General features: G+C 60.4%; 7 protein-coding genes, 2 long non-coding RNA genes and 1 pseudogene across 14 annotated transcripts in view; 7 read left to right on the top strand and 3 right to left on the bottom strand.

Moving 5' to 3' along the window:
* Positions 1-418: 418 nt before the first annotated feature.
* On the top strand, positions 419-14,296 carry TEX22 (testis expressed 22). The gene is made up of 3 exons (XM_090265518.1): positions 419-646; positions 12,587-12,715; positions 12,805-14,296. The coding sequence occupies exons 1-3, from the start codon at positions 482-484 to the stop codon at positions 12,982-12,984; spliced, it is 474 nt and encodes a 157-aa protein (XP_090121644.1). The 5' UTR covers positions 419-481; the 3' UTR covers positions 12,985-14,296.
* Positions 4,648-9,114, bottom strand: LOC149990166 (uncharacterized). Its single transcript, XR_016508890.1, has 3 exons — positions 9,058-9,114; positions 4,840-4,929; positions 4,648-4,750 (listed from the first exon to the last, which is right to left on the bottom strand). It is a non-coding gene; the product is annotated as an uncharacterized LOC149990166 (long non-coding RNA).
* Positions 14,297-17,847: 3,551 nt separating the features above from the next.
* On the top strand, positions 17,848-46,725 carry MTA1 (metastasis associated 1). Of its 4 annotated transcripts, none has more exons than XM_090265644.1 (21): positions 17,848-17,938; positions 28,003-28,070; positions 31,655-31,748; positions 34,617-34,643; positions 34,751-34,877; positions 34,946-35,009; positions 36,719-36,836; positions 38,361-38,463; positions 38,677-38,776; positions 39,267-39,455; positions 40,616-40,690; positions 40,932-40,990; positions 41,314-41,429; positions 41,675-41,826; positions 41,918-42,107; positions 42,224-42,313; positions 43,216-43,368; positions 43,497-43,532; positions 45,696-45,727; positions 45,871-46,022; positions 46,104-46,725. In XM_090265644.1, the coding sequence occupies exons 1-21, from the start codon at positions 17,911-17,913 to the stop codon at positions 46,252-46,254; spliced, it is 2,124 nt and encodes a 707-aa protein (XP_090121770.1). In that variant the 5' UTR covers positions 17,848-17,910; the 3' UTR covers positions 46,255-46,725. The 4 variants fall into 4 exon arrangements, with proteins under 4 accessions (XP_090121770.1, XP_090121769.1, XP_090121771.1 ...); XM_090265643.1 differs by having other exon boundaries at positions 34,593-34,643; XM_090265645.1 differs by having other exon boundaries at positions 34,593-34,643; positions 45,696-45,749; positions 46,104-46,168.
* A 3,362-nt stretch (positions 46,726-50,087) lies between these two features.
* Positions 50,088-54,481, top strand: LOC149990163 (cysteine-rich protein 2). Of its 2 annotated transcripts, XM_090265648.1 has the most exons (9): positions 50,088-50,246; positions 50,665-50,812; positions 52,589-52,683; positions 52,806-52,863; positions 53,127-53,267; positions 53,347-53,415; positions 53,496-53,590; positions 53,932-53,989; positions 54,069-54,481. In XM_090265648.1, the coding sequence occupies exons 1-9, from the start codon at positions 50,103-50,105 to the stop codon at positions 54,134-54,136; spliced, it is 876 nt and encodes a 291-aa protein (XP_090121774.1). In that variant the 5' UTR covers positions 50,088-50,102; the 3' UTR covers positions 54,137-54,481. The 2 variants fall into 2 exon arrangements, with proteins under 2 accessions (XP_090121774.1, XP_090121775.1); XM_090265649.1 differs by lacking the exon at positions 50,665-50,812 and having other exon boundaries at positions 50,142-50,246.
* Positions 54,482-54,884: 403 nt separating this feature from the next.
* On the top strand, positions 54,885-59,469 carry LOC149990162 (uncharacterized). Its single transcript, XR_016508905.1, has 3 exons — positions 54,885-55,015; positions 58,362-58,462; positions 59,396-59,469. It is a non-coding gene; the product is annotated as an uncharacterized LOC149990162 (long non-coding RNA).
* A 1,887-nt stretch (positions 59,470-61,356) lies between these two features.
* Positions 61,357-62,846, top strand: LOC149990161 (cysteine-rich protein 1). Its single transcript, XM_090265650.1, has 5 exons — positions 61,357-61,498; positions 62,261-62,355; positions 62,426-62,483; positions 62,562-62,608; positions 62,720-62,846. Exons 1-4 carry the CDS (start codon positions 61,459-61,461, stop codon positions 62,600-62,602), a joined length of 234 nt encoding a protein of 77 aa, XP_090121776.1. The 5' UTR covers positions 61,357-61,458; the 3' UTR covers positions 62,603-62,608; positions 62,720-62,846.
* Positions 62,847-65,087: 2,241 nt separating this feature from the next.
* On the top strand, positions 65,088-76,508 carry TEDC1 (tubulin epsilon and delta complex 1). 2 transcript variants are annotated; one of them, XM_090265519.1, is made up of 9 exons: positions 65,100-65,289; positions 65,387-65,465; positions 65,695-65,897; positions 66,241-66,396; positions 67,400-67,498; positions 69,731-69,817; positions 70,142-70,300; positions 71,208-71,342; positions 76,047-76,508. In XM_090265519.1, the coding sequence occupies exons 1-9, from the start codon at positions 65,149-65,151 to the stop codon at positions 76,053-76,055; spliced, it is 1,068 nt and encodes a 355-aa protein (XP_090121645.1). In that variant the 5' UTR covers positions 65,100-65,148; the 3' UTR covers positions 76,056-76,508. The 2 variants fall into 2 exon arrangements, with proteins under 2 accessions (XP_090121646.1, XP_090121645.1); XM_090265520.1 differs by lacking the exon at positions 76,047-76,508 and having other exon boundaries at positions 65,088-65,289; positions 71,208-73,935.
* LOC149990160 (U6 spliceosomal RNA) lies at positions 74,834-74,932 on the bottom strand (annotated as a pseudogene).
* A 6,992-nt stretch (positions 76,509-83,500) lies between the features above and the next one.
* On the top strand, positions 83,501-86,551 carry TMEM121 (transmembrane protein 121). The gene is made up of 2 exons (XM_090265525.1): positions 83,501-83,578; positions 85,440-86,551. The coding sequence occupies exon 2, from the start codon at positions 85,595-85,597 to the stop codon at positions 86,549-86,551; it is 957 nt and encodes a 318-aa protein (XP_090121651.1). The 5' UTR covers positions 83,501-83,578; positions 85,440-85,594.
* A 33,619-nt stretch (positions 86,552-120,170) lies between these two features.
* LOC149990157 (histone-lysine N-methyltransferase PRDM9-like) overlaps positions 120,171-121,896 on the bottom strand; it is a 6,021-nt gene continuing 4,295 nt past the window's right edge. Inside the window, exons 5-6 of the mRNA XM_090265629.1 lie at positions 121,586-121,820; positions 120,171-120,201 (exon numbers count right to left, since the gene is read on the bottom strand). Of these exons, the coding sequence (XP_090121755.1) occupies positions 120,171-120,201; positions 121,586-121,820 (266 nt within the window). The remainder of the gene's footprint in view (positions 120,202-121,585; positions 121,821-121,896) is intronic.

Below are 121,896 nucleotides of genomic sequence, written 5' to 3'. Positions count from 1 at the left end.
GAGGTCACAGGGGTTGGGAGAAGGGAGGCGGGGGGCTGGGTGCCCCTCAGGATCGCGGGTGGTGGCTCTGCGCCCTCCTGGTTCTGGCCCTTCGCTGCGCAGGCCTCCAGGCTCCTGAGAAGGTGGAGGGCGCTCCCTGCAGCGGAGCAAGTGGGGGCCTGGGCCCAGAGAAGGGCGTCCCTGGGCAGCCTGAGAGAGGTGGAGCGGGACAGGGTGCTGTGGCTGCTCCAGCCTGGGAGGCCCTTGTGGAGGAAAGTGGCAGCAGGAGCTGGGGACCCAGGTCACCTAGTGGCACCCACCATTGGGTCTCACTGGCCTCCGGCCCACACAGCACTGTCTGGCTAGTGGCAGAAGGTGAGCCTAGCAGAGCCTGACACTGCTTCCACCTGCCAGAGGGTCACAGGGAGCAGTGGGAACACAGGTGGCCTTGGGGACTTTCCCCCAGAGTCAGAGGTACAGACAAGCAGGCTGCCAGCTGGACATGAACAGCAGAAAGCATTTGCTTAAAGACGCGCCCCAGGAGAAGCGGGGACCACAGCTGTCCCAGGAGCACAGCCTGGCCTCTCCGTCGCCCAGCCCCACTGAAGCCTGGAGCCAGCCGGGGGCCCAGAGCAGCAGTCAGCAGGCACTGAAGACTCAGGACTGGGTAAGCAGAAGGGAGCCTGGCCTGGGCCACCCCAGGACTCCCCTGCGGGGAGCACTGGAATTGGCTCTGGCCGGGGGCTGGTGGAGTGCACATGATGGATAGGGCTGAATGGGACCCGAGAGCAGCAAGTGGTGGGGTGGGCTCTCTTCCCAGGAGCCCTGGGTGGGCACCAGGGTGAGTTTGCAGCCCTCCTGCCTCTGTTAACTGTGGGAAGTCTGCTTGCCTCTGCTGAGCACTGGGGCAGGGGCATGTGAGGCCAGGGAGAGGGACCTCCCTCCTTCCTCCCCAGCACCCACACTCTGGGCCCAGAGGGTGGCACCAAGCGCAAGGAGCCCAGTCAGGGGAAGCTCTGCCCTTGCAGGGGGGCTGAGACAGCGTCCCACCCACCAGGTCAGCGGGCAGTCAACAGAAGGGCCTGTCTCAGAAAGTTGTTCCTAGAGGCTCTGCTTGTGACGGCCCCTAACTGCAAGCGCCTCTGTCTTCCCCCTACGGTTGCTCGGTTCCCACCCAGCAGCAGCCATGAGAGTGGACAGGACACAGCTGCTCCCAACAGCAGTGGGAAGGAGAGAGTGGGCTCCCCAGTGGCCCGATGAGGCCCCATGTGCCCTCCCAGCCAGGTCCTCAAGCCTAGGCACCTGTGAGGCACCTGCCAGGGTGCTGTGGGGACCACACCACCAAACCCTGCAGCCAATTCCTCAAGACGGGCAATCCAGGATCTGAATACACAGTGTGTCACCTGTGGGTGGCAGCCAGATGGTGGGGACTCACGTCCTCCTGCAGGGATGGAAGGGCCTCATGGCTCTTGGGCAGGGTGACCCTCCACACATGCCGTGTTTGCAGTTCTGAGAAGTGGACAGGTGGCCATGGGTCGTAGGCAGGTGGGGAAGGAAGCCAGGAGCCAGGAGCAGGAAAGCAGGGTGGAAAGGCCCAGAGGAAGATGGCTCAGAGGAGAAGGGGTAGGGCAGAGACCAAGAAGAGGGTGCAGATGCATCTTCACAACCTCCCAGGATGTGGTTTTGGGTTAGGGAGTCAGTCCCTGCAGAGTCCCCCACACTCTGCTGACATCTCTGGTGTCATCCGACCTCTTCCTTCCACTCCTTCCAGCCCTGGAGGATGTCAGCTGCTTGCTGTGGTATCAAGGGACACACCAGGCTACCCTCTCTCTGACTGTCCTGCATGGTGTCCTTCCTCCTTGTCCCCCTCAGCGTGCCCGAATCCTCCAGATCTTCTCGCAGTCAGGCAGGAACCCACAGGGTGGAGAACGGATGGCCACCACATTCCGGTGGGGGCGCATGCCTGGCAGAGTGAGAGGGTCAGCACTAGCTGTGTGGGGGGGCAGCAGAAGCAGGACACTGCCGCAGCCACCGAACCCCAACCCGTCTGCCAGCTCCTCTTTATCTCCCTTTAAATATGAATTATGTGGAGAACTGAAAGCCTAGGAAAAGAAGTCAGAAGAACCCCAGCTGTGCCAGACAGGGCAGAGCAAGCTGGGGGGGCATCACCATCCCTCAGTGACCTGCGCCCTCTTGGAACAGTTGACCCCTGCAGCTGAACGAGGGGGTGAGGATGGTGAGCCCTGCAGAGGCGGCTGCACGGTACCCTGGGAGACCTGGGACAGTGCCTGGTCAGAGCGGAGGGACGGGAGTCCGTCCACACCAGACAGGTCAGGAAGAGGGCATGTGCTGATGTGAGCAGCAGACTCCAGGAGAAAAACAAATGAAAAGGGGCACATTGGACAACAGGAATAAACTTCACAGGGAAGAGGCCACCCTGTTTGAGATGAACTTGAAAACGCCCCACAGCATTACACAGAGACTGAACAAGGAGAAGGCACTGCCCCTGGTGAGGGCCCTCCAAGGCGTTTCCCTGTTCAGTGTCATGAAGGATAAACAGGCCAAAACTATTTTTTTTTAATATGGCAAACTGCTGAAGTAGAAAAATAAGAATAGGTTCAGGCATAGCAGATATGAATTCATATCTCAAAACTTCAGTTTTGAAAGCAAGTGAGTCCTGGCACATGATGCATGAGCCACAAAACCAAGTAGAAAATTTAGACATTGACCTAGATGCCTGCAGACACATAACATGGGATGAAGCTGGCCTCTTGTTGGGGTTGGGGGCACTTCTCCATGAACCGCGTTGGGTAGCTGTGTGGCTGCCCGGGAGGAAGCTGCAGCCATGCCTCTCACTGAACGTCAGGATAAACCCCAATTATGTGCTGATGCCATAAAAGGATTAGAAGAAACCCTGGAATGGGGTCGGCCTTTCTAGCCAGGCCCCAAAGTCCAAAAGCCACAAAACAGAAGATGGGTACATTGAACTACATGAAAAGCAGCACATCCGCAGCCCTGACTAGTGTGGCTCCGTTGGTTGGGCATCATCCTGCAAAGTGAAATGTTTCTCTCTCACATGGATGTTTCTATCCTTCTCTTTCTCCCTCCCTCTCTCTCTCAAAATAAATAAGTACATAAATTTTAAACCCATGTCTATAGAGGAAAAATATGCACCAAGGGAGCCACAAATCTTTGTTGGAGAAAGTACAGACTTTTCAACAAACGGTGCTGGGAACAGTGGACATCCACAGGAGAAAGAATGCAGCTGGGCTCGTGCCTAACGCTGTGTGGTTAACGTAAGATGCCTTGAAGACAAACGGAAGAGCCAGAAGTATAGCGGTCCTAGAAGAAAACAGGAGTCGCGCTTCCTAACACTGGATTTGGCAACGGTTTCTTGGATACGGCACCAACCACACAGACAGTAGAAGTGGAAACAGATAAATTGGACTTCATCAAACTTAAAAACTTTTGATCATCAAAGGACATTATCAACAGAGTGAAAAGTCAATCCATGGGATGGGAGAAAATATTTGTAAGTCACATATTGATAAAGGCTTAATATCCAGAATATATAGAGAATTCCAGAAACTCCACAATAATTAAAAAATAATCCAATTCAAAAATGGACAAAGGAGTTGACATTTCTCTGAAGATAAACAAATGGTCAACATCATTGGTCACGGGCCGTGCACATCAGAACCGCAGCGAGGCGTCACCGCGTACCTGTTAGGGCGGCTAGAACACTTAAGCCCCCAAAACGAAGCAAAGAGTGCGTGCGCCTTGCTGGTGGGAATGTAAAACGGTCCGGTCACCAAAGCGCAGACCACTTCTGGGTGCTTCTGTGAGAGGACGGGAAGCGGAGGCACGGGCAGGGGTTGGCACTCCCACGTCCGCAGCAGCGCTATTGCCCCACAGTGTGCAGAAGGTGCCCACACAGGGGGGGGGGGGGGGGGCGGCGGCGAGAGAGACTGTGCCAGGTGCCCGGGGCCGTCCGCTGGGCCGGACACCCCCGGCGAGCGGGGCCTCCAGGGAAGCACGCGCACCTGCGGGAAGGGTCGGGCGCCCCCGGGGTGCACCGAGGGGGCCAGGAAGGCAGTAGACAGTATTTGGTGTCAGGGACGTGAGTGACAAGGAAGTGTTTGACAACTGCAGGAGAAGCGGCGGGTCCGAGCGTCGGCAACGGCGTGGAGAGCAGCGTGGCGCCCCCCCCACTGACGTGTGACGCGGGGAACAGCCCTGTGGGCGCGTCCGCCGCCACAGCCCCGGGAGGTCTCGGAGCACATGAGGGGGGCCATCGGAAGACCAGCCAGGCCTCGCGCAGCTCGCGGCCGCCCCCGAGGCGGCAGGGGCCGGGAGCATGGTCTGCAGCCCGTCCTGTCCGCGCTCAGCCCACGGGGCAGGGCGGGAACTTGAGCAGCAAGATCCATCAGTCCTGCTTTCTGGCTGGGGTACGTCTGAAGCATTTTGGACAGTGAGCTCCTGAGTTTTTAAATATATTTTCCTTTGCATTTTCCCCGTGCAGCCGGTGTTCTTAAATTTACACTGAACGCGTGCCTAAGGCCACACTGGGACAGGACAGCCCCTCTGCGGGCAGCCCAGGAGCCTCCGGGCCGCTGACGGTGCAGCTCTCCCCTGCCTGCGAGGACAACCAGGAGCTTGGAGGCCTGGGGCGCCTAACAATGCACCTTGCAGACAGACGCCCGAGGCATGATGTACAGCAGTGGCTGAGAAATGGCCGAACGCTCAAGCCCAGTAGATATAATGCTTCCTTCTGAGAAGAAAATGGTCAAGGGACAAAGTGAGTGACAACAAGAAAAGACAGAGATTTGAGGAGCACAATTACCAATAGGTTTGACTCACCGGGTCCTTGGGTGTTGAACACAATAGGCAGAGAATTTCCTCCTCCTGCTGGGTTTTAGGGAGTCCACAAAGAACACACCTCCTAAAACTCTGAAACATGGCAAAAACAGTGTTTGAGAAGCAGAGACCCAGAGAGGCGGGAGCAACAGAATGTGAGGGTGGGAAGCAGGTGGCTGAGTGGTGACTGGTGTCACGGCAGAGGTTGCTGGAAGGCTGCGTCCTACAGATGCTGAGAGCTGCCTGGCCAGAGGTCTCTGATGCAGGTGCAGGGGCAGCAGGAAGGGGATGGATCAAAAGCCCGATGGGAAGCATGTAGATCTCAGATCCCCTCCCAGGCAGGAGACAGGGTTGCACCTGCAGAGGCTGAAGGGGAGACTCTCAGGTGCAGCGGATCCAGACACGGGGTGGGGGAGACAGGCATTAGCAGAGCGTTTGGCTGGGTTCCTTCCCTGGCGAAGCGGGCAGACAGCCGGTGTGAGATGTGACCCATCCAGGAGAAAACCGGCTAGATACTGGAGGACGGGCCCCGGAGACCTGGCCCGCCAGCTGCCCCTCCAGTGATAACACGTTCAACAGGTCTCTACATTCCACAGGGCTGCAGGCTGTGACCCACTCCTCCCTTTGCCATGAGCAGCAGGCGGACAGGTAAACAGCCTCCGGGACATAGAATGCAGTCCTAGGGAATGGAGGAGAAGACATTCCCCACACATAACACAGAGAAGACTCCGTGTTATGAAAAGGAACATTCAGGAAATAAAATAGAGTTCACAATACATAAACAACAGACTTGAAATGTTGGGTAGAAGGGTCAGAATCTAAAGTTGAAGAAACCACATGGAAAATTGAAAAGATAGAAATGAGAAATCGGAAAAAGGTGAGACATGTAGAGGAGCCATCCAGAAGACCAGCAGGTGGCTGAAGAGGAATGAAGCTGTCATCAGAGACACAAGGACTGTGGTTTTTCAGCCACCGACCCCCTCGCCCAGGAGCACCACTCTTGGGCAGAAAGTGCACTAGCAAAGCAAAGGCCCTGAAAGGTGATGTCTGAGTTTGTGTTACTAAAACTGGTATTTAAAAAAAAACCCGAGGAGACCACTAACAGCAAAGGAAGTTCTAAAGTGGCCCCAGAGCATCCCTAAATGAAGACTGTATGGGTGGACACTCCAAAGGAATTAAGATTGTAATCATCCTGGACTTCTAGTCAAGATGCAGGGTTAGGTAAACACACCTCGTCTGCTCACACAACCACAACAAAAATCATAACCACACTACAAAGCAAGTGTCGCCCAGAATTGTCATAAAGACAAGCTGTGTGGAAGTCCGACAACCAAGGATTTAAAGCGGCCACATTCATCCAGGCACGTGGGAGGGGTAGAGACACAGGAACACATGAAGAGACTCAGAGATGCGTGAAGACGCACTGAGACACAGAATGGGTGGTCCGAGTTCCACGTGTGGTGGATAAAATTCCAGAGGAGTACCATGGAAGCAAGGGATCCCAGCCCCAGACCTGACCACCCAGCCCAGGGTTCCAGTGCCAGGGAGGTAAGTCCCCATAACTTCTGGCTGTAAAAACCAGTGTGGGTTGGGGTGGTAGAAGAAACTGAGGTATTCTCAAGAGATTCCTCTTAAAGGTTGTGCAACCAACTTGGAACTCATGTAGACCAACCCCCTCTGGGATTCAGCACCAGGGCAACATTGGAAGGGCACCAGTGGCATATGGGGAGAAATTAAAGTGACTGGCAACAGGGTGAGTGCCAAGAGACATCTTCCTCCCGGGCAGTCGCCAGAGACCAGGCAGCAGCACTGTCCCCTCTTGAAGCCCTCCCCCACAGCGCCACAGAGTGGCCGAACAGGTTGCCCTGCCCTTGCCATTACCTAAGGCTCTGCCCCACACAACTTACAGGCATGCTTCTCTACAACAGGCCATGCCACTGAGACGGAATCAGGGCAGCTCGACCTGACACACAGACACAAACACAGAGAGGTCATCGACATGAGGAGACAGAGAAACATGGCCCAGATGAAAGAGCAGATCAAAATGAAACAGAGATAAGCACCCTATCAGATGCAGAGTTCAAAACGCTGCTTATCAGGATGCTCAGAGAACTCACTGAGTACAGCAACAGCATTAAAAAGACCCAGGTAGAAATGAAGCTTACACTAGATGAAATAAAGAAAAATCTGGACTTCTGGCCAAGGTGGAGGCATAGACAGACACGCTGCGTCTCCCTCCACAACTAAGAAGGAATACAACTACCTCAAAACTAGAAACAACCAGAAGTTCCAGAAAATCAAACTGCATTGAAGTCCAGCAAACAAAGATATAAAAAAGAAATACTCATCCAGACAGGTAGGAGGGGCGGAGCCAGGGTGGAGAGGACGAGGTGTGGTGGCGCTGATGCGGTGGTGGTGGTGGTGGCAGCGGCAGCAGCAGCAGCAGGCCAGTAGAAAGCGCCGTCACATGTTTTAAAAAGGAAGGACACCTGAGGAGCGCTCCCAGCTCCTCACCGGACCTCGAAGCCCATGGTCCCAGCACCGGGGAAAATCAAGCCTCATTGCTTCTGACTGTGCAGACCAGTGGGGGTTGGGGCGGAGGCAGAAACTGCCAATCTCTCGGCAGAGTCCGCTTGTTTAAAGGGCCCCCACAGTCCTAGAAAGTCTGCAGACCACTCTGGTAACAACGGCCAGGGCAGCAGCTAGATGGGTGCCAGTCTAGTGTGGAAGTGGGAGAGGTGCCTGGAGAAGGGGCAAGTGCTAGGCAGGTGGTGTTGTTCCCTCTCGGACCCCTCCCACACACACAGCGCCACAATGTGGTGAAACAGGTCGCCCTGTACTGATGAATCCCTAAGGCTCCGCCCCTTACAATGTAACAGGTGTGACAGCTCTACCTGGGAAGCGGAGGTAAACACACACAGGAGCCTGTCAGAATGAGGAGACAGAAAAGTATGGCCCAAAAGGGGAAACAGATCAAGGTTCCAGGGGGAGAACTAAGCGACGAGGAGACAGCCAACCTAACAAATGAGGAGATCGACAACCTAACAGACACAGAATTCAAAACACTGGTGATAAAGATGCTCACAGGCTTGACAGATATGCTTGAGTACGGCAAACGCATAAGAGAAGAAGTGAAGGCTATGCTAAGTGAAACGAAGGAAAATCCACACAAAACCAATGGTGAAGGGAAGGAAACCAGGGTTCAAATCAATGATCTGGAACATCAGGAAGAAAAAAACAGTCAACCAGTGCAGAATGAGGAAGCAAGAATTGAAGAAAATGAGGAAAACTTCCCAAATTTTGCAAAGGAGATGGATATACAGGTCCGGGAAGCACGGAGGGTCCCGGGCAAGTTGGACCCAGAGGGGACCACACCAGGACGCATCATGACTGAGATGCCAAAAGTGAAAGATAAAGACAGAGTCCTGGGGGCAGCAAGAGAGAGGCAGAGAGTTGCCTACAGGGGGGTGCCTATAGGACTATCGGCTGATTTCTCAGAAGACACTTTGCAGGCAGGAAAGGACTGGCAAGCAGTATTCAATGTGGTGAAAAGCAACCTACAACCAAGATTACTCCATCCAACAAAGCTATCATTTGGAATGGAAGGGCAGATGAAGTGCTTCCCAGACAAGGTCAAGCTAAAGGAGTTCATCATCACCAAGCCATTATTACATGAAATGTTAAAGGGACTTATTTAAGAAAAAGGAGAAGATCAAAACTATGAAAACTAAAATGACAACATACTCACAACTATCAACAACTGAATCTAAAAAATAAAAACAAAATCCAACTAAGCAAACCAGAATAGGAACAGAATCATAGGTGTGGGAATCATTTGGAGGGTTATCAGCTGGGAGTGGGAGGGGGGGAAATGGGGAAATGGTGCAGGGACTAAGAAGCATAATCGGTTGGTACAAAATGACAGGGGGGAGTTAAGAATAATACAGGAAAGGGTGAAGCCAAAGAACTTACACACACGACCCATGGACATGAACTAAGGGGCAGGGGTTGCTGGAGGGAAGGTGGGTACTGGGCAGAGAGGAGCAAAGAGGAAAAATAATTGGGACAACTGTGACAACATAATCAATAAAATACACTTTTAAACAAAAAGGAAAGAAAGTTGTCATCCCCTTCAATGAGGTTTGAACTGCCCTGAGCCACTTCTTGTATGTGAGGACAAGAGGGCAAGGGGAACGGGCGAGAAGCACGTGCTGTACTCACCGTGGCACAGAATCCAGAGCAGGAGGGTGCCCAGCGTGCAGCCCATGCTCAATAACTGTGCTGAAAAATGAAGGTGCATATCGTCGGCAGCCGTCCGTCTCGAGAGACGATGGTGTAGCTTCTTAAGAGTCTATCTGCACCGCCGAGAATGGCTGTGCAGTCCGACTCGGGAGTGACACGGTATCTGTCTCCTCCCGTGTTGAATCGACATCTTGCGATGACGCTGGAGTGTCCTCTCCAGTGAAGCTGAAGCTACAGAGCCTGGGCAGGGTGATATGGAGGGTCTGCTGTTGCCCATGCAAGGTGCATATAAACACAAGGAAATTGTATGCCAAGGAGAAGGAATTTGTAAATTTGTAAAATGCTCTCTATTAACAGAAGGAGGAAGACCACATGATTATCTGAAGGAATGATGAAAAATAATGTTAATAAGTTCCAGTTTATTTCCTTAAAAACAAAACAAACCAAACCTGTTGAGTCTTAACGAGGTCGGAAGTGATGGACTCTCCACGTGGACCTCAGCAGGGGCGTTTCTCGCAGATTTGGCCCAGCAGGGATGCAGAGCGTCACTGACGCAGAGATGGGAGGGCTTTTGCAGAATCCGGGAAATGAAATGAACTGTGAACATCTGAAAAAAGATGAAGAGGTCACCATTTACCACTAATATATTGTCTACCTAGACAATCCATGGAAGCCAATAAAAAGAAGGAACGCCGCCCATAACGGAGGAAATTTGGCGTATAACCAGCATTCGATGCTTAAGAGTTTTTCAAAACACTAAAAATAACCAACCAGAAACATCATGGAAAAAACGTCCATTCAGATTAGCAACAAATAGCGATGTCCTCTGAGATAAACCTGTATGAAGAACACCGAAATGTGATTGAGTAGCAGGACAGTGGGAAGCTGGACCCCACTCTTGGATGGGATGATTTAATGTTTTAAACCTGCCAGATTTCCCCCAAATAACTAATTCAGTGCAATCCCAATTAAAAAAATTTTTTCCATGAATTTAAAACCTTTTATCCTAGCTGTACCAAGTGTTTCTGGCTGTGTATTATTTATTGCTGCATAACAAATATCTCCGAAACTTCGCAGCTGAAAACAACAACACATATTTTTGTCCCTGTTTCTGTAGGTGAGGGGTCTGGGAGCTGCTTAGCTGGGTGGCTTTGGCTTGGGACCTCTCACACGGTTACAGTCAGGGTGCCAGGCAGAGCGACAGCCGTCTGAGAGCTGGGCTGCAGGATTGGCCGCACTCATGTGCTGATGGGTCAGCGCCAGATGCGGGCCGGAGGTCTCAGCTGCTCGCTGCGTGGACCTCTCCAGGCGCAGCGTCAGTGTCCTCGTTTCATGGTGGCCAGCTGCCCCCAGATGGCTGCCCGTCGATCCCACAGCAACCCACTCGGCGGGGGACAAAGCCCAGAGCGTGGACATGGGGGCCGGCTGACGCAAACCGCGAGTCAGACGCTAGTCCCAGGCCCACCCAACCCCAAGCAGACCTGAAAGGCCTTGGCCCTAGAACCATGTGCGCGGCGCTGCGGGGCACAGAGACAGAGCAGCCACGGGGGAGTGGGGGGGCCTTCAAAGGAGGGACAGTGAGACCGACGTTGACGGCTTGGAAGCTCGACGGGGCAGAACAGGGCGGGGCTGCGTATGCTGCGCGTGAGCCACCCCCTGGTGCCTTTGCCGGCACAAACATCGTTCCAGAAGAGGGAGACTAAATAAATAAAATCCTAAGTGGGAGAAGGAATTCTCCCCTAGCAGACCCTCACCCCAATTCTGAGAACAGACCTCGCACCCAGGAAGGTGACCTCGGGTAGACTGAGGGGCATGAAGAAGGCAGTGTGGGGGCCCGGCCCCAGTCAGCTCAGCACAGGAGACCCAGTGCAGCTTAACACGCACACGCGCAATGCACTCGTGACCCGAGCGGCGTCTGCAGCAGAATCCCTTGTGATGACTGAGAAGACAATGGAGACGTTTGTCACCTTCAGCCTTTGATGAGTTTGCAGACACACTGTGATGACACCAAAAGACTGGAAAGAGAACCACTTCTGAGCAAGTGGAGGGGACAGTGGGGTGGAGAGGACACAGACTGGGTCAGAAGAAAGAAGAGAGGGCAGAGAAGCCGTAGGGCAGGACCAAGCTTCCCAGGGACCTGGGTCAGCGACCCAACACCCTGTCCTGTCACAACTGTGATGTCATGTTAAAGGGGAGGCGTTGACCCCCGCGATAGGAAGAGCGTGGGGAATTAGGAACAACAGCCTGCCATGCCTCCTGCAGAGCTCGTGACTCACATTTTATTTTATTTTAAAATATTTTATTTATTTATTTTTAGAGAGAGGGGAAGGGAGGGAGAGAAATATCATGCGCTCCCAACCAGGGGCCTGGCCCACAACCCAGGCCTGTGCCCTGACTGGGAATCGAACCACTGGCGCTTTGGTTTGCAAGCTGGCACTCAGTCCACTGAGCCACACCAGCCAGGGCTGCCATAACCACTTTTAAGTGTACAGCTTGGTAGTATATTCACATTGTTGCAAAATAGGTCTTCAGAACTTTTTCTTCTTGCAAATCTGAACCTCTGTCCCCATGAATCACTAATCCTCTGCCTCTCCCCTCCCCCAGGCCCGGGTGCCCTCCGTGTGCTGTCTCTGTGGACCTGACTCCTCTGGGTCCCTCGATCGGTGGAATAAATCAATGTCCTTCCGTGTCTGGCTTCCTTCTCTCATTATCATGTTCTCAGTGTCCACCCATGTCGCAACCGGTGTGAGAATGTCCATCCTCCTTAAGGCTGGACCCCATCGCTTGTGTGGAGGGGCCACATGGGGCCACCGTCCCTCGTGGGCACTGGGCTGCTCCCTTCTCTGGCTGCTGGGGACAGTGCTGCCGTGAGCGCAGGTGCACACGCGCCCTGTGTTCCTGCTTCCAGTCCTTTGTGTCTGTACCCACAGGTGGGATTCAGGATCGTGTGGTCATGGTTCTTAATTTATTTGAGGAATGTGGACTCCCAGTTTGTCTTAAACCTCCATTTTTAGCATGCTGCCCCCCTCCCAGGCATGCCACAGAGAGACTACCTGCCTTTCCCCAGGAGGCAGCAGGAGGGCTGGGCAGCCTGGGAGGGGCCCCTGGGGCTTTCACCAGCAGCCCCGCCCCCCAGGAGGTTCAGGGAGTAGGGTCCCGCCTTTCTTCCGTGCACAGCCTGCTGGCTGCCTGTCCTCCCGGCCTCCCCAGTGCGTGCGCGGCGGCTCCATGGCCACTTCAGGGCCCCAGCTGGACCGCCAAGAACTCCGCCGGGAGGCTTCACCGTCCCGGCGCCCAGCACACAGCCAATGGCGGCAGGTGCGGGCGGGGTCAGGCCCACAGCCGCTGCGTGAAGCCGAGAGGCCCCGTGTGCTGCCCTGGGAGCCGGAGCTGGACCCCAGGGGCTCGGCATCCCCCCCAGAGCCTCCGCGGAGGGCGCAGAGGAAGGGTCCGCGGGTTCAGGGAGCCCCGTGCGTGGCCAGTGCAGACCGCTGCCCTGTCCCCGCAGGTGTGCGAGCCGCCGCAGAGGAGGTGCCCGGGCCGCCACTGGAGCCTCAGCATCGAGGAGCGGCGGCAGCGGGCCGTGCGGGGCACGCAGGAGAGGCGGGACGCCGCCGGGGCCTCTGCCCACTGCCCGGTTCGGGGAAAGGGGACGGCGCTGTGGTCGTGGGGCGCCCCTTCCTCGCCCCGCCCCGACACGCCCCCTGACCCTGCGGTCTCCGGCAGGACATCGTGCAGGTTGTGGCCCAGCTGGTGTCCGAGGACGTGGACAAGGACGTGCTCATCCCGCACCCGCCCAGGCCTGCCGAGTCCAGCCCCGCCTTCCGCGCCTGCCTGGCCCGGAGTGCGCCTTCCTGGCACGTCACGAGCCCAGAGGCCCAGGCCTCGAGGCGGCCGCCCTCCTAGGAGCCTGCTCAGCCCAGCGCCTGTCTTGCAGGCCTTTCCTGGGGGGTCCTGGGGAGGCAGCTGCGGGATCAAGGCTACTGCGGGCCTCTTACAGCCCCTCGTCCAGGGTGGGGCACCACCAGCCCGTCCTGCCTCCCGCCCTCCTTACTGCTGGGCTCAGGACGCCTTCGAAAACCACACAGCTCGGTGCCCCCTTCTCCTCCAGGTCCCCTGAAATTACATGTTTCAGGCCTGTGCATTGCTCAGGATCCCTAGGGTGCGTGGAGTTTTAGGCAGGACTTTGGAGGACGTCATGACCCCCTCCTGCTCAGAACCCCTGATGATGAAGCGGGGGTGTCAAGGGCCAGAGCCTGCTCTGGGCCAGGCTGCATGCTGAGCGGGAAGATGCTTCTCTGCACTTCCCCCATCCCTGTGTCAACAAGTACGACCCAGTAACGAAGTGTGTGGACTTCTGTTGCTGAGTGGCTCACAAGGATTCTGTGTTAGTCACCAGGATCCAGGGCTTCACTGGCTCACGCTGCTGGGGGTCTCATGAGGCTGGGATGGCCGGCCTCTGCCCTCCTCCTGGCCTCAGGGCTTCTGCACGAGGTCACCCCCACCAGGAGCTGGCAGTCAGGGGGCCCCAGCAACCCCCACCGCAGTGGCCCAAGCCGTGGGACCTCAGAGGTGAGGCCCGGAGCTGGGAGCCTCCTCGGTCACAGGGCCCACAGGAGCAGCCTAACTTGTGGCGAAGGAGCGTCGCCTACCGGTGGGGGCTGGCCCGGAGCTTGTGCCCTCTCCAGCAGAGCGCGGTGCCTGGCGATGGCTCTGCTGTCACACTGGGTGCTGCTGTGCCAACAGGTCACAGACCCAGTGTCTTAAAGCCATTGACTGTAAGTCACATAGGAGCCCGAAACAGGTCTCCTGAACTGTGGCCAGGGTGTATGCAGGCCTGGCTCCTTTCTGGAGGCTGCAGGGGACATCCCATCCATTCTGGCCTTTTCGGCTTCTAGACTACGCTGCCCACATCCCTCGGCTGGTGGCTCCTTCCTCCATCTCCCAAGTCAGCAGCATAGCAGCCCTCGACCTCCTTCCATCGTCACCTCTCTCCCCTACCTTCTCTTCCTTGCAGGGACCATGTAGGCATCGGGTCCACTGGGTTACCTAGGAAGCAACTCCAAGGCTCTTGGGTTAGCGACCTTCACCTCCTGCCATGGGACCCAGCACAGTCACAGGCTTGGGGGAGGGGAACTGTGCCTCCCAGGGGGGCTCTTGGCATTGGGTGGGTAGAGGCCATGAGTGCTGCTCAGTGTCCCAGAGCACAGGACGCCCCCCCCCCCCCAAAAACCAAGAATGACCGGGCCTCAAATGTCAACAGTGCCCCTCCTGGAAGAGAGGAGGGTGGAAGGCCTGGGAGCCTGGGTGAGAGAAGGGTCCACCCGGAGACAGGCCAGGCAAGTCAGGATGTCAACATCACGCAACACTGGCAGTGGACACTGCCCGCTGTCACCATGTGTCCCTTCTAAACTGCTCTTTCATTTCTGCTTCCCTACCAGGCAAGTCTCTCCCCAGCTCTGGGAGTGTAATGTGCCTCCTTGGGCCTCACAGGGCCCCCCTGGGTGGTGGCCATTGGGGTTCTCTGGTGGTGGGGAGCAGGGGTCAGAGGCCACTCTGGACACCCAAGCAGAAAGGGGAGCTCCTCGGCCTGGCCCTGGGACCGCCAGCGCCGCCCACCGAACACTCGCTGTTCCACGATCGACACGAAGGTGTGAAAACGGCGGCCGCCGCCGTAACCTGCTGACGTTCAGCGAAGTTCCTCGGATGTTTCTGAAGGCCGGGGCAGGCGTGGGAGGACCCGGGGCGACGCAGCCGCCCACGCGCAGGACTGCTCCTTCCAATTAAAGCTAACTTCCGGAGAAAACGCGACTGCCCAAGTGAAGCGAGAAGATTCTCTTACGATTGTCTGTGCAAGCTACGAAGGGGTGGGTGTCCTTGGTTTGAGACAGCGCTGGCCGACCGTCCTGCTTCCCCGGGTGCCTGGCACGGTGTCGCCACGGGAAGGTTCGGTGTCCTTCCCTCCTGAGCCCTCTGGGTCCCCTGCGCCCTGGTAGCCCACACGCCAGCTCAGCCCCATCTTGGCTCCAGGGTCTGTGGTGGCCCCATCCTCTGGCTGGTTTCAAGGTCAGCTTTTACATTTTTAAAGAACTATATTTCTTAGCAGGTTCTACCTCCTGGGGGCCTTTCTGCTCCCCAGAGCGCTTGGCTGGACGGTTTTCTGGCTCCCCTTCCAGTGCTCACGGGACAGGGCCAGCCTGGCATCTGGTCCTTGTTCCCTATATGCTCCTTCTGAAAGTTACCTTCGTCCTTGGGGAAGCAGGTCTCGCTGGGGCACATCGCGGCCTGTAGCACCTAGCTCCCATGAGCCCCGAGAACCCTCCTTGCAGCGTGTCTGAGCCCCTCTCTGACCCTCTCCTCTGGCAGCAGGTGCCCTGACTCTGGGCCTCTCCCCCACCTCTGCGTCTTCCACACCCCTCAGCACACCCTCCTGTGCGACATCAGCCCAGCTCTCTGAGCCCTCCAGTGGCAAAGCCAGTGTCCCCTGGGCCCGAAGCCCTGCAGAGGGATGTGGCCTCTGGGCTCACCACCCACCAGTAGACCCGATGAGCCTCCTACCAGTGTCCTGAACTATCCAGACGTGCCGCCACCATGATCGCTGTCCAAGAGCACGAAAGGCCATCGTTGTCATCTGCACTGCCTTCCCTCCTCCCGCTAGACCGCACACCCCCGGGGCAGGCAGTTTCCTCACCCCACCCCGGTGTGCCCTGAGGTCGGTGCTGAGCCAATGACAGCTGTAGGAGTAATTTGTGACAGCTTTGTCTTGCCCTGAAATGACCTCACGCCTTTCCTCCATAACCTGCCTCCTGACTGGGAGGAACTGTCTCCTGGTCCTTATCTTGCTCGCGTGCTGTGATCTTGTCCTCCAGCGGCTGAGCTCCTCATTCCAGAAGTGGGTTCTGACTGAGCCCCCCTGCACCCCCACCCCCCTCCCAGCTCCGGTGTCAGCTGCTGGCCCCCTGCTCACCCTCGGGCTTTTCTGCTGCGGCTGAATCCCGGGTGTGGTTGGGCCTTCCCACATCCTCCCTGTTCTGACCAGAGCCCGTTTGCTCCGCTACTAAAGGGACGGACTTGTCTTTCTCGCAGCGTATCTGCGTGGTGTTGACGGGCCCTGCGTGCAGCCATGGGTTTGTCTGGAGAGGCGCAGGAGGCCGCCATCTGGAGGAGCTGGGCTCCTGAGACTTTACTAAGTGCCACTCTGCTGCGGGGGGCAGGGGGGGGTCGATCTTATCTCTCATGGGGAGGCTTGGCATTCCGGTGGCTTCTCTCAGACCTGGGTCCTAACGTGAAAGCCAGCCTTGACCGCCTGCCTGCCTTCCTGCTCTCCCCAGCTGGCCTCAGGTGCCTGTTCCCCGGTGAGGCCTCTCCTGCCTCCGAGGTGGGGGTGGCTTTAAGACACAGGAAGTGTTGGGCTATCTCGAGCTTAGCAGCTGCCTGGGCATTTTGGGGGAGTCCTAACTTTTGGGTCGGTGTGTTAGCTGGTGGTAGAAGACTGAGCTGCAGCTGTGTTTTCCAAGGGGAGGCAGACCACAAAGTGAGGACAGGCCTGTGGGAGGGGGAGGGGGCATCCCCCTGTCTTGGGAGCATCATCCCCGTCTCATGTCTGTGAGCTCTCCCCAACCCCATCAAACTGATGCTGCCCCCTCCACGCTCCCCACTGCCCTTCTCACCTAACTTCCTGAGAGATGGTGGCCCCACTGCTTGCGCTGTGGCCCGTGGCCCTCGCCCTCCTTGGACCCGGCCCGGCTTTCATCCAGCACTGGCCACGGGCCCCTGCCTGCCGGGAGACACCCTGCACTCAGCCGGGGCCCCCCGAGCGCCCCACTCCCTGTCCCACAGATGTCCCTCAAACTGGACATCAGCCCCCTTCGCCAGCCACAGACCTCGCCCATCTGAGTCAGCTGCGCTGCCACCCTGGTTTTGCACAGACCTGACCCCTGGAGCCCCCGGCCCCCGACTCCCCAGCAGAGCTGTTTCTCCTGTGTCCACACCTCCCCTCGGGTACCCTAACCCCTGGTCTGGGCGGCTTCATGTGGACTGGGCTCTCCTGGGGCCGGGGGCACAAGCCCTCTCCCACAGGGGCTTCCAGGGTTGATGGGGCTGGAAAGAGAAGCAGGTGCCTCCCCGCCGGGGCCGCCCCTCCAGCCCCTGTCCTCTGGGCACGGCTCCCTGTCATTCCAACCCACGGTCCGGGCCCCAGGCCCGTTGGACCCCGAGTCTCAGCGGCCCTTCCCGGGCGCGTGCCCGCCTGGCCGACAGGAGGTGGGACGGGGTGGCCCCACAGGGGAGAGGGGAGCCAGGCGTGGGGGCTGCGCTGCGAGGGGTCCGGCCGGGGTGGGGAAGAGGGCGGCCTGGGACAGAGGCGCGGGCGGGCGGGGGGTCCCACGGGAGGGGCTTGCGCTGTGGGAGGGGCGGGCGGAGGGTCGGGGTGGCGGGGAGCAGTGCAGGGGGGCCAGCGGGGTAGAGGGACGCTGGGGACGACAGGAGGACCCCCTGGGAGCCCACGGGGGTGCGGCTGGGGACCGCCCCAACGAGCAGGGGTGCGGGGAGGCCCGCGGGGAAGCGGCAGGACCGACCCAAGGGCTGCGGGAGGGAGGGGGCGAGCGGCGGCGGCAACGGCAGCGCCGAGGCCCCTCCCCCGCCGGCGCCGCTCCTCCTCTTCCTCTCCCGCCCGCCCGCGGCCTCGGTCCCTGCGCGGCCTCGGCGGCGGCGGGGGAGGCAGCGGCCCCTTTAAACCTCCCGCCCGCCCGCCGCGCCCGCGCCCCCGCCCCCGCCCGCGCCCGCGCCCGCGCCTCCATTTTCCAGGCCGCCCGCCGCCCGCCGCCGCCGGACATGGCCGCCAACATGTACAGGGTCGGAGGTAAGGCCGCCGCCGGCTGCCCCCCGGCCCCGCAGCCCGGGCCCCGGCCCCCGACCCCCGCCGCCCCTCCGCACGCCGCCCCGGGCCGCCCGTCCCGCCGCGCCCCGTGCGGGCCCCGCGCCGCGCCCCTCCCCCACCCGCCCGCGCGGCACCCGCCCGCCCCTCCCCCACCGCGGGGCGCCCGCTCGACCCCAGCCGCCCCGGGCCCGGGGACGGCGCGCTGCCCACCTGTTGGGGCGCCTGCGTGGCCCGGGGGCCTGGGAGGAGCCGGAGCCCGAGGCCGGAGGCCGGAGCATCCTTCGGGCCTGGGCTGGAGCGCGGGCCTGGGCCTGGCCGGACCGGGCCGAGCCCCCTCCGTCAGCCGGAGCACGTGGCCGCGCAAAGTGCGGGCCGCCTTCCTGGGCGCGGGAGCCTCGGGGCCGCGTCCCCACCCGGGCCTGCAGGGCTGGCGGAGGGCCTGGGCCTGGGGGCCCGCAGATGGGACCCCCGGTCGGGGCGCGTTCCTCCCTGCAGCCCGGGACTCCGCTGCCGCTGGCGCGTGCTGGGGGCTTCCCCGCCGGGGCCCTCCGGGTCCTCGCCACAGGCTCCGAAGGCACCCCCAAACTTTTACTGCTTCCGGGGGCCCGGGTCCAGCAGGGAGGCGCCGCTCTGCAGGTGGGGTGGGGGCCCTAAGCTGCCGCCGGGCCGCGCTGCCCCCCCCCCCCCCCCCCCCGCCTCAGAGAGGCCTGCAGCCCCTGCGCGCCGTGGGGGTGTGCAGAGCATCCCCTGCCCGGGCGCCGGTACCCCGGCATTGGGCCTTGCTCCGCTTTGTGCTGAGGGGGCTTCGGGCTATTGGGGGCCACTGAGCTGGTCCTCGCTGGCGCTTCCACGGAGAGGTGGTACCCCTGCCACCCCCAGGCCGGGGTCGCCCACCGCTGGGGGAGTGCCAGCAGCCTGGCCCCCCTTGTCACCTCTGCCCCTCGCGGCCAGCGGGCAGGGGGGTGTCGGGAACAGTCTGCCTCCAGCCGGGCCAGCCCTGTGATGAGGCCCCCACCTGTGCACTGGGTCAGCGGGGCACCTGCGGGCTCTCACTAGCCCCCTCTCTGGCTCAGAGGTGGCGCTGGAACGGGGGTCTGTCTGTTCCCCACCTTGGGGGGCAGGACTGTCACCCCCAGTGGTGTCTCCTTACCACACGCCAGGGAGACCCCACACACAGCTGCCCGGTGACCCTGCTGCCCAGACCTCCAGGGGCTGGCTTGCATTCCTCCACCTGATAGCTCCTGGCCCCTCAGCCTCGACACCTGACCCCCAACTTCTGTGCCTCAGGGTCCCTAGCTGTCCTGTAGCCACGCCTCTCGATGCTGCCCTCTCGTGCACCCCCTGGGACCACCTTGGTGCAGCTCAGGCCACCTCCTGCCTGGCTGGAGGCCCCGTGGCTCCTGCTGACAGGTGGCAAGGCCCTGCAGCTCACCCGCCATCCCCCACGGTCACCAGCCAGAAGCCCCCCTCTCAGGTGGTCTCAGCCCCACACCCCCAGGCTGGAGGAACAGGTGCCGCCTCCAGGAGGAGCCGCGGAACCACAGAGCCCCGGGGGGGCGGCAGGGTGGGGTAGGGGCCCTAAACTGCTGCCGAGCCTCACGGTCCCTTGCCTCGTGGGGTGGGGGCTGTGGCCCTGGCCTCCAGCTCTGCCTGCCTGAGACTCAGCAGGAGCCTGGGCAACCCTACATCTCCCTGTGCCTCAGTTTCCCTGCTGGTGCGGACAAGGATCTCTGACCTGTGGCAGCTCCTGCAGGTGAAGGCCTGGCTGGCCCCACATCTGTAGGTCCCTCCTCTAAGGGTATGCTGGAGTCCCCTCCCTTGGTTCGGAGTGGTGCTCTGCAGGTGTGACCCTGGGCTCCACTCGGACCCCCCTGGTGGACCCCGTGAAAGAAAGTGCATTGAGCCCTGGTTTCTGGGCAGGGCCTAGGGCAACCCCCCAGGTCCTGGCAGGGCTGGTGGGCATGGCTGGTGGGAGGTCAACAGGTCGGTGTCCTGTTCAAGGCGCAGCTTGCTTGGAGAGGGGGCGTCTGGAAGATGGTCCCCGTCCCAAGTGGGTTGTGGCCTGGACAGCCTTGGTCTGGCTTGGGGGAGCACCGCAGTGACCCCTCTGTTGTCTCCACTTGGGGTCCTAGAACAGAGCCTTTTCCAAAGGTGCCAGATTCTACAAGGGGAGCAAGGACAGCAGCTGTATTTGAATCCCAGACAGACTGTTGTAGCAGAGGGGCACCCAGGAGTTGTATAGGACACACCGAGGCTGGAGCATCCCAGCAGAGGCCACAGTTACCCTGCGAGGACGTCTGGGCAGTGAAGGCGTGGCGGCAGCTCTGCGCCTGCTGACCAGCTGTGTGGAGTGGTCAGCCCGGGAGGGGACAGAGGCCTCCTGCCGGTGGCAGCTGCAAGCATGGTGGGCAGGCGAGGCCTAGACAAGGGTGGCGGGGTCAGAGTCCGTGACCCCGGCTTCCCGGGCCTGTGCTCCTGAGGGCCCGGGCAGGCCTCCAGCCCCAGATACAAAGGTGCCTGTGCCTCTCCGCTGTCCCCATTTCAGGCGTCTGCGTCCCGACTGGCTGCAGCCATTTCCTTTAGGTGTTTTCTTTTTCCTTCAATGGCAAGAAGTTTACGCCCATTCTTTTGGATAATTTACTCTTCTTTTTTTTAAGTATTTTTAAATTTATTTTTATAGAGAGAGGGAGAAACATCAATCAGCTGCCTCTCACATGCCCCAAGTAGGGACCCGGCCTGCAGCCCAGGCCTGTGCCCTGACTGGGGATCGAACTGGTGACCTTTTGGTTTGCAGGCTGGTGCTCAGTCCCTGAGCCGCCCCAGCCAGGGCTGGATGATTTGCTCTTTTAAAATTGTCCTCTAAAAAGTGACAGGGTCACCCCCACATGGGGCAGCTGGCAGAGCTAGGGGGCACCCCTTCCAGCAGGCTGGGCCCTGCCGCTCTTGTGATGTCACCGTTCCCTGTCCTGCTTCACAGACGCTTGTTTCCTTCGTTTGTTCTAAACTGGATCAGGTGAGACATTTGCCGGCGGGAATCCCGCAGGACCCTTGAGGGCCCAGACACCTCTGCAGGTCTGCACACACCAGGGACAGGCGGGTGCCCCTGGGTGGGGGGTGGCCCTTGTTGCTTCCAGCTTAGGTGAGGTGCGCCCACTTGGATTTGGACTCCCGGGAGGGACCACCTGAGGCCCTCTGCTCAGGGCTCCTGCGTCCTGCACCCTGGTGTCTCCCCACCGCCCAGCTCTCTGCAGGGCAGCGGCAGGCCCACGTCTGATAGCCACATGTGGCCTCCCTGGGCTCCCAGGGCCCGTGCACGGGTGGGCCAGGGGTGCTGCCACACCTTCACAGTTGCCGTCCTGGCTGTGGTCCCCACCTGCCTCACTTAGGAGATGATCCTAGAGGAGCTCGGCTCCTCTGCTCAAAACTGCTTAGTGGCTTCCGAGATGCGGAGGGTCACATCTGGGCCCCCACACCCACTGCCCTTGTAGAGAAGGTCACACAGGCGCACGCGAGGAGAGGAACCCGGCCCAGCGCTGCGTGCAGTGCACCTGAGCTCCGCCCCCTCCCCCAGCTGTCCCCGTGGTCCCTTCTTTGTCCTGGCGGTGGAGCCCATGCGTGGACATGCCCCAGTTTACTCAGCAGGCGGGACATTTGGGTGTGACAGTGCCGTGGCCTGGGGACTCAGGAACAGGGGCAATGCCTAGCATGTTCCAGAAGCCGGGTGGCCAGGGCTGCCGCAGACACGTGTCCAGTGGGGACCTGCTCGTGGGCGCCCCACCCCAGCCTGAGCCTTGTGAGGGTCACAGCAGAGTAAAGCCAGGACGGATGCCTGTGCTCCCGTTCTTGTGGACATGTGACCTCGTTTCTCATGCCATGGGGGTGTTGGGTTGAAAGCTGACGGGTACCTCCTTGGCCTTGTGGTCCTCAGGCAGGCGTGGGCCTCCCAGCCCTGCCCACGCAGCATCCTGCAGCGGCGCCGTGTGACCTGATGGCGGGTGGGGTTGTGCGTCCTAGGAGGTGTTTGTATTTGCCGTCCGAGGGTCCTTGGTTAAGCGTCTGCACAGATTGGAGTATTTCTTATTTCTTTTTTTCTTTCTTTTTACGGTCCACAGTCAGTATTGTTTTATATTAGTTCCAGGTGTGCAGCATAGCCATTAGACCACCATGTACTGTACATACTGCCCCCCCCCCGGTGTTTCCCGTGCCCACCTGACACCGCACACAGTCGTGACAACCTTAGTGACTGTTCCCTGTGCTGGACATCACATCCTGTGGCTGCTCTGTAACTGCCAGTCCCCTTCTCGGTCCCGGCCCCCCAGCCCCCTCTCTCTGTAACCATCACTGTTCTCTGTGTCTTGGAGGGGGTTGCAGTTCAGTTTGTTCATTTCGTTCTTTAGATTCCACACGCGGTACAGTCGTGGTACTTTGACTTAACTCATCCATGCTGTCACAAACGACAAGATCTCCTTTTCTTACAGCCCCTGTAAATGCTCCACGTTTTCTGTCCGCCCTCCCCTGGTGGGCACTCGGGCCGCTTCCGTAGCTTGAGGGTTGTCAGCGATGCTGCAGGGAACACGGGTGCGCACATCCCTTTGAGTTCGTGTTTGGGTTTCCCCGAGTGTCTTCCCCAAAGTGGAGGCGCTGGGTCATAAGGCAGTTATGTTTTTAACTTTTTGAGGAAGCTCCATACTGGGTTCCACAGCGGCTGTGCCCGTCTGCATCCCACCCAGAGGGCGCAGGGGCCCTTTCTCCGTGGCCACGCCGGCGCCCATTTGGGGGGTGGTTTTCTTACTGTTCAGTGTGGGAGTTTGCTTTATACTCTGGAGGTCAGCCGTTTATCAGATGCATGTTTTGCACACGTTTTATAATTTACATTTTGCATGTCTACAAAATGTGCCCGACCTAGTGTCACACAGCTTTTATCCATGTTTTTTGTAGAACTTTTATGGTCCGCTGTAAGTCCGTTTTCATGGGAGGCAGAGGGCGCAGCTCTGGGCATGTGCGCATGAGATGCTCACTGGCCCGCCTCTGTGCGCCGTGTGTCCGTGGTGGCCTGTCAGCCCCACGCCTCCCGCATCAGCCCGTGCCCGACCCTGTGACTCCACAGTGAACCTTGCAGTTCGGCTGTGGCGGTTCCCTGCCTGTCCTGCTCACAGCTGTCCAGCCTGCCCAGTGCCGTAGGCCCCCAGGGGAGGCTCAGGACTGGCTTGGTTTCTACAGAAAACCACGAGCCACAGTGTACATTTGACTGCATTGTGGCGACGTAGCACGTAGCACGTCGGCCACGCGAGGGAGGCGGCGTCTGGACCACTCGTGAGTCCTTGGACAGCGGGCCCGCCACTGCCACAGCCTGCCCCTGTGGGACTGGCAAGCTCCGATGGTATTTCCATGATTAAGTGGTTGAGAAAAACATCGAGATGGACCCTTTATAATGTGAAAACCGCGTGATGTTCAAGTCTCGGGGCCTAGCCCTGTGGGTGCATTGCGGGTGCACGTGGGCCCGTCCGTGGAGGGCTTGAGCGGCGGGTCACCCGTCAGGATGTTGGCGTCACGCGTCCCATTGCCAAGAAAGGCGGAGGCTGAGCTTGAGTGCCATGTCTAAGGCGCAGTGCGTAGTGGGCATCTGTGCTCGGGGCCCATGGGTGCTGCCCCAGCGTGCCCCACGCGCGAGAAGAGAAAGGAGAATGAGACTGGGCCCCGGCACGGCCAGCCTTCTTCATGAAACTAGATGAAGCTGTGACGTCATGGCGTCCCAATCAGACGCAGCCCCAGGGGAGCGTGTGCCAAGGGAGGAGCAGTGTTCTGGGCCCTGGACACAGGGTGGGTGGCCAGTCCTGCCCGGTGTCTGTCCCAGGCTTCAGCACTGTCTGCGGGGACCAGGTGCCCGAGTGTTTCCAATCAGTGGGGACGCGCTGATTCGTTGCCACTTGAAGTGGAACCTGCTGAGACATGGTGGTAACTGTGGGGGAAGCTGGCTGGCTGCTGTGGCCCCAACGGGGCCTGAGACCTCTGGGTATGTCTGCGCGTTCCCAGGGGTGGGCACTGGAGTCGGATGAGGACAGGACCCACGTCCCTAGCGCGGTGGCATTGCCCAGGCCCTCAAGGGCCCGAGTGGCAGAGCAGCAGAGGCCGGGACGCCCGTCTGAGCTGGACACCCGTCTCCTGGCCTCAGACGCCGCAGCTCCGGCACCTCCTCCACCAGCCGGGCTCCAGCTCACAGGCCTTCTGTGTGATGACCGCCCATGTGTGTCCACGTCTTGTCCACACACAGGTGTGTCACATGCACACGTCCTGGCTCCTGCTGTCCCGTTTCTCTGGGAAGCCTGCATGTTACTGACCACGGTGACCGAGCCCAGCCAGGGTGAGGCGCAGGAGCCTGTGGTCCGGTGTGGAAGACATGAGCCTGTCGCAGCGTCCAGGGCAGACTGGATTGGTGCAGGGTCTGGAACTTCTTAGCGGCACGGAGGCCCGCGTCCTGATGTGGGCGGCGCACACCCATGCGTAAATCCTGCTGCGGTTTCTGAAACTTGGGATGGAAGCTGCAGGTTCTCAGGTTGAGAAGGCCCTGCTGCTGCCGAGCATTCAGTGGGGAGGCCCACCCCATGCTCCTCTGGAAATGACAAAGAGCAGTACCTAACCCAGAACTCGTAGTCCTGGTGACGTTTAATGTTTGAATCACAAACTTCCTGTCCATCAAAACTGAACCCGAGTGAGGCCTGTCCCCACCCACCTCTGCAGCAGGCAGGTGCTCTGAGCTGGGCCTCGGTGCCAGCCCTGCCTGAGGGGCCCACAAGCTGTTGTGAAGGGAGGTCCTCATTCCTGAATCCCTGAGCCAGTGAGGCACTGCCTGCTGCCCCCCGCCATGCGCCCGTGGCGACCTGCAGGGCTCCTGGGGCGGAGTTGAGGCCATGAGACCACCCCCAGTTTCAGTGACTCTCAGGAAGTGCCCATACAAGTCACAGTTACCTGTAGCCCTGTGGGGCCAGGTGGCCTCTCCCACTGGTGTTGAGGGCGGTGCCTAATGCTCCCAGCCATGGTGCGCACCGACCATGCCGTGGGACACAGGAAGTGCGGCTCACTGCCTTTCTGTCCGGGGTGCTTGTCCAAGGTCGGTCGTGTACTTGTGGCTGAGCATCTGTCCCGCACCTTTCAGTGGCGACCCGGGCCTCTGGCCCTGCCGCACATCACACTGTTGGCACTGACGGGGGCCACGTCCCCGGGTAAGCAAAGACTTACCAGGCAGGACACTTCCAGGGCAGGTCAAGGGCCAAGCTTTCTGGGCAGTGCAGGCGGGGACGCCTCAGGGCGGCTGCGAGGAAACCCCGTGACAAACGGCCTCAATTACAGCTGCACGCCTGTGGGTAGGTGTCCGTGTGTGGCGGTGCTTATGGAAAGCCGCGGCAAGAAGACACAGGAGCGTGTCACGCGGGTGCTCACACGGGGATAGTCCCGTGGTTCCAGTGGAAGAGAGCCCCGTGGAGCAGGCATCTGCCCTCCAAGTGGGGCCCTTCTCCCCCACTGACTGGCGTCAATGCAGGTGACGGTACTTAGTGGCCGGCGCTGTGACGTCCTCAGTTGGCGGGGGGCGGGAACGTGCTGTGCCGACCTTGGGGGCCCGTTTCCCACCCCCCGTTCCCGGAAGCTCTGCTGTTGGTGGCACAGATCTTTGCACAGAGCTCTGGTCTCCCGCCATCTGTGCTCTCCCGTGGGATGGAGAGGGTGCACGTTTTGGAGCAGTTGTGGGTGGGACTTTCAGACGCGGTCTTGGGCCTCTGAGCTTGCCGGATACTCACGTGGTAGCTCAAACCGCTGTTGAGTCCATGCAGCACTTCTGTGTGGGATCCCGGCGCTGCGGGAGTGTCCCCTCCGCCCCCCCCTGCCTGCCTCCCACATTGCCGGGCTGGGGGCGGGGGGGCACATCTGTGTTTCCATGGAGTGATGCGCTAGTGCCTTTCATAGGGCTGAAGTTCCTGTGATCCCCAGTTTGCGTGAGCGTTTTTATCAGGGGTGCTGTGGGTTTTCAGACCTGCCTCGCTGAGATGGGCTCTTTGGTCAGTGCCGTGGTGTCTGGGGTGCGGCCCGAGGAGCCCCGGTGCTGGGGTTCATGGTCCTCACAGGTTGCTGGCCTTGCTCTGCTGCTGTTTGGAGAAGTTGGCACCGCGGTGCATGGCCGGAGTTGGGTGCCTGCATGCTGTTCCCGGCTGTGGTTTCGGTGGGAGGCGGCCTCGGGCCAGCTGGGGACTGTCCCCGTCCTCTGCTTTCTGGAAGAGTCGAGCTGGAATCTGTGTTAAAATCTCCCTCGTGTTGGGTAGGATCTGCCAGGAGGCCAGCTGGGCCGGAGCGGTCTCTCGCTTCCGAGTGGTGGTTGGGAGCGCTCAGCTCTGGGGCCGTCTGCCCCTTCCCGGGGAGCTTGGCTGGTTCCTGCCTGTGAGGCGACCCGTCCAGGGCGTCACATTTGTTGGCACGAAGCGGTTTCTCGTGCCCTCACCACCTGCTGAGGACAGTGGGGTCTGCGTGCGCCCACGGGTCCTGATGTTGGTCGCCGTGGCTTCTCCCCGCCGGGCCCGGCCTGGTCCCTGTCGCTGGTCTGCACTGCGCTGCTTTCTGTTCTGCGTTTCCTGCCCCCCGCTCTCTCGTGTCCTGACCCCTGATTCCCACAGTGAGAGGGGCTGCTGTCTGGAGCCAGCACCGTGGCGCAGGACAGCCTGGCCCCCGGGGCCTCGCCGCACACATGCTCACCCCTCCTGGCCTCCCCCCCTTTCCCCACGCAGCGTCGTGCGTGTGGCCACTGGATAGAGGGACTTGCTGGTCTGTGTCCCCACATGTGGGGAACATGGGGTTATTTCCAGTTTGGGGAACGTGTAAATGATTATTTTAAGTTTAATTGACTGTCAAGTTCTTTGGTTTGAGACTCTTATAAAAACCACTTCATTGAGATATAACCTACGTGAGGTTAAGTGTTAAGCTCAGACATTTGTGTTCAGTGAATCCTGGTATTTTCACGCGTTCACAGCATCGCTGCGATCTGAACAGAATGTTGCCATCACCCGGGATAAGCGCCCCACGGGCCTGGGAGACCTGACCCAGGACCTCGGGGCGGAGGGGTACCCCATCCAGCCCAGCGGCGTCCAGGAACCCTGTCCTGACTGTGTCCCCCAGGTGTGTCCCCCAGGTGTTTTCCCGCAGGTGTGGCCCCTCGGGTGCATTCCTACAGATGTGGCCAGCAGGTGCATGTCATTGGCAAGGGGTCCCTCCAGCAGGCCCAGGTGGCCCAGCTGGGACCTGTCGTGTGGACCGCCAGACTGGGTGCTTTGCCATTTCCAGGCCTGAGTGCATTCACCGATTCGGTGCCTGGTGTCGGCACATGGGCCACATCGAGGTTTTAACCAGGTTCCAGCTCGGGCGAGCATCTTATCTTGCTCAGCCGTCTGCTGAGGAGCTGTCCCGGTGGGCCAGTGGGCCTCCCCAGGTCAGCGAGGGGCGGGGTTGGCCGGGCAGCCAGGCTGGCAGCTGGATGGCCTTGAGGGGCAATCTGAGAGCCCTGTGTGGCTTGTCTGCGCAGGATGTTTGTGCACGCCTACCAGTGTGGGGGACAGTGGGTGCCACCCCTGGTTTCTGCTCATTGCCTGTTTCTGGAGAGGAGGGTGGAGGGCACGGGGGTGCAGCAGCTGCGGCGTGGCCGTGTGGCATCCGGCCTGGGGTGGCGACGCCCGTGACTGCCCTTCCTTCCCTGCCCCGCCACCTCCCCCAGGACGGACGGAGCTCCTGGGGGCAGCTGGTGACAGGACGCAGGGGACAGGAGGCCCCTGCCCACGTGTCCCCCCACCTTGTGCCTGGCCCTTGCCCAGCACCGCGGACGTGGTTCTGGTCACGGTTTCCCCCCTGGGGTGGTAGGACTCTACCTCCTCCTTTCCCTCCATTTCCAGATCTGAGGGCGTGAGCCAGTGGAGACGGTCAGGGCTCCCCTGGGTCCCCGGGGTGGCGGGGGGTTGTGACCGGAGCAGCGCTGTGCCACAGCGTGAGGCCCTCTCTCTGCCTGTTTGCAGACTACGTCTACTTTGAGAACTCATCCAGCAACCCATACCTGATCCGGAGAATCGAGGAACTCAACAAGGTAGTGCGTGTGCGCATGTGCGACCGTGTGGATGAGTGTGTGGGACCCAGCCCTGCTGGGGGGCAGGGTGCCTGCCTTCCTGTCGCTCTGCCTGGGGCCACTGTCACAGATGGGACCAAACATGCCAGCGTCCTCGGTGCCGTCTCTGCAGGCTGGTGGCGTAGATTGGCCACTGTCTGCCCAGACGTTTTGGTGGCTTTGTCCCTAGGGTCATCTGCTTAGACCGGGGTCCCTGGTGGACACACTTAAGGGGTGTGTCTAGCGGGGCCTGAGCAGAACAGGAGCGTTGAGAGGCTCTGGGCTGAATGATTCCTGGGACCAACTCAAGACCCATAGAAGCCGCACCCTCCGCTTGGGCCTGCGGTGGGTGCTGTCCCTCTGCCTCCCTTCCTGCTCACTTGGGTACAGTGGGTGTGGGCTCCTGGCCTGCCCCCCCTTGGCTAGCTGCTGTCTTTACCTCTCGCCGCCCCGGGTGGGTGGTCCCCCAAGGAATCCTCCCCGCCTCCCACTGCCCCCTGGTTGAGGGTGTCCCCCTCCCCTCAGACACGGCCGCCATGCGGCACTGGGTCAGCACAGCCCTTGGCCCTACGGCTCCTTCGAGTCTCTCTTGAGGACTGTGGGGGGGCAGCCCGGGTCCCAGAGCAGCTGCTGACACTGGTGTCAGCGAGGGGCCCTGCCGTGCCTCTGTGGGGCCAGCCTTCGAGAAGACGCTTCCTCGAAACTTGGGTTATGTGGCATTGCAGCTTGGGAGCCCTGAGACAGGCAGGACAGGGTGGGAAGGTTGGGGTGCTGACCTGAGTCCCCGAAGGCCACACTCAGCCACGGCTGAGCCCTGGCCTATGGCCGCGCCCACAGGGCCTCGCTGTTGCGTCTGCTGCGACCGCAGTCGGTCAGGTTGGTGAGGCAACCCGGCAACTCCCAGAAGGCCTGGAGCTGGGGCTGGAGGTGGTGGCATCAGGGCTGTGACAGAGACATCGTGTGGCCACTGTGCTGCTGGACCTGGTACCCTTGCTCACTGCTGGCACAACGGGGGCCCGTGTGGGTGAAGAGCAGCGCACAGGAGGCCCGCCGGGGGCGGGGTGCACAGGCTTGGCCCACTCAGGCGCAGCCCGGGTGCGCGTGGTCGGTGTGGCTCTGATGGGGCTGCCCCTGGCCTCAGGGCAGCATCTGCAAGGCAGAGGGTGGTGACGTCTGTGCTGCCCCCTTGGGAGCAGCCGGAGGCTTCTCACCTGAGGGCCCAGCAGGGAAGACCGAGAGAAGGAGCTGGTGCTGGGGCAGAAACTACAAGCAAACAGACCACTCGTGTTCTCCGGGAAGCAGGCCAAGTGTCCTGAGACCTGCAGACCCAGGGCTCGGGAGCAGCTCTGAAGGTCAAGGTGAAGCTCCAGCAGGGAGGAGGACTTGGCGCTTCCCAGCAACTGGGACAGCAGCACAGAGACCAGGCGAGACAGTGGGGGCCCCGCACCAGCTGGTAGGGACGGTGGAAAAGGAGAGAGAAGCTGTGGGAGGCAGGGCCCAAGGCGGGCGCAGCCCCTGCAAACCACGTCCCGAGAGAGGCGGGCGCCCGGCCAGGGTTGGCCAGGGACTCCCGCAGGGCTTCACTGTGAGAACTCACTTGGTGGGGTCCCCTAGGTGAGCAGCCGCACCAGGTGAGAGTGGGTCCGAGGGACTGCGGGGTGCCGGCTCTGGGGCCTGGAGCAGGGGCGCCAGGCTCGTGGCCCTTTCATGGAAGTCAAAGTGATTCTGGAATGAGATTTCGTCAAGAAAACAGTGTGACCTGTCCCACTGCAGTGGGGTCTCCTTCTGGGAGGCTTGTCCTCAGGCTCTGGCTGCTGCTGCTCAGCCCACTTCACGCTGACCGTGGACGGCCAGCAGGGTCGGTCCCCTACCCAGGACTCTGGGCTTTTGTGAGCATTCACAGAAATTGTTGGGGTTTCTCCTTAAGACGTTGGTTGAACATGTATTGTTGCCATGGAGAATTAAATCTCTAAAATGCTAGAGAAAATTGCTGTTTAGGAAGGAAAGAAAGCGGGGCTGGGGCACAAGAACTGAGAGGTCAGGTGGGGACATGGGACAGGCCCCCGGGGATGGGGGCAGGGGCCACAGTGAGGTGTGAGCCCCGCAGCAGGCTCTCCCAGGGGACGCTCCGGGAGAGGCCCAGGAGGATCAGGGGCCGCAGAAGCCTGTGTCGCAGGGCCCAGCGCCTGCAGGAGCTGCCGGAAGGGCTTTGTGGAATCAGAGGCCAGGCTGCAGGAAGCCTGTTAGGGTTGGGAGGTGGGGCGTGGGAGTCTCAGAAGCACCGCAAAGGACAAAGGGCAGAAGAGATGGGTGCACCCCACTCAGAACCGCTCCCCATCCTGCCGTGTGGCCGTGGGAAGGCCCCCGGCCCCGTGGGGTGCTGCAGCCCTGGCTCTGGCTCCCCAGGGGCTCAGGAAGCAGAGGAGAAGCCCTCCAGCTGCCCCAGCTCGGGGCCGCGGCCCAGGCAGATCAAGGACACGCTGGAGCCATGAGGCCCGAGGCCTCAGGGACCTGGGGAGGCTCCGAAGTCCAGGGTTTCCCGGTTCCCACAGGAGCCAAGCCCAGCTGTGGAGGGCGGGAGTGCGTGGGCAGTGGGGCTGGGGTGCAGCTGGGGACCGCGGGCTGTGCTGGGCACCATGGGGCCGAGGGTGCGGGCCCGCCCACACCCCGTGGGTGCTGCTGGGGGTGCATCGCCTGGCAATGACTGGAGCGCCCAAAGGGCTGAGCAAACGCTGCGGCGGCCGCCGTAGCCGCCGTCCTCGGTGGCATCTGCGGCGTCCGTGGTTGTAGAGCGTCCCTCGCCGCGGTGGGTGCTGGGCGCGTGGCCCCCGGTGGTGCAGCCGCTCACGGGCTGTAGCTGCTGAGCAGAGTGTGTTTGGTGGGGAACAGAGTTCACGCTCGTGGCCGATGCCCGCAGACGTGAGAAAGGCCCAGCTTTGTTGAGAGTCCTGGTCTAATGGGTTAAGTAACTAAAAGTTAACGCTTTCCCTAAAGGTAGTTTTGTTTAAAGTTATAAGCAGTAGGATGGGGTGTCCTACAAAGGCCAGAACTGTGGTAGAATTCTTGCCTTATCACAAATGCCACGCACTCCTGAGAGCTGGCAAAGGCTGTGCTGTCCCCGCAGCGCTCGCCCGCATCTTGCGGGCCCCGCCTGGCCGCCTCTCAGACCCCCAGCAGGTCACCGCCCGCTGGCTGGGTTTGGTGCTGGGAGAGACGCCAGCCAGCGGACACCTGTCCTTCTCAGCCGCCTCTGGGCGCTGCCAAGGCGGGCGGCTCCCCAGGCTGAAGGCAGAACAGCTGAACTCTGGTCACAGCTGATCTCCCTGGTGGCCAGGTGTCAACCAGGTTCTGGCCGCGAGTAAGCAAGGCCTAAGGGTGGAACCGGAAGCCCAGGTCCCCCTAACAGCAAGGAGGTGGAGGCAGTGGGAGGCCGGGGTCCACGGAAGGGGGGAAGAGGGACAGAACCGGGGGCTCCGGGTCCGTGCGTGCCCCGGTCTGAGGTACTGTTGCCCCTTAGCGCAGGAGCCCCGGGCGGGCCCGGTGGTGACGTGCCCTTGCTGTTGCAGACGGCCAACGGGAACGTGGAGGCCAAGGTGGTGTGCTTCTACCGGAGGCGGGACATCTCCAGCACCCTCATCGCCCTGGCCGACAAGCATGCCAGTGAGTCCTCCCTCTCAGCTCTCGGGGGCTCGGCCTTCCTGCCCTTCTGCCGTCGTGGCCTCAGGTGCTGGGCAGATGTGTGCACGGGTCACTGCCGTGCCGTGGCCCAGGCCGGTTCACGAACCTCTGTGCGTGTCCTTCCCCTGCCCTTCTCTGGAAGGTGGGTCCTGGTGTGTGCTTGTCACCAGGAGGGTTAGAGGTTTTTTCCCTGACATGATTGATTTTGAGACTTGAAATCCAGCTGGTCCGTTTCCTGGGTGTGGTGTGGAGGGCGGGGCCCGGCTCAGGGGGGGCGGGGCCGAGGGTGTTGCCTCATCTGTACTTGACGGAGAGGCTTCCAAGAGGCTTCCAAGAGACCGAGGCATCTGTTCAGGGTTCCTGCCGAGTCTGAGAAACACTGGCCTGGAGGGAATGTTAACCGGCTCAGCACCGGGCTGTCCGCTGTGGGCAGTGGGCGTCTGTCCTCCAGGACAGAAGGACAGATGACCACGCCTGGGGGGCAGGCTGGTCCATGTCTGCTCCTTCAGAGGCAGGGCCTGCTCTGTGCATCTGGGCCAGAGAGACTCGGCGGCCGGTGTCCCAGGCTCCATGTGGCCCGTCCTGCTGGTCCTGCAGCGTGAGGTCCGTCTGTGTAGGCAGCATCTCCCAGTGGGTGGGGGTGTGGCTCTCCTTGGTTCTGCAGCCGCTGGGTGGTCAGGCCATCCTGGCCCTCCCGCCCAGCCTCCTGTTGTGAGTTCATCAGGCAGCATCCCAGGCTCTCCTGTGGCAGCGTCACAGTTACAGCCGGGACCCTGTTCCCCGCAGCCTGGGTGGGATGAAGCCCTGAGCAGGTCCGGGGTCGGCACAGCAGACAAGCTCCCAGCGGAGCCCCACTGGGCCGAGGGCGTGCGGCTGGTCCCCGTGGAGCCGCGGGTCCTCTCTGGCGTCTGGCCTTGTCTGGCACAGCCGTGGGCCTCGGCCTGCAGTGTCTTCCAGCCACTATGCACGTGGCAGTGTCGCCGGGCGCAGGCAGCTCCGTGTCCGGTGGTGGGTGACAGAGCTGAGCTGGAGCCAGTGCCCACTGTGTCCACACTTTGGCCTCCAGGTGCCAAGGAGAAGGGCTGGGGTCTCGGGTCCCTAAGCCGTGGCCGCACCTGAAGCTGTGAACAAGTCCCCCGAGGCCTCCTCCCTGGGCCCCCCCTCACCGTTCTGCATTCCAGAGGCGTGGCTGGCTGGGCCCTGGACCTCCTGTCTGTGTGGCCCGGCATGGCAGGCGCCACTGCTGAGTTGGGGACATAGATGACTGAGGTCTCCTCACCTGTGCCCACTGCTGGGCCCAGAGCGACCTCAGTCCTCATTCCCTTGGCCCCGTGACATGCTGTGGCCCAGTGGCCATGTGGGCTGCGGGAGGGAGCTGGGCGAGCATGCTGTGACAGGCTTTCCAGAAGACGGTGTCTGAGCGGGGGGCCGGCAGAGGGTGGTGTCCCGGCACAGCCATGCCCTGTGCTGCCTGCAGGCCCCTGTGCATGGGGATCCCCGCACTGCAGGCTGACAGCGGCTGCAGGGGGCACGTAGGCAGCCTGGGGGGCCGTCACTGCACCCAGGGCCCTCCGGCAGGTGGGGTGGAGGCCCAGGGAACCGGCCCCGTGTTCATGGCAGCCATCGAGCTTCCCCTGGACCTGGGAGCCCGAAGGACAGACTTTCCTGCCATCTCGCCCATGCCAGGGTGTCTGGTCCCCAGTGTAGGACAGGAGCTTTGGGGCCGCCCTGCAGACACAGCCCCTCCTGGGGACTTGAACAGGCTCCTCAGGCCACGGAAGATGTAGCCACATGCCCCTGCCACCCGCCCCCACCCAGAGCCACCCTCCTGAGAGTGAGACATTCCCGGGGAAGCCTCAGGCCCAGGCGACAGACTTCCCCTGGAATCCCCACAGCCAGTGGGGTGAGGGAGCTGGGCGTGGGGAGCAGGGCCTGCCTGGGTCTAGGCGGGGAGGCTCCCACCCCAGAGCCCAGGGGAAGGGGTCTCCGTGCCACAGGAGTTCCTGGGGGCTGAGGGTTTGCAGGGCCCAAGGACAGTCTGTCCGTGTCTTCTGGGGGCTGGAGGCCGCCTGACCGGGGTCCTGGAGACCTGCTCCCTGGGCCCCTCTCACCACGGCTGTGGCAGCCCCGGCAGGTGGGGCCTTGGAGCCATAGTGGGTCTGTCAGGGGCTGTGTCTGCCCACAGGGACTGTCCCCAGGGCCTAGAGTGACCACCGTTGTCACAGGGCTGGTGTTTGGATGCTGGTGACATCCCAGACTGAGAGTGCTCATGGGATCCCTGGCAGTGGGCAGGGAGGGGAGGCCACTGGCCGTGTGGGTACTTGGGCAGCTACGGCCCCCACCAGGAGATGGGCGCCCACGCCCTGCCCTGTCCACAGGCTGTCTGGGGGCTCTGGGCCTCCCTGCAGCTACCACAGGGGGGCAGCAGAGGGCCACGGACGGTGACTGTCCTCAAAGTCGGGGGACCTGGGTTCAGAGTAGCCAGGCAGTTCTCACCAGCAGCTCTGAAGGAGGGGTGCAGCTACAGACTCCATTCCGTAACCCCAGCTTTGGGACCTGGGACAGAGAGGAGGAGTTGAGCTGTGTGGCTGGTGGCTCCCCAAGATGCCGCCCAGAGCAGGGAGTGTGCAGCACCCCGGGGTGACCGAGCTGCACGTGCCCCCGCCCTGGCACATCCCACAGGCCCCGCACCACTCCAGCCCTGCCCCTGAGGGGCACCTGTTCCCAGCTGTGCACTGGGGCTGCCCGCAGGGGAAGCCTCCCCGCCCCCACCCCCTGGGGCTCGGGGGCTGCGCTAACCCGCTGCTGGGCTTGTCTGTCCTCCAGCCTTGTCTGTCTGCTACAAAACAGGAGCCGGGGCCGACAACGGCGAGGAAGGTGAGGGCGCCTTGGAGGCTGGGGGGCTGCTGGGGCACTGCAGGACCCCCACCCCCCGCTGGAGGCCGTGGGGTGTGGGCCTGGCTGATGGCGCCTGTGGTCCTCAGGGGAAGTCGAGGAGGAGATGGAGAACCCCGAGATGGTCGACTTGCCCGAGAAGCTCAAGCACCAGCTGCGGCACAGGGAGCTGTTCCTCTCGAGGCAGCTGGAGTCGCTGCCGGCCACCCACATCAGGTAGCTGGTGGCGGGGCAGGGGGGCCCTCCCCTACCTCCCCTCCGCTGACAGTACGTGTCTCTTGCAGAGGGAAGTGCAGCGTCACTTTGCTCAATGAGACGGAGTCGCTCAAGTCCTACCTGGAGCGGGAGGTGAGGGGCAGCTGCGGGGCGGGCATCCCGCTGCTCTGGGGGCTTCTCCTGGCCTGTGTGTCCAGACCCTTCCCCTCGCCATGCGCCGCCCCAGCACCCACGTGGGGACGCAGGTCTCGGAGGGGCAGTGACCGAGCTGGCCGTCAGCCAACCCTGCCCTTGGCGCTGACCCAGGCAGTGCCTCTTAAGTTTGAAAAACCAAAAATGTGAGCACAGCCATGGGCTTGGGCTGTGGGCTCATTCGGGCAAGCGTCAGGGACCCGTGCGGTGTAGGGTGCCCCCCACCCCAAGCTGTGGCACCGGCAGCGTCTCCAGGCAGCGCTCGTGCCTGGGGAGCAGGGGGCCCTGGTGGGGGCCGTCGGTGGGCAGTGTTCTGAGGCCCAGTGGGTCAGGGCACCTGGGGCTCGGTGACTTACGAGGGCAGGTCACACGTGAGGGGCGCCACTCTGCCAGAACCCGTCCACCCACCACGCAGCCGGGCCGCCCGGGGCCAGGGGCCGCGCCCGGTGGTGACCTGGCCACGGACGACAGGAGACGGCATCCAGGGAGGGCAGGGGCCCGGCCTGACTGGGAGTCGGGAGTCTGGGGGGCTGCCAGCAGGGGGCAGCACCAGAAGCCGGCCTGGGCCCCTTGTGGGAGGGGCTGCCGGGTGTGGGCAGTGGGCCCCCCAGGGACGAGCCCCCTGGGAGTGGGGGCGCTGTCTGCGGTTTAGAAAGACCCCTTAGTGGCAGCCGGCCCTGAAGTGGCAGGAGCGAAAAGGCTGCTGTGAAGCCGTCTGGCTCGGGCAGGCGCTCGTGTGGACGTGGCCCTGACCCGGTGCGGGGCTCCTGGGTGTGTCCCACGATGGGAGGACAGGTGCTTCGGCAGTTCCCTCCGCAAGGTCGGACCCGCGGTCCTCGTGGGACGCGGACGCAGGAAAGCTCAGCCTCCGGCGGACCCGAGGCAGTGGCAGAGGGGCCGATTAATCCAGGGGAGCAGCGGGTGGGGTGGGGCTGGCAAAGCCTCCGGAGAGGACTCTGGGGAAGCGAGGGTGCCCCGTTGGCAGGAAGCTGAGCCGGCAGCCGGTGAGGAGCCCTGTCCTGGACCGCCACTTGTTGCTCAAAATAGTCTCAGCCTCTCGGCTGCTTCCAGGAACCACGGCATCTGCACGGCAGGGCCTGGCGGCAGGGGCGGTGGCTGCGGGGCTCCGCGCAGGTTCCAGCTGGACTGCAGGCGGGGGTGCGGGGCCGGGGGTGTGTGCAGGCGGGGGTGGGGGTGGTGTGCGGGGCGGGGCCGGGGAGTGGGGGGGGGGCCGGGGGTGTGCAGGCTGGGCCGGCTGCTGCACCCTCCGCCCCAGGCGCTGCATCCAGAACGTTCTGTGACTCGACTTGTGTATATGTCCTGTGACAGCCGTGGGGAAACCACCATCTCCTCAGCGGATGTGCCCAGAATCTGTCAGATTCATTCCTTCGTGTCTCAAGATTTTGGTTGCTATTAAAAACTCATAAACTTGCCAAAGTGTTGCTGCTGACGGAAACACTGCCCTTCAGGGGCTGGTCACTCAGGAAGCCTGGTGTTGGCAGGTCCTCAGGGTCTGAGCCCGGGGCCTGCAGTGCTGCAGGCACACTGGCGCCCTCCCTCATTGTCTCCGCCACCTGTCACCTCCAAGCTACATGGCTCAGCGAGGCCCTGTGGCACCAGCACTCACAGGTCCCCATGTTGTCTTCCAGGACTTCTTCTTCTACTCCCTCGTCTATGACCCACAGCAGAAGACGCTGCTGGCCGACAAAGGGGAGATTCGCGTGGGGAACCGGTACCAGGCAGACATCACGGACCTGCTGAAGGAAGGTAGGGCCACGGCGGGGCGGGGCTCTGGAGGAATGTCCCGACAGCTACTGGGGCGTAAGCAGAACCTGCCAGCTGGCCGCCCCGGCACGGGGAGCTTCTGTCCTTTTGGCAGTGTTTCCATAAGTTTTAAAAAGCTCTTTTTGTCTCTAAAAAACGTGCTTGAATAGATTTGAACATTGTGCTGATTTCTTCCATGGGGGGCAAGGAGGCCTCCCTGGTGGGGGATGTGGGGCCAGCTTCCTGTCCTCCCTCAGTCCGACTGCAGTCCAGGTCATGAGTAGGCTCAGCCCCTTGCTTCCCAGCCCACTCTGTCCCCTGACAAGCAGCGCGGGCAGGAACATGGGACCTCAGGGACCAGAGAGGCCGTGTGTCTGGTCTCAGCTGGTGCGTGGCTCTGGGAGGTGAAGCCGCGCTCCGTGTGACAGCTGTGACCAGGGTGCTCTGGGCCTCCTGCTGGAGGTGCGTGAGATGAAGCCGCGTCTCCACCCACTGAGGAGGGGTGGCCCACTTGGGCAGCTTTCCTACTGTCCTCCCAGAGGCACTAGGCAGGTGCGGGGCCCTGCACAGCCTGGGCCAACGGTGAAGGCCACCTCCCTGCAGCCACCTGCAGCTCGGGGACTGTCCCCTTTGTTTTCCTTTTTTTAAAGATTGCTGCTGCTGTGTGGTTACTTTTCTCCGGTCACTTCTGCCATTGAAATAGTTTGTCATGAGCAGTGAAATAGGACTCTCGGCTAAACCTCAGGGTTGGCAGCCTGCAGCGACACGCTCTTCATATCTGAGCTGCTTCTGGGCAGCAGGTCCCAGCCTGGGTCCTGTCCTCGTGTGGTGTGTGCTCATCTCTGCCTGACACACACCCCATGTGTCCTCGTGGGCCCTGGCGTCCTCCACATTGTCTGGGAGGTTCTCAGGATGAGCCCGCACTGTGCGGCCTCAGGGCCCCTCTGTCCCCACGGCCGCCTTGCAATGGAGCGTCCAGCAAGTGTGCCCTTTGCATCCGTGCCAGCAGCGGGGCAGGGCTGCCCCGAGCTCTTGTCCCCACTCTGCCGTCCTGTTCTCCTCTGAGGGACCTTTGCAAAGTCTGGCTGCCCTTCTCGGGCCTGCTCATGGGCATGACATCTCACTTCTGTCTGGTCCTGCCTTGTGGACACTTTTACATGTGTCTCACGCCCACAAGCACCTACACACTCATGCACATGCCTACACATGCTCGCACGCATGCACACACCCTTCCCTGGTGGTTGGTTCGCTGTCCGTTGTTGGGGGTCCCCCCATCTGGTCGGGTGTAGCAGGAGGCGCTCAGCTGGGCTGGCAGGAAGCCATGCTGTGGCAGCAAGGTCCCCTCTGAGCTCACAGGCGTGTCTGCATTCTGGGCGGCCTTCACTTGCTCATGGTCTCACCCAGCACCGGCAGGCCTGGCCCCTGTGGGACCTCGAAGCAGGGAGACCCTTGGCCCCAAAAGGCATCACTGGAAGCGCGGGTCTCCTGGGGGCCTGCTGATCTCACGGGGCCGTCTCCTGCTTGTAGGCGAGGAAGATGGCCGCGACCAGTCCAAACTGGAGACCAAGGTGTGGGAGGCACACAACCCTCTCGTAGACAAGCAGATTGACCAGTTCCTTGTGGTGGCCCGGTGAGTGCGGCCACCTGGCCCTCGTGGGGCCACAGGGTCTGTCCTGCAGGGGACCCCCAGCCTGTGAGGGGGCGTTTAAGGTGATGCTGCTCAGTCCCTGCCCCTGGTCAGCGGGGCCTCTCCCCTGTGCCCCAGCCTTTGCTTGTCCGGTTTGGTCCCGGCCGTGGCCCCCACTGGCCAGCACCAGTGGTCAGCGTCTCTCCCACCCCCCAGCTCCGTGGGCACCTTCGCGCGGGCACTCGATTGCAGCAGCTCCGTCCGGCAGCCCAGCCTGCACATGAGCGCCGCAGCCGCCTCGCGGGACATCACCCTGGTGAGTGGCTGGGCCCCCACTGTCCAGGGCCTCTGACAGGCTCGGCGCCCACCGCGGTCCCCCCACTCCTTCCAGCAGACTGCTCACTGCCCCTCCTGTGGTAGTAGCCTACCCTGCCCGGGCGCTTTCTCTGGGGTCACTGCACGAGCTAGGGGTGGGGGTGGCAATGAGAAATAGGTCCATTGCCCACTGTCTGTGGCTCCACATGCTGGGCGTGACCCCCTAGGCACAGGCCTGGCCAAGCCTGCCCCACCTCCCCCCCAGGATCACCCCGGAGCCAGCCTGCCTCTGTCTGCTGGTCTGGGCAGCCCGTCCTCAGCTCTCCCGGAGCCCTGTCGCTCTCTGTACACCCCTAGCCACCTCCCAGGGCTCCCCTTGTTTCCTGCCTGGTGGGGGTGGTGCTCCCCTGCCATCGTAGCAGTCTAGACGTGGCCCAGGGTGGGCCCGGCGAGTGCAGGGAGGCCTGGAGACCCTGCGTGTCTTGCCACAGTTCCACGCCATGGACACCCTGCACAAGAGCGTGTACGATGTGGCCAAGGCCATCTCGGCCCTGGTGCCGCAGGGGGGGCCAGTGCTCTGCCGCGACGAGATGGAAGAGTGGTCCGCTTCGGAGGCCAGCCTCTTTGAGGAGGCCCTGGAGAAGTATGGGAAGGACTTCACAGACATCCAGCAGGACTTCGTGAGTACACGCGAGGCTCAGGACCCCTCGTCCCCAAGGCCACACGCCCACCCCAGTCAGAGGCTCTTGCAGGCCTCCAGGTTGAGGGTCAGCGCCGGGCATTATGGGTCCTCACCAGCTCTCACGACCCTTATACTCCCAGGAGTTTGGTTTTATTTGTTGTTTTTAGCCAGCTGATCTCTCCTTGCTGTGTCCTTGATTTGTGTCCCTTGACAGTGTCCACCCAGGGAGCCCCGGGGGGGGGGGTTGTAGGGCAGATAGGGCCTGCGCCTGCAGGGAGCCCCCCATCCCCTCCTGAGACATTTATCGTCATGAGAAGGAGACCAAGGAGCCCCATGGGTCACTTCGAGCGGCGTGTACACGTGTAGGTGGTGGCGGGTGACCAAGAGCCCGAGGCGGGGGGATTGCCAGCATCTGGTGGGAGCGTCCTGGAGGGTTGCAGAAGTGATGGTGGTCGGGCCCAGAGAGGGCAGCACAAGGCGGGCCGGTGCGGGGCCAGCATGTCATAGGTAGGGTGCGGAGGGCGTGTTCCTGACCACCCAGGTTGTGAGCGGCCCCTGTGAGGCAGCCGCATCTAGAACTCTCTAGAACCCTGAGCCAAGAGAGCAGAACTGGGTCAGACCAAGAGCAGAGCTCGCGGAGGTGGCTGGCCTGTGATTGGAGCAGTGTGAGGGGCCACCACCACGGGGAGACTTGGGTCTGTCGGACCCTCATCCTGGAAATCCTGGGCTCTACTTGTAATGGGTCCAGTGAGCACAGAGCAGTCAGGATCTGAGGCAGCCGTCATGGCAGAGTCGAGGCTGCAGGCCTCGCATCCTCTGCGTGGCCCCAGGAATCGGTGCTGAGGGAGCGCAGGGAGCCCAGAGCACCAGGTGTTCCAGAGAGGCTGACGTCCACACTGCGGAGCCCCGGCAGGTCTGCGGTGTGGGAGCTAGACGCGGGGAACACGGTGCGGCTTCCGGGAAGCATGCTGGTGAACGCACTGCGTACTTACTGGCAGGACATCAGCGCGGACGTGCTCAGCAGCACCAGGGCTGTGGGCAACACTGTCCCCCTGAGTCAGGTGGTCGAGCTTCTGACCCAGAGGACACATGAGCTTAGAATGTAGCGCCCCCCCCCCCCCCAGATGAGGCACGCCTGAAGTACCCTTCTTTCCCCAGCTGCCCTGGAAGTCGCTCACCAGCATCATCGAGTATTACTACATGTGGAAGACCACCGACAGATACGTGCAGCAGGTGGGCCGGGGCGCCGTGCCGACGGATGAGTGCAGCCGGTGGGCGGGGGGAGCCAGCACGCATGTGCAGCAGGGGCGCTGCCATGGTAAGCAGCCAGGGCACTGTGTTTCCATGTGGCGACTCGGGGGGTATTTTGGGGTGACCTCTAAAGGCAGCCTGGAGGGTTACTGGAGCACCCGTCCCCACGGAGCTCCCCTCCTGGCTGCCTGCTGGCCTCTCTGACCTTCTGTTTTCTTTCAAGAAACGCTTGAAAGCAGCTGAAGCGGAAAGCAAGTTAAAGCAAGTTTATATTCCCAATTAGTAAGTGCTCCTCCCGCTGTCCCGCCGTCCCCGGGCTGGGTGGGTCCACGGCTCCCTGGTGGGGAGAGCCCTGGCTCCCTTTGCCACCCAGGTAGCACCAGGGCCAGGGCCGGGGTTCAGCTCTGAGCTGAGCTGAGCGTCGGCAGGTGGTGCTGGGGTGTAGACGGGGCTTGAACCCCTGTGGAGCCTTCTCCGGGACGTGAGGGGAGAAAGCTCGCTCCGGGCGTGGGGATGGCCAGCCGCTCTGAGCCCCGCTTTCCCAGGAGCTGCGCACTCCCGGCTCGGGGCTCCCGTGACGTTCTCCCTCTCTCCCTCACCCTAAGTAACAAGCCAAATCCGAACCAGATCAGCGTCAACAACGTCAAGGCGGGTGTGGTGAATGGCTCTGGGGCGCCAGGCCAGAGCCCCGGGGCCGGCCGGGCCTGCGAGAGCTGTTACAGTAAGTGCCCGCCGCCTGGCACCCGGGGCTCAGCCCAGCCCGCAGCGGTGGGCGCCCACCCCCTCCCGGAGCCCGGCCTGGGGGCGGGGGCTGCACACTGCCCGGGGAAGCCCTCTGGGGATGGGCTGGGGGCAGCGCTCGGCGGGCGGGCGGGCGGGCGGGCGGGCGGGCGACAGCTGTGTGATGCTCTCTGCCGTCACTGGTTCTGCTTAAGAATCCGTCTATTTCCAATTTGTTATCCGTAGCCACCCAGTCTTACCAGTGGTATTCTTGGGGTCCCCCTAACATGCAGTGTCGTCTCTGCGCATCTTGTTGGACATATTGGAAGAAATATGGTGGCTTGAAAATGCCAACCCGGTTAGATGGAGAGAGGCCAGGACCAAACCGCAGTAACATGGTAAGTGGGTGCTTCCCCGTCCCCACGCGTGGCCTGGCGGCCCGGCCCACGGTCATGGCGCTGTGTCGGGGCGGTGCGCCCCCTTCCGCAGAGCCCCCACGGCATCCCAGCCCGGAGCAGCGGGAGCCCCAAGTTCGCCATGAAGACGAGACAGGCCTTCTACCTGCACACCACCAAGCTCACACGTATCGCCCGGCGCCTGTGCCGAGAGATCCTGCGCCCGTGGCATGCCGCCAGGCACCCCTACCTGCCCATCAACAGCGCAGCCATCAAGGCTGAATGTGAGTGTCCCCACGCCCAGTGGCTCTGTCCCGTCCCCCAGGAGGGAAGGCAAGTGGGCTCAGGGCGTCCTGGCGGCTCCCCTCCAGCGTGGCGCCCACACTGTGTGGCCCCACAGGCACGGCACGGCTGCCCGAAGCCTCGCAGAGTCCGCTGGTGCTGAAGCAGGCGGTGCGCAAGCCCCTGGAAGCCGTGCTGCGGTACCTCGGTGAGCCCGCCCCACCCCCCGCGGCCCGGCTCCCTGTGCCCGTTCCCCGACAGGTGCAGGCTTCCTCCCATCTCCCCCACTGCACCTCACACCCTGCAGGGTCCGGGGGTCTGGGTTGGGCACGGCCACTCCTGTGATGCCTCTGAGCCAGGGTGGCGTCTCCTGTAGGTGCCTGCGGGAAGTTCCCAGAGGGAACCCTGTGGTGCGTGGAGGCACACCCCGAGGGTCTCAGTTTCCTGGGGACCCTGAGCGCCTCAGCGGTATCTCAGTTGTCCAGCTTGGCCGACCCCAGGCCGCCAGGCTGGAGCCTCAGGCGGGACGGGGCAGGGCTTGCCACTTGGCTGAGCTCGGGCGGGCTCATGAGTCAGTCCCTCCAGCGCGGAGGTGACTTTCCTTCTGTGGAGGACATTCCAGAACAGTGAGCTAAGTGCCCCACTCAGACGCAAGTGGTGGTGGTGGTGTTACTTGCTACCTGGGGTCCCAGTCCTGGGGCTGGCCTCGGCCTGTCCTGTGGGAGGTGGTGGCCCGTGGCTCCCGAGAGCCACCAGGGGCTGGAGGGCCTCAGCAGATGGGAGCCTGTGCCTGTGGGCCAGCCCTCGGCCGGAGCGTGTCCCGGCCTGGCCCGCTGGGCTGTTAATGCACCCTCTGGCCAGTGGCCAGCCCTCTGCCATATCAGCTCCAGCAGCCTGGACGAGGCGGCCTCTGATGGGCTTGCTGGTGTATGTGCCTTCGTCTGCAGCCTGTGAGGCAGTTGGCTGGGGCTGAGCTGCGGGACCGGCCTGGATGCTGGGTGTGGGTGGTGGCTGTCCCGCCTGGGGTCACTGGCAGAAGCTGTCCTCTGTCGGGACGGGCTCCTCGCTGACCTGTGTCCTTAAAGCGCCTGCCTGTGTGACTCCCAACAGAGACCCATCCCCGCCCCCCCAAGCCGGATCCAGTGAAGAGCGTGTCTGGCGTGCTTGGCAGCCTGACCCCTGCCAAGTCGGCCCCTGTCATCAACAATGGCTCGCCCACCATCCTGGGCAAGAGGAGCTACGAGCAGCACAATGGCGTGGACGGTGAGTCAGTGGGCGGCGGGCCCGTCTCAGAGCTCGGCCTGCGGCCCTGGCCGCCTGGGCCCTCGTCCCGCGCCTGCGCCTGCTGACCGTGTTCTCTCTCCCTCTCTTTCCTGCCATCGGGCTACCAGGCAACATGAAGAAGCGCCTGTTGATGCCCAGTAGGGGTAAGGCCTGGGGCGGCCGCTGTGCAAAACTGTGTGTCTGTGCTCGCGTGCGTGCGTGCGCGGCAGGCGGCTCAGGGCACGTTCGTGGGGCAGTCCACGTGGGCCAGGCTGCACCCCGCTCCCCCCAGTTCATTTGTCACTTGGCAAAGAACCAAGGGCTCCCCGTGGGCCACAGGTGCCCAAATGCCGTCTCCTGGCCCAGAGCCTCAAGCTCTTGTGCTGTCCCTCCCTCCTGGCCTGGCACCTGGTCAGTGGACTGTCCTCGCTCATGTGGCCCTGGTGCCTCAGCTGCCCACCTGTGCTGTCTGCCATCACGCTGTGACCACCCGCATGCCCTCAGCCTCAGCTCTCCTGGTCACCTGTGCTGTGCCTGCAACTGCGTGCGCCCTGCCTGGGGAGGGGCTGGGTGGGAGTGGCTGACAGGGCGAGGGGACACCGGGCCGCAGCACCCTTAGGGGAAGAGGACTAAAGCTGGGTGGGGGGAGGCGAAGCCACCTTGGGACCCTCCCACCACCAACTGTGGGATTGGCAGTGGCCCCGGGAGCGGGGCTTCTGAGGTCTGAGTCCCACCCTTTGTCCCAGGGCCCTGCCTTTGCCCTTTAGTTGGGGGAGGGGCATCTGAGGGCCGTGGGGCTGCTTCAGCCTGCAGCTGGGAGAGGCACCTGCAGGAGCCATGTTGGAGGGATGGGGAGCCAAGCAGAAAGGAAGGATTCAGGGAACCTACTCAGAGCTCCTGCCTGCCCCCGGGACAGGCAGGCAGGGGCACACTAGCACCATGGGCCAGCCAGCATGGACGTGCCCAGGTGTCCTCCCAAAGTTCAGGGCTGAGGGCTGGGGGCTGGCATGGGGAGGGGACCGAGAAGTGGCAGTAGGGAGGGGACATCCAACCAGCCCTGTCTCTCAGGCACATGCTCTCTGATGCATCTTGAGTGTCCCGTGGGGCCACCAGCAGTAATGGTTCTGGGTTCTGCCCTCTCACCGGCCCCTGCCCTGCAGCGCCCCTGTGGCTTCATCATGAGGGGCTACCTGGTGCCTAGTCTCCGTAGCAAGACTGGCCCTGCCTGTCAGCCACCCGGTGATGCCTGCAGGCATGAAGTTGGGAGCCCATTGGCAGCCACCTTGGGCTTCAGGATTCTTTTCTTTCTTTTAATAAAAAGCCACTAATAAGTAAGGTGGATAAAGTCCACATGCTCTTTGTGGGGTTTTCTAAAACGGGAGTGCTTCCTTGTCGGCTTCTCTCGGGCACATGGTCCTGAACTCTGGGCAGGGCCGACCCCACCTGGGGGCCCTAACTCACTCCCTACATGCCTCACTGCACCCACCTTGCTAGGCTCCCACAGGGTGCACCCACTCTCATGCTCAGTCTGTTTTCTTTTCTCTGCAACCTGTCGCTCTGGTAGGCACTTACCTGGGTAAGTAGCGCTGTGGCCCCTGTACCCACCAGGGCCCCACAGGCTAGAAGGCGGTTTGCAGGGGGTGCCTGGCTGCACCTCAGCTGGGGTTGTGTTGGGAAGAGCAGGACGCCGCGGGCCAGCGGGGAGGCCACGCGTGGGTGGTACGCCCACACACCCGGGCAGGGGAAGGTGCTGCTGGCCCCGGGGTCAGCCCTGCCTTTCGGCTCAGGTCTTCACCCATGTGCATTTGATTGCCGCTGGGGGTGGCCAGGCCTGGCAGCAGACTGACTGTGACCCAGGACGGCGCCTGTCCTGACTCTGGACAGAGGCTCGCGGGGTCGTAGAGGGCAACTCGCCTCCTAGGCTCTGAGCTGTCCTGGCCAAAGAGTGGCCACCTGTGAGGGGCCCTCTGGTGCCACTGCATTTGTGGCGGCACTGGGCAAGGTCTGTTCCCGTGTACATGGATCCTAATCTGTCTGGGCCAAGTCATTGGTGTGTGGCCCACATGTGGAAGCGGGAGCAAGTCTGGGACCCAGGACTGGTGGCCTCAGAGCCCCAGGAGCTGTGGGGCCACTGGACAGGTCTAGGCCAGACCGAGGGCAGCTGAGGCTCCTCATCCCCCACTCTTTGCCTGGGAGGGGGCGGGGTTGAGGGGCTGGCCCCAGGGGGCCTCTTGCTTCCCTAGGGCAGGCTGTGGCGTCCTCAGCGACATGTGGTTGCAGAACACACTGGGCCGTGTGCCTCATGTTCTGTCCTCCCTTCTTGTCAGGCTTGGCGAACCACGGACAGACCAGGCACATGGTAAGGGGGAGGTGTCCCACAGGTGTGTGCTCACGACCCCCTGGGGCTCCTGGGAGGAGGCCCAGTGGGACCAGTGGGGGGCAGGCAGGGGGGTGCTGTGTTGGAGGCGCCAGGGAAGCCCCCTCACGACTCCCCTCACCCAGGGACCAAGCCGGAACCTCCTGCTCAATGGGAAGTCGTACCCTACCAAAGTGCGCCTCATCCGGGGGGGCTCCCTGCCCCCCGTCAAGCGGCGGAGGATGAACTGGATCGACGCCCCTGACGACGTGTTCTACATGGCCACCGAGGAGACCAGGTGGGACCTCCTGCCGGGCGTGGGGTTAGCACTGGGGGTGCTGTGTGTCCTCGTCACTCGGGGGTCCCTCTGCACTCACAGGAAAATCCGCAAGCTGCTCTCGTCCTCGGAGACCAAGCGTGCCGCCCGAAGGCCCTACAAGCCCATCGCCCTGCGCCAGAGCCAGGCCCTGCCGCTGCGGCCGCCCCCTCCTGCGCCGGTCAACGATGAGCCCATCGTCATCGAAGACTAGGCCGCCACTGCCCCGGGCCACTCCAGCCACAGACCAGCCCCGCCTGCTGCCCGCCCGCCCGCCTGGTTTTGGTAGCGCCTTCCCACCCTCACCTGCAGAGAAGCTGCTCCCTGGGCCGCGCGTGGGGAGAAGTGCGGTTAACTTATTCCGGGAGAGCCCAGGAGCTGTTTTTAGCTTTGTGTTACTTTTTTGGCCGGAGCGGAGTGAGGAGCCGCCCAGGTCCGCACGACGCTGCGGGCGCCTGGGCTGGCTGGAGGTTTCGTTGTGTTCCGTTGAAGGTGCCATTTTAAATTTTATTTTTATTACTTTTTTTGTAGATGAAGTTAAGCTCTGTAACTTACACCTGGAATGTTAGGATCGGCGCAGCCAGCGGCCGGCCGAGCTGCTTGGTGGGGTTGGCCCCTGTCTTTTCAAGTAATTTTCATATTAAAAAAAAACAAAGAAAAAAAAACTCATAAAAAGAAAAAACCACTTAGTCCTTCTTGTGTTTTTTGTTCCTGTCCCTCTCCCCGTACGAGCCCACGGCCTCCCTGCTCCCAGCACCTCGGAGGAGCCAGGCTTGGGCTTGCTGTCCGGCATGGGTCCAGATGGCACCCCAGCCTGAGTCTGGGGGGTCACCTGAGGTGCAGGCTGGGTTGCTCCACGCCCAAGGATCTACCTGGGGCAGAGGACCCTCCCGGGGAACCCGCAGTGAGTGGTGTGGCTGGGCTGGGGTTCTGCTGCCCCCTCACCTCCGCCCACACAGCTGCCTCCTTCGGGGCCTTCACACGGTGAAGCTGATCCTGTGTGTCCAAGGCAGGGGTGGCCTGGCATGGCCAGGGCCCCAGCCCCTGTGGCCATGTGGTTCCCCCTCCCGTGCAGCAACCAGTACAGCTGGGATGGCTGGCCCACTGTCCTACTTCGGGCAGCGCCCGGCCCCAGCTGTCCAGGGCTTCTGTCCAGGGCCACAGAGCTAGGGGCAACCCCAGCAGGTGTGGAGTTTCCGCGTGAGAATTTGCTCAGATTTCAGCAGGTCTGTTCTCAGAAACCGTACCGTAGGCGTCCTCTGCACCCACCCTCGCAGGTCTGCGGACAGGTGGTGGCGGCAGCTGCTAGAGGCAAGGGTCGGAGTGGGGGACACTTTTCAGGCTGGACTGCCCCAGCTGGCCCTCCCTGGAGGGCTGCCTCATCCCTCCCTAAGCTCTGCCTCTTGCTCCCCCGATTCTAGAGGTATGCCCCTCTCAAGTCAGGGACCTAAAATAGAAGCTGCTGCTCACTGTCTGGAGACAGATAAGGGGGGCCCCGGTCTCCATCTGACAGCCTGTCATGGGCCAACTGGGTGACAGGCCAAGGTGTCGGAGAGGTGGCCACAGCACCCCCAGCCAACTCCAACCTGCAGTCCTGCCCCCACTGCCCAGGGCAGTCGTTGTGTCTCAGCTGGGAGACCGGGAGGTGACCTTGAAAAAGACTTGGGGGCTTTCTCCCCACTTGCCCCTGCCCCTGGGCCCGAGCAAGGTGGTCCCCACCCACCCTCGCAGGCAGGCAGGCCCTGAGGAGTGAGGGTCCCCCAGCACAGGGGCTGCCTGGGGTCTGAGGTGGGACTCGGGAATGGGGAGTGGACACAGGCCAGGGGAGTGAGGGCCCTGGTACCTGGAGTGGGGCCTGCCAGCTGCACCATCCTCAGGGCTGCAGCCCCTCCCCCAGGGCAAGGGCCATCTCTGGTGGGCAAGAGTTCCCTTGAGGGGCCTTCCTGGAGAGCTGCCAAGCCTCCCCTGCCCTTGAGCCCAGCCTGGGTCCCTGCAGGGAGCTGATACCAGGATCCAAATGCCATTTGCCAGTGTAGCTAGAGCGACAGGAGGGCACCTGAGCCGGGTGACCCACAGGGCGCCATGCCACTGTGGCTCCGTGGAGAGACCTGCCCCCATGCCTGGCCACCTCAGGGCCCTGCCTGCATTCTTTGTCCTGTTCCTGCCCCACCCTGGCACCCACAGCGGCCTCAGAGGTGGATGCTATTGCTCTGTGTTCATTGATCAGTCCCTTCTTGCCAGGCTCAGAATAGTTTTGGCACATGAAGGAGCCTGTGGCCTGGGTGCAGGGCCTATGGCTGGGGGCAGGGCACCTACTCCATCTGCAGGGCATCAGGCCAGTGCTGGATGCCATTCCTTGGGTCCACCCCACTCACTGCAGGTAGGGCTGGGGCCCTGGGCGCCTCCCAGGAGACACCTGTGCCCACAGCCCGCCCTCCACAGCAGGCCAGGGCCTCCCAAGCAGGAGAGGGCATGGAACCAGGCCAAGTGGCAGGCAGTGGGCCATGCATTATTCACAGACACCTGACACCCGGCCTGAGCAAGGAGAGAGCTGAGAATGACTGACCTGTGGGGAGCCCCCACAGCTGGCCACCCTGTCCAGGAAAAGGACCCCGAGGCCTCCTGTCTCCATCTCCACCTTAGCTGGCACAGGGCCAGAGCCGGGTGCAGACAGGGAGCGGGGCTGGTCAGGCTGGTCAGTCAGGCTTGGGGGGATCCTGTGTGTCAGTGGCTGCAGAGGGCGTGAGTGCAAGGGCTGGGCAGCCACATGACGGAGCTGGGCCAGGGCGGGGCCTCCAGGAGCACCTGGAGGCTGTGGGCCACAGACTTGCTCATCCAGTGCACTCGGCAAACGGTGGTGACGGCGGCCGCCAGGCCCCGGGTCCTCAGGCTCATCTGGCCGGGCAGGTGCACCAGGCAGCAGAGGGGGATGGGCACAGAGCCTTGACTACCTGCAAGGGTGGGTGCTGGGCCTGGTCATCTGGGCCTGGGGGTGGGTCTGTCCATCTGACAGGTGGAGGCTCAGCTGGGGCTGGAAGAAGGGCCTCTGGGGAGGGAAACCCCAGAGAGGAGGCCAGAGGGCCCTCCAGGTCCCCTGCAGGGTTGGGGCAGGCGTTGGGGGTGGGCTAGGCTCTGCAGGTTCCCTGCGGAGCGGGGAGGGTGGGAGTGGTAGGCCAGGACCCTGTAGGGGAGGATTTCAGGGCCCCAGCTCTGCTGTCTTCCAGGAGGATGCTTTGGGGCCAAGAGGCTGGAAGTGGGAGGCGCTGAGTCCTGCACTGGGTCATGAGGAGGGGTGGCTGGTCCTGAGGAGTCATGCGGGGGGGAGATGCACAGAGGCACCCACTCCCTGCGCCCCCATCTCTTCGCCCTTCTCTCCTCCATCCCTATGGCTCCTGGAGGGCCGTCAGCGCCCAGCACAGCCCCGCTCGCTCGTGCACTGGCTGCTGGTCACCCCCTCCCCCGCCCCTTCCAGCACTTTCTCTCCGCTGTTTTTGGAGTGTCGAGCACCCTGCCCTCCACCCGCTGAGCCTTCGGCACCACAGACATTGTGGGGCGGGGGGCGGGACCGGCCTGGGCTGGGTGGCCGAGGCCGCCAGGAATCCGGCTCGGATCCAGCCTCACGGCCGTTGCTATAGAAACCGAGCAACAAAGGGAAGAGGGGCACACGACAGGGTGGGGGTGGGGTCCTCTGGGGGGAGCCTGGGCGCCGGCGCCGGACGCGACGGGCGAGCCTGCTATCGGGGCGTCCGTCTGCTGGTCCAGGGGACGCCCTTCCGGGCCCAGGCCTCGCTGGCCAGGGCTCCCCGGAACCGAGGGGACCGCGCACTCCCGCCTCGCCCTGCGGCCCCAGCCGGCTGCCCCGACGTTGCCATGGAAATAGGCAAGGCGCAGCCACGCCGGGCGGAGGCCGCTTAGAGCGCTGGGCCTAGGGGCGCCTAGCAGGTCCCGCCGCCCCCCGCCCGCGGGGCAGGTGCTCCCCCGCCCAGGCGACGCCCCCTCTCCAGGCTGTGGGACCCGGAGGGAGGGAACCCGACGCCCCGCCCCTCCCCGACAGCAGAGCCAATGGTTGCGCGGGTAGCCGGGCGGGCGGGGCGGGCGAGGAGGTGGCGACGGGGAGACTGGCGCGGGCGGAGGGCTCGAGCTAACCGGGCGCACCGACGACGATGGCCTCCAAGTGTCCCAAGTGCGACAAGACCGTGTACTTCGGTGAGTGCCCGGGCTCGGCCAGCGTCCCACCGCCCTTACAGGTCAACCCCCCGCCGCAGCACCGCGCAATCCCGCGGAACCCGGCATACACCCGGCCGCCGCCCCGGGATGCGCGGCCCCAGTCCCGTTCGCCGCGCGGCCGACTCGGGTGCGGCCGGAGGGTGGAGCTGCCACGAGGTGGGGGCGGGTGCGCCCGAACCCAGAAGCGGCCGGTGGGAGTGGGACGGGAGCGCGCGGTCCCTCGGCTTGAGGCCGGGGTTAGGGGAGCCTTCTGCGTTCGCGGGCGTGTCGCGGTCCTCCGGGCGGCGGTGCCGAGCGGGGCGGGGTCGGGAGCGGTTGCGCGCTCTGGGAGCGCCTCAAGCGCGTTCCTGACTTCCCTGCGTACCCCCGTTTCGCCTACCCGCGGACACATGTCCAGGCCCTTGTGGCCTCAAGTGATCCCCAACCCGCACCCCGACCTCTGGCCACGCCCGGCGGGACAGATCTGGAGTCTGTCTGGACTGGGTCCACGCGGGGGCGACCTTGGCCAACTACCTCCCGCGTGTTCCAACCTGCTCCCTTCCTTGGTGCGAGTTTCCCCAGAACTTTCCCACGGGTGGGGTGAGGTGACAAGCTAGTGCCCATGAACGTGAGAGGGCACTGGAATTCCAGTGGCCAGGACCCCCCTCCTCAAGGTCAGACAGCACAGGATAGGAGGGAGGGGTCTTCTCTGCCAGGATGCCCCTGGGTAGGCAGCACCTTCTGGTGCTCACCCACTGACTGGCTTGCTCACCTACTCTCCCTCCTCCTGGCTGATCCTCACCCTGACTTAGCCTGGGCAGCAAAGTCTCTGCCCACCGACCCTCCCAGCAACGCCTGCATGAGGGAAGACAGCCAGAAGGGAGGATGGCCAGAAGGGTGGGGACAAACAGGGGACCCTTCCCTGGCCATTCTGGAGTAGTGGTCAGGGGTCTGGGATGGGGTCGGGCTGACTCAAAGGAAGCTACTTGGCTTCCCCGATATTGCTTTCAGCTAGGGGAGGAGGCGGAGGAGGCCCGGGAGGCCAACGGTTGTTTGCTGTTCCCAGAGGGGAGGGACCGGATTTGGCCTGGAGTGCTTCTGGCCTGGCTGGGAGCCCAGGGGCTTCCGGCTGCCTCCCAGGAGCCTCCCCCCCCCCCCCAGCCCTCTGTCCCCGTCCCAGAGAGGGCTCCTGCCTGTGAGGCTCAGGGTCAAGGACAGTGCTCCTGCGGCCCAGCTGCCACAGAGTTGCCCCCAGCTCGGCCAGCCCTGTGCCCTCTGGCTGGGCAGACGGCCCTGCGGACAGCACAGTCTGGAAAGGTGCTCTGCCAGCTTGGGTGGCGTGGGCTCCCAGCAACAAACAAAGGCTTCTGTCCTGGCCAGGAGGCATTGCTGGAGAGGGGGGCTACGGGGGCTGGGGCCCTGCCCATTCCTTAGCCAGACTGCACCGCAGCACCCCCTCCTCAGCAGCCCACGCCTGAGTGCGAGCAGAGTGGACAGAGTGGAGCCAGGCCAGGACATCCAAAGTGATTTCAGGATACTGTGCCTTTGTCCTCAACAATGGTACAGCTGGGTGGGGCACTGGGTCCCCTCCAAGCCATGAGACCCAGTGAATTCTGTCTTCCCAACTCAGCCAGTAATGTGTGGCTGTCAACCCACCTGGTGGGTGTAAGGGTCACTCCCCTGCCCTCGAGGGGTGACGTCCTTGGGCCGGAGGTGCAGCACTCCCGCCGCCCTGGCACAGATGTGGGTACTTGGCCCAGGCAGCTCCCACTATGTGAAGGGGACCAGAAGAGCTGCTAGTCCTTGGCCAGGTTGTGCCCAGGTGTCAGGGCCCAGCTGGTCTGCCCCCCCACCCCCACGCCGCTGCTGGCCCTTTCCCGGAATTCCGGCTGGTCTCCTGCCTTTCTTCCTGCCCTCTCCTCCATCCTCTTCCTGCTGTAAGCCCTGGGGAGCTCCCCCCACTTCCCTGCATTGGGAAGTGGCCAAGCAGCACCAGCACCAGAGGGGGGGGGGGCGCGGGGGACGCACACCCAAGCCGACCCTCAGCAGCTGGTCCCAGACCTTGGGCTCCAAAGCAGCAGCTGGACACGGTGGGGTGGGGACTCAGGGCCAAATGTAGACAGGCAGGCGTCCTGCTCCTTGGGGTTCCCACTCCCCTCACCAGGGACCTCTGCCAACTCTGTGGGGCGTGTGTGAGGGAGACAGTGTGAGGCAGGTGTGATGTTGAGGGGTGACTGCCCCCAAGGCAGTGAGGGTGACTGGGACCAGAGGGACAGCAGTGCAGTGCCCGTGAGGGTCGGGGAGTGTCCGTGGCCTGCTCTGACACCCACTCCTGTCCCCAGCTGAGAAGGTGAGCTCCCTGGGCAAGGACTGGCACAAGTTCTGCCTCAAGTGCGAGCGCTGCAGCAAGACGCTGACACCTGGTGGCCACGCCGAGGTGAGCCCCCTTCCCCGGGCCTGGCTGGGAGCTGTGCGGCCCTCCCCACCGTCAGGCAGGAAGGGAGGGTCTGGAGAGGCCAGGCGCCAGCCCTCACCCCGCGCCCCTGCCCTTCTGCCTAGCACGATGGGAAGCCATTTTGCCACAAGCCCTGCTACGCCACGCTGTTCGGACCCAAAGGTGAGCTCGGGGCCAGCCCCCTAGCCTGACCTGCTCCAGCTGCCAGGGAAGGCCAGGCGACAGGAGGCCTGGGGGGTGCCCCAGCCCCTTTTCTCCATGCCCTTCCCAGGACTGTGCCCAGCCCACGGCGCCCTCTGGGAGCAGGGTCCTGACTCCACAGAATGGGCTGCAAAGGGCCGTCCTCTGAGGAGTTGGGTGAGGCATGAGGCTTGGGCGGCGGGCAAGACCACTGGCCACCACCCTACAGTGCCTGCCACCCACAGGTGTGAACATCGGAGGTGCTGGCTCCTATATTTACGAAAAGCCCCCTTCAGAGGGACCGCAGGTCACTGGCCCCATCGAGGCCCCCGTGGCCCGAGCTGAGGAGCGGAAGGCGAGTGCCCCCCCCAAGGGGCCCAGCAAAGGTGAGCGTGGCTCTGTGTCGGGCAGGGGGCGGCGTAGGAGTTCCTCACCAGCCTGACTCCTCTCCACCCCGGACCCTAGCCTCCAGCGTCACCACATTCACCGGGGAACCCAACATGTGTCCTCGTTGCAACAAGAGGGTCTACTTTGGTGAGTGGCCACTCCCAGCCCCAGCCCGTGGGAGGTGCCCACCAGGGCCTTGGTGTCACCATCTGTCTCCCGCTTCCCAGCCGAGAAGGTGACATCTCTGGGCAAAGATTGGCACCGGCCATGCCTGCGCTGTGAGCGCTGTGGGAAGACGCTGACCCCGGGTGGCCACGCAGAGGTGAGGGCAGGTGGATGGGCACGCTCCGGGGGGCCGGGCAGGGCGTGTGGCACCTGAAAGGGGCACAATGTGGGGGCAAGTCGTTCCCAAGGGTAGGGCGGTGCTGGGTGGTGGTGGCTGCCCCCTGGCGGCCAGAAGGAGGCTTGCGGGTGCGCAGAGGCATGGCACCACGTGTAGGCTTTGCGTGGCGTCCCACCGCCAGGGGAGTGGGCTGGTCGTGGCTTTGGGAGTCTGAGGGCTCTCAGGGAGGGAGGCAGGCACGTGGACAAGGAGGAAGCCACCAGGGGGAGTGGAGACAGAGGAGTCTGTGGACCCCCGCCTCACCACCATCCTGCCCCCAGCACGATGGCCAGCCTTACTGCCACAAGCCCTGCTACGGCATACTCTTTGGACCCAAGGGTGAGTATGGCCAGGAGGGTGGGGAGCCGGGAGCCCCCTCCCCCCTCCTCCCCACCACCCTTCCCGCCTTTCTCCACAGGAGTGAATACTGGAGCCGTGGGCAGCTACATCTATGACAGGGACCCCGAGGGCAAAGTCCAGCCCTAGGCCCTGCCCCAGTGCCCCCTGCTTGGCTCTGTGGGGAGAGTGATGGCTGCCCAGCCCCGCCTGCCTCAGCACCCCCGGCCTGGGAGCCCAGGGCCTGCCTGTAGGGGGGAGGAGGAAGCCACAGACAGGGGGCGTCTTCAGAAGAGACCAGCCCACCCCTGCTTTTCTGGGTGTCTGCCTCTGTGCCCCTCTGACTCCACGAGTCCCCATGTCTGTGTGTCTGACCCTGTGTGTCCGTCCCCGTGGCCCTGGGTGGGTCTGTCTCTGAAGTGGCCACACACTCCCCCTCCTGCCACCCTACGCCTCCCCAGCGTTATTTATCTCCCGCCGCCGCCATGGCCACAGCCGGCCACACCCTCACGGTGTCCTGGGACAGGGCCCTCTGCCTTCTCACACTGCCTTGCAAGCACCCCGCCCACCACTCTCCCGTGGCTCACGCACAGTGGGAGACTTTTGCTGTCAATAAAACGTTTGAGGATTGCAGGACGCAGCTCTGGCTCTGGTGGTGGCACGGACATGAATCCAGGACAGGGTGTCTTTGTCTCATCCGCAAACTCCCAACATGCCTGGGCCCGGCTTGGGCGGGGGGGGGGGGGGGGGGGGCGGGGGGGGGGGCAGCGCCTGTTCCCAAGGCTGATGGTGGTGGGAAGGAGGCTTTGCTTTGGGCTGTGACCCCCGGGGTTGGTGACCAGCTGAGAGAGGGGTCAAGGAGGTGGGAGGGTGGGGCGCATCCTTGGGGTGGGGTCCAGAGTGGGGAGGAGGCTTATGCTGAAGTCACCTGCCTCTGGAGCCTGGACGGCTGGCTCTGGGCACTGGGCACTGGAGCCGGGACATGCCTGGATTCATCTGAGACCCCGGGGGCCGGAGGGGTCAGCCTTGGTAAGTCGGCAGAGGGAATGCCTCGTGGAGTTAGAGGAGATGTGACCAGTGAAGGGGTCTGCAGCGAGGGAGCTGAAGGATGGATGGATGAGCTGGACCTTCAGCCCTGCACTGAGCCTGCAGGTCCAGCGGGCTTGGGTGGGGGAGGGGTGTGGTCAGACCAGGACTGCCCGGGGCTCTGTGGCTTCTGTCCACAGGGCTGGCGCCATGGTGGCCAAGCCTGCCTCAGCGTGCATGGTGGCCCAGGGACAGGGTGGGCAGACTGAGGGTGACAGCTGGAGCGCTCCACTGTCAGGGCGCTCCTGTCCAACCAGCGTCTCTGAGTCGGCTGCAGTGGTTCGCGACGTCCCCAGGCGGTCCGGGCTTTGCCCTTTCAACCTGGGCCCCTCGGCCCCTCCCAGGGGCCCCGTCCTCGCTGCCGCCTTCCCGATACCTGACGTTCCGGGGCCTCCCGCCAGAGGACGCGCCTTCTCTTCCGCTGGGCGCCCTGGGGCGGCAACAGCGCACTCCTCCCGGGCCCTGGGCGCCCCCGCACCGGGTCCCCAGACTCCTCACCCTTCCCGCAGCCCGCGGCCTCCGGGCCACAGGCGTTCAGCTCCTCCCGTGTCCTGCACCCCAGCCCTTGACACGGGCCCCTCCCAGCCCACCCTGCAGTCGGCCGGCTCAGGCACAGCCGAACCTGACACCTGGCCCTTTGTCCGACGGGCAGTCGTCCGTGTCCCTGGGGGGTGGGGGGTGGAGCAACCGGCTCCGGTGTCCGTTCCTGCCAAGCTGGCCTCCTGGCCAGTCCCGGCCATTTCCTAGCGTCTCCTCCCACCCGGTAGCGCTGCCGGAATGTGAAGGGCGGGCCGGCTGCAGGGCGGACGCCAAGCAGGGACCCCAAGGACCCCGGTCTCCCGCCCAGGCAGAGTACTGGGCCATTAGGGGCCCCGACCCGTGCTCGGAGGAGGGGCTGGGACCGCTCCCCTCGTTCCCACCACCCGCCAGGAACCTCAGGCGGGAGGGGGGGGTCGCTGTGCGAGAACGCGGGCCTCCCGGAGCGCCACCTCCGCTGCCCCGGGGACGGGCTCCCGGTGTTGGATGGGAAATTCCTGCTCTCTGGGGGGTGGGGGCTGCGGAGGGCACAGCCCGGGCCCCTCCCCCGGGAGTCTCCCGTGGAAACTGCAAGGAGGAGACGCCGGGAGCTGTGCGCCGGGACCAAAGGCGGGAGGGGCACGGCCTGTTTCAGTGGAAGGCCACGCCCAGCCCGGCGGGGATGAGGGGTGCACTACTGGCCGCCCGGACCGGGGAGGGGCGCGGCTCTGCCTGGGCGCAGAGCGCCCCCGCTCCGGGTCTGGCCGGGGAGGGCGCGCCCATTTCCTGCGGGCGGAGGGTGACGCGCTGCCGTGTTTGTTTCCAAAGGGTTGTTATGGAAACCGGGGCGGTGCCGCTACTGTCGGTCTCCCGGAGCGTGGGTGGGAGCAGTGGTGACCCCTGCGCTGTCAGGGCTCCCTCGGTGGCATCAGTCAGGAGCCCCCCCGACACACACACACACACACACCAGCCAGGTGCTTTCTCCCGCGTCCGTAGCCCCGAACGCATCCGCAAGATGCGAGGGGTGGGGGGATGGGCGCCCGCGTCCCGGGTGTAGCTCCTCCCCCTGCCCAACCAGTGAGGCGGGCGGCCCCGAAATGCCATCTGACCACCTCACTGTATCCCCAGAACCCCTGAGCCTCAACAAACGCCCCCCACCTCCCATGATCCAGTCTAACCACGACTCCTGGCCTGGCCCCTCCAAACCCCTGTTGCCCCCCCAGCTCTGACCTGGGCCCCTGGGGCCCTGGCTGGTGCCCGCACTGCCCCCACCCTGAGACCCAGATGCTCTAGGCAGCCCCTCCCCTACCAGAGGCTCCCTGTGGACCCCACCGAGCTCAGGCTCGCCTTCCCGAGCTTCTTTAGGATTGAAGGGGGGCCATGGCTCCCTCCAGCCCCCCTCTCCACCATCCTAGCACCAGCTCACTGCCCATTGGCTGTGTCCGGGGCTGATTGCCAGCGACCCTGGGGGTGGGGTCAGTTGAGGACTGGCTGAACTCCAGGGCCCAGGTGTGGGCAGCACATTTTCCCAGGCCCGGCCTGGCTGGGGGGCTGGCTGGGGGGCAGGAGGTGGGGGCTCAGGGCCCATGAACAAGCCCAGCAGCTGGAGTGGTGAGGCTGGAATTTGAGGCGGTTTTGCATGGGCTTTGGCTCCAGGACACAGATTCCCGGAACAGTGCTGAACTTCAAGGAGGCTGCCGGGTGCGGGGGCAGGAGGAACTCCTGGCCAGACTGTGGACTCCGGGCTGGCTGGCCGAGGGAGCTGGAGGTTGTCGTGCCCCACCCTCCACAGCACCCTGGGCCGGGGTGAACAGAGCCCTTCTGGGAAAGGGCAGAATCTGTCCCTTCCCCCATGCTTCAGAGCCAGGAGGGGCCCCTGGGCCCAGCAGGCCCACCCTGGGACCAGACCTTGGGGCAGACAGGGGTTCCCGGGAGACAAGCTGCTGAAAATAGGTCCTGGGAATGTCTAAGTGTCCCTCCCTCTGCCAGGCCTGGGGAAAGGGCAGGCAGGGCTGGGGCCAGAGGAGGGAGCCCCTCTGGTCTCCAGGCTCAGCAGTTGTCCCGGCTGTCTCGGACCACGTGCTGACTGCTCAGGCACCTGTGTGCAGAGGGCAGGCCCAGCTAGCCTCCAGCCCTAGGAGGGGACGTTCTTACACCTGTCCACATCCCTTGACTCATCCACACTGAGGAGCAGACCTGAAGGCTGGGGTGGGGCACAGGTGTGGGTTTCAGGGGCGAGGCCAGAGCACGCACACACGTGCCTCAGTCTGTGAAGGCACGAGCCTCAGGAGCAGAACTTCCCTGGTGGGGGCGGGTAGCCCTGTGTGTGGATTCTTCAGAGGTCACTGGAGCGCTGCCACTGCGCCCTGCACGTGGGCCACCCCAGAGCTCTGTGAGGCAGGGTCCTGCCTGGTTCCCCTCTGCATCTCCCCTGAGCCTGGGTGGGGTGTCAGGATGTGGGGGTGTGCATAGGGAAGGGTGGGTAGCTGCAGTGGCCTCCGCTCTGCACCCAGGCCCCCACATCGGCCTGCCCAGATCTCAGGGCACTGGGTGCCCTGCTGCCGTGCTGGTGCCTGTGGAATGTTCTGGGCACAGAGGCAGTGTGGGGCAAACAGCTGCGGTGCTTCGTGTCCTGTCCTGGCCACTCTGTCCCTCACGCTGCAGACAAGGCCCCAGGGCCTGCAGGCTGGTGCTGGCAACACGCGGCAGCAAGGTTGGGGGCTGCACCTCGGGGTGTATGAGGAGGTTCAGTGTATCTTCCGTTTGTTCCCAGGAAAAATTCCAAGAGCCCCCCGAAAGAGTGGGGTCATGCGTGGAGGGCTGGACATGGTCCTGAACTAACTGGGCGGTTCTGAGTCAGGGAGATCTGAGCAGGTCAGTGCCCCTCACCCACAAGTGCATTGGGGTCAGGGTTGCTGATGGAAGCAGGGGGCCTTGCACCTGGTGGGGCCCAGTCTCAGATAGGCACCTGGACATAGAGCCTGGGGGAGGCAGAAGCTGTGACCCCCACATGCTGGGGAGCTGCAGCTGATAGGGGCCCCTACCCCATGGGCAGGCGTGGGACAGCTGACAGGCTCAGGGGAGTGGGAGGGGCCCCCTAGTCTGTGGCTGAAACTTTGGGGGAGGGTTCAAGGGAGTGTGTATCTGTGTCTGTGTGTGTCCAGGTACGTATGTCTATGTTTGTGTGCATGCACGCATGTGTGTCTGTGAGTCGAGCGTCTGGAAAAACCTTGCTGTGCACCAACCAGAGGGCGAGGCCCATGACCCTTGGTCCCCCTTGGCATCCTCCCCCGCACCCTACACTGTAACCATGGTAACAGGCAACAACAGCAGGGAAGATTAGGAAGGAGTCATCACCCGGTTTTCAGGGGGGGCTTTCCCACAGGGTGAGGTAGGACTCCCAGTGTGAAGGAGGGGTGGCGGAGGGGGATGCAAATGCTGGCTCATGCCCTACCTGCCTGAGCTCTGGAGTGGGCTGGGGGTGGGGGCTGGACAGGAACAGGGGAAGCCTTGTGCACCCCCGAGATACAGAGCTACCCAGATGGCTGCCCCCACAGACAGGTACTCCCACAGGCACGGGGACACATGCAGGCACCCTGTCACTCGCGGGCCCTCTGCAGGCAGCCATCCCTGGGTTCAAGGCCTCCGCCCAGCACACCCACGAGAGGAGCCTCCCCTGGGAGCCGCAGGCTGGTGTGCAGCGTGTGCAGCCCTGTGGCAGTCACTCCCCACCTCCACTGTCCTGGGCCCTGCCCTGCCCCCCATCACCACTGGTCTCCCCCTTTCCCTCTCCTGCTCTCTCCCCAGATCACAGGTCACAGAGCCAAGAGATGAGAGAAGGCAGGACCCGCCCTACTGCGTGGCCAGCTGGCTGCATCAGGCGCAGGTCAGGAGGCTCCCAGGGCCGTGGGAGCGAGGGGGGCAGCTGGGCTGGGCTGGCAGCCTTTGTTCCAGAAACCACAGTGAGGTGCCCCAGTGCCAGCAGCAGCCCAGATGTGACCGTGGGTGTCAGCCTCCAAGGTGGGAATGTGCCAGTGTGGGGGAGTGGGAGACTGGGGGTTGCACCGGCGTAGGACATGCGCCTCACTCTCGAGGGCAGTGGGCAGCCAGCCACCGAGGGGTCCCAGAACCCTGGGCTGACAGAGTCCCAGTGTAGGCAGAACTGTGGCCTCAGAGAGGGGGTCTCAGGGATGAGGAAGGCAGCCACTAGAGAGAGGTGTGGGGAGCAGGCCATGGGGCCGTGGGGTCTAGGGTGGCACCCTCTCTGACAGAAGCCTTGGGGGTGTGGCCTGTCATCCTTGACCCCTGGGAGCACCTACCCTTCCTTCAAGCCAGCCTCCCAGGGTCGGTGGGGGTGTTGAGATGGAGGTACCCACTGCTTTCCTCTGTATCTCAGACCAGGCTGCAGGGCTTGGGGGCGAGCAGGTGGGCTTCAGGGAGGGCGAGGTAGGGGTCACTGGGTGCTGCCAGGGCTGAGCGTGTGTATGAGGCCAGGAGCCCCTGGGCCCTGTGGGAGGAGGGTTTCCAGTACCCTCCATGGGGACCAGGCCTGGACAGGCCCAGAGATGATATGTTTTCCAAGATGGGTGTGTTGAGGAGAGACGATGACGCTGGTAATGATGGTAGCTGAAGGGAGGGGTTGTGGACAGAGGGAAGGAAGAGCTGGGGACAGGAGGGAGACAGGGCTGGACGCTTAGGTGCTGGTGAAGCCAAGACACTGGGTGTGGCCCAGGGGCTCTACCGAGGAGAGGAGAAGTGGGACGGCCCCTTTCCCTAGCACGAGAGGGAGGGGCCTCAGCGACAGTGACGGTGAGTGAGGAGGGGTGCAATAGAGCCGGCCTGTAGGACAAGGATATCCTGGGGGCAGAGGGTGGTCCCACCATCTCCTGTCTGCACTCTCTTGCTGGCCATAGAAAGATGGCCGGGGACCCCACAGCCAGCTCACTGGGCCCACCCCATTCCCAGGATGGGTGGGTCCCAAGGTCTCTGCCTGGCTCCGGGAGGCACTGGGCAGCTGCCGTATTGGGCAGAGAATTTGCTCTGCACCGCCCAGTAGGCGCGTTCTCAGAGATAAGGACCCTGCCTCTGGAGACAGCCAGGGCAGGCTCCCCACCACCCCCACAGACCCTCCAGCCATTGCTGTCCCCACAAAGTAGGTGTGCCCTGTCTTGAGTTCCTTCTTCCTAATTCCCCTGGGGACATTCCTACTGTGGTCTGATGAATTTCCCAAGGCTGTGGGGGTTGGGGGGCTCACAGAGGCTGGGACGTCCCTCGTGTGAAAGCCCGAGGGGAATTCTTGGGGGACTACCAGGCTGAGACTCCTCCCATACGTGTTCCCAACTCTACACCCAGGAGAGGGCCGGTCAGAGTGTGTGGTGTATAGTCCCCTGCTGTTTGCACCTATTTGCATTTTAGAGGGGATCTCTTCCCTCCCCCACTCCAGCCTGTCTCCTGGGGGCTTGAGCAGGTGCCCAGGGCAAGGACTGGGCGTGGGGTGCGCCTTCCTGCTCTCGGGGAGCGCCGTGTGCAGAATCTGGAACCGGCGACTCCACAGAGTGGAGCTGGAGCCGTCCCACCCTTCACTGAGTCCCCACAGGTGCCCTGCGCACCCCCAGCCTCTGCCTAGTGGTGGGCCAGGCCCAGGGCCTGCATGGAGGCGAGGGTGGGCCCCAGATGACCTTTCTCGACCTCCTGATCTGGAGCCGAAGTCCCCGGGTCAAGTGTCGGAATCGGGGGGGCGGGGTGCGAGGGGCCGGCCTCTAAGAGGCGGGGTCCCAGCTTCCCTGAAAGGCGCGCATCCGGCGGGACCCACCCAGTCCAGCGCTGCTGTCTGTTCCCGCCAGGCCATCCGTACCCAGCCCGACGCCGCCATGCCCAAGTGCCCCAAGTGTGACAAGGAGGTGTACTTCGGTGAGAGCACCCCCGCCCACCCCCGACCGCCCCGGCCCATCCCCGGCCGGACCGCGGTGCTCCCAGCCGCCTACACGGAAGCGTAGCCCGGGGGCGACCTGGAGGAGTTCGTCGGGGTGGGGGAGCCTGGGGACCCTGGAAAACTGCTCCGGGAGCGGACACTTCAGCCTTGCCTGTGGCCGCCTGGGGGTGCGGGTCGGGGTCGCTGTGTGAGGTGATCCCTTGTCTCCCTGTTTCTGGGTCCTGGTCTCTCCCGCCGCCGCCTCTTGGGCGCGCCCTGGGCGGGGACCCCCAAAGAGCAGGAAGAAACGCGGGGCTCCCGCCGCCCCTCCCAGCGCTAAGTAACAAGAGACGCGGAAACCGGTGCCCGGGGCGCCATCCCAGGCACGCTCTGGCCCCGGGCACCACCTTCCTGCCCCGCGCCCCGGGTCCCACCCACAGGAGGCGCAGGAGGAAGTGGAAGTGCCCCCGTCCGGGCCCCGCAGAGGGCCCCGTGCAAGCCCCATCCCAGGGACCGGTGCAGAGTGGAGGGCTTACCCCGCAACCAGTCCTGCTGACCCCACCCCAGCGCTCGGCCCACCGCTAGCGCCCCCTCCCGTTTATAGGGCTGGATCCACCCAGGGGACTGGAAGGACAAAGGCCGTCTGACTTGGGTTGGGCCGCCAGGCAGGGCAGGGGAAGGCCCTGGGCGGGGGTGGCTGGCGGAGTGGGTGTGCTGTGTCCCCGGAGCAGTCTCATGAGGGCCTGTCTGTACCTCTGCAGCCGAGCGGGTGACATCCCTGGGGAAGGACTGGCACCGGCCATGTCTGAAGTGTGAGAAGTGTGGAAAGACGCTGACTTCAGGGAGCCATGCCGAGGTAGGGGGAGTCTAGGGGGCAGCAGGGCCAGGTGTGGGGGGACAGCCCCTCATGGCCCCTCTCTCTGCAGCATGAAGGCAAGCCTTACTGCAACCATCCCTGCTACGCTGCCATGTTCGGGCCCAAAGGTACGCTCCCCACCACTGCCTGACCCAGCCCCCCACAGCCCGTGGCCACCCCTAATCTGTCCACTCTTTTCTCTGTAGGCTTTGGGCGAGGTGGAGCTGAGAGTCACACCTTTAAGTAGACCCAGGTAGACCCCTCCCCCTTCCTGGCCCCCAGCCCAGCTGGCCCTCAGGACGGCCCTCCCCAACCCCAATCCCGGGTGAGGCCTGCACTTACCCGCCCCTGTCTCTCTCTGCAGATCGAGGAGACCCCAGCCCTGGCTGCAGCTGGACCAGTGGCCTCCAGGCTGATACCCAGCCTTAACTCCAGACACCTGGGGCTCCCCTGTAGCCCCCCATGCCCTCAATAAACGTGACGCTGGGAAGGCCTCCCTGTGTGTGCCTGTTGCTGGGGAGTGGTTGAGGGGAGCAGCAGAGGGGGTCCTGTGGCCAGCCCTATGCCCTGGGGGCTCTGCTGGGGGCCCACCGCAGGCTGCCTCCTGTATGGCAGTGGCCTGGACAGCCCTGCAGAGGCTCAGCTCTCTAGCTCCGGGGCCCAGAGGTGGCCCAGCCCTGCAGGGCAAGGGCAAGGCCCACTGGTCAGCAGAAACTTCGGGCCACGAGGGCCGCAGTGGGAGGGCCAGCCACGGGCGGAACAGCTGAGCTCATGCAGGTTCCATTTCTGAGCTCTGGGGCAGCTGTGGCAGGGGAGTCCTCACCTGCTCGCCCCATTTCCAGTCTTCACCCCACCCCAGTGACCTGGCCGGCTGTGCTTCCGCAGGGGCATCAGGGGCAGCGCGTAGTGTTGGGTGTGTGTGAAAGACGGGGGCGGGGGTGGGGCTCACCAAATTCCATGAGGTGGGAGCTGGAGTGCTTCTTGCACAGATGGGGTGGAGATAGGGGGGAGGGGGCAGAGATGCCAAGGTGAGGCTGGGTTTCTCAGGGGACAGGTGGCTGGGTCCTGGGGAAACAGTGGGCAGCAGATGCTTGGCAAAGCCTCCCTGAGTGGCTAGAGGTCCTCCCAGCTCGGGGGGCAATTTGGGGTGAGTGCAAAGAGAGGCGGCCTGCAAGAAGAGTGGGCCAGCCCGGCCTCAGGTAGGGAGAACAGCATTCCAGGAGGAAGGCTCAGCCGGTGCAAAGGCCGGACAGGGTTCCAGACCCAACATCAGGAGCCACTGGGCGAGCTAAGGAAAGTGGTTTTATTCTGGAGGCTGCAGGGAGGGTGGCCAGAAAGACCTCTGGGCTGCTGGGGAGCCAGAGGCAGGGCCCAACTGGACACCTGTGCTGGCCCAGCCGAAGCTGAAGGTGGACACGGGAGGGAACTGAGGGTGGGGGCACCCACTGCGGCTTGGGGAGGGGGGCGTGCACACAAGAGGTGCCTGCTCGAGGTGGGGGTGCTGAGGCAGGGGGTGCAAGGGCACCTGTGGTGCAGGCTGGGGGAAGGAGGGAGGTGGCTAAGGGGGACGCATGGGTGAGGAGCCGGCTGTGCCTGACAGGCAGGTGAGGACTGGGAGGAAGACGGGGTCTGGCGTGACTGCACTTCTTGTGGGCTCGGCTGGGGCTGGGGAAGGCTGGGGCCCGGACTGACTCTTCCTGTCTCTCTTCCTCTCCTCTTCACGTGCTCTTTTGGTAGCTTCGAGGTATAATTTACATTCCATAAACTTGACCTGTGCACACTCTGCAACCAGTTCACACACTTTTGCAGCCACAGTCTAGTTCTAGACCGTGCTCCGGCACTCACAAAAGTTCACTTGTCCCGATCCCGGATTCTGACAGGCGACGACACCTGCTTTCTGTCTTCGCGACTGCGTTTCTGGACGTCTTGTAGCTCGGGTACAGACAGGCTTCTTCCCTGGCTGAGCCGCATCCATCCGCGCCGCAGCACGTGTCAGTGGTGCGGGGCCGCGGCTGAACCCTGCGCTCCGCCGGCTGCCTTGTTTCTTGGGGGCTGTCGTGAACGAAGCTGCTCCGGCCCTGGCGCTGCAGGGTAAACCGGTGTCCGACTCTGGAAGAGCCTCCAAACCGCTCTCCAGCTGTTCCTGCAAAGACCGGCTCTTCCCTGGTGTGAGGAAGAGGCTGAGGGTGCAAGACAGAGGGCGGCCGCGCGGGCTGGCCGGGCCCAGGCAGCCTGCACACGCAGGTGGTGGTGGGGAGAGTCGCTGGACTGCCCGGAGCGGCCGAGCTGTCCGGGGCCGTCCCCGCCGCCCAGGCGGTGGCCCCCGCGTCCCAGTCCTGGGGCTCCATGCGGGGTCCGGGCGCCCCCTGGCGGCGTCGCCGGCGAGGTCGCTGGTGCCCCGGTGGCCGACCCCCCCAGCCTTAGGCGCTCCCGAGAGCGGGCGCAGCCCCTCCCGCAATGGCTGGGCTCCCATCTGGTGCCCGGGGTGCGGCGCCGGCTGGTGGGGGGGCGGGGTCTGTGGTGCCGAGCAGCGCCGCAATTGGGCAGCACGGAGCGGGCTTCGCGGAGCTGTTACCGCCGATTGGTCCTCGCTAGGCCGGAAGTGCCTCCGCAGCGCACGGGGCGGACCGCGCTCCCCCGCCGCAGGGCCCGCTCATTGGGCCGGGGCCGGGGGCGGGGCCCGGTCCGCGCGGAGACGGGGCGCGGGCGCAGCAGCGGCTGCACCGGAGCGGGAATAGGCCGCGGGGACCCGGCGGCGGCGCCGCGCGATCGAGCGAGGAGGGTGCCGGCTGCATGGGGCGGCGGCGTCGCGGGGCGGGCCGGACGGACGCGGCCGGGGCCTTGCCCGAGGCCATCGCCGCGCTGAGTCGGACGCTGCCCGCCGGGCCCAGCCCCGAGACCTTTCGCCGCGCCAAGTTCGACCGTCCGGAGGCGGTGAGGCGCTCGGGGCCGGCAGCCAGGCTCGCTGGGCCCCCGGGGGAAGGCGGGGAGGCAGCGGGGCCTGCTGACCGCCGCTCTCTTTTGCCCGCAGGCCCCCGCGCTCTGGCGGCTGCTCTTCCGCGTGCTCTCGCAGCTGCGGGCGGGCGGCGCGGAGGCCTCCCCGGCCCTGGGTAAGCCCCGCCCGGGTGGGCTCCGTACCGCGCCCTGACCTCCGGCCCCGCCCGCGTCTGCCCTAGTCCTTCCCCCTTCCTAAGCCACGCCGCGCCCCCCACTTCATCCTGGTTAAGCGCCATCCCCCCCAGGGCCTCCTGTTGGGAGTCGTGGAGGGGGCCCCGTGGGGATCTGGGTGCCGTCCCTTCCGTCGGGTGGTTCCCTGAGCTGGCCTTCTCCTAACCGCAGAGGCCCAGGTCCGCTGGGTGAAGTCGGATCTGCTCGCCCAGGGCTACCCCCGGCGGGGGCTGGCTCGGCTCCCCGAGGACGGCTCCCAGGGCAGCCGCGAGCTGCTCCTGGCGCTTTCCTGGCTTCTGGCCCGTGAGCCCGTGCTCGAGCGGCTGCTGGCCCAGACCCGCGTGCGGCTGGGCGACGAGCTCCCTGTGTGTGAGGTGGGCGTTGGGTGAGAGTGAGCCCGTCCCACCGCGGCCAACACCGTGGGTGCGACCTGCCAGACCCTTAGGACAGCGCTGCGGGGCTCAGTGTTGTCCTGGCCGCCCAGTGAGGACGCGGAGGCTGGGCTTTCACTGGCCTCCCTGTCCTGGCTCCCTCGGCCCCCACCCGCCCATCCTCCAGGACGAGGGAGGGTGGTGGGTGCATAGGCTGTGGCCCCAATGCTTCCCCTGGCACCCTGGGGACCCCATGGCCCTGGCTGTCAGGCGCCTACTTTCTCTTTCCCCTTTCGGGGTCTCTGCTGTGGCTGGGGGCAGGGCCTGACCCCCATTCCCTCTCCAGTGTGAGGCCCTGGCCAGCCCTGGCCTGTCGGCACCGCGGGTGGAGGCAGACGGCCCTGTGGACATCCGCTACCTGCAGTGGCTGATGGGAAAGCTGCGGCTCCGGTGGCGAAACCTAATGGCCAGTCAGCAGGAGCAGTGCGCCCTCCTGGGCAAGGTAGTGCTGCTTGAGAAGTGTCCACCTAGGGGCGGTTGCCCTTCCAACTCTCGGCTGCCAGGCTGCCGCTCCCTGCCCGTGGCCTGTCCAGCAAGGCCCTGTGTGGGCTGCAGCCTTGGCCTCTGGCTGGACGTAGGCCTCCCAGGCCTGGGTGGGGGCTAACTGGTTGGGCACTGCCCTGGGGTGGTGAGGAGCCTGAGCCCAGGGCTTCAGGTCGTCCAGGAGGGGGCCTAGGGCAGGTGGAGCCTGGCCGTTCTGTCCCCAGAAGTCCCTGCAGGCCTCAGGTTCTGTGTCTCTGAGCAATGGAACGGGCCCCAGGCCCTGAGGGAGTGATTGCCCTGGGTGTGGGCTGGTGGGCAGCGGGCAGCTCCTGTATGTTCCCAAAGGCTGATAGGACTCAGCTGGTGGGCACAGGTGTCCCCTCCCGCAGGCCCAGTGCAAGGTCTGGGCTGAGAGGTGCCGGGGCAGGTGGCCCGGGGCCCCCTACAGTGCAGGGCCCCTTGGTGCCGGGACCCCCTCCAGCCTGCACCGCCACCTCTGGCGGAGGGTCTTTTGCTCAGCTGTTCTTTTCTGGAACTCCTCATTTCCTCTTGCCTGGCCTGAGCCCCAGCCACTCCTGCTGCTTGGGACGTGACACGTGTTACCCCGAGTGCCACTTTCAGGGCTCGCCTGGCTGGGGAGCCTTCTCTGTCATCCACCGTTGGCCCTGCTGGGCCGCTGGGCCTGTCCGTGGGCTATTTCTCTTACCATGTAGTCCTGGCACTTGAGGAGCTGAGGGGGAAGAAGAGGGTGTCCCTCTTCACCCGCACTGTGCCCCAGAGCTAGGTGGGATGGGGAGGCCCTTGGGGGACTGCCCAGGGCCCCTCCCTCGGCGGCTTGTCCCAGGGGCTGTGGACTGTCCTGCCCTGGACCGCCTTGGCCAGCGGCACCTCTGAGCCTATTTCCTCCCCTGCAAGGCGGCTCCAAGGCCCCGGCTCAGTCTGGTCTGTGCGGTCCGTTTCAGATCCACATGTACACTCGAGGCTGCCACAGCGACCGCAGCCTGGGCCACCTGTCTGCGGCCGAAGCGGAGCTGCTCAGGGACCCTGAGAGCGGCCGGCAGGTGAGGGCTGGTTGGCTGAGGTGGCAGGGGGGTGGGGGGGGCGCTGGACTTTGAGCCATTCCTGTTTGCCCCGCTCAGCATCTTGCTGGCGTGGGGCACAGGCACACGTCCTGAGGCGCCCAGACCCTCCCACACTGCAGGAGTGCAGATTGGCTGCTGTGTGGGTGCAGGTGGCTGGCTCGGGCAGGTGGGTGCTGGAATTAAGGGTGTGCACCACGGTGTCCCAGCTGATAGTGTTGGCACCTGGAGCTCATGCAGCTGTCAGCTGGTGATGGGGACCCCACAGTCTACCAGGCCCAGAGCTGGAGTCCTTTGAGGGCTGGGCTCTGGCCTGTCCAGAGTGAGGCTGGCATTACCTGGCCGCGGAGGGTTGTCGAGATTGGTGTGACCCCCACTTCCTGCCCTAGCAGGTCCCAGCTCCGGAACTGTGTGTTCGCAGAGGGTCTGCTTTCCTTTGTGGGGTCAGGGTGCCCACGCAGGAATGTTTACTGAGCCTGTGTCCCTGGCTGACGCCTCTGGGCCCTGGAGGTGCTGAGGCAGCATCTGGGTGTCTGAAGTGCTCTTGGCTCGGTCTCCTTTGGAGGGGGGGCTCCGTGAGGTCCTGGCTTGCGGTCCCAGTCCTCAGGTTGGAGCAGAGCAGAGGCTCCGCCAGCTCCAGCCTGGCGCTTGGCCTGGGCCTCTGGGCTCATGGACGGGGGAGGGTGGGGGAGGCTCCCCTCCTCCCCAAGGCTGTGCCTGTTGGTGCCTCGGGACTGCAGACATGACGGCCGGGTGCAGAGGCCACGGTCGGTTTTCCTCCGCAGTGTCTGGGTGGGGAGCTGTTGGGAGCCTGGGCCACCTATGCGCAGGGCATGTGCTCCTGGGATGGGTTCCAGAGGCTTCGGGAATGATCTGTGGTTGCTGTGTGAGCAGCCAGGCGTGTTCTGGAGGGGCTAGGCAGTGTCCTTGGTTGCTGGCAGAGCCGCAGCCTTTTCCTCCACGTCTGGGCCCCGCCTTGCTCCAGCCCCAGGGTGGGAGGGGGCTGTTGCCTCCTGCTCCATAGTGCCTGCCCCGCTTCCCTATGGCCTGTGGGACTGTTATTGGCCAGCACGTGTGTGTGCGTGTGCATGTGTGCGCACGTGTGCACATGTCTCTGCAGCGTGAGCATGTAGGCCGCATGCTCCGCCGGTCCCAGCCCTCCCAGGCTGTCTCCACTCTGCATGGGCGATGGGCCAGGCTGGGCCCTCGGTCTGCTATTCAAGGCCACGCTGCCTGGCCCCCTGACCAGGTCCCAGCTGCAGCAGGCAGGCCCTGGTTTCTGGGGCAGCGCTCCTGGTTGTCTCTGGGATTGGGGGGCAGAGTAGGGAGCCTCCCTGGCTAGGGGAGGCCCTGGGTCCTCGTAGGGCGGCTGCTCTGGTCCTCTGAGTGGAAGCCCGGCAGAGCTGACGTTTTGCCGACAGGGTGGCTGCCACGTTCTGGGCGTTCGTCCCAGCCCCAGAGCCCTCTCCTGGCTCCCCGGTGCCCAGCACCTCGGCCTTCCGGAAGGGGCCGTGCCGTTGCTGGCGTGGCTGCTACCCAGCTCTGTGTTCAAAGGGGAGCCGCAGCAGGCGCCCAGCCTGAGGGTTTCCCGGGGGGGACAGGGACCGCACTGCCCCTCCCCGGCTGCCGGTGGACCCTCAGGTGGGCTGTGCCACTCGCCACTCCGCAGGTGGGACTCCGCAGGGGCTGGGGGTGCGGCGTGCGTACAGGTCTGTCGGGCAGCTCCGGGCCCCCTGGCTGCACGTGCGCTTGTGCTGCGCCTTCGGGGTGCAGGGTCCGTGGACCCCAACTGGCTGTGAGTGCCAGGCAGGGGTGCTGCGGGGCTGTGGCAGGCCGCGGGTTGCGCAGGGGTGGGCGGCTTCTCCGTCACTTCCCAGCTGGGCACTGCACAGCCTCTGCTCTGGCTTGGCGTTCCCCTTCCCCAGAGTCTGGCAGCCTCCAGGGTGCAGCCCCCAGTCAGTGAGGGGTGTGGGATAGAGGTCCCAAGTTGGGGTACCTGGGCTGACCGCTGACCCCGAGGGGCTTGTGGTTGGGGCTGGTGTGGGGACCGCAGGCCTGCTCAGTGTCCTGGCTGGCCGTGCGCGCAGGCAGGGTGGCCCCGCGGTGCAGGGAGAGGCTGGGCACAGGGAGGGGTGGGCGCCGGGTGGCTTCTCGGCACTGGGGCCTGCGTGCCCGCGGAGGTCCGACCAGCCTGGTTTCTGGTTTGCGTTGCAGCTGCTGCGGAGGGTGCAGAGTGAGAATGCCCGCCTGGAGGCTGCTCTGGAGTGGCGGTGCCGGGAGCCCGTCTTCTGGCAGTGGATGGTCAGGACGCTGCGCCCCTCCCCCCTGCCGCCCCTCCCTCCTTCCCATCCCCGAAGGTGGCTCTGCACCCCGGCCTGCCGCGCTGAGTCTGGGGCTCCTTTGAAATGTCCAGTTGTTCCCTCACCCCGCTGCCAGCTCCCGGGGAGGCCCAGACTGCTCGGGGGCCTGCAGAGTGACCTTCGTGCCCCCTGGCCTCCTGCCTGCCAGGGTGACGCTAGCTGTCCAGCTTGCTGTGTGACATGGGCCTCCGTCCCCGCGGGCTGGGAGCTGGGCTGCGTGTGGTGCTGGGGCCTGTGCCGCCCTCACTCGGGTCTCTCTCTGCAGGACACGGTCCTGGGTGCCTGCCCCCCCGAGGTCTCACAGCCCACGTCTCGGCCCAGGCCCCGCGAGGTCGGGGCTGCGGAGTTGGAGCGGGAGCTGCAGGCACTGCAGGAGCAGCTGAAGGCCGCGGCGGAGGCCCGGCGGGCAGCCTGGGAGGCCCGGGTGAGGCGCCGAGCTGCTGGAGCGTTCAGCCCACCCCAGCCGCTCGTAGCCCCTGGGAGCCCCTCATCCCTGCCAGCTCCCACCCATGTGACTGTTGACCTGGCCGGCGGGCAGAGGGGGCTGAGTATCTGGGCTCCTGGCTCCCTTCTCTGAGGCATCTTCACGTGTGGGTGTGGTTTTCCCCTTAAAGCCCTCAGTGCGCCCCAGAAAACACGGTCTCCAAGGGGCCTACAGCTGCCCTGCTGTCTCCGTGCTGTGCAGGTCCCCTCCCTGCCCTGGTGGTGACAGCTGACATTTGTAGGGGTTTATAAAAGGCATGAGGCTGGCACTTGTCACGGCTCAGGCCCCTCAGTGCTTCCTTCTTGGGAACCCCTGGGGTCGGGGCCAGGGCAGTTCTAGGGGCTGTGGGTGAAGCTTCTCGCACCGCACCCCAACGAACCACAGGTGGCCTCAGCAGGCTGTGTCCTCAGTCCAGCCTCCCCCGAGTCAGCCCTCCCCCCACCCCCCGTCCAGGTTCAGCAGTGGGTGTCCTGGGGTCTGGACACTGGGCTCTCAGGGGGACACGGGGGACGTGGTCTGCTGGGAGCCACAGGGCTTGCCCCCGCCCCCTGCCCTGGGAGCAGGGTGGGCCTGCAGCTGGTGGCTCAGGGCCTGTGGGGCTGCTGCCCTGTCCCTGGGGACCCACGGCTGCTGCTCGGGGTTCGGGGGCCAGGTGACTGTGCAGCGGAACCTGGAAGGGCCAGGCCCTTGTGCTGGTGTGTGTGTGAGGGGGCTGCTCTGATCCCTGGGAGCCCCTCTCAAGGCGCGGTGGGGCTGTGGGGCCGCTGAGGATCTGAGTGCCGAGGGGACCTGGGGCCAGTGTGGTGAGCCGCATGCGGCTCCTGACTCACCACTTCTCCCATTGCAGGTTGGAGGCCAGGGGCTGGAGTGGAGCGCCGCACGGCGGGCCACACTAGAGGCTGTGAGCCAGGAGCTGGCGGCCCTGCAGCAGGCCTGGGAGCAAGGCGGGGGCCTGGCCCAGCCCCATGGGCCACACCGGCTGGTGAGGACCGAAGCTGGCGTTCTGGCGGGCCCAGGCCTGCGGGCTGTAGAGGTGATTGGGGCTCTGCAGAGCCAGGAGGCCTGCCTGGAGGAGACACTGCGCCAGCTACAGGCCCAGTGTCAGCAGCGATTGGCCAGGCTGGCAGGAGCCCTGCCCGGCCTTATCTGGATCCCACCACCTGGACGCTGAGGGCACCTCCTGTGACCTGGCCTGGCCTCAGGGGCAGATTCCACGCTCGGTGGTTGCAGGTTCCACACAGAAGCAGGATCCTAGCCTCCAGGCCACTTTGGACAGAGCACGGCCCAGAGCAGCAGCCGTGGGCCCCCAGGGACAGGGCAGCAGCAGCGGGAGCCACATAGGTGCTCCTCCCTCAGGAGGTCATGACATGTCGTGTCCAGTGAGGTGGCCATGGGCTTTCAGGGTTGAGCAAGAACTCAGAAGTAAGTGTGGAGGCTGGCTGACCTGCCACCGCCCTTTCAGGTCTCCGTCTGGAGATGGGAGCAGGAGGGACAGTCGTGGTCTGCAGTGCAGGGTGGTGTCAGGGCCCGGGGGTGGCATTGCCTTGGACGCCCACAAATCCATCATCCTGGCTGTCATTGTGCCACTCGGGCTGTGCCTGCACCTGGCGTGCACTTGCTGGCTTTTGGAGCTGGGGGAGGGGCGGTGCATGGGGTGAGTGCGAGGCCACTGTGGACAGAGGGGTCTTTGTCCCTGAGGCTGCTTGGCGCTGACAAAGAGCCATCTGTGTGCAGGGGATGTGCCCTCCGCTGCTGCCACGACGGCTCCCCAAGGAGGTGCAGGCGGCCTCAGCCCTGTCCCCTTGCAGGCTTGCCTCTTCCCGGGACCACTCCCAGCTTGCTGCCGGGCAGGTGAAGGGCCCCAGGGAGGGCGGCACCCTGCAGCTGCCCCCACTCCTGGCCCCTGGGCCTCCTGCCCCGCGGTCTCCTGGGCTTCACGCCATCCTGACCTCGTCCTCATGGGGCTGGTCTCCGGAGTCCCTGCCCCGTAGCCTCTCTCCCCAGCCCCCTCAGGACCACCGCCCCAGCTCCCCTTGTCTCATCACTCCTGCTGGCTCCAGCTGTGGCCTGACTCTCCCCATGCGCCCTCTGAACATGTGAGGTGACGAGCCCCTGAGCCCTGCGACTGCGTAGTGTGTACGGCTGTCGTCTAGGATGGCCACTGGCCCTCGTGATCTTGGTTTTTAGGGACCTAAATGAAAGCCACTGTTACGGAGCTGTCACCTTTCAAACTGATGTGTAGCCAGTACATTCGGTCACCCCAGGGTCTGTGACTTTAGCCTCTGGCTGGAGAGGCCCAGCTGAGGGAAGCAGCCCCTGCAGCCTGGCTCGTCCTGAGGCTGCAGGTGTGGAGTGGGGCTTCGGGCAGGTCAGTGCTGCTGAGTGGTCCTGCCCCTTGGAGAGGAGGGATCCCAAGTCTGGCCGCCTCGCCACACAGAAGTCAGGTGTGGGTGGCAGGTCCTCAGTCCCCACATAGGCTGCCATTTCTGATTTCCTGTCCCCTCTACTTCTAAGGGTCCATGTGACCCCACTGCCCCCAGCCCCAGGCAGCCTCAGTCCCTGCTGCACGTGACATGACTGTTCACAGGCCTGACACTAGAGCACCCACAGAGACAGGCCCTGCTCTGTGAGGAGTGGCCTCCTAAGGCCCAGAGGAATGGGACCCCCAGCCAGGGGCATGGCTCCTCCAAGGGTGCAAAGGAAGTGCAGACCAGCCAGAGTGGGAGGGGTAGCCAATGAAGAGCTGTTGCCTAGAACACAGACTCTTATTGTGAAAAAACTCAGAAAACGAGCAAAACCTCTGAGGAGAGGAAGCCGGAAGTCAGATGACTTGAGTCGGGTTCACCTCCCATAACCTCGGAACTCGTGGGTGCACAGGGCGGGGCCTCGGGAGCCCTGGGGTTGGTCCTGCAGACCCCCGGGCCCTTGGCAGGGTCTGTCCAGCCTCTGCAGTTCCCTCATCTCCCCAGTCTGAACCGTCCCCATTACCCACACCCCCCAGCACCACTCTGTCCCAGGGACCTGACTGCAGGGTCACACAGGCTCTGTCCTGTGTCTGCTCATTTCACTCAGCACGATGTCCTCGCGGTTCCTCCGTGCCGCTGCAGGTGTCCGAACACCTGTCCTTCCAGGGCTGAGTGACCTTCCATGGTGTGGAGGGACCACATTAGGGTACTCATTCCTCCATTGCGGACTCAGGGCTGCACCCATGTCCCAGCTGCTGCAAACGTGTGTGTACACATTTCTCTTTAGTTTGGTTTTATAGATCTCTGGATTGGGAGTCAGTGTGGACATGGTGGAGACAACTGTGTGGGGGGCAGTGCTCTCAGCACCCTTCCCCCTGCATGTCTGGGTCCGAGGTCTCGGTGGCGGACACCCCCTAACTCAGAGGCCCCTGCTCGCTTGTTCACGGGGTTGTGGCTGCTCAGCACTTCCTCACAGCACCCTTTGGCCACAAGAACTACCTAACCATTCAGTTTATTAGGGCCAAACAAGGGGAGTATTTAGGTTCTGATGACTTGGTATCAGTTCAGGAAACAACAAAGCAACAATAACAAAAATTGGTAAAACTTTAATCCTTAAAGAGCTGCACTTATTTGTTAGTCGGATGTCTAGCCCAGCTGGGCTCTGCCCTCCTTTTCAAACCGTCCTCAGCTCTGACGCTGCCGCCTGAATGACCTGGCTCGGGCCCCTCCCTGGCGTCTGCCTTGCTTCCGGTCACAGCAGCAGCTGCGACACCAGCTTTGCAGCATGACCCGGTCCTGAGAGGCTGAACTTGGTTGAAACATTCACAAGGCAGCTAGCATGCGGAGTGCTGTGTTTCCCTCCAAAATCCAAGACTCCTCGTAGTGCCTGAGAACTCCCTCTGGCCCCCTGCGGTGTCTGGGGACTGTGGGCCCCAACCGGTGAAGGGTTCATGCCTCCCACTGATGGTTTAAAGCTCTGCCCTTGGGGCTGTGTGCACGGCCGATTGCTGGTCTATCCAGTGAGCAGTGTCCCACGTCTGCCCCGTCTACCCATCCCACGCAGGGCACCCAAGCTGCCCCACTGAAGACCCTGCTCTCGTGGGCCTGTGAGTGCAGACCGATGGCGTGGCCAGCTGCCAAGTTCACGGCTGTGCCCATCCCGCCACAGTTGAACAGGTGCTGAGCCCTCTCCCAGTCTGCGGGACTTTGGTTGCTGCATCTGAGCACCTCCATGTGCTTGGCTAGTTTTGTGGGCTTCCTGTCTGTAAATTGCCCGGCCATGTCCTTGACCATTTGGGGACTGTGGTTTTTAAAAAACTGCTCTGTAGGAACTCTGCAAATTCGAGATAGGAATCTCTTCGTTGGTTTTGCATATTACAAATACCTTCTCCATTTTGTCACCAGCCTAAAAATTTGCTCGTGGTTTCTTTTGTTGAACAGAAATTTAAATTTTGTTTTGAGTTTATCATTTTTTTGCGTCTTGGCTTTTATAATTAACATTTGTTGAAGAAATATGGAATGCATTGCAAATTTGCATGTCGTTCTTGCACGGGGGCCATGCTAACCTCTGTGTTGTCCCAATTTTGCTACATGTTGCTGAAGCGACCACTACAGTTAACACAGTTTTTAGGACGTGCCTCCCTCTCCAGTCACATTGTCCTGCTTTCCCTTTAGCATCTGGTCTCCATCCACCCAGACGCCGCTTCTGTAGGTGGTGTGGCATGGAGTCTGCCCCCCCGGACAGTGAGCGCGTGGCCATGGGGGCTGGCCCGCCCCGTCTCATACGGGATGTCTGCCTGCTCACTGCTGAGGCTGCCTGTGATCAGACTGTTGATCTCCTCCCCCCGGAGGGCTCATGTTCTAGTAACTTGTGAACAGCTATTGAATTCCATTAATGCCTTTTCTGCATTTATTAGTATCATGTTTTCATTCTAATCTTACAGTGAAGAATTGTATTTATTGATTTAAGATTTTCTTCCATTAAAAATAATTGCAAATAGAGGGGAGCAATGGGGGAAAGGGTGGGACAACTGTAACAGAAAAACAAATAAATCAAAAATTAAAAAATAATAATTGCAAATAAATCTGCACAAGTTCCCACAGCTCCCAGTTTCCTGGATCGACATTAATGTTTCACCTATCCCCACCACGCGTGATACATATATCCATGTGCCACACGTAGCAAGTGGCTGTTCATGCAGATTTGCACATGCATGCTATGTAGCACCTGACAATACGCTACAGACAGAATGCCTGTCACCCTAACCCCAAGAGTATCCGGAAGTAACAAGACCTTCTCCTGTGGAACCTCAGCTCCGCCTCCCAAGTCCGGAAATCATGACCCATACAATGTCCCTGTCTGGCCCACAGACCACCCCCAGATCCATGGTTCAGGCGCGGCTCATATGTACACTCAGTGTCCCCTCCCCCGGTCTCCCCCCATTTGGCTTCCATGACCACTTCCTGGGAGTCCCTCTGCCGCGTTTCCTTGGGCAGGATTAGTACAGGAGTGACGCTGTGTCACTCAGTCCCGGGGAGCTGCCAGGTGCACCGTAGCCCTAAGGCGCAGGCTGCCCCTGCTGGATACCCAATGTCGGGAGCACTCTGGGGAGAGTCACGTCATACAGGGAACTGTCCTGCTCATGACCAGACTCGCACCTCTGGGTGATGCTCACGTGCTTCAGTGATGGTCACCATGGTCAGTCCCATCATCTTTCCAGACGTGGTGACATCGCACAGCCTTCACTTCGCCCCCTCTGTACATCCTGGACCCATGGATTCACGTCACTGAAGGGTTGCCATCATTCTGTCGCTGTGACACCAGCTGGTCCAGCCACGTCTGTGGAGCCCTTTGACCCGCCCACCCTCGCCGAGGTCCCCCTTCACCTTTGCAGCCACCGGCTACTTGAGACTCACCCTGTGCTTTTCTGCCCCAGTCACCGGATAGTCACGTCTCCAGAGTCCTGGAGAACATCGGAGGCGAGGGTCCGGGCTCTGGGTGAGCTCAGCACACACACACCTGATTTCATACCCGCCTCTGCCTGCCCGCCTCACGTCTGGCCCGCAGACTGTGCTCCGGCTCACCCGGCTCCGCCCGTGCGCCCCGCTCTCTGCCTGAGGAGCCTGGCTCCCTCCACCTGCACCCTTTTATTACTTTTGTCCCACCCCAGCTTCCCGGCTGCTGAAAGGTCAGCCCCGAACACAGGGAAGAAAGGACTCAGTAAGAAGAGCAGATGGGAGGAGAGCTCAGCCTGGACCCTGGGCTGCCTGGTGCCCTGTCCTAATTTTTGCCACCTGGGACTGTGACCATCCCAGGGAAAGGTCTTGCAGGTGTGATTATGTCAAGGCTCCTGAGATAAGGAGATCATCCTGGATTAAGCCAGTGGGCCTTAGATTCAGTAACACTGTCAGAGAAGTGAGAAGAGACAGACCCAGAAGAGAAAGGATGTGTAGACCCCAGGTGTCCCAGGACAGGAAGGACCCTCCGGAGAGGGTGTGACCTGGCAGCATTTGATGGATTCTGGCCTCCAGAACTGTGAGAGAATAAATTCCCATTGTTGTAAGTCCCTGGTGTGGTCCTTTGTCACACTAGTCTGGCCCCTCCCCCAAGACCGTTGCCGCTCCCAGTGACCTTGACCACAGGCACTGGGCCTCTGCTCTCTGACCTTGTCTGTGCAGCCCATGTCAGCACTGCCGCACATGTTCTTGGAGCTCAAGGTAGCTCTCCCTCTTTCTAGTCTCTTTTTCAACTTCTCTGTGGACTTGGTGTCCCCTCCACCCCACCCCTCAATACATGGCTTTTATTGCAGCTTTAAAATATCACACATAAGTCTGAGGAATCATCCAGCATCTTGCTGTTTCTGCAGCTGGATCTTATTCATGGGCCAGCTGAAACTGTTCTTTTTTCAGAAACATAGATACCATCCAAACATTTTCTGATACCTTTGTTTCTAACTGTTGTGGCTAGCTGAATCAAAGCAGCTGAATTGGATACAAGTTCAGTGTCATTTCCTTCAAGAATTAACTCATCACTCTGGCTGGTGTGGCTCTGGATTGAGCACCAGCCTGCAAACCAATCCCGATCAGGGCACAGGCCTGGGTTGTGGGCCAGGTCCCCAGTTGAGGGCGTGTGAGAGGCAACCACACATGGATGTTTCTCTCCTTCTCTCTAAAAATAAATAAAATATATTTTTTTAAAGAATTAAGTCATCTTTCTGTTCTTGAGATACTGAACAAGCAATACTTGATATCATCCAAACCCTGAAGATGCATTTTTCACCCCCCAAATTTCTGATTTCAGCAAGAGAAGGATTCTCCTGGATATTGGCATCGATGGGGAGGTGAGCCCACACAGACTTCAGCTTGGACATAGGCCCAGTGTGACATCCTGGACCCTGGTCTGTGCAGGATAGAGACATTGCCAACAGTGGCCAGTCCCTTCCTATTTTCCCACCTTCTGTCACCCTGGAGCCTCTTCTTTTCTCCAAGGAGACTGTGCCCTACACCGACGCAGAAAGGAAGTCCCTCCGCAAGGCACCTCTGGGGCCTTCACAGCAACTGTGCATCCCGTCACAGTGACGCTGCCATTTTCTGGGATGTTGCCAGTCTGACTGCTGAGATTGTCTTCGTCCTCACAGCAGATGCAGCAAAGAGAGACTCTGTGTACTGGTTTTGAACGTCTTGTAGCAACAGAATGCATCTGCCTTCTGACTGATGCTCCTAACTCAACTGGAATTACCAGAATCACTAATGCATTTGGACTTAAATCTACCATCTCACTCTGAACCACGGGTGCCCATAACCTCCAACGGTTGTTGACTCAGCCATTTATTCTTTCATTTTTTATTTTTATTTTTTTAAGTATATTTTATTGATTATGCTGTTACAGTTGTCCCAATGTTTTCCCCCTTCGATCCCCTCTGCCCAGTATCCCCCTTCCCCCAGCAATCCCACCCCTCTTAGTTCATGTCCATGGGTCATGTATATTAAGTTTTTGCCTTCACCCTTTCCCATATTATTCTTAACTTCCCCCTGTCTATTTTGTACCAACCAATGTTTCTTAATCCCTGCACCTTTTCCCCATTTCTCCCCTCCCCCCTCCCAGCTGATAACCCTCCAATTGATCCCCACACCTATGATTCTGTTCCCACTCTGGTTGTTTGCTTCGTTTGTTTTTGTTTTTATTTTTTAGATTCAGTTATTGATAGTTGTGAGTTTGTTGTCATTTTAGTGTTCATAGTTTTGATTTTATTTTTCTTAAATTAGTCCCTGTAACATTTCGTATAATAATGGCTTGGTGATAATGAACTCCTTTAGCTTTGCCTTGTCTGGGAAGCACTTCTCTGCCCTTCCATTCTAAATGAGAGCTTCGCTGGATAGAGTAATCTTAGCTGTAGGTCCTTGCTTTTCATCACTTTGAATACTTCTTGCTAGTCCCTTCTTGCCTGCAAAGTTTCTTTTGAGAAATCAGCTGATAGTCTTATAGGCACCCCTTTGTAGGCAACTCTCTGCTTTTCTCTTGCTGCTTTTAAGATTCTCTCTTTGTCTTGAACCTTCGGCATTTTCATTATGATATGTCTCGGTGTGGTCCCCTCTGGGTCTAGCTTGTTTGGGACTCTCTGTGCTTCCTGGACCTGCATGTCTGTTTCCTTCACAAAATTTGGGAAGTTTTCCTTCATTATTTTTTCACATTAGCTTTCAATTTCTTGTTCTTCCTCTTCTTCTGGCAGCCCTATGATTTGGATATTGGCACGTTTAAAGTTGTCCCAAAAGTTTCTAAGCCTTTCCTCATTTTTTTCAATTCTTGTTTCCTCATTCTGCACTGGTTGACTGTTTATTTCTTCCTTAAGTTCCAAATCATTGATGTGAACCCTGGTTTCTTACCCTTCACCATTGGTTTTGTGTGGATTTTCCTTCATTTCACTTAGCACAGCCTTCACTTCTTCCCTTATGCGTTTGCCATACTTAAGCATATCTGTCAAGCCTTTGAGCATCTTTACCACCAGTGTTTTGAATTCTGCATCTGTTAGGTTGTCTATCTCCTCATTGCTTAGTTCTCCCATTGGAACCTTGATCTATTCCCTTTTGGGGCCATACTTCTGTCTCCTCATCTTGACAGGCTCCTGTGTTTGTTTGCCTCTGTGTCTTAGGTAGAGCTGTCACACCTGTTATGTTGTAAGGGGTGGAGCCTTAGGGATTCATCAGTACAGGGCGACCTGTTTCACCACGTTGTGGTGCTCTGTGTGTGGGGGAGGGGTCTGAGAGGGAACAATGCCACTTGCTCAGCACTCAGCCCTTTTCCAGGCACTTCTCCCACTTCCTGTATGGGACTGGCACCTCTCTAGCTGTTACCCTGGCCGTCATTCCCAGAGTGGGTGGGTGGATCTGCGGACATTCTAGGACTATGGGGGCCCTTTAAACAAGCGGAGTCTGCTGAGAGACCGGCAGTTTCTGCCTCCGCCCCAACCCCCACTGGTCTGCACAGTCAGAAGCAATGAGGCTTGATTTTCCCTGGTGCTGGGACCGTGAGCTGCGTGGTCTGGTCTGGAACTGGAATCGCTCCCCAGGTGTCCCTCTTGACTTTTTAAAATGTGTGACTGTGCTTTCCGCCAGCCTGCTGCTGCCACCACTGCTGCCGACACCACACCGCGTCCTCTCCGCCCCAGCTCTGCCCCCTCCTGCTGTCTGGATGAGTATTTCTTGTTTATATCTTTGTTTGTTGGACTTCCATGCAGCTTGGTTTTCTGGAACTTCTGGTTGTCTCTAGTTTTGAGGTAGTTGTGTTCCTTCTTAGTTGTCTAGGTCTCTATCTTGGCTGGATCAACTCAGCCATTTAAATAGGCGTGTGGAGGTTGCTCACCAGGGAAACTGGAATTTTCCTGACGCTGACCATCTCCTCACATGCTTACTTGCCAGCCAGCCATCCTCTTTAGTGAAGTGTCTGTTCACAGAGTTTTGATGAATATATTCTGTGTTTTGTCCTTTTTCCAGTGTGTGATTTACAAACACAGTCTCCCAGTCTGTAACTGGCCTTTTCACGCTCCCACAGATCAGGCTCTCACCATGCTGCCTCCAGTTCACAATCTATGTCTATGGGTTGTGCTTCTGGTTTCACATCTAAACATTTTTTTTCTTTTAAGCTCAGCCACAGATCATGAAGATGTTCTTTCATATTTTCTTCTACAAGTTTAATAGTTTTTAAAAATATTTTTATTTTTTTAGAGAGAGGAGAAAGGAGGAAGAAAGACAGGGAGAGAAACACTGATGTGAGAGAGAAACATAGATCAGCTGCCTCTCCCAGGCCCCCAACTGGGGACCTGGCCCGCAACCCAGGCTTGTGCTCTGACCAGGAATCAAACCGGCGACATTTTAGTCCAGAGGCCAGCACTCAATCCACTGAGCCACACCAGCCAGGGCAAAGTTTTATAGCTCTATGTTTAGATCTATGATCCATTTTGCGTTAATCTTTGTAAAAGAGGTAAAGTTTAGGTTAGAGTTTTTGTTTGTTTTTTTTTGCACGTAGATGGTTAATTGGTGAAAATACTATTGCCTGTCTGTTGAATCATCTGTACAGCTTAGTTAAAATGAATTGGCTGCACTCAGCAAACGAGGAACAGAAGGGAAGTTCCTGCACCTGTTGAAAGGACTCTGCTAGAACTCAACAGCTCACGTCATGTTCGGAGTGAAAGGTGGAAGCATTCCCCCAAGACCAGGGGCAAGGCAGGCACCCACTCTCCCACTCCCCATTGACACTGTGCTGGAGGTTCCAGGCAGGGCGATCAGGCAGAGATAAAACGCATCCAGGAAGAAATAAACTATTTCTAGTTGCAGATGACATAATCTTGTGTAGAGAAAATTGTGAGGAATCCACAAAATTATTAAGACTAATAAGTGGGTTCATTCAATATGCAAAACTCCAGTGCATTTCTGTATGCTAGCAATCCAAAAATGAAGTTAGGAAAACAATTACAATCATAACAGCATCAAAAAGAATAAAAAGCTGAGGCATAAACTTAACAAAAGTAGGACAAGACTTGTGATCTGAAATCTCCAAAACATTGTCTAAAAATTAACAAACACCTAGACAAATGGAGAGACATCCTATTTCATCACCAAAGGGATTCAATGCAGTCCCTCTCAAAATCCCTGATAGCTTTTTATTTTAAAAATATTTTATGTATTTATTTTTAGAGAAGGGGGAAGCAAGAGAGAATGAGAGAGAGAGCAGCATTGATGTGTGGTTGCCTCTCACACGCCCTCAACTGGGGACCTGGCCCGCAACCCAGGCCTGTACCCTGATCAGGAATCGAACCAGTTACCCTTTGGTTCACAGGCCAGTGCTCAATGCACTGAGCCACACCAGCTGGGGCCTAGATAGCTGTTTTGGAACTGACAAACTTATTTTCTACAAAAATTTATGTAGAAATGCAAGGGATCCAGAATAGCTAAAACAATCTTAAAACAGAAGAACACAGTTGCAGGGTGCACATGTCCTGATGTGAAAATTTACTGCAAGGCTACAGATTGTGTGGCAAGGGCAGGGGAGCAGCTGCACACACCAGCGGAACAGAACTGATCATCTAGAAACAACCTGCACATTATGGTCAACTGATTTTTAAAATGAAGTTTATTGGGGTGATATCGGTCAATAGGATCATACAGGTTTCAAGCATACAATTCTACAATAAGTAATCTGTATATTGCCCTGTGAGCCCACCACCCAAAGACAAATCATCTTCTGTCACCACGTATTTGGCCCCCTTTACCCTTTACGACCCCCTCCTCCTTCCCTCTGGTAACCAGCACATTGTTGTCTGTCCATGAGTTTCAGTTTTCTATCCCACATGTGAGGGAAATCATATGGTTCTTAGCTTTTCCTGATTTATCTCACTTAGCATGATATTCTCAGGGTCCATCTGCATTGCCACAAATGGCAGAATTTCATCTTTCCTCATGGCTGAGTGTATTGCATGTGTGTATGGACCACAGCTTCTTTAACTGGCCGCCTATCGAGGACACGTGCGCTGTCTCTGTGTCTTGGCCACCATCAATTGGTTTTTGACAAGAGTGCCAAGACAACTCAATGGGAAAGAGTAATATTTTCAACAGATTGTGCTGGGATGGGTGGATATGCAGAGGAATGGAACCAGGCCCCGTATGAGTGTCCTAGTGCTGCTGTGACCAATGACCACAAACCAGGCGGCTTATGATAGCAGAGATGTGTTCTCTCTCAGTTCTGGAGTCTGGAAGGCTGAGTTCAAGGTGTGGGCAGGGTGAGCTCCTTGTGGGGCCCTGAAGGAGAACATGTCCCAGCTCCTGGGTGGTCCGCGGGCCTTGGTGTTCTTGGATTGCGGCTGCAGCTCTGGTCTCTGCTTCTGTCCCCCAGTAGCCGCCTTTCCTCTCCTGTGTCTGTGCCTTCAAATCTCTCCTTATAAGGACATTGCTCATTGTACTCAGAAGTTATCAATTTAGCTCGATGAAATCTGCAGACTCTACAGTTGACCCTTGAACAACCTGGATCCATTTATGCTTGGATTAAAAAAATTATTCGTTTAAGTGGACCCATGCAGTTAAAACCTGAACTGTTCAAGGGTCAACTGTATTTCCAAATAAGGTCCCATGCCAGGTACTGGGGGCAGGACTTCAGCATGTCTTTCTGGGGGGCCAAAATTTAACCCATAACAGATCCCTTCCTTGCAACATACATCAGATTGAACTCAAAACGGATCATACACCTAAACGTATAACCTAACCGGGTGCTTCTTGTTCTGTTCCCACGGGTCGCATGGAGGTCCCATGGGCCACCTGCAGAGAGCTGGCGGTCAGCCTGGCCCCCACGTCAGGGTCAGTTCCGGGGGCAGAAACGGGGTCCCGCAGGCCTACTGTCGTGGACCAGGGGGGTCACCTGGTGGGCGGCCTGGGTGGGGGCTGCTGCAGAATTTCAGGGCGTGAGCAGGACTGAAGCGCCGGGGCAGGTTCTCGGGCTGCGGTTGAGGAGGGGCGGAGAGGTTTCCTGGGCCTGCGCTTGGACCCTGGAGGTGTCCGGCTCCCCAGTGCCAGCCACACCGTTGCTGCTGCGCAGCGCTGTTGCCGTGGCAACTGGCGCCAGACCCCATCCCCGCAGGCGGCTGGGCGCGGGGCGGGGCCTCGGGCGGGGGTAGGGGGCGCAGCGGAGCGGACCTGCCGAGGAGCGCGGCCTCAGCCCGGTGGAGGCTCGGCGGGCCCGCGGGGCGCGGCATCCTGCCGGCGGCGGGTAGGCACAAGCCGGGCGGTAGCGTCTGTGAAGCTGGGCAGGGGCCAGGCTTGGGCACCCCCACTGATGGACGCAGAGGCGGTGGGATGCGGGCGGCGCGCAGGGGTGAGGCCTGGACGGAGGAGCAGAGGCGCAGCTTGCGGGGAGCGGCCTAGCCCCCTGTCCACCCTGTGTCCCGTGGGGGCTGGCGGCGGCCCCTTCTCGTGGGCATGGAGGATGGTTCTGAGTGGGGATGGCAGGTGGTAAGGGGCCCGAGGCCGCAGAGTCTGAGAGTTCCTGGCGGAGGGCGTGCGCGGTCCATGGCGGCACGGGAGAGCCTGGGAGGTAGGGCCCGAACGAACGGCTGGGAAGGGCTGGTCAGGTCCTGCTCTGTTTCAGGGGTAGGGGCCGGGGCTCGTTCCGTGCGCTCTCGTGGGGATGGGGGTCTGCGCCCGGTTTGAGAGCTGGCAGCGGAAGCCAGAACGCCGCGGAGTGGATGCGGGGAAGGGGTTAGCTGTGCGGAGGCTCTCTGGCTACTTGGCCTGGCCGAGCTGGGGGAAAGAAATTCCCGGGCCGCCGCTGCAGCCAGAGGCAGTCCGGGAGCGTGGGTGCGGGGGCCCTTGGGACAAACGTGTCCACCCAGTGGTGGTGAGAACAGGGTGGCTGTATGGGTGGGGAGCAGGAACTCCTGTACTACGGAGGCGCAGCCTTGACTCCAGGTGTCTGAGCTCAGAGCGGTCGGAGTTCTGTGTGTGGCTGCCGGGACCCCTGGGTGGGAGCCTCCTTAACGGTCAATGGGGGCTGCGTTGTCATCAGGAGCAGGCCAAGCCCTTGCTCCACAGTCACGGGTGACATTAAATTTTATGTCCCTGTCTAGACAGGCCAGTGAACAGAACCCTGGGGCCAGGGGTGCTGTGGCGGGGAGAAAAGAGGTAAGAGGCCTGGTTGGAAGTGGCCCTGCAGGTGACTTCTGGGTGGCTGAGGGTGTGCGGGCCTCCATCATCCCTGTTGTGACCCTGCCCAGGTGTGGGACCCTCAGCCGGGTGTGTCTCTCCAACCAGCACAGCCACGACAACCGGCGCCAGGGCTGTGAGAGAGCTTGGGGCTGCGCAACCCAAAGGGGGTCCAAGTCGGCATAGCAAGGGTGGCTTCCAGAGCCCTGCATGGAGGTGCAGGGGCCACCTCTTCCCAGGGAGCAGGCAGTGTGGCCTGCTGGCCGGGTCCGGGGGCGTGCAGCAGGCAGGGGATGTGGCCAGGGTGCCAGCTTCGGGAGGCTATGGGAGCGCTGGTGGGAGCAGGGCTGAGGGTGGTCCACGTGCCTGTGGAGGGTGGACCCGCGGGGAGACCGAGGCGGCTGGGGCAGGGAGTAATGGAGAGGCTTGTGGGATGGAATCCTCAGGACTTGGACGACTCAGTTCTGGATCAGAAAACTCGGGTCTCGGGAGCAGGCCGGGCCTGGGCCTGGACATCGGCCGGCCTCCCGCACTCCCCCAGGGCGCAGAGCTGAAGGCACTGGCCCACGTCCCTGCCCGGCGCGGCGCTGGCAGCGAGAGAGGAAGCCCCAATTCCAAAGGGAACGGCCTCGGGCGTGGGGCACAGGCCGCCAGAGCGGGAGGGACGGCGGCGTGAGCCCTGCAGGGACGAACCAGCGGGGCCCCGGGGATGCGCGCGGAGAAGCCACTTCCGTCCGTTTCTTTCCCGGCGGCAGCAGCAATATCTCGGGTCTCGGGTCTCGGGTCTCGGGTCTCAGGTGGGGCCGCAGCGCCCCCTGGAGGCCCCGCTGCCGGATCCGATCCTGGGCGCGCTGGCGCCTGCGTGCCACTGAGCGCTCTGACGAGCTGCCCCCACTGCACCCTGACTCGGTCTTTTCTGGTTTCCCCAGGTTCTGAGCTCTCGTGCCAGGAGGAGTGGCGCCCTCGGGGTGACTGGACGGGCCCCACTGCGCCATGTCCGCGGGCTGAGCGCTGCGGCTGCCGGGCTTCGTCCCGCATTGCGTGGGGGCCACGCGCCCCCAGGCCACGGTCCCGGCAGCCCACCATGGTGTTGCCGCCCCCGGACCGGCGCCATGTGTGCCTGACCACGCTGGTGATCATGGGCAGTATGGCGGTCATGGACGCCTACCTGGTGGAACAGAACCAGGGCCCGCGAAAGATTGGTGTGTGCATCGTGGTGCTGGTGGGCGACGTGTGCTTCCTGCTGGTGCTGCGCTACGTGGCCGTGTGGGTGGGCGCAGAGGTGCGAACGGCCAAGCGCGGCTACGCCATGATCCTCTGGTTCCTCTACGTCTTCGTGCTGGAGATCAAGCTTTACTTCATCTTCCAGAACTACAAGGCTGCGCGGCGGGGCGCGGCCGACCCGGTTGCGCGCAAGGCGCTGACGCTGCTGCTGTCGGTGTGCGTGCCCGGCCTCTTCCTGCTGCTCGTGGCTCTTGACCGCATGGAGTACGTGCGCACCTTCCGCAAGCGCGAGGACCTGCGCGGCCGCCTCTTCTGGGTGGCGCTGGACCTGCTGGACCTGCTGGACATGCAGGCCAACCTGTGGGAGCCGCCGCGCACCGGGCTGCCGCTGTGGGCCGAGGGCCTCACCTTCTTCTACTGCTACATGCTGCTGCTGGTGCTGCCGTGCGTGGCGCTCAGCGAGGTCAGCATGCAGGGCGAGCACATCGCGCCGCAGAAGATGATGCTCTACCCGGTACTCAGCCTCGCCACTGTCAACGTGGTGGCTGTGCTGGCGCGCGCCGCCAACATGGCGCTCTTCCGGGACAGCCGCGTCTCGGCCATCTTCGTCGGCAAGAACGTGGTGGCGCTGGCCACCAAGGCCTGCACCTTCCTCGAGTACCGCCGGCAGGTGCGCGACTTCCCGCCGCCCACGCTCGCTCTGGAGCTGCAGCCGCCGCCCTCGCAGCGCAACTCGATGCCGCCGCCCCAATCGCTGCACGGCCCGCCAGGCCGCCCCCGTGGGCCCTCGCCCACACGCGATGCCTTGGACACGTGACAGGGACACCCGTGGGCGCAGACGTTGGCTGGTGGGGCGTGCAGTTTGCATGGGACGGGGTGGGGGCGGGCTCCCCAGGGGCCAGGGGCCGTGAGTGCCAGGCCTGCAGCTGCTTCTTCATCTCAGGGACCCCCTTGGACCACTGACCTCAGCCCTGCTCCCCAGCGTGCCTCAGAGCAAGGCGGCGTGTGCCAGTGGAAGGGCCCTCCCCTGCCTGCTGGGGCCTTGCAGGGAAGGAAGGGCGGAGGGGAGTGAGGTCTGGTCTTTTGGGGTCCCTTGTGGGGGCCTTTGGCTCAGATTTTGGGGCCAAACAGGCCTCTGTCATTTTAAAGACTCGTGTTTACAGTTTTGTACCCAAAGTCTCACCTGCTGTTTGCTGAATCCTGGGGAAGGGGGCTGGGAGGAGGGTGTGTGTGGGAGTGACTCTGGAGGGACTGGGGCTCCCCACCTCGGGGGGGTCTCAGAAGCTCCTGGGTGGGGGACCATGGCCACTGTCCCAGAGAGCCCTCTGTCCAATCTCACTGTCCCCACCCCCAGAGGTCCCATGCCCCTGACTATGCACTTCTGGAATACCTTACCCCCCCCCCCCCAACTCCAGGGTACATGGGCCCATGTCCCTGCCCCTGCACCTCAGGTCCAGAAGCGTCCCCAAGCCCCTACTTCTGCTCCAGTGCAGGGGCCTCCCTCAGCCCACAACAGCGGGAGCCAGAGGGGCCCCAGCGTTGGTGGCCAGAGGGCCCTTGCAGCCTTAGGCCAGGAACATGGAGCCTGCAGCAGCCCTCGTCCAGGCAGCGTGGTGCCCTGGTGGCTCGGAGAGGCCGGGGCACTGTAGTCCATCTGCAGGTTTCTTACCAGGCCTCCCTCAGAAACCCAGGGCCTGGGGCGGGGGGTGTGGGGGCCTCCCATAGCATCTGGGAAGGATGTGGTCATGGCTGTCTGCGGATACCTTGCATGGTGACTGGGAGGTGGTTACAAATCTCGTCAGGTGGCATGGAGCATTGCGAAGCCCGATGGCACTTCCCGATGGTCTGCCCTAGGTCCCTGACACCTGAGGGTCTATACCAACCACTCTCAGAAGGGTGGGAACTGGGGCGCGGAGGGGTCCTCTGGGAGCCCTTTTCCTTCAGCAGAGGTTCAGAGCTTGGCTGAAACGTCACAGGGGGGCCATGGACAGTGGCTGTGTCACCCCATACACCCCCTTTTCTTTCACCCCTCCAACCCCAAGCTCACTGCCTGGGGATCTGGCACCTGAGAGTCACCTGCTCTCCAACCAGCTGGCTTCCAGGATAACATTCTTCAGGTGTGCATGAATGATACCAAGCCTACAACCGCCCCCCCCCCCCGGCCCGGATCTTGGACACCCCCAACCAGCAGCTCTGTGGGCAGCGGGAAGCCCAGGTGGGGAGCAAGAGGACCATCCTCCTTGGTGTGCAGAGCCTAGGAGTCAGCCACATTGGCAAGCAGATGGAAGAGGGCCGGCAGCCGTGGGAGGGGCGGTGGGGGTCGGTGGGAGCCCCCTGGGTTTGGGGACTGTGAGAGGCTGCACCAAGGCCAGGCCAGCAGAGCAGGGTATGGCTTCTGTCCTGGGGCCTGGGAAGGCCAGAGGCTGAGGCCTGCAGGGCCAGATCCCAGAACGGGTGTCCGGGCCTGAGCTGGCCCCCTCCTCCCTGAGGCCAGAGCTGGCCCCTCCAGTCCCTGCCAGGTCACTCCAGGCATGTTCCTGGGGAGTCCTGCGGAAGCAGATCGGGCGTGTGACGGCCGGCCGGGAGAGTGGGTCCGGGAGGGTCTGACCTGCTGTGGTCTCCTGACTGACTGTTCTTAGTTCCCACCTGGCTGATGCTTCCCCTTGGAGCCTCTTCCTGGAGAAGCCCTGCTGTCCTGGGTCAGGTGGCAGTGATGGGGACATAGCTGTGGGGTCAACTCTGCCTGAGGCTCCATGTCACCCTGTGAAGTGGCAGCTGGCGTCCGCAAGCGTGGCTTCCTCCCAGGGCGGAAAAGGCCAGGGCTCACGGATCCCTGGGAACACCTGTCCAGCTGGCTGACCCTCTGAACTGGTCACCACCCCCTGGCCTCCCAGGCCTCTCACGCTCTGGCCGTTGGCCCCACTCTGTCCTGACGGGGTTTAATACTGACCCATGTGCCCTCCGACTGTGTCTCTGTGGCTCCAGCGAGGCACCCGCGTGTCCGTGACCTGGAGCTCTGGCCCTGCAGAGCTGGGGATTGTCGGTCATGGCCCAAGGCGTCCTCCCTCTGGGTCTGCCTTGGGAACAGGGTGGGTAGCAGCCACGTTCCAGCCCACGCTTCCCTGCTTCTCGAGGTGACCCATGATGGCCACGCACCAGAGAGGCTGGCCAGGGGCCCATATATCCTTCATTACCTCACTGATCAGTTCACAGGCCCTGACCGCATGTCGGCTGCCTGCCCACGCTGCCCTGACACTGAGCCCAGGCAGCGGCCATCTGTCCCTGTCTGCACGGGATGTGACCTCGTGGGGCTGCCCAGACCAAGTGGAGCACCAGCAGGGAGGATCTGGGAGGCCCACAGGTGGTGGGAGCCCATGTTGATGCTGAGGCCACCGGAGCGGGGGGTCAGCCCTGGGTGTGTTGGGCCTGAATCAAGCACGGTGGGCGCTGGGCTGGTGGGTGGGTGTGGGCAGGGACTTGGGCTTGGGTTTGGGCTCCAAGAGCAGGGGACCTCTGCTTATCCTGTTTTAAGTGGGCGATGGTGTGACTGCATCAGAGCTGGAGGGGTCCACTGTGGGGACACTGGGCAGCCTGGAAAGAACGGCCAAGGAAGTTGGAGAGAGTGGCGAGCAGCAGGGAGATGGGGCTGTGGGACTTGGGGACCCCTGGGTGTGGAGGTAAGGTCAGGGAGGAGGTGAGGGGGCACCCAGGCCTGAACCACCAGGGGAACATGACTAACGCGGAGGACTGCATGAAGGCGGAGGTCACAGCAGTTTTGGGCTTTGGGATGTTGGTGCCCATCTTAGGAGGGGACCTGCGAGAGGAGGGGCCCTGAGAGAGCAGTGGAAGGACAAGCCCCTGCAGACTCAGTGAGACGGGGACAGGACTAGCAAGAGCCGGAAGTGTTGTGGGGGTTGGGGTGGGAGCGGTGGGCGGAGATGCCCATCAGCCAACCAGAAAGCCACCGGCCACTTGACAGAACGGCCCGTGGACTGTGGGGTGGATGCCCCTTTGAGTGAGCTCCTGAGGGAGTGGGTGGGAAAGTGGGAATGGTGCAGCCAGTCCCTCGGGAGGTTTGGCTGGGAGGGTGGCGTGGGTGCCCTTGCTGCCCCTCCTTCCAGGCAAGGTCAGATGCCGCCTCCTCACAGACCTTGGCAGACAAGAGAAGGCTGAGAACAAAGCCTAGACATAGTGGCCATCTGGACAGCCATCTATGCCAGCACCCCAGAGGAGGGTGCGCCCTTCTCCCCAGTTGCTGGTCCTGGCTGGAGAGACAGACCCACTTCTAGGTGTGTGGGTAGCTGGCCCCACCTGGAGGATGTTGGGTGCCTGGAGATCCCCGTTGGCTCTCTCTCCAGTGGTCACCTGGGAGTCAGGCAGCACCAGCCCTGTTCTGAGAGTCCCAGCCTGCCAGCCTGCCAGCCTGCAAGAGGGCTCTGGTTTTGCTTGCCCCCTGGTGGGAATCACACTGTGCCTCAAGGGCAGTTCCCACCCTGTAAGCTGGGGACTGTGGGGATTAATTGACCTGCCCCTGTGATGGGCTGAGGACAGTCCCCGAGAGCAGAGAGGGCAGGTAAGCATTTGCTGGTGTTAGAATTCTCGCTTTAATGCTGTTTCAGGAGAGAGTGCTAATAAATGCCTGTGTTCGATCCCTTATGTTTTACTGGCAGTTTCCCAAACCAACTTTCAACTTTTTACTAAATTGAGATGCAATATTGCAGGTGACATGAATACCCTGTGTAACGCTGTACACGGCAACATGTGCATCGGCCGGACACAGGCAGGGAAACCAGGCCCCTTCAGTAAATTTATCTCTGTGAGATTTCACTGAGGAAAGCTGTGCCTTGCCATTTGCATGGCCAAGAAAGGGAGCTCAGGGGGGGATGGAAGCCATAAGTTGGAGAAATTTGGCAAGGACAGAAATGAGTATTACTCATTCTTTTTAAATTAATTAATTATTTAAATTTTTAAAGTATATTTTGATTATGTTGTTACAGTAGTTCCAGTTTTTTCACCTTTATGCCCCTCTGCCCTGTACGCCCCTCCCCTCCAGCAAACCCCTTCCTTAGTTCATGTCCATGGGTCGTGTGTGTAAGTTCCTTGGCTTCACCCTTTCCTATATTATTCTTAACGTCCCCCTGTCTGTTTTGTACCAACCGATTATGCTTCTCAGTCCCTGCACCATTTCCCCATTTCTCCCCCTCCCCCTCCCAGCTGATAACCCTCCAGATGACCCCCATACCTGTGATTCTGTTCCTATTCTAGTTTGCTTAGTTGGATTTTGTTTTTATTTTTTAGATTCAGTTGTTGATAGTTGTGTTTGTTGTCATTTTAATATTCATAATTTTGATCTTCTTCTTAAGTAAGTCCCTTTGACATTTCATATAATAATAGCTTAGTGATGATGAGCTCCTTTAGCTTTACCTTGTCTGGGAAGCACTTTATCTGCCCTTCCATTCCAAATGGTGGCTTTGCTGGATAGAGTGATCTTGGTTGTAGGTCCTTGCTTTTCATCACCTTGAATACTCCTTGCCAGTCCCTTCTTGCCTGCAAAGTTTCTTTTGAGAAATCAGCTGATAGTCTTATAGGCACTCCTTTGTATGTAACTCTCTGCTTTTCTCTTGCTGCTTTTAAGAGTCTCTCTTTATCTTTAAGCTTTGGCATTTTCATTATGACGTGTCTTGGAGTGGTCCCCTCTGGGTCTAGCTTGTTTGGGATTCTCTGTGCTTCCTGGACCTGCATGTCCATTTCCCTAGCCAAATTTGGGGAGTTTTTCTTCATCATTTTCTCAGATAAGTTTTCAATTTCTTGCTCTTCCTCTTCTCCTTCTGGCACCCCTGTGATTCAGTTGTTGGTACATTTAAAGTTTTTCCAGAAGTTCTTAAGCCTCTCCTCATTTTTTCCAATTTTTGTTTCGTCATTCTGTACTGGTTGACTGTTTTTTTCTTCCTTATGTTCCAAATCATTGATTTGAACCTGTTTCCTTCCCTTCACCATTGTTTTTTTTTTTGTGTGTGTGGATTTTCCTTTGTTTCACTTAGCATAGCCTTCACTTCTTCCCTTATGCGTTTGCCATACTCAAGCATATCTGTCAAGCCTGTGAGCATCTTTATCACCAGTGTTTTGAACTCTGCATCTGTTAGGTTGGCTATCTTCTCATCTGTGAGGTTGACTATCTCCTTGTCACTTTGTTCTCCCACTGGAACCTTGATTTGTTCCCCCTTTTGAGCCATGCTTCTCTGTCTCCTCATTCTGATAGGCTCCTGTGTTTGTTTGCCTCTGTGTCTTAGGTAGAGCTATTGCACCTGTTACGTTGTGAGGGGTGGAGCCTTAGGGATTCATCAGTACAGGGCGACCTGTTTCACTACATTGTCGTGCTGTGTTGGGGAGGGGTCTGAGAGGGAACAATGCCACTTGCTCAGCACTCAGCCCTTTTCCAGGCACCTCTCCCACTTTGTATGGGACCGGCACCTCTCTAGCTGTTGCCCTGGCTGTCTTTCCCAGAGTGGGTGGGTCTATGGATGTTCTAGGACTGTAGGGACCTTTAAACAAGTGGACTCTGCTGAGAGACCCACAGTTTCTTCCTCTGCCCCAACCCCCACTAATTTGCACAGTCAGAAGCAATGAGGCTTTCTTTTCCCCGGCACTGGGACCATGAGCTGCTTTGTGAGCACTCCCAGGTGTCCCTCTCTACTCTTTAAAATGCATGACTGTGCTTTCTGTGGGCCTGCGGCTAGTGCTGCTGCTGCAGCCACCACACTGGGTCCTCTCTGCCCCAGCTCCACCCTTCCTACCTGTCTGGATGAGTATTTTTTGTTTATATTTTTGTTGAACTTCCATGCAGCTCAATTTTCTGAAACTTCTGGTTGTCTCTGGTTTTGAGGTAGTTGTGTTCCTTCTTAGTTGTGGAGGGATATGCAGCGTGTTTGTCTAGGCCTCCATCCTGGCTGGAAGTTCCCCACTATTGTTCTTGTTTGTGGGTCATGCATGTAAGTTCTTAGGCCACACGCTGAGATATGAGTGTCTCTGTGAGGCCCTGGTTGCCACCAGACCCTTTCAGGTGAGGACCTCATGCCAGGGCCACCACGCGTGGCATCTGTGGACGTGGTTGCTCCCAGAAGAACTCTAGTTCCAGTGACATCTAATGTAACACAACCCACAGCACCCACACAAAGTGTCTTTCTCTGTCACTCAGTCCCAGCTGTCCCAAGTTGCCACACATGCCCCTCACACGAGTGCTCAGGATGGTGCACCCCAGATGGGCACTTCCACAGAGCCTCGCAGGCTCCAATGAGGACAGAGGGTGGCCTCTGCATCACAACCCAGCCCTCAGGCCCACCTCACCCTCCACACCTGCCCCGTGGTGTGAATACAGCTTTGTAGTCTGACCCAACTTTCAACCCAAACCTGCAACGGCTGTGAGATTCCTCTGTTTGTCCAGGAGACTGTGTGTGCTTGCTCTTCTGGCTCATTTAGACCTACGTCTGGACTTTGAACTATGTTAGAATCAGTCTTCAGTTTAAATATGTGTAAAATGCAGTTAACAAATGCCCTTGCCTCATCCTGTAGCAAATGGGAGCAATAGGCAAGATGAGGCATGTGAGGGCCTTAAAATAGGAATTGTATCAAAGTGAGCATATTACCAAGTCTGGATTCTCTCTCCCTCCCTGTCTCTCTCTTAGGAATCTAATAATAATGCGGAGTAGGCACAGCCCTTAAGCCAGGAAAAGGTGGTCTTTGCTGACACGTTGTGGGCATTTTGGAAACGATACCTCATGATACCTCTTACGCCATATAGTGAGCAGCCGTGAATAACAAGCACCTCAGTGCATGTCATCATATAAACTCACTGCTGCCGTTTAGTGCGCATCTTGGAAATAACACGAGTTTTCCCTGGAGCTGACAAGATAGTTTCTCTACCGCCACCCCACGTGCAACTAGTAAATAACAAGTGATGCCCCGTCAAAGTAAAGATGTGTTCTCTGTTAACATCCAGGATGCATCTCGCAATGACCTCGGTGGAGCTCAGTAGGAAACGCTCCGCTCTGCTGTCATCTTGTGGACAAACTGGGAACAACATCTGTATGGAGGGAACCGGAAAACACCCTTTCTGTGCGGCCATCTCGTGTGCGGCAAGTGAAGAACACCTGAGTGTGTGTCATCGCAAAGCGGTTCTCTGCTGGAATCTAGGGGCATCTCGTAAGTAACACCGGAGCGGAGCTCAGGAGCACGAGCTCAGGAGCACGAGCTCTCGTCTGCTGCCATCTAGTGTTCACCTAGGGAATAACGCCCGAGTGCAGGCCACCAAGAACGGCACGTCTATGTTACCACCTGGTGGGCCTGCGGTCACCCCCGAGGCTTGTGGGGTTCCACCCCCCTGGGATTTGCACCTCAGCCCTGGTCCCACATCACACACTTGCATCAAGGTGCTGGGCTGGGATGAGGGCAGACCTGACCCAGCAGCATCTTGACCCTGCAGTCACCCCAATTCCCACACTGCAGGACATCTGTGCCCCACATCGGGAAGCAGGTGCCATGCCCAGGTCTCTGTCCTTCTCAGGCTGCCCAACCCTTGGACACATGTCTCACCCCCCAGGCACCCAGCTGAGATGCACGGGATGGACGGTGGCTTCCACTCCCAAGAGCCAGGGCCTGAGGTGCCCCACGGGTGAGGGCCCTGGCCCCCCCCCTGAGCTCCCCCCAGGGTCTGGAGGTCCAGGGAGGGTCCACCAGGCAGCGACTTTGGGCCTCAGTCCGAATGGCTGGAGCTTCACCCACCCGGCCCTTGACTCTGAGCTTCACCTCCCTCCTGTTCACTCCCCCTCCCTCCTCGGACCCGGGAACTTCCTGGGGTGCAGGTGGCATGAGGCTCTTCATTTCTGCTCCTTTCTGTTTAGTTTTGAAAGTCGCCTGGTCTCACCACCACACCACCATAGACTAACTAAGCCAGACAAGCTGCTTTATTTTTCTTTTTGGGGCCGCCCCTGAAACCACTATTCAGTAAACACACGGGTGTTACTCCGTGTCAGACCCTGCATGTGGCCACCGTCCCCAGCCACGGGAGGTTCTCGTCCCTAATCCCCTTCTCGCACGTCAGCAGCGCTCAGCCTCGTCACTGCACCCGTGACCTAGGAATCTGCGTTTCCTCAGTGACTCCTGACAGCAGCATCCTTTCATGGGCTTATTAGCCATTTGAATACCTTTCTTTTTGCAATGTCCTCAGTCTAGGGAAGTGTTCTTTGTAGTCTTCAAAACCGTGTGTGCTCTGCAATTTGGGGTGAAATGTTCTGTCAATGGTAGTCGGTCCAGTGGGTTGATAGTGCTGTTTGTCTCCTAAATCCGTCTTATTGTTGGCTAGTCTGTCCCCCCTTCCCTCTGCACACAAGAATGATACCGTTAAAGGATTTCCTGAAATGTGCTTCTGACCCCATTGCATCTAAATCATGGGCCCTGCCCACTCGTGTGTGACAAATGGACTTTATTGGGCACGGAGCATGTTCCAGAGACTGTGCCAGTCTCAGTGTCCAGATCCGGTCGGCACACGCTGGCCCCAAAAAACCTCACTGGAGCACCGGTGAGCATCCCAGTTAAGAATAACCTGCAGCGCTCTATTGGACAGAGCCAAGGGCCCCTCCTGGGGAAGGCCCCTGCTCCCTGGCACCCCTGGGAGCCCTTGGAATGAAGGGATCCTGACGTCAACACCCATTGGCTTCCTGGCACCAGACGCTGCTCTCAGTTAGACCCGGCGACAGCTCCGTGAGGTGGGCTCCGTTGTTACCATCATTTTACAGAAGAGGAGGTACACACAGACCTACCCAGCAGCCTATGGCTACACAGCAGGGGTGGCAGAGCCAGACTCAGTCTCTGGAAGTCTGGCCATGTCTGCTGCCCTAGATGTTGCTTCTGCTCCTTCAGAGCCAAGAAGTCAGGGTGGGGCTGGACCCTGGTCTTCGTTTCACTGGGCAGGTCACCTCTCAGCCTTGTTCTCCTCACCTGCAAAGTCAGGTTCATGGTCTAGGGGATGGGAGGTAGCAGCCGTGATCCCTTGTGAAATCACGTTTGTGAGCTTGACTTACAACTTCTAAGTTCTTAGACACATCGTGTCAGACCTGACAGCGTTAGGGTCAGAGCTGCCCAGCCCTGTCCTCTGGAAATGCAGCCCTGGGATTGGTACGGCCTGTCCCCTCTGCTGGAGCCCCCCACCACGTGTCTGCCTGGCCAACCCCAGTTCTCCCCTCTGGTCTCAGCCAGGAGTCCTGACGCTCCCTGGGCAGATGGGGCAAACAGGGGCCTGTGCACATCCTGCCCTCCCAGCACCAGCTGGTCAGTGTGGCTGGGACAGTGCGGGCCTGGATGGCTGTGGGAGCCGGGGGGCTCTGACCTCGGCAGCACCCCCAGAATCCCTGGATCCTGGCGCTGGGAAGGCTCAGTGACCATGTGCAACCCGGCCATTCATTTACCCTCTTAGTCCCGCAGCTGAAGACACTCTGGCCTCTCCAACTGCATTGCCCACGAGTCACGTGGGTCCCCGTTGAGGACAGGTGTTGATGCTGCGGGGCTGGGGTGGGGCTGGGGCCTGTGCTGCTGGGTCAGGACCACACTCTAAGAAGCGGGGCTTGAGAGCTCACCAGCTCCCAAGGACAAGCTCCATAGATGTGTTGCCCGTAGCCAGCACTTCAGGCACAAACTGATGACGCAGCTCTGACGCCAGACGGCAGCTGCCCCGAGGGTCGTGGGGGCGGTTCCTGAGCAAAGCCTGCACTGGGGAGAGCAGCTCGGAAACTTGGGGACATGCGAGGGGACTGGGAATCCGGGATGCAGCTCTGTCTCTGGAGCACCCAGGCCTGCGTCTGCTCTCAGGTTCCAGGCCCGGCACAGGTGAGGTGCAGCCAGAGGACACTGGGCGATGAGGCACCTTCTTCTGGGCCTCTGCCCTCGTGGGGACTGTCTGCTGTGAGAATGGGAGGCGACACCTCCTGAGAAATGGGGGCGCCACACAGAGCACCTTGCACCTGCGTCCCCTGGGCCGAAGCCTTTGGTGCTCCCAGCAGCCCTTGGACGTGGGCACCAGGCCTCCTCTTACTGTCTCACCGGACGGTGGGGGACCTGAGGCCCCCACAGAGGAAGTGCCCAGGTCACACAGTGTCATAAGGCCCTGGGCAGTCCGGCTCCACAGCCCAACCTTAACCATCAGCCTGCCCAGTGTGAGGCCAGGTGAGGACACTGAGCAGTGGGACCCTCCCGTCCCTCCCCCCACTGCCCGAGGCTCCTCTGCAGTCACAGCCATTCGAGGGCTGAAAGTTGCTCTTAGTTGCTTATGTTTACCTTGCAGACAAAAAAATTGAGTCTTTCAACCCTGGCTGCTGTGGCTCAGTGGATTGAGCATTGGCTTGCGAGCCAAGTATCGCTGGCTCGATTCCCAGTCAGGGCACATTACTAGGTTGCACGTCAGGTCCCCAGTTGGGGGCGCAAGTGAAAGGCAACCACACAGTGATGTTTCTCTCCCTCTCTTTCTCCATTCCCATCTCTAAAAATTAAAAAAAAAAAAAAAAAAATGAGTCTTTCACACAGGAAACATAGGAAACCACTAAAAAGACGAAAGAAAAATAGATTTATTTGTATAAATGAACCTGTTCTCGGAAATAGAATCGAGGGCGCCGCAGGTCCGGCCTCCCCCCACGGAGCCCTGTGCCCGTTCCAGTCCCGGGCCTTTCTCCCTCCACAGCGCATGAAAACAACAACACGCTCGAGTTCCGCGCCCCGAAACTGAGCAGCAGCTGGGGTCGCACAGGTGAACTGAGGCCTAAAATGTGAACGTGCGGCGAACGCACCGCCGTCAGTGGGCCGAGGACAGCCACCCGCCTCGCTGTCACCGCTCCTTCCGGGAGCGCTGCTCAGTGCGGAGCAGCGCCTCTGTCGCGCCTTTCCTTAATAGGTGGTAAAGCTACAAGGGAGGTACCGAGATGTTTCTTAAAGACTCTTCCTCAAAGAGGTTCGGGGGGCTGCCGTTTGGTGTCACCGAGAGGCCTCGGGCCCCCAGGGCCCCCCTCCCAGCAGGGCTGGGCCTCACCTTGGTTCAGAAGCTCTCGCGTCATCAAAAGCCCCCCGCTGGTCCCTCTGGAAGGCACAGGGCCCCCTGTGGTCCTGGGTTCTGTGCTCAGCAGGCCCCTCCAGGGACCTGTGGGAACCGAGTGAGCTGGGGGTGGTGGGAGGCGCCCAACTTGAGCCTGTGGAATCAGGGACGAGGTTCTTCCGTCAGGTGTCCCACGGACCGGCCCCCTTCGGCCGGGGCCTGCCCTCCCGGAGCACGTTGGGAAAGAGCAGCATTCACCCTGTTTATTTGTATTTATTCCTTTTCGCTGGTCTACATGAGTCATCTTTTGTCAGACTGGAGCTTTCTGAGGGCAGAGGGCAGGGCTCACTGCTAAGTTCTGTGTCACTTTCGTGCATGTTTAGGAAAGTCGCCTCTGGCCAGACGCACTCCCAGCACACAGTGGGGAGCGCAGAAGGGCTCTCTGTGGGAGGACACAGACCTCCCTCCAGCACATGTCCAGAGCACATGGCCTGGAGCACTGCCCACGGGGCTCCAGCCCCTTGCCCCCCAGGGTGCTTGCATGCCCCCCCCGGCTGGCTTCACCAGGACCCACCATCTTCCACATGGTGGGGACCGGGCTCCATGTGGCATGTGGACCGTGACTCCAGTGCCCAGCAAGGTCCTCTTTGCTGTGAAAGACGCCCACGAAGCCCCGGATGTCCCCCCCGATCCCAGCGGGGGAAAGGCATCGCGGGGTGGGCTTTGGTTGTTCTTGACTTTCACGCCGAGACACGGCCTGCGGGGAGCAGCTGCTGTGCTCAGTGAGGGACAGTTGGGCAAGAACCCTGACCCGCCCCAGTCTTACACTAACCCTGCCCTTTCCTGAGGCCGGGGTGGCTGTGGGTGGGGGCTTCTGCCATGAGAGGCACCCGTACCTCTGGAAGCCCTTTCCAGAAGGTCTGTCAGTGACTGGGAGCCACGGCTCCCCCACTGTCCTGAGGAAAGTGGGGTGTGTGTGTGAAGGAAGAGGAGGAATTTTTACTGGAAATTCCAGCTCAGAGAGCCTCCCAACGAGCCATGGGCTTGCGTGAGGTCCTTCCATCGGTTTGTGGTATCTCGCATCAGGCAGGATGCCACACTGAGGCCCGGTCTCCCCTCAGCAGTGTCAGGACAGGAAAACCGAGTCACAAGCAAACAAACACCCCAAGAAACAAAGCCCCTGGCTTCTCCGTGCCCTGCTAGGCCATCCTGCCTTTCTTCCATGAGGTTCTTCGAGGCTCAAAAGAGGCTGCCTGACGGCTATGGAAGGGGGCCCTGCCTCTTTCCTCTGGGCACTTCCCACTTGCCACATTGAGTTCCCTGTGTCCCGCGCCCTCTCTGCCTCTGTGGAAGGGCCGTGACATCCTGGGGTCTTCTCCCAAGAATGTGGCAGCCTTGGGAACACTGCACTCCAGGCTCTTGCAGGGGACTAGACTTTCATTCCTTCAGGAGGGCTCCACCTTCGTGAACCAATGACCTCCCAGCAGCCCCATGTCCTGACACACCACGTGCGCGCTGGATTACACTCCTCGAGTGGTGTCTAGTCGAGGCCCTCAGTTCCAGCTACAGCAGGGGCCCGGCGGGCCTGCAGGCAGAGGGCTGGAGAGGGGCCTAGTCCCACTGGGAGTGTGAGAGCCTGCACCCACCAGGTCCAAACCCAGTCTTAGGCTTGCCGCTTGCAAGTATTAATCTATTTCTACCGTTTAACATTTACTTATTTTATCTCAGTGTGTCCAGTATATTGTGATAAACTGTGCTAGTGGACACGTCAGAATCAGTAGACCCTGAGGCTCCCGCTTCACGGATCCTCACTGGGGGTGCCCAGCTGGGGGAGATGAAGGCACTGGGTGGGGGCAGATCTCAGGGGAGCTGCCGAACAACTCTGCCTTGTTCCTTCCCTTTCCAGAGAGAGAAACCCCAGAAAAATGAGATGACAATGAGCATGAGGAAGAGGTGCCTGGATGGGTAATTTATGTTTCTGTTTTCCCCATTTTAGGGTCCACTTTACTAATGTGTATTTTCAATAGGAAATGCTCTGCTGTCATCTTGTTGGCAGAGTGGGAATAATATCTGGCTGGAGGGAACCAGAAAGTGCCCTTTTTGTGCTTTCATCAACTGTGCCACCAGTGAGTACCACCTGAGTGTGTCGTCATGAAAAGCAATTCTCCGAAGCCATCTGGTGTGCACCCTGTAAAGAACACCTGAGCGGAGCTCAGGGGGAAAAGCTCTTATCTTCTGCCATCTAGTGTTGAACTAGGGAATAACGGCTGCACGTCGGCCATGAATAGCACTTCTCTGCTGTCACCTGGCGTGCAAACCAGCAATCACTAGTGAAGGTCATCAAAGCCTCACTGCTCTGTTGCCATCTAGTGTGCAAGCGATGAATAACACCGAGTGTACTTGATCATAAAGTTTCTCTCAGCTGCCATCTAGTGTGAATTTCATTAATATCAAATGACTTTGCCACCAAGAAAACCGGTCTTCTTTGCTGCTTAATATTGTTCGCCTTGGGAATGAATCCTGAGTGCAGGTCATAAAGAAAAGCACTTTTCTGGTGCCACCTAGTGTGGATATTAGAAATAAAATAGTGAAGGTAACCAGGAAACACACGACTTTGCTGCCATTCGGTGTGCATCATGGCATCCAGACCCCTCAAGATAACAAAAAGTTACTCAGCCCTGATAGCTGACTGGCCCGTGCAGGTCTTGGGCACGTTCACTGTGCTCATCGTGGCCTGTGCCTTGACTGGAGTATTGGTGACAGTGCTCCCTGGCATCTCTGATCTACGGCTGGGTTTTGAAGCAAGAGGGTCTACAATAGGCCAAAGACTGGTCCTGTGGAATGGCTCAGTGAAAAACACTGACTACAAAGGAACATTAACCAACTGTCTCTTTAAATATGCAGAAAAGCAAACCAAAAACCATGGGGATGATACAGTCAGATGACCACTATGAAAGAAAAAAAGAGAAATTGACTAAAACTTCCACAAACGCAGCTTTTCCTGTGACTTTTCAAGCCACTAACTAACACTTAAAGAGAAGAGAATTAACTCAATTGGGACATCTTAGGTTTTCATTCTTTAGGTTAAGAACCAGATGTCCTTGTGGACATAAACTTTAATGAAAGTATATGAGCAGGTGATACAATACAGAGGCTGGTTGAACAGAAGTGACATCTGAAACCACGGCCTTATAAGATGGACCAAGAAGCTGAAAGAAGGGTTGTTGCATTTTTAATTTATTGATTTTTTGTGAGAAACATAAATGTTTATGCATTTATTGGTTGTTTCTTGTATGTGTCCTGACCAGAGATCAAATCTGCAACCTTGGCATATGGGGACGATGCTCTAACCAACTGAGTAACACAGTCAGGACAAGAGAGATTATTTTTATTTTTTAAAATATTTTTTATTTATTTGTAGAGAGAGGGGAAGACAGGGAGAAAGAGAGGGAAAGAAACATTGCTGTACAAGAGAAACATCAATCTGGTTGCCTCTCACCTGTACCATGACAGGGGATTGAACCTGCAACCCAGGCATGTGCCCTGACTGGGACTCAAACCAGTGACCTTTCGTTTTGCTGGGTGACACTGAATCAACTGAGCCACACCGGTCAGGGCAAGAGAGGGGTGTGTGTGTTTAAGGATAGAAAGTTAAATCAAGACCAAGCCTGCCTACTGTGTGTGCACTGGTGTCGGGCAGGGAGGTGCCTGTAACAGAAGAGCAGCCTAATTCTGGGGACTAATGAGGAAAGTTTAGTTGGTGTGGCATCCAGGAAGCAGAGAACTTCAAGGAGAGGAGATGATCAGCTATAACAGCGGTTCTCAGTCTGTGGGTCACGACCCCTCTGGGGGTCAAACGACCCTTTCACAGGGGTCGCCTAAGACCATCGGAAAACACATATATAATTACATATTGTTTTTGTGATTAATCACTATGTTTTATTATGGCTGGGGGTCACAACATGAGTAAGTGTGTTAAAGGGTCGCAGTGTTAGGAAGGTGCAGAACCGCTGAGCTATAATGACCACTACAGGGAGATGAGGACAAGCGGCCTGTGGAGATGCTGCCACGGTGCGGTTTTCGTTGAGTGACAAGTACAGACAACGGCTTACACCGAGTTAATTAGAGGATGTGTTGTGAAGAAGTGAAGACATTTAAGAATAGGGTCATTTCCAAAGTGGGAAATCTGGTGGTGAAATACAAATGGACAATAAACTGAGAAGATGGTCAAAAGAAAGACGCTACTTCAGTGAGTGAGAGGGGAACATGCTGTGAACACGAGAAGAAGAGCTGGCACTGAGCACACACGCGGAGAGGAGGCGACGCGCTGGCCAAGTGCCTGCGGAGGGAAAGGCGATGAGAGCCAAACCGGGAGGAGTCTGTTACTCCCGAAGAGAAGATAGTGGGATAGAGTACGAGCTCAGTTTACCTTCTAACAAAGGACAGCGAACCATACGACTGCCGTCTCCCCGGCCAGCACGCAGACCCACAGTGAAGTCTCGGGCGGAGAGAGGAAGGGAATGGATTTTAAAAGTTTAATCTTTATTGTATTTTTTCTCCATTACCGTTAGTGCCCTTATACCCCCTCCCCCAGCAACCACCGCGCTGTGTCCCTGTGCGTGGGAACGGATTCCGAAAGGCGGCGTGGAGGCCGCACACAGCCCTGTGGGCAGCTCCCCACGGTGGGGGCGGGGGGGGGCCACTAGAGGCACTGGCCGTGCCCAGGCCACACCCAAGAGCTGGAACCTGGACAGAGAAGGAGGCCCTCAGGCCACCTTTGCTCCATGGAGCCTGGTGCTCCCTTGGGCCCTCGCGGGCCCCTCCGAACCGTCCCCCAGCCTGGGCCCGGGACAGTCCGGAGGCCTGGGGGGCGGCCCTCCCACGTGCGCCGCTGTGCCGCCTCCTTCCCGCGCCCGGCTCCGCTCACCGCGCGGCCCTGCTGCCCTGCCGAGCGCAGGCGGCCTCTGCCCGAGCCGGGGGCCTGCGGGTGACGCGAGCGGCTGCGTGGAGCCGGGCGGGGCGCAGGTGCCAGGCCGCTGGGGCACCGACGCTCCGTGCGCAGCTGCCCGAGGCGTCTGAGTCAGTCCACGGGGAAGACCCGGCGCACGCGAAGTTCTCGGTGAACGCAGTCGCCCCTCGGACCTCGGTCCCTGGAGGGGGGCGGGGCTCGGAGGTCCCAGCCGGCTGGGCTCCGTGTGATTGAGTCACGCGAGGGTCCCCGCCGCCCCGCGCCCCGGGCCAGCCCCGCTCCGGAGCTCAGACGCCCTGCGCGTCGCCATGCGTGTCCCTGGAAAGGTGGTTTTGTGTCCCTTGGCTGTGCACTGCAAACAGATCCCCCTTGTTTTTCTGGATAAAACACGGTTTAGCCGTGTATCCCGGCTGTGTTCTCTCCTCTCTGCTCGTTAAAACTAACCCTTCCCAATGACTTGCCTCCCACGGGAGCAAACAGAGCATCTCTGGAGGGACTCTGACGGAGTTCCTACCTGAGTTTAAAAACAGTGTCGCAGGACGGCCGCGGAGCTGGTACCGACGGGTTTGCTGCTGTCGCCGGGCCTCTCAGCTGCCCCCCCCCTTTATATTTTGTCCAACCGCGTCCGGCCGCGGAGCCAAGTGAGAAGCGCGCTCAGGAGTCACCTGCGAGCCAGGCACGGGGCCGTCCCTCCGCGCAGGTGGGCGGGACACGGAGGCGCCCACGCAGCCTGGGGCCCGAGGGTCTCTGGGCTTGCAGGGCGCGCAGGGCACGAGGCGCAGGACCCCGGCGACGCGGCGGAGGGCGTAGGGCGCCGGGAGGTCAGGGGAGGGGAGCAGAACAGGGGGATCCCGTGTCCCCCCTTTCCTGCGCCCCATCGGGACGGTGGGGTGACGGATGCCACACAACGAAACCCCGCGGGGAGCAGCGCAGCAGTCCCTAGGTTCCCCGTCTCGCGGCGAGCGTCTCCTGCCTTCCGCCCCCAGGCTCACTACTGCCCCCGCGCGGAGGGGGCGGGGGGCGGAACACGGAGGCGCCGGAGGCGCGCAGGCGCAGCGTCGCGTCGGCGCACGTGCGTCCACCCGGCCCCCGGCCCCGCCCCTTCCGGCGCGGGCACAGGAAGCCGAGCGCGGCCCACGATGCCCTGCGGCAGGCGCCGCTGCGCTGACACGACGCGGAAGGGAGCCCGTGGGCAGCACAGTCACCGGAGGCCGGCGTCGCGGACCCCGCCCTGCTCCCCTCGCTGCTCCGAGGGCCCGGCGCCCTTGAGCAAGGCTGGAGGACCGTCCAGGGTCACGCATCCAGGTCACGGAGCGGACCGCAGGCACAGGAGGCCGCGGGGTCCGCCCGCGCCGCCGGCGCGCATGCGCCGAGCACCTGTCGCCCTGCAGGGCCATTGACACCCGCCAGCCCGGCCTGGGACTCACAGACCCGCACGAGCCTCACACGGCAGGTAAGGGGGGTCCACACTCGGCGGGCAGTTTCCAGCATGGAGCCCACAAAACTGAGTCCGTTTGGACCCGTGGGCGGGAGAAGACTTAGAGATGGGCGGCCGGTAACGTGGGTGCGGGAGTCCGCCGGAGCCCCAGACGGGGCGTGGCAGGTCCCCGGGGTGCTGTCTCCACGGCCCGCCGCCGCGCTGCAGAGGAGTGCAATTCCAGGGCCGCGGACGAGCCGCCCCCTTCGGAAGGGGTCGCTGAGACGCCCCCGTGTGAGGGGTCTTCTGCCCCCAGAGGGCGTCCCGTGTTCCTCAGCCCCTGCGCCGCGGGGCACGCCCGCTGGTGCGACAGCCCCTGGGACCGAGCCGGCCTGGGCCCGCCGGCTCCCTGGTCTCGGGGGCGGAGCAGGCGCTCCAGGCTGACCCTGCTTGGCCTTTCCTGCGGGGCTGCTGGGAGCCGGCCCCTGAGCCCCTCGGGGCCTCACCCCTTCGTCTGCGGGATGGGGGTGTCAGTAATCGCGCATCTCCTACGAATGTGGTGCGAACACAGGCGTGGAGTGCGCTTGCCGCGCTTAGCGCGTCCCGGCGCGTGGTGTTCGCTGACCCGGAGCTGCTGGGGCGAGGCAGGTGCTCAGCCTGTGACCCAAAGCAGAGGGACAGGGTGCGTGGGACGGAGCTCCAGGGAGAGGCTCCAGCTGCGTTACGGAGCTGGCCACGGAGGGAAGCAGAGTGAGTTCCTCCTCGGAGGGGTGTCCCGGCCCACGGGAGGCAGCACGAGTGACAGGGAGACCTCCGGTCAGCTGAGGACGGGCCGCCAGGACCTCTAAGCGCCTCCCTGCCAGAGGCCTAGGAGACACCGGGCCGTGGTCTCCCAGGAGCTTTGAAACAGATGCATTGGACTCAGTCCTCCCCCCACCCCCACCCCACGGGGAAACCCACTGTTAGGGCTTGAGTTGTTTCTGTCCCCCCACATTCAGGTGAAACCCTGACCCCTAGGACCTCAGGATGTGCCCACCTTTAGAAACAGGGCCGTTGCAGGTGTGGTCAGTTAGGATGCGGTCACACTGGGGAAGGGCCCCTAATTCACTGAGACAGGTGTCCTTACAAAAGAAGCAGATGAGGACACAGACATGTGCACAGGGAGGGCTCCGTGTCCACATGAAGGCAGGGATCGGGGTGCTGTGTCTATAAGCCAAGGAACTCCAAGGGAGCCGGGAGCCGCCAGGAGCCGGGAGGGGCTGGAGCGGAGCGTCCCTCGACCTCAGAGGGCGCAGCCCTGAGGGTGCCTGAGCCTCAAAGCGCCAGCCTCCAGGGCTGAGACCGCCTCTGCGTGTGAGTCCCCAGCGTGAGGTGCTTTGTCCCAGCAGCCTGAGCAGAACAAAGTGTCACCTCAGAGCTGCTTTCCTTGCCAGCAGCAGGACAACCACGTAATCTTCTCTGTGGGTGATGGCCGACTCTGCCACCTTGTGCCTGATGCGCGCAGGTGCCCGGCAGCCCGGGGCTGCTGCTGCGGGCAGCACCGTTCTCAGAGTGTTTGGACGCGGGGCAGCTGCCTCTCCAGGCCCCGGTTCTCTGGGCCCAGGGAGCTCCGGCTCCGGGGCAGCTTCAGTCACTGCCCCGCAGGAGGAGCGCGGCCTGTCCCGGCCAGCGGCCTCTGCCCCTCTGCTCAGACAGACGCACCCGCGGGCCACAGGACACGCGGAGGAAGTGGAGACCAGGCTCCCCGGCTGGCCAAGAGGCCCGGAAAGGCCCCAGCTCTGCCAGCCTCCCGATGAGCAGCTTTGAGAACGGCGCTGCCCTGCAGCCAATGGTTGAATTCAGGCCCCTGGGGCTTGTTCCGGTGCCCCCAGTGTGGAGGCTGAACGCACCCTTGAAAAGCAGAGCCTGTGTCTAGCGTCCTGCTTCTGAGCTGCAGGGAGCACTCTGAGGATGAGGGGCCGGAAACTAGGGCTCCCACGTCAGTTTCCTAACCACCCTTCAGGCCAGCGCCATCTTCCCAGCACTGACGGCGCATCAGGTGCCATGACAGGCACTTCGTGGCGCTGAGCCTTCCACCCTTCTGCTCTAGGAGGAGGTCCCTTTCATCGTCCCATCTCATGCACGAGGGAGCTGAGCACGAGGGGTTAAGGAACTCGCCCAGGGCCAAAGGGCTGGAAACCTCGTGCTGAAGCTTCCACCTTGGGGTGTGCCCCTGGGGAAGGCCTCGGGCAGACAGCTGGCAGAGCAGGACTGGTGGAGGCCCCTGCGGAGCGAGGGACAAGGTCGAGGGTCTGCTCCAGGCCTTGTGTCCCTGACTCTGCTGCCCAGCAGATCGCAAAGTCGTACCGAGTGGAGCTGAATGGGGCCTTGACATTCGTATGGTCCCCATTTCTCTCACAAAGAGGCTGAGGGCCAGGGAGGTGAAGGGACTGTCCCCAGATCCCAGCGCAAATCAGTGGCAGAGCCAGGTCAGGAGCAGATGTCCTGGTTTACAGCCCAGTGGCCTTTGTTATTACCACGTTCTGGCTCAACAAGAGGAGCCATTTTCTCCCACAGCCTGAGAGAGTCTTTCAGGATGAGAAGCCCTTTCCTGTCCCCCCGGTCGTGGCGCGTGGGCTGCCTGTGCCTCCGCAGACCTCCCACGGGGGTTTGAAAAGTGGGGACGTGGGTGAGGTGCGGTGACTCCCGGCGGGGACAGGCGCCCCTCCCCGCCCCCGCTGCCGCCCTGGCGTAGGAGGAGGTCCTGCACGTGAACTGTGGGAGAGAATTAGCCCACACAGCCCGCTCAGATGGTTAGCACTGGGGAGGGAGCAGATTGCAGTTAGATCCTGCTCTTCAGCCAAGACTCAGATTAATCCCAGACGCTCAGAGCATTCGATGGAAGGCACAGGGCCGTCAACAAGGAAACTTCCAGGGGCTGCGGCTGGGGGCGGCCCGGCAGGTGCAGGTGCCCAGCCAGCGAGGGAGGTCGCGAAGGAAAGGCGGGCTGGGGGCGCGTACACAACGCTGCTCCACACGCAAAGACACCCCGAACGCAGAGTACAAGTCACAGAATGTTTGCAGCACACACAGTAGGGCTACCAGTGCCCACGGCTGAAGAGCTCTCACAAAGCAACGCAGAATGAAGACGAGCAAAAACGTCGAGGAATGTGAAGACGTATTTCACAGGAAAACAGAAATGGATAATGTACACAGGGGAGCAGCAAAGGTAGCTAGAAATCGAATAGTATTTAAACCAACAAAATATTTCAGCTGTCATGCCTCGCAAATATCCTGAAAATTAGTTTCTTTCAGGGATGTGATTTTGATCACACGCGCACAGTGCCATAAACCAGTGCGACTTTGCTGGCAAAGGAAATGACAACGTGTATAAAAAATGTTAAATACACGCCTGCTCTGTGAAAGGGTCAGGCTTAGGGTTAGGGGGCAGGGGTCGGGGTTGGAGTTAGGGGGTCGGGGTTAGGGTTTTAGGGTGAGAGTGAGGGTTTTAGGGTCAGAGCAAGGGTTTTACGTGTACCCTTCAGATAAAAAATTGAGTCTTTCACACAGGAAACATAGGAAACCACTAAAAAGACGAAAGAAAAATAGTTTTATTTGTAAAAATGAACCTGTTCTCGGAAATAGAATCGAGGGCGCGGCAGGTCTGCAGGCTGGTGCCCGGAGCTCCGGCCCCTCCCACGGAGCCCTGTGCCCATTCCAGTCCCGGGACTTTCTCCCTCCAGACTTGGGATGATGCTACCGATGCACGTGCCGCCCCGACTCCCTTACTCAACGGGGTTCCACGGTTTGTCTTCCCACGACTGGGCGGCAGAGGTCGGGAGACTGCCGGTTAAGTCTCTGATGACAGTGGCGCAGGTCTGTCTCGGCGTCTGTGGGGGTGACCTCGGCGCCAGCGTGCCGGAGAGCTCACGGTGGCCCCCGCGGTGAGCTCCGTGCGGGCCCAGCTCCCCCTCCGGGCGTCTTCTCCTGGACTCCCCTCCAGTCCTCTGGTCCTTCGGATGGTGCTCTGGTTTCCCTCAGGACCTCAGTGAGACTCCTCTCCCTCCGTGCGCCGCGTGGAAGCTTCACGTAACTGGGTGGTTTTCAGGGCAAACTGGCGGGAGGAAAAAGAGAAAGAATAAGCAGGATTTCCACAGCTGGTGGAACACAGGGGTCAATTTTCCAGCTTTGCCTGGGCATTTCAGGAGCTGACCCTGGCTCTGGGTGTAGCTTCAGGGCGGGAGCAGGGCCAGGAGAGGAGCCGAGGGAAGGGTCCCTGGCAGCCCCGACGCTGGCTCCGACCGGCACCCGTCTAGTCCTCTCTGCTTCCATCCCGTCCTGCCCGTGGAGCTGTGCCGAGGCTCACCGCCTTCAGCACAGAGCTGACATCCAGGCAGGAAACCCGTTGGCTCACCGCCGTGCCGGTCAGTCATCCAGTTATGAATTCTGTCCGCAGTTGGCTGGCTACTGCTTCCTTCCAAAATCCACAGGCACTGGCTTCTCTGTTCTGTCTCAAGATCGTGGTTGTCATCAGTGCGGGGACGGCTGGCCGCTGGACGTTGGCTCCAGAATGACGCGTTCTCTGTCGTCAAGAAGAAATAAAGGGGCGGGGGGGGGGGGTGGTTTAGAAAGTGAGTCTGGACAGCGAGCCGACTGTCTCTGGAAACGAGTGGACAGTGTCGTCTTTACTCACGGGCCTCGGAGGGGCTGCGTTGGTTGGCGTGACGTCCCGTTCTTTCAGTCCTCTCCCCGGTCACTCCTCTTGGAGACGGTGGGCAGAGTCGGCTGCACATGCTGGGGACAGGGAGGCGGGCGGCCGTCCCGGGTGCGCAATGCACGGGGGTCGCGCTGTCCTGCGTCTCCCAGCCCTCCCGCCCTGCGGTGCAGGTCCGGCCAGTGGCGGGACCGGAGGGAGCGGCCCTCCCGGGCCCTCCTCCCACTGCCGGTCCGTGGGTCCTGCGTGCCGCTGGTCCGTGGGCCTCGCCAGCTGAGCGTGGAGGGGCAGCCGGCCTCCGGGGCCCTCGGTGCAGCCGCAGAGCCGAGAAGCCCCGGGTCCCCGAGTCACTGTGTGGAGAGAGAGAGGATGAGCTGCGGGGGCTCCCTGGCCCGCATCGTGGGACACGAGGAGCAGGGAGATTTCACTGGGTTCGGACACTGAAAGCCCGCCGTCACGGCCTGGCGTTGTCACCCTCACCCATGAAGCCTCGGATGGGAAGCGAGACTCCCTCTGGCTTGACGGCTGAGTAAGTGTTGGACTTTGGACGAGTCACGTTCTGTCTCTCAGGTTCGTCTCGCCCCCGCCTGACGCGGCTTGTTGGTTTCACTCTCTGGCCTTCGTCATCCTTCTCGCCGCCCAGTGGAGAGAGGAACCGGAGCGTCTCTGGAAGGAGGGCGCGTATGGAGATGAGGCGTTATGACCACAGTTTTGAGCACCGTTCCGCCCAGTACACAGAGAGAAGTCATGAACCGTCTCTCACCTTAGACCGAGCGTAAGTACCTCCGTGTGGCTGTGACGTGCAGGTGGTGCCGCTCCCGTCGGAGGACCGCGAGCCCCGGAGCAGCGCCGCTCGCGGGCTCGGTGCCCGGAGCCGCCGGGACCCGGCCTTGGCGCCGACAAGGCCTTCTGCGTCCTTGGTGAGGTTTCTTCCTGGGTTTGCTGTTGTCTTTTGACGCAGTTGTCAGTGGGGTCGTTCTCTCGGTTTCCCTTTCTGGTAGTTCGTCGTTGGTGCCTAGAGATGCGACCGATTTCCGTCCGGCCCTTTGGTTCGTGTCCGGCTCCTGTACTGGGTGCGTCCGTCAGCCCCGGCAGTGTTGGGAGACGTGTCGCGGCTCTCTGTGCACAGAATCTGCGAATAGCGACCGCGTCACCTCGTCCCGCCCAATGCGGGTGCCTTTGGTCTCTTCTCCTCGCCCGGTCGCTGCGGCCAGGACGGCTGGTGCCGTGTCGGATGGGAGCGGTGAGAGCGGACACCCCCGTCCTGTTCCCGCTCTGCAGGGAGACGCTTCGGGTTGTCGCCACCGAGTGTGTTACTGGTTGTGAGCTGAGCTGGTCACGTGTGGCCTTCATGCTGAGGTGTGTTCCCTTTCGTAGCCCTTTGCTGAGACGTGTTCTCCTCACCGGGCGCTGTGTTTTATTAAACGCTTTTCCTTCACCTGTTGATGGGATCATGTGATTTCACACTTGATGCTGTTTCTGTGGCGCATCGCGTTTGTTGGTTTGCAGCTCCTGTACCGACCTTGCATCCCTGGGACAGTGAAGTAATAACGCCCCGCTGTCTCATTATGGTGCATGATCTTTTTTTTTTTTTTTTTTTTTTTTTTTCGTTGTTGATAATCTCTTCAAGGTATTGCTGGGTCTGGTTTGCTAAAATTTTGCTGAGGATTGTAGCATCTACGTTCCTCAGGGCTATTGCCTCTAATCGTCTTCCTTTCTAGTGTCTTTATGTGGTTTGGGAAGGAGGATGATTCCAGACTTGTGAGAGGAGCTTGGGAGACTTCTTGTCTCTTGATTTTTTGGACGAGTTCGAGAAAGATGAGTGTTAGTTCTTCTTTGAATGTTTGGTAAAATTCACCTGTGAGCCATCCGGTTCGGGACTTTTGTTTCTTGGGAGTTTTTGATGACCGCTTCAATTTCATTCGTCGTGATCGGTCTCTTCAGGTTTTCTGCTTCTTCCTGGTGGAGTCTGGAAGGCGGCGCGTGTCTAGGAACGTGTCCGTGGCGTCCAGACCGTCCAGCGTGTCGGCGTGTGGTCGTTGGCGATGTGTTCTTACCGTCCCTAGCGCTTCCGTGGGGTTCGTTGTTACTGCTCCTCTCGTTTCTGATTTTAATGATGGGGGGATCCTGTCTCTTTATTTATTATTTCATTGCCTTTTAGATAGGGAAGGAGGGGTGGGGGGGAGAGGGGGAAACATCAATTTACTGTTGCACTCTCTTACACACTCACAGGCTGCCTCTCGTCCATGCCCTGACCCGAGGTGGAACCCGCGCCCTTGGAGGACTGGGACGCCGCTCTCACCGATGGGCTCTCTGGCCAGGGCTCCCTTCTCTGGATGAGCCTGGAGAAAGGTTGGTCGCTTTTGTTTGTTTTTTCAAAGGGCCACTTTTCGGTTGCAGGTGCTTTGTATTGTACTTTTCTTTCTTTTTTTTTTTTTTAAAGACCATCTACCTGTTTCTGGCCTGATCCTGATGATTTCCTTTCCTCTACTCCTCTGGGCTTGTTTGTTGTTCTTTTTTTGAGATCCTTTACGTAGAGAGTTAGAGTGTTTCTTGGAGATTTCTCTTGTTCTCTGAGGTCGGCCTGCTGTGCGCATGTCTCTCCAAGACCCTCCCTGAGCTCTCTGAGCAAACCTCCGTCGGTGGGGCCGCCGGAGCACGTGGCGGTTCTTGTTTCTGTCTGTTCGATGGTTCGTTTTCCTGAGGAATGGCGCACTCTTTGTCTCAACCGCCGCGGCAGCGGTCTTACGAGGGCCCCAGACCTGGCTTTCTTGTCAAGGTGAAACTCAGAACTCAAAACAGACCGCATCCCGGGACCTGAGGTGTCCTGTGTCCGCAGGCTGAGACGAGCCGCGTGAGCTGAAGGGCTCCGCAGAGGGCCCGTGGGTCCTCAGAAGCCGGGGAGCTGCTTGCTTCCTGCCGTGGGCGATTCACGGGTCCCCGGGAGGTGGCGATGGAGTTCTGAGAGCGTGGTGGGGTCACGCGGCTGCCAATGCACCCCTGCGTGGTGAAAGATCAGTCCCCCCGGCTCGTGGCCGATCCTAGCCTTGGCCTCCCTCCGTTGCCTTCTGCGAGCGCTGCAGTTCTGTTCAGACGCGCGACCGGGTGCCCGTTGACCGGCCGCTTGGGCAGCACCGCCCTGGCCCTCTGCCCCCAGGGCTGGGTGAGCCAGGCTGGCGGGGGCGCCAGGGAGGGTGGGCGTTGGGGGCGCATGAAGCTTTCTCGGGTGGGTTGAAAATGCTACCGCAACCATGAAGGCTTTAAAAAAAAAAATGCACGCGCGTGTCTTCTCCCACGCGAGAACTAAGCCGCCAAAGCGAATGCTTAGCCCACTGTCAAGGAAGCCGGGGTCTGTCCTGCAGCACTGCCAGGTGCCACCAGAGCAGTGACGGAGGCCCCTGGAGGAGGAGACAGGTCGCTCCCCTCCCGGCAGTGTGACTCCTCCCGGGCCGGGCGTGTGCCCAGCGGACCGCTGCCGGGCCCGGGAAGGCCTTTGGACGCGAGAATGACATGATGTGATTTGTGTGTTTTAAAGATCAGCCCGAGTTACCTCTTTTATTTATGGATTTTAAATGTTATTTATCTCACTTAGGTTTCTGATATTAATAATGTTTTCAAATTTTGCGTTAGAGTTGACCTTCAATATTAGTCTCAGGCGTACGGCCTAGTGGTTAGACATTGGTGTCACTGACAAAGCGGCCCCCCCGAAAAGTCTGGGACGGGGTCTCCTTTAAAAGGGTATTCATCCCGTTCAAGAGGGCCCCCCACCCCTTATCTAATTGTCTTTGAATTTATTGGCACCCTACCGGTTGACCCGGTTCTCTAGGTGGCAGGGGCACAGCCCCGTCCCGCGTCGTCTGTGTGCTGTGAGTTCGCCACCCGACCCTCTTCCGTCCCCATTCATCGCCCCTCCCCCCACCCCCGACCCCCCTGAGACCCCTCTGTGATTTGACATTGGAAATGACACGTGAGGTGTGTCCCGAGAGCGCGTAGGACTCAGACCTGCGATTTTCACCCGGGGGCCGCGCCTCGCCGGTGGGCTGCGAGGACTCGGAGAACACGCGGCCTGTGACCGTTCAGTCAGGGGCGCTGGTCTGTCTTCAAGGCCGTCCTCGCTTTCTTTTCCCGATTCCTCCTTTTTCTCTCCCTGTTTTCTGTTTTCTCAGATGTTTCCCGTGAATTGACCGTCCCGTCGGCTGTGCCGACACGGCCGACAGACCGAGGAGAGCCCTCTGTCTGGGCCCCTGCTTGAAACGAGGTGGTCAGTTTTTAAATGGGACCACCTAAGGGAAGGGGTCGGTCCCCTGACTGAACGGGCAGGTGTTGCGTGTTCTAAACATCCGCGTGGCGCCCCGGGTGAAAATGGCCCCTCGCGTCCCATGAAGAGGGCGAGGTGTGCTTCAGGCCCAGAGGGCGGCCGCGCAGCCGAGGAGGCGGGAGACACGAAGGCCGCAGACCGGGGCCACCCGCCCCTCCGAGGCCCGTGAGTGAGTGGACAGGGTGGGGGACCCGAAGGCCCTCTGGGAAGAAGGACGGTGCGGGGGCCAGGGGCACGTCCACAGAGGAGGCGGGGCAGAAGGCCCAGATGGAGCGGAGCGGAGAGGACGGGGGACCCTGCGAAGGGCAGGGCAGGGCGAGCCGTGGGGACAGGGAGGACGGGGGACCCAGGAGAGAAGCAGGGAAGGGGAATAAGGGGACCGTCCATAGAGGGGGCGCAGTACCCCCGTCACCTGTCCCTCATGGAAGGTCCCCTGCCCCCCGCCCTGCCTCCTCCATGGAGAGTTCCCCTCCCCCTCTGCCCTGCCCCCCCTCAGTGGAGGGGGTCCCACCCTCCTCTCGTGTGCTCCCTCAGTACGGGGTGCCCACTGCGCCTGCCCTCCCCCTTCCACGGAAAGTCCGAATCGCCCTCTCCCCGGCCCCCTCCACTGAGGGTCCCCTCCCCCACCTGCCTCGTTCCGCCCACGGGGGGTCCCCTAACCTCTCTGTCTTCTCCCTCCACGGCGGGTCCCCTACGCCCTCTGTCCTAACACCCATAGGAAGGGTCCCTTACCCCCTCTCTTCTGACCCCGCTATGGAGGGTCCCCAATGCCCTCTGCCCTGCCCCCTCTCTAAAGGGCCCCTTCTAATCTCTGCCCTGTTCCCTCTATGGAGGGTCCCCTCCCCGCTCTGCCCTGTTCCCTCTATGGAGGGTCCCCTCCCCGCTCTGCCCTGACCTTCCATGGAGGGTCCCCTCCCCTGTCCCAGGAGAGGCGCGATTTCACACCCAGGCTGCAAAGTCTCATGCTGCTTCCATTCTAACCGACTCCTCATCATGCTCCATAGGGAGCAGGGCTTCTCATGCTCAGCACTGCTGCAGGGGCGCCGAGCAGTCCCTGTGAGAAGTTTCAGTGTGTAAGTACGTAAGGGCTTCAGATGTCCTTTGTGAGGAGTAGCAAGGACTTGCTAAAAGGCCTTGGGAAAAAATGTAAGGAGGAGTGTTATAGCAATTAGTGGTTTACAAGCTAAAAGCACCTCAGCCTCTGTCACCTCCCACTTGTTTGCTTCTGTCTGGTTTAGAACATTTGTGAAGGTTGTGCTTTGCAGAATGTCTAGCCCTTTGAAAACAAATGGCTTCACAGGGAGTCCGTCCCTGGCTGAGGAGCTGTGCTGCCGCCGAAGATAACCTTTAGCCTTGCGAATTTCTGTTCCTGTTACTGCCAAGACACCCCTGCAGTCCTGCCCAGCCCCCTCTTCCTAAGGCTTTTTCCCGCCAAAGAAGAAACAAAGAGACTGCACCAGTATAAAAACCCAGCGTTTAGACTCCACTGTAGGTTGGAGCATGTTAGAGACCTGCTCAGGGTCTGCCCAACTCCTGGCCATTATTAAAATCCTTTGCTTAACTTTATACACCGCTTCAGAGTGTTCCATCTCGCCTATGTAGCCGTAACACTATGGATAATTCTTTCTCTTTGGGGATTTTCCTCTGCCTTGTAGCTGCTTATTAGCATTCATTACCTCTGTTCACAGCATGCCTGTAACACCCTCCCTAAGGACAATCTGAAAGGTCTCCATAGAAATCAACCTTTGCTTGAAAACTACTGATCTCAAATCTTGGATTATTTTTTGAACCTGAATGATCTGGCCTTGGTATTGTTAGGGCTAAAGAAGCAAGCCAGTGACTCTCAAACCAGTAGGAGATAATTAACAGATGAATCATGGGAAAGAGGTGAGGAAATGACATTCTGCAGCTCCTCACACATGTCTGTGGGATCAGAAGGAGAAAAATTGTTGTCATCAAACAGAGAAATGGTAAGATGTAGCTAGAGAACTTTGCAAATAAGTTGGAGATAGACCTATAACTAGGTTACCCTTAGTTAATCACTTCCTGAGTTAAGTAGTTAATCAGGTTAGATTGCTAACCTGGGTTAACCAGTAACAGAGAAATGAGGGAGAAGGAGAGGGGAGGGGGAGCTAATCGCATTAGTATAAAACCAGTTTTCTTTGTCTGTTTCTCCTGCACATGCCCCTGGCTGGTGGTGCGCCCGACTCCGGAGACTCGTGAATAAACGCCTCACTTTGCCGCTCAAGCCCTGTGTCCTGGCGTTTTATTGAGAGCATTTCTCACAATAGCATTTATCTCGACTTAAAATAATATCTATATTTTCTTGCCCATGTGAACAGTGAGCTCCATGATGGGGTGTTTGTGTCTCTCACGGATGTGTGTCCTGTTGTACACTGTGTCTGACCATGTCCCTGACATTAGTAAGTGCTTCACCTGCACTTACTAAGTGAATGACCTCCCTCAGCGAGGCCCCAGGACGCCCTCCTTGAAGAAACACCTGCGCCATCAGCTTGCCACAAAGTGCTCTGCGCCCAGGTGGAGCCACCCACAGCCCTGGGCACCGCTGGCTGCCCGGGGCCTTCCCCTGACGAGGCAGCTCAGTGCAGACTCCCTGCGGTCCTGACGCCGCACCCACCGGCGGGTCCAGGACCCTTGTCAGATCGCAGCCTGTCCCCACTCTTAGTCCACCCGTCCCTCTCTTCCCTCCCAGCGGGTGCAGGACTAGGATGCGCTGCCCGGATGACCGCACATGGGCGGGGGGGTGGTCGGTGCAGGACTGAGGAGAGCATCAGCCGGACAGTGGGGTGGGGTGGCCAAAGGCCTCAAGAAGGGGAGTGGAAAGGAGGTGCGGGCAATGTCCCTCAGAGAAGTTCCAGCACTTGGGGAGAAGGAGGGACAAGGACCTGCCAGGTGAGGGACAGGAGGGGGCAAAGGCGTGCTGTGTCGGCAAGAGTTTAACAAAGGGCCCAGGCTGGGGGAGGGGAAGGCGGGGCTGCGACCCCGGCAGGTCCGGGTGGCTGGGTTGGGGGGGGGCGGCGGTGAGCAGCCCAGGTGAGAAGGGACGGGCCTTGGCGCGTTTGGAAGGAGGGCTGGACGCTTGTGAGCGGCGTGGGAAGAGGTGAGCGCAGGAGAGGTTGGACCAAAGAGTCCAGGGGGAGGTGTTGAAAGGGTTAAACTGGAGGTGGGACAGGAATTTGGGTGGAAGGAGAGAGAACCCAGGTCTGGAGCTGAGACCTGTCGGTGGGCGGGGGTGACGGAGAAGGTGAGAGAGTTGGGAGGAAGGGCAGTGGGTAGGAGACGGGACAGGGGGCCGCATATTCCTGCAGGTGTGGGGGTTCCTTCCCCCGCGCAGAGGAGGAGAGTGGAGTGAAGCAGCGTCGCTGCAGACAGTCCCCCCTGCCAGGCCTCAGCCCTGATGGGGCAGAGAGGCCGAGGGCGGGCGGGGCGGGTTTGCGGAGCTGGCGCTGGCCGGGGGTTCACCTGGGTGCTCGCCAAGGCCTCCCAGTTTCCTCTCTTTCTTTCCCGGTTCATGGAAAGAAGAAAAAATGGGAAAAGTGGCGTCCCGGGAGGGTGGTCAGGGAGAGGAGGGCTCCTCTGGTTTTCAGCGGAGCGAGAAGGAGGAGACAGTCGTGCCGGACCGTAGTGGCCGAAGCGGGGGCTCTGGACGTCTGAGCGAGGGGCCAGCACACAGCGGACGGCGTCTGGGCGGCAGGCCCGTGAGATGAGCGCTTTGCTCTCCAGACATTTCTGCTGCTGCTCAGGTGCCCGGAGGGAGCGGTCAGCGTTTATACATCAGAAATGTCCCGGGTGAAATAAATGTCCTTGTCTGAGCGGATGCCCCCCCACCCCGAGTGGACATCCTGTCCTCAACATGTGCTCGGCCAGAGAAAGGGCCAGGACAGAGTCTGGGGGACAGTTCCCGTCCGATAAGTGAAGTGATTGATGGGACGCGTCTTCTCTGGCCGTAGCCACTTTGAGTCGTTCTCCCTAAAGATGAGAGCTGACGTTAATATTGTCGCAAAAGTATGCAGGTCCCATAAGGACTTGAGGAATCAGGTAGAATGTGTCAGGATAATTAATTGCTTTCTGTCCGGTTGTTAAACTTGGGACCTTTCTTGCCACGAATTGCTGGGTCTGGACATTCTCGGAGTCAGTGTCGTCTGGTGACTTGGCATCACTGAATGATTAGGACCACAGTGCTGGCTGTGTTCTTCCTTATTTTCCAGTGGTGAGTAAGGTGGAGACCATGATGCTTCATTTCCTGGGGTCTGTCGTGTCCAATCATATTTTAACTATTTTAGGGGAAGTTGTGGAAGATGTGGCTCCCTTTCAGCTGGAATTTTCCTAGATTTAATGGATTTAAGTAGGACTGCTAGAAGGGGACATGGGGACAAGCCCCAAAACTGTGTGGGGGCTGCATGGCCCCTCCAGCGGGGGCATCCGATTCGCCTCCGTGTCCCACATGCCACCTGTGCACAGGTATCGGGGTGGTGGCATCTCGCGGTCACCCAGGACAGCTCTTTGTGGCTGTCCACCACGTCATGTGGAGCCTTTTTGCTAGGATGGTGGCTTCAGCATCCCCTGAGTAGTGTCTCCTGGGACATGGAGGAACAGATGAGGTGGATGGAGAGTCATTCTACAGAGGACCAGCAGAGGTCTGCTCGATGTGGAAAATTGTGAGGGTTTTCTAGGTTTTTGTGTGGTGTAATGGGGAGTTTGGGTGAGGGTCAGTTGGACAGAACACAGGCTTGTTTGTGTTTTGCTGCAAATCCTAGAGTAACTAAGAATATTTGAGACTATTAGTAAACATGTCTTGTGGAATACTTTAAAAATTGTTCTGTGAATAAATATATTTCTAGAAGTGATTGAATTTTTTAATAAATACCAATCTAAAGAGTACTGGCGTAATAGAGAATTCACAATTTCTTACTCTTAGTTTTCACTAGAAATTAAGGTTTTTTTTTAAAGGTTAAGAATGGTAATTAAAGGTATAGAAAAAGCAGTAGAGCAAAGAACTGTGTATAAGAGAAAAACAAGATATGTTGTGATTGAATCAAAAGTTATGGGATACGGTCATGTATTTTTCAGAGAAAGGGAATTACCATATATTTTGCTCCATAAGATGCAGTTTTTTTCCCCCAAAAGTGGGGGGAAATGTTTGTGTGTCTTATGGGGCGAATATTGCATCATGGACCATGGTATGTATTACCTGACCTGTCAGCGGTGGCGACAGCTGTTAGAAGAGGAAGAGTGGGTCCACACAAAACCCCTGGGGATGCTTAAATGTCCCAGTGTGCTGCTGATTCTCAGGGTGTCTGTCAGTTGCCACCCTCCTCTGCCCATCACCTGGGACCTGGGAGAGTGGAGAGAGCCACCTGACACTCCCAGCTACAAGCACTGAGCTGTCCAATCAGCTGAGGCTAATAACAGGCATGAGGCACAGTGCCAAATGCCAATTGTCTTTGACACTGGGTGGGGTGTGTGTCAGTAGAACCGCCTCCAATCAATCACTGCATTTTAAGCTCTGCCAATCATGAGAGGCAGGTGGGTGGAGCTGAAGTAACATGTTGTCTGCTGGCTACTGGCTCTGTTAGATGCTACAGCTGTCTCGTCTACCTCCATACTGTTTCTAGTGCACCCCAGATTTCTGTGTGAGGAGGCCAGCAGTAACTGGATGCGCAGCCATAAGTGCTGAAGTTTGTCATATATAAAGGGAGGTATGGTGGGGTCACTATTCTAGTAGTAACCCAGGCACTGAGGGGATAGCCGAAACAGCACTGGGGGTCTTCCGCCAGCACCTGTAACCAGGATAGTGATACTGTCAGTGACTGTTACAACTAGTGATACCTCTTAACTCCCTCAATGCCTGTTATTAAAGGCCCCCATAAATCCTGACGCTAGCGATCATGAGTTCTGGGGGTTCCCAGAAAACTAGAAGAGTACTTGAACTTTAAAGGCTCTCCTCATTTGTTCATGACAGCGATGATGGTTCTTAATACCGGTGTTAACTGCCGTTCACTTTGCATGGTTGAAATATTATTCTGTTATATTTTATTAAATATTTTAGCCCACCATTTGGTTCATAATATTTTGTTTTCTTGTTTTCCTCCTCTAAACCTAGGTGCGTCTTATGGTCAAGTGTGTCCTATAGTGCAAAAAAATAGGGTAATTTTGTTCTAAGTGCGGCTGGTTGTTTTAGAACGAGACAGAGGACAAGCAGGATGAGAGCAGAATGTTGAAAGGGAAGCGGTAGAAGATTTGTGAAGAGAAATATATAGAGAGGAGGTTTTAGAGATGGTGAAGCTGAATACGATGAGAGTAAATTTAATTAAGAAAATGACTGTAAATAAGAAAAGTAAGGTGATGTAGAAGCAGAATTTGGTTCTATTTTATTTTGTTAAAAGGACGGTTTTCTTGTATTGTGTAGCAGCAGATAAGATAGCATGAGACATTTTCTGCCTACACAGTGAAGATACTATGTGTCCTTAAAATATGTTTCTGTTTTATATTGTTTTAACCAGGTCTTTGATTACTAAAGAAGGCAGTCTTCTCAATCCTAAAATCCAAAGATGTGAGAACCACATACTGACCCAGAGCCAACGTGACAGGACCCCTGCTCTCTCGGGTAAGACTCCTGCCGACACTCACAGGACTCAGAGCTCACACCCCAGGATCCTCTCATCTCTCAGGTTGGACTCCTCCACAGTCGCATGCCCCAGAGGCGATGCCAAAGGACCTCACACTCTTTCAGGCGGGTCCACATTTTATACTAAATGGATCTAGAAGTGATGTGAGAGGATCTCCAGTTCTAACGTGAGGGAACATGTCCCCATGGTCAGAGGACTCAGAGGTGACATGACAGAACCCCCTACTTTCTCAGGTGAGACGCCTCCCCACAATCCCAGGGCCCAGATCTGATACGTCAGGGTTCTATACTCTCTCAGGGAAGACCCCTCCCAGCACTCAGAATTCCGAGCGGATGTGGCAGGACCTTCTATGCCGACAGAGTGGAATGACCCCCGTGCTCAGATGCACACTGCTAGGAAATGGTCTTCTCTGCTGCCATCTAGTGCACATGTTAGGGATGACACCTAATAATTAAGCCCTTATTGTTAATGCATAAATTTTTTTGTGTTGAAATTATTCTTTAACTTCCCATTGTGATTTCTTTTGAGGGTTATTTAGAAATGTATTTTATAACTTTTATTTTTTTAAAGATTTTTAGTTTATTTTATTTCTAGAGAGAAGGGAAGGGAGGGAGAAAGAGAAGGAGAGAAACATCCATGTGTGGTTGCCTCTCGCTCATCCCCAACTGGGGACCTGGCCCACAACCCAGGCATGTTTCCTGAGTGGGAATTGAATCAGCAACCCTTTGGTTCACAGGCTGGCTACTCAATCCACTGAGCCACACCAGCCAGGGCCCAAAACTGTTTTGAGCAGTGGAAAAAACGTCTGGATAGGTGTATGGCATCAAATGGAGAGCACTTTGAAGGTGACTGAAGGTTAAATATGTAAGAATAAATACACAACTTTTTATAAATACATCTTGGGGTTTTTTTTGCCACCCCACCCCCCATATACTGCTCCCTGGGTGGTAGCCTAACCAGATTGACTCTGGACTCAGGCCTTTGCAGAAGCTGAGTCTCTGTGGCTGGGAGCACTAGCTCTGTGAGGTCCTCCTGGAAGGCTCTGCTTTCAGTGATGGGGGGAGTAAGGCGAGTGGGATTCAAAGTTGTATGGAGACAACACGTTTCAGAACAAGAGGCCAAAAAACAGGGAGGAGGTTGGTGTTGACATCTACATAGCATTTAAGGAGCTGTTTGTCTATCTCATCTCTTGTTATGAAAGTAGAGGATTTGTTTAACCAGTTACTTCTTTACAAATGACACTCTTGGGGAGAGTCAAGGGCCGGTATACTTATCTGAAGTGCCCTCAGGGCTGGGGTGTAAAGTGCGTGGAGGCTGCATTTGCCCTATGGCTATCAAGGTGCTAATGACTTACCCTCCCTGCAAACATAGGGCTTCTCCCCTGAGTGTGTCCTGTGGTGTGAGATGAGATGTGACTTACGTGCAAAGCCTCGCTCACACTCCCTGCAAACATAGGGCTTCTCCCCTGAGTGTATCTTCTGGTGTCTGCTGAGCTGTAACCTGTCATTGAAGCCTTGCCCACACCCTCCATATTTGATTGTTACAATTCTTGACGCTCCTACTTCCATGAATAATTTCTCTGTGTCCTCTGGATTCGCCTTCTGGCCTGTGCTGAGCTCTTCCTCCATCATCCCCTCATGCTCACTCAAGCTTCCCATTTGTTTATCAGGAGGTTTCGACAATGCCCCTGAAACCCTCCTTTGCCTGATCCTTTTAAGCAAAGGTTTGGACCTTTCTTTGGCCTCTCGACCTTCCCCTGTGTCCTTCCAACTGTGTGTAATGGCATGGTGCTGCTGCTGCTGACTCTGCTCCGCTGGGCTGCGGTCCTCTGACTGGAGGTGTTTTCTTGCAGATGTTCCCGGGAGAATCTGAGAGGGGTGACTGCGTTTCACATGTTGGCTGAGGAATTTCTCACTGGAGAAGGCGAGAGAGCAGGAGGGACATGGGTGGACCTCTGGCTTTGGTTCTGCTGAAAGAGAAGGTTTTGGTCAGCAGTGACATGGACAAGGCTGCCTCAGCTGCACACTTGGTCTCCTGAGAAG

This window comes from Furipterus horrens, unplaced genomic scaffold (assembly GCF_987537825.1).
Source record: "Furipterus horrens unplaced genomic scaffold, mFurHor1.1.pri manual_scaffold_21, whole genome shotgun sequence".
NCBI lineage: Eukaryota > Metazoa > Chordata > Mammalia > Chiroptera > Furipteridae > Furipterus > Furipterus horrens.
Note: the sequence above shows the minus strand (reverse complement) of the source record. Positions and strands in the feature narration are given on the sequence as shown.

Bases quoted from the DNA above. Each gene is read 5' to 3' on its own strand.
- TEX22 (XM_090265518.1), top strand. From the start codon at position 482: ATGAACAGCAGAAAGCATTTGCTTAAAGACGCGCCCCAGGAGAAGCGG. The intron at 647-12,586 runs GTAAGCAGAAGG...CTGTCCCCGCAG, and splicing joins CACTGAAGACTCAGGACTGG to GTGTGCGAGCCGCCGCAGAG. The intron at 12,716-12,804 runs GTTCGGGGAAAG...GGTCTCCGGCAG, and splicing joins GGGCCTCTGCCCACTGCCCG to GACATCGTGCAGGTTGTGGC.
- MTA1 (XM_090265643.1), top strand. From the start codon at position 17,911: ATGGCCGCCAACATGTACAGGGTCGGAG. The intron at 38,777-39,266 runs GTGAGTGGCTGG...GTCTTGCCACAG, and splicing joins CCTCGCGGGACATCACCCTG to TTCCACGCCATGGACACCCT. The intron at 43,369-43,496 runs GTGAGTCAGTGG...TCGGGCTACCAG, and splicing joins GCAGCACAATGGCGTGGACG to GCAACATGAAGAAGCGCCTG.
- LOC149990163 (XM_090265648.1), top strand. From the start codon at position 50,103: ATGGTTGCGCGGGTAGCCGGGCGGGCGGGGCGGGCGAGGAGGTGGCGA. The intron at 53,416-53,495 runs GTGAGTGGCCAC...CCCGCTTCCCAG, and splicing joins CAACAAGAGGGTCTACTTTG to CCGAGAAGGTGACATCTCTG. The intron at 53,591-53,931 runs GTGAGGGCAGGT...TCCTGCCCCCAG, and splicing joins CCCCGGGTGGCCACGCAGAG to CACGATGGCCAGCCTTACTG.
- LOC149990161 (XM_090265650.1), top strand. From the start codon at position 61,459: ATGCCCAAGTGCCCCAAGTGTGACAAGGAGGTGTACTTCG. The intron at 61,499-62,260 runs GTGAGAGCACCC...GTACCTCTGCAG, and splicing joins TGACAAGGAGGTGTACTTCG to CCGAGCGGGTGACATCCCTG. The intron at 62,356-62,425 runs GTAGGGGGAGTC...CTCTCTCTGCAG, and splicing joins CTTCAGGGAGCCATGCCGAG to CATGAAGGCAAGCCTTACTG.
- TEDC1 (XM_090265520.1), top strand. From the start codon at position 65,149: ATGGGGCGGCGGCGTCGCGGGGCGGGCCGGACGGACGCGGCCGGGGCC. The intron at 65,290-65,386 runs GTGAGGCGCTCG...TTTTGCCCGCAG, and splicing joins AGTTCGACCGTCCGGAGGCG to GCCCCCGCGCTCTGGCGGCT. The intron at 66,397-67,399 runs GTAGTGCTGCTT...GGTCCGTTTCAG, and splicing joins AGTGCGCCCTCCTGGGCAAG to ATCCACATGTACACTCGAGG.
- TMEM121 (XM_090265525.1), top strand. From the start codon at position 85,595: ATGGTGTTGCCGCCCCCGGACCGGCGCCATGTGTGCCTGACCACGCTG.